Below are 144,179 nucleotides of genomic sequence, written 5' to 3'. Positions count from 1 at the left end.
AGGTAGAGCTTCGTCCATTCTTTAATTAAAACAGATACTGCTGGTGACTCATTGTCTCCCTCCCGTTTACTTGGAAACCAATTTTGGACCACATAAAGTAGTATTCTACCAATTATCTGATCTTCCCATTGTGCTCTATGGATTTTCCCTTTTGGTAGTTGTTGAATAGACCGGGGGTGATCTTGTTCTCTCGCTTTTATGGTGGTTTCCACCGTCAACTGTCACCACAATGGTGTGTCTTCCTCCTGATAAGCTTTTACTGCTTGGGTAGTGCTCTCAATTGCTTCCAGACTGACTTCCTCCGAGCATTCGTGCATGAACTCCTCAGGCTCTAGTGGCATTCTTGACAATCCGTCAGCATCCGCCTTGCATTTTCCTGGCCTGTAATTGATGCTGAAATTGAAGTCAGCTAGTTCAGCGACCCATCTCTGACCCGTTGCATTCAGTTTGGCTGTAGTAAGGACATAGGTCAAAGGGTTGTTGTCAGTGTATACCTCAAACTCTTTGCTGTAGTAGAGATAAGTTATAAATTGTTCACAGATAGCCCATTTCAATGCCAAGAACTCCATTTTCCGGAATGTAGATGGTAATTCTTCTTGGTATCTGTCAAAGTTCTAGAACCGTAACCAATGACTCTCATTTTTCCATCTTGATGCTGATACAGGGCAACTCCCAGTCCAACTTGAGCAGCGTCACAATGAAGAACAAATGGTAAATTGAAATCAAAATATCCCAAGATGGGTGGTTTTACCAGGTAGTCTACTAGTTCTTCCAATGCCTCCTGGTGGTCTGCTCTCCAGAGAATGGGCTGTTAGGACAAAACGGTGTTGTTTCTTTTAAGCCCGGTGCTACCCTCGTTCTTCTTTTTGTCCGTGGTTGTTGTTGTCTCTGTCATCCCCCCCAAGAGGAGGTATAGTGGGGTGGCAATCCTGGAGAAGTTCCGAACGTAAGTACGATAGTAGGAGAGGAATCCTAATATCTGCCTCACTCCCTGACGGTAGAGGGCCGCTTGTCTTTTAAGGCCAGTACCGGAGTGATTTCTGCTGGGTCCATGGTATATCCTTCTCTGGACCCAATTTTCCCTAGAAATCTAACTTTTCTTTTGAACAGTTCACACTTCTTTGGGGTCAACTTGACTCCATGTTGTTGATACCGTTTTAATACGGTCCTCACATGTTCAACATGCTCCCGGAAGGTTTTGCTGTGTACCACATTGTCATCCAAGTACGGCTGGCAGATATCGTCCCTCAATTCTTCTAAACATGTTTCCATGCTCCTCTGGAATTCTGCTGGAGCTGAAGTGAACCCAAACAGTATGCGAAGCTGACTCGCCCCCTGGGCCGTGGGGCACTCGGAGCCGGGCCTTCTAGTGTACGGTGCTGATGGGGGTAGCAGTGGCAACCCTGTCCGTGGCTCAGGGTGGTCAGACCAAACGTTGTGGCAGTCTATTTGTAGGGTTTTAAATGTCCGACTACGCCACCCGTGGATTGCGGTCAGAGTGAACCGCCGCTGCAGAGCAGACCGCTGAGGCTGGTGTTGTGGGTGCAGCAGGGGATAGTATAACTCCCCACGGGAGGAGTGAAGCCTCAGGGCAGTGAGCATAGATGGTGGGGGTTGTGGTGCAGGGCGTCCCAGTACCGTTAGTGCTGGCGCGGTAAGAAACACGACGACAACGTGTTGCAGTCCAGGGTCTTTTACTCACAGTTCGTATACTCCAAGCCACTTCTGTACAGGTAGTGACTGCCCAAGCCGTGCTGCGTCCACCAGGTGAGGGGCTCGGTCAACCCCCAGGTAATTCAGGAGTATGGCACAGGACTCCCTTCTGTCCTTTCTCTGGCTCATGCCTCACCAGTGACCAAACTTCTGTCCAGCTGCCGCGGATCTATGCGGGCAAACGTTTCCCGCTATCCTATATGGTGCCTTCCTAGCAGGTTTGGCGGGGGGTTGCACCAATAGATGATCACGACCTCCGGTCTTTGGCTGGGGGATTATTTATCTCCACCAACTTGGGATCCGGTACCCTTATTCTGCCTGACCCTTCACCCGATATCTCGTGGGTTCTTAGGGTCCCTTCTGCCTTCCTGTTTCTGAGCCTTTCCACTTCTCTGTCTCTTCTCCTTCTTTCCTGTTTCTACTTCTCCTCCTTCCCTCGGCCTCTTCTCTAGGCCTACTTCTCCTTCCTTCCTCCTCTCTGGCCCCGGCCTTTTCTCTAGGCCTGCCTCTGAGCAGAGCTCCTACAGAGGCTCTGCTCCCTGTCACCTCCCCACTGAATTTCTCTCTTTATTCTCCCAGAACTAAGATGGTGCCCACCTTTTATACCTCCTCCTCTGTGTGTGAGCTCAGGTGACCAGCACCCAATGAGCTCCTACCTATGCTCAGAACCCAACCCCTATCTGCTCCTACACCACTGGGTTTTCCTCCCCCCTCCCCACTCCAGCCAGGGACATAGACAGATGTGCCTGCATATATATAAATGGGAGCACCGTAGAGCTGTCCCCCGGAAATGGGGTGTGTGTGGTGTATGCAGCTAACTGAGCCCTGGTCCATACTCCATCCTTACCTGGGAGTGGAATACCACACCTCTGGTTGAGGTGCAATACCCCTGTAGCAACCGAACCCTCGGGGCGCTACATTCCCCCCTGGTAAACCACAGCACGTCATCGGGCTGGAAAAGAGCAAAAACATTTGATTTATAAGACATGCAAAACTTTTTCAATAACTTTTTACATTTAGAAAACGACCGACATTATTCAATTCCCTTTATGGGAAACATGTTCTCTTTTTCAATACTTCTCTTTTACTAGATTTTATAATATATTTTGAACATTACCGGAACTCTTTTATCAGATACTATATAAAACATTTTTACTATCATATTATTCTTTTAGCAGCATATAAAACTTTTCATATAAAACATTTTCTTGTGCTCTGACTGCGGTGCAACTTGCAACCAGGTGTCCATTTTTCTTAAAGGTGCAAAAGTCTAGCCAACTTCTCCTGAGGTAGACGTTGCAGTCCTTTTTTTTATAAAACCAATAGGGGGCGCTTTAGGAAGCGCAACTATTTACCTGGTTGGCCGCTCTCAGTCCTCGGCCAGGTTTGGGAAGGGGAATGGCTGCTCAGTCCTCAGCCAGGTAACTTGGGGAAGGGGACAACTTTAACAGATAGCAGTCCCATAACAGTCCCAACGGGGACCACACTCAAATTTGAAACAGTGCCACGTACTCTGTCGGGTAGCTATACACAATGGTATGCTACTGTTCACTGGTAGCTATACCCTCCATACACACCTTGTTCCTCATGGTGGTGGTCTTCAGACCCGTCCCCGCCCTCTTGATCATCAGGTGCTGAGTAGTGCTGCTTCTTCCTCCTCTGCTACTCTGTGGACGTGGAGGGCGTACCACCCCTTTACACCTTGGTGTCGGGTGTAGGACACCACGTCTCCAAGGTACAAATCCCGTCCACGATGACCCTCCAGCAGGTGGCTCTTCACATCCCTTCGGGTCATGAACACATCACTGATCGTGTCCGGGTCCCTGATGAAACCCCAGCCGTGCTCCATTTGAAATTTTACAACAGTCCCGGTGGCTCGGGGACCGCGGGCAGCTCGGGGGTCTCGCCGGGTTCTCATCTTCTGCTCCGCACTTTGAACTTGTAACTTCTCCTGCTTTACGTGCCGCTCCCGTTGCTCCCTTTCAAACATCGCCAGCTGCTGGAGGCTAGATTCCCGTCGGCGGGCTGCGGCCGCCCGCGTTTCCTGTGTAAACCCCATCAGATCTTCTCCAGTCGGGTCCCACTCGTACTGGGCGTCCTCCATTGGGGGCTGGGAGACTTCCAGAGGCTCCGGAGCAGGTATGAGGGGCTCAGGTGGTACTTCGGCCTCCGCGTACGGGCCTCTCCTCCGCCGAGAATTAACCCACCCGGGCGGCCAGATAAAGGGTTCTCCATCTGGACCCGTATGTTGGGCGAACAGGTCCGCGCCCAGAGGTGGTATGGTAGAGGTAGGGGGCGCTGGTGGGATAGCGGCGCCCGGAGGTACTCGGCCTTGTGACCAGGCCTGCCGTGGACGTCTTCTGATCGCGCCCGGGGTCAGAGGTCATGGCGCGGGGCGGGGCTCGCCGGCGGTGTCGGCGGCCTGGGGACCGGTTGGTAGCGGTGGAGGCGCGGTGACAGTGACGGTTCCCTGGGCTTCGGGCTCCGCAACAGAATGCAGGGGCAGGTTGACGGCCCCAGGACTTGGGGTAAGGACGCCTCCGTTACCTGCTTCCGCTGCTGCGGCCTCCTCCGCGGCGTCGTCCTTGGCCTCCGATCTGTTCTCACTGCCCTCGGAGGCAGGCGTGCTGCTAGGTGGTTGCAGCGTCCCTTGTGGCTGGGTCACGGCCCGTCGGGCCATCTCCTCCTTCCACCCGGCGATGACGTCCCGCTGCGCCCGGACCATCCTCCGGTCCAGCTCCTCCAGCGCAGTCCGCATTATCTCCAGGTCCTCTTTGGGGAGCTGTGCTATCAGTTCCGTGAGGTTGCATGGGGGCTCGGCCGGCAGTAGGCCACGCGCCAGGGTGCTGGAGCTGGTTCCTGTCTCCATCTCCGGGTGCGGCCTGGTGAGACTGATCCAAACCACACCCTGCCCCACAGTTTTCTTCTCTTTCCGCCCCCATTGGGGGTGGTCTTGGGGCAATCTGCTGACAATCACTTTCAGGGGCAGCCCCCCCACCTTGATGGACATCTCTATAGCCGCACTCATGGCTGTTGGGGGTGGGCTCCTTCTTTGGCGCCATTCTGGGACCTGGCCCACGATGGGAGGTGGCTTCCAGTTGTCTTTTGGCGCGCACATTATGGCGTCCGTTCTACTGGGGCGGGCGCCATATTTAATACAGTGAAACAGTCTCTTTTCAGGCACGCAATACCCGTTGGTGGCGGGTTGGTCACAATCCTGCCGCCTACGCCAAAGCTGACTTACCCCCTGGGCCGTGGGGTACTCGGAGCCGGGTCTTCTAGTGCACAGTGCTGATGGGGGTAGTAGTGGCAACACGGTCCGTGGCTCAGGGTGGTCAGACCAAACGTTATGGCAGTCTATTTGTAGGGTTTTAAATGTCTGACTACGCCACCCGTGGATTGCGTTCAGAGTGAACCGCCTCTGCAGAGCAGACCGCTGAGGCTGGTGTTGTGGGTGCAGCAGGGGATAGTATAACTCCCCACGGGAGGAGTGTAGCCTCAGGGCAGTGAGCGAAGATGGTGGGGGTTGTGTTGCAGGGCGTCCCAGTACCGTTAGTGCTGGCGCGGTAAGAAACACGACGACAACGTGTTGCAGTCCAGGGTCTTTTACTCACAGTTTGTATACTCCAAGCCACTTCTGTACAGGTAGTGACTGCCCAAGCCGTGCTGCGTCCACCAGGTGAGGGGCTCGGTCAATTCAGGAGTATGGCACAGGACTCCCTTCTGTCCTTTCTCTGGCTCATGCCCCACCAGTGACCAAACTTCTGTCCAGCTGCCGCGGATCTACGCGGGCAAACGTGGGCCTCGTTTCCCGCTATCCTATATGGTGCCTTCCTAGCAGGTTTGGCGGGGGGTCGCACCAATAGATGATCACGACCTCCGGTCTTTGGCTGATGGATTATTTACCTCCACCAACTTGGGATCCGGTACCCTTATTCTGCCTGACCCTTCACCCGATATCTTGTGGGTTCTTAGGGTCCCTTCTGCCTTCTTGTTTCTGAGCCTTTCCACTTCTCTGTCTCTTCTCCTTCTTTCCTGTTTCTACTTCTCCTCCTTCCCTCGGCCTCTTCTCTAGGCCTACTTCTCCTTCCTTCCTCCTCTCTGGCCCCGGCCTTTTCTCTAGGCCTGCCTCTGAGCAGAGCTCCTACAGAGCCTCCGCTCCCTGTCACCTCCCCACTGAACTTCTCTCTTTCTTCTCCCAGAACTAAGATGGTGCCCACCTTTTATACCTCCTCCTCTGTGTGTGAGCTCAGGTGACCAGCACCCAATGAGCTCCTACCTATGCTCAGAACCCAACCCCTATCTGCTCCTACACCACTGGGTTTTCCTCCCCCCTCCCCACTCCAGCCAGGGACATAGTCAGATGTGCCTGCATATATATATAAATGGGAGCACCGTAGAGCTGTCCCCCGGAAATGGGGTGTGTGTGGTGTATGCAGCTAACTGAGCCCTGGTCCATACTCCATCCTTACCTAGGAGTGGAATACCACACCTCTGGTTGAGGTGCAATACCCCTGTAGCAACCGAACCCTCGGGGCGCTACAGATCCACTCATATAATCCCCACGGTGTGATGAATGCTGTCAAGGGTCTACTGAAATCTTCAACAAATCCTGGGTGGCATGCTTTACCCTGATCGAGAACAGAGAACCAGGTGCTTCCTGATAGGTTATTCAGCATATCTTGGATCTTTAGTATCGGGTGTCAATCAGGTACTGACTTTCGGTTTAGTTCTCGGTAATCACAACAGAGTCTCAATGTACCGTCCTTCTTCCTAACACAGACAATAGGAGAGGAATAAGACAACTTCGACTTTTGGACCCAACCTCTGTTGATTAGATCTTGTAAATACTCTTTCACTTCACGGTGTAATGGTTTTGGCACAGACATGTAACTTCTGGTTACTGGGGTCGTGTCTTTCAAATTGATTTTCAAATGCAATGACATGAAACAGCCTATATCAGAGTCATCTTTGGAGAATGCATGACACTATTCTCTCAGCATCTGTTTTGCTACCGCTAGATCTTCAGCACACAAGTGTTCCAGGAGTACTGGGGAATCCCAGGACCCCGAGGTGGACTGCGCAATTTCCTCCCCTGGGCAACTCCTGTTCCTTGGTGGGGAGACTGAATTCACTGTAGACCCCTGGGCTGGTCTCACACTGGCTGTATATACCGTTTTAACGGTTTCAATGTGACCTAACAGTCTTTGGATCCAGTCTAATTTCGTGTTTTGTAGTATTCATCGCTGATATTGTCACTCGAGCAAACCCACCAGTAGGAATTGCAAGCACAGTCTCACCTTGAACTAGGCCTGCCGGAAGTTCTGAGGAGTCCTTTGGCATGAACAGTCTTTTCTGGACTTTTCTTCCCGGTTCTACCCGGACTCCACACCTCACCCCCACCATTTGGTTTGCAGGGATGATGGTTGGGCGCATGCCTACCTTGACTTCTTTTAGGTCCATTGTATTCTGTGCTTTCTTTACTCTATGAATCACGTTTTCCACCACGGTGTTGGGTATGGCGAGCGATGTGGCGATTGCATCCACCACCAACGCCCCTATCTTGTGTTTCGTGATGACCTCACTGATTACATTATAACCCAGGATAGGATCCTCTGCCACGTGCTAACCACTGGTCACGAGAAAAGGTACCAAAAGCTCAATGGTGTTGCTGTTCTTCGTAGCCCTGAGTTGGAAAGTCACTTCTACCCAGCCTATGAAAGGGATTTTGGTCTGGTTGACAGCTTTGCCGTGGAGTTCCACTGGACCCAAGAGTTATTTTAGTGACCGAAGGCAAGTGTGTGGCAGGTAGCGCCTTCTCCATTCTTCATTTAAAAGGCTCGCTTGGGCTCCTGTGTCCCACAGTGCTTTTACTAGGAGTCCATCTAGCTGGCACTGTGTAAAGCACCTTTCACCGATTAGGCTGATGAGGCTATCTTTACTGACTGAGGAATCCTCCTCCCAGGAGTACATCGTGACCTCCGCACTGGGCATTAAGTAACTGATGCCCCTGTCTCCCTTGCAGCTGTTGTAGATGGGAACACAGTTGGGGATAGTACTGACGCAGCCGTTTTACCTCATGCGCCGTTCTGGGGTTTGGTGAGATTTGGATTTGCTTCTGGGGCCTCCTCCGTGTCACGGTTACCAGTCGCCCCACACTGGTAACCTCCTGTCTTTTAACCCAGTGGCATTCCTTGGCATAATGTCCTTCCTCCCCACATTTTAGACAGAGGACACACACCGTACTCTGATTTAATGAATGGCACGCTTCACAAGCCGGGTATCTTCCGTTTTGGAACCCACTCCTGGGTCTGAGGGATACAGGTTCTGGCTTGGAAAGAATCAACTTTTTCACCTCAATCAACTCGGCTTGCAGTTCTCCTATTACTTCCTCCCAGTCAGCGCTGGCAGGCCTATCTTTTGTTGGTGATTTAAGGTTCCCTCTCGGAGGTGGCACTGGATGGTCTCTATGATGATCTTCGGACTGGCCACCGGGGGTCTCCAACTTCAGCTGACTCGTGTTGGTGAGGCTGGTCCCCTTTAACTGGTGTAGCAGAGTTGAGTTGAGGTGCTGTGCTGCTGTGTTTTTCCAGACACTTTTCCTCTTCTCCCTCTACATGCTAATTCCCGCTCAGGATTCCCCCGTACTGGCCACCAATGTTACACGAACGCCCTGGGTCAGATAGGAGCGAGACAGATTACATGAATTCCTTGGAATCCTGGGGGAACCGTTACTCAGGGTGACCATAGACCATGCGCTGCAGCTTCTCTCAGGCACACAGGGGTATTGACCATCAGGCACAGACACGTAGGTTGTTTCACTTGCTGACCAGACACACTTTACAAGAGTCCTCATAAACGGTAGAACAGTAGCATTTAATAAGAAGCTGCACAACCAGTGAAAGTTAAGTTTTATGAGCAACAGGCTCCAGTGACAAACAGTACCGTTTCCTTAGCAGCACACAGCACAGCAGTTCACAGTCTTCCCAGTAGTACAGGACAGCACAGTTCTAATGAAAAGGCACATTAATGAACACAGCATTCTTTATAGCACAGTGAGATGGAGGAGGGGGGGGGTTTGCTGAGGGAGATGATCCCTGTGACACCATTTCTTCCAGTCCTTATCTTTCTGCCTGACAATACTCTGCACTGTTAGTTCAGGAACTCTACCTGACCTGTGCTTAGCTTCACTCCTGACTTGAATCCTTTTCACTTGGAGGGGTGCTTCAGTGAGATACAGAACACACACACCACCTTTCTCTTCGGCTCCAGCCAGACAGTAAACAACATCCCCACAATCCCCCTGGGGCTCTGCTAAAACACTCCCTTTCTCCTGTGACTGTGTTAACCCCTCTAGTTGCTGGATGCTTCTGGAGCACAACACTTCCTGTCCCATGGGCTTGTGTTACTTCTTATAGTTGTTGAATGCTTTTAAAGCAACAGAACTACTTCTGCATGTCACACTCTGCAACAGCACTACTTCTGCATGTCACACAATTCACAATTTAGCAAAATGGTGGCCTGCTGTAGCCACGAACAGGCCCTGAAGTTCACTGCACTTGTTCCAGGGCGTATTCATGGCTGCAAGTTCTAGCCTAGAGTGAACACTGGGTTGGAGATATGATGCATCGGAGCAATGGAGGACTGCACAGTGAACAGGAAGCAGCAGGGGTGGCCAGAGAGCTGAGCAGTGAGGTGAGTATGTTTTTTAAAATAAATTTTAACCTTTTGAAGGCAGTTGCCCGGTGTTCACTCTAGGAGAGAGCTTCCGACTGCTTCCAAATGTGCTCCTGGGCCTACCCTTGGCCGAAGTCCCGGCCCACAGTGAACTCTGGGACATGACTTCCATCACTGCACTGAGCATGCATAGTTACCTCCAAGGCCTGCTCATGCAATTGAGGCACGGAGGACAGGTCAGCAGGCAGGGAGCAGCGGGATTGGCTGGAGAGGTGAGCGGTAAGGTGAGTATAACTATTGTTTCTATATTTTTGCATCTTACATTTATCATGCTCCGGGGTCTGGAAAGACCCCAGAGCATGAGAAGGAATTTCTCTGCAAATCAAATTTCCTGGTAAAATCTGCACAAACAGGTAAATTTGAATTTTGTCAGATCCGCTCATCTCTAGTACAGATTCAATCAATGGATCTGTGTAATGAAAATCAGGAAAAGTCCTTCAGAGTGAGAGTCAATCTTTGTAGCCGATCTCTGCTCTGGTCAGTGGATGAGGAACCGTCTCCATTAAGAAAGAATAGGGTGTATAAAATGAGTTTTCTTAAAGGGGTTTTGCCACGAACAAAGTTGATTTTACTCAATAGATCTTGGAAGAAAAATAAGTTCCAGAATTGGATGTGTTTAAATAAAATGTTCCTGTGCAGAGATAATCTTATAAATGTGCCTCTGCTGTGTACTGTGTAATGGCTGTGTCTGACCGTGCAGGAACATGGTCTGATCATACCACATCTCCTGGGCGGGGGAAGAAGAGAGCAAACAGACATTGCAGCAGGGGACCACAGCTACTGTTTTCTGTGAGGTAAAACATTTCCCTACATGATTAAAAACTTATTTTACATCACAGAAAGAATCATTTATTTGCGACCCCATGCTGTAATGTCTGTATACTCTTTTGCTTCCTCCCCTGCCCAGGAGCTGTGGTATGATCAGACCATGTTCCTGCACGGTCAGACTCAGCTATTACACAGTACACAGCAGGGGCACATTTATAAAAGATCATTTTTGGGAAAGGAACATTTATATTTAACACATACAATTGTGGAACTTCTAGTCTAAGATCTATTAATTAAAATGTACTTTGTTCGTGGGACAACTCCTTTAACTGGACCACCCCTTTAACAAAAAACGTTGCATAATGTTATTCTTGTCTTTACCTTTTCTAACTGTGTAAAATTTTAATAATTTCAATACGGAAATATAATAACTATCCAACATATAAATATTTTATTGGAAATTAAGTGATGTCTATGCAAAGCTTTTTTAATATCCCATGAAATATTTGAAGTGTGCAATTACGCCTGTGATTTCACACCGTGTATAAAAAGGCTGATTGCTAGCAAGCATAATTTGATTTTCCACCATATATCTGCAAGGCATCTATCATCCAGTCATTTAATTAGATGCCCCTGAGCAGCTTGATTTTCATTTATAGAAAAAGAGTAATGCTTAATCTCAAAGAAGACTAAATGCAGTAATCATATCTGCTCATTTCTAGTAATTTTTCATAGCGTACGCGGTCATTTTTAGATTTATATTTCAATGACTTACATGTGTGCACATCTAAAGTGTTATCAATATACTTCTCTTCTTAGGATATGTGGACAAATTAAAGGAGTTTTCCCAAGAACAAAAGTTCATTTTAATCAATAATAATAACTTCCACAATTGGATGTGTTTAATTAAAATGTTCCTGTGCTGAGATAATCTTATAAATGTGCCCCTGCTGTGTACTGTGTAAGGGCTGTGTCTCTCACCATACAGGAACATGGTCTGATTATTACAGCTCCTGGGCAGGGGAGGACACAAAAGAGTATACAACTAAAGTATTTATATCCAGAGACAAAGCACTTGTCAAACATGCAGAAGCCTCATATAATTTCCATGCTTAGAGAGTAATGGGGAACATGCATTAAAATATACAGTGGGGAAAATAAGTATTTGAAACACTGACGATTTTGCAAGTTTTCCCACCTACAAACAATGGAGAGGTCTGTAATTTTTATCGTAGGTACACTTCACTTGTGAAAGACAGAATCAAAAAATAAAAACCAGAAAATCACATTGTATGATTTTTACAGAATTAATTAGCATTTTATTGCATGAAATAAGTATTTGATACAATAGAAAAACAGAACTTTAATATTTGGTACAGAAACCTTAGTTTGCAAATACAGAGGTCAAACATTTCCTGTAGTTCTTGACCAAGTTTGCACACACTGCAGCAGGGATTTTGGCCCACTCCAGGGCCTTAAAATGATTCTTATGGAGCCACTCCTTAGTTGCCCTGGCTGTGTGTTTCAGGTCATTGTCATTCTAGAAGACCCAGCCACGGCCCATCTTCAATGCTCTTACTGAGAGAAGGGGGGTGTTGGCCAAAATATCGCTATACATGACCCCATCCATCCTCCCTTCAACACGGTGCAGTAGTACTGTCCCCTTTGCAGAAAAGCACCCCCAAAATATGTTTCCCCCACCATGCTTCACGGTTGGGACAGTGTTCTTGGGGTTCTACTCACCCTTCTTCTTCCTTCAAACACATCAGTGAAGTTGAAAGCAAAAATTTCTATTTTGGTGTCATCTGACCACATGACTTTTTCCCATACCTCCTCTGGATCATCCAGATGATCATTGGCAAATTTCAAATGGGCCTGTGCATGTGCTGGCATGAGCAGGGGTCCTTGCATGCCCTGCAGGATTTTAATCCATGAAGGCGTAGTGTGTTACTAACGGTAATGTTTGAGACTGCGGTCCCAGCTTTCTTCAGGTCATTGATTAGATCCTCCCATGTAGTTGTGGGCTGATTCCTGATCTTTTTCAGAATCATCCTTACCCCTCGAGACGAGATCTTGCATGGAGCCCCAGACCGAGGAAAATTGACAGTCATCTTGTGTTTCTTCCACTTTCTAATAATTGTGCCAACCGTTGTTGCCTTCTCATCAAGCTGCTTGCCTATTGTTCTGTAGCCCATCCCAGCCTTGTGCTGGTCTACAATTTTGTCCCTAGTGTTCTTAGACAGCTCTTTGGTCTTGGTCATGGTGGAAAGGTTGGAGTGTGATTGATTGAGTGTGTGGGCAGGTGTCTTTTATACAGGTAAGGAGTTCAAACATGTGCAATTAATACAAGTAATGGGTACAGAGTAGGAGGGCTTCTTAAAGAAAAACTAACAGGTCTGTGAGAGCCAGAATTCTTGCTGGTTGGTAGGTGATCAAATACGTATTTCATGCAATTAAATGCAATTTAATTGTGTAAAAATCATACAATGTGATTTTCTGGATTTTTTTTAAGATTCTGTCTCTCACAGTTGGAGTGTACCTACGATAAAAATTACAGACCTCTCCATTCTTTGTAGGAGGGAAACTTGCAAAGTCGGCAGTGTATCAAATACTTATTTTCCCCACTGTAAATAGTAAACAATAGTAGTATTATGTCAAGGTAAAACCTACCTGACTGCTCAAAGTAAAGGAAAATGGAAGGGACGGACACAGTATCTTGCAGTGTGCATCATCTGTGAGTATTAAGTAGATGAAAGGTGAGTAAAAAAGCCACCATGAAGAGATATTATGAAAAGAATGTCACCTACAGTTGAAACCAGAAGTTTACATACAGTAAAAAGAAACACATGCATGTTTTTCTCAATATCTGACATGAAATCAGAATAAACCTTTCCTGTTTTAGGTCAATTAGGATTACCATCATTTTTAATATTTGCCAAATGCCAGAATAATGAGAGAGAGAGAATGTTTTAAGGCATTTTTATTACTTACTGCAAAGTCAAAAGTTTACATTCACTAAGATTACTATGCCTTTAAACATTCTGGACTGCCCATAAGATGATGTCATGTGTTTGGAAGCTTCTGAGTTAATTAGAGACACACCTGTGGATGTATTTTAATGCACACTTGAAACACACTGCTTCTTTGTGTAGCATCATGGGAAAGTCTAAAGAAATCAGCCAAGATATCAGGAAGAGAATTGTAGACTTGCACAAGTCTGGCTTATCCTTGAGTACAATTTCATGATATCTGAAGGTGCCTCGTTCATCTGTACAAACAATTATATGCAAGTACAAACAAGATTGGAATGTCCAGCCATCATATCGCTCAGGATGGAGACAGGTTCTGTGTCCCAGAGATGAACGTGCTTTGGTCCGACATCTGCATATCAACCCAAGGACAAAAGAAAAAGACCTTGTGAAGTTGATGGCAGAAGCTGGTAAGATTGTGTCAATATCCACAGTGAAACGAGTACTGTATCAACATGAGCAGAAAGGCCACTCTACCAGGAAGAAGCCATTACTTCAAAAGAAACATAAAAAAGCCAGAATAATGTTTGCAAATGCACACAGGAACAAAGACCTTAATTTTTGGAGACAAGTCCTGTGGTCTATTGAAACTAAAATTGAACTTTTTGGGCATAATTACTATCGTTATGTTTGGAAGAAACAGGGAGATGCTTGGAAGCCTAAAAACACCATCCCAACTGTGAAACATGGGGGTAGCATCATCATCTTGTGGGGTTGTTTTGCTGCAGGAGGGACTAGTGCACTTCACAAAATAGATGGCATTATGATAAAAGAAGATTATGTGGCAATACTGAATCAACATCTCAAGACATCAGCCAGGAAGTTAAAGCTTGGGCGGAAATGGGTCTTCCAAATGGACAATGACCCCAAGCATACTGCCAAAATGGTAACAAAGCGGCTGAAGGATAGCAAAGTCAATGTTTTGGAGTGGCTATCACAAAGCCATGATCTCAATCCTATTGAAAATTTATGGGCAAAGCTGAAAAGGCTGGTGCAAGCAAGGCGACCTACAAACCTGGATTAGTTGCACCAGTTTTGTCAGGAGGAATGGGCCCAAATTCCTACCAACTATTGTGAGAAGCTTGTGGAAGGATATCCCAAATGTTTGACCCAAGTCATTCAGTTTAAGGGCAATGGTACCAAATACTAATGAAATGTATGTAAACGTTTGACTTTGCAGTAAGTAATAAAAATGCATTAAAACATTCTCTCTCTATCATTATTCTGGCATTTGGCAAATATTAAAAATGATGGCAATACTAATTGACCTAAACAGGAAAGGTTTATTCTGATTTCATGTCAGATATTGAGAAATACATTCATATGTGTCTTTTTATATAGTGTATGTAAACTTCTAGTTTCTACTGTACATCTGATGGTATATTTGTATTTAGATATTCAATCGTTAATGGGTTCGGTTGTTTCCCCAGTGTACATCAGCCCACATGGGCATTTAATTAGATATACAGCATAGGATGTATCGCATGTTGAGAAATCCCTAATGCCTATATTGCCCCGTAGTATGTTGTTACATATGAAATATGAATAGCGTTTCTCGATGTCAGGACCTCTACAGCAGTAATGCTATTCATATTTCATACTTCATATTTATATACTCAGCGTTACAGTGTGCTACTTTGTTTGTTCATTGTATATGGAGGCAGCTCCTCTTAGTAAGCTCCTGTTCACACCTATTTCTTGTAGTGGAAGTGCCGTCATTTTCTTAGTTACTAGATTTAAGCTTTGACTGAGCACTCCACCCCCATGCCGCAGGTGGTTTTAATTGCATCAGGATCTTACTTTCCCATACATAAGCAGACGGATGTCCCTTAGAGAGATATTCACATTGTTAGGTCCTGACATCGAGAAACGCCTTACCGCGGCTGTCAGGTACACATGAATTGGCCAATTTATGCGCTAAGATTTCTCATTTATTTCTATATTCTACAGCAGTAATGCTATTCATATTTCATACTTCATATTTACATGCGCTAAAATTTCTCATTTATTTCTATTTTCTACAGCAGTAATGCTATTCAGATTTCATACTTCATATTTATATACTCAGCGTTACAGTGTGTTACTTTGTTCATTGTATATGGAGGTAGCTCCTCTTAGTAAGCACCTGTTCACACCTATTTCTTGTAGTGGAAGTGCCATCATTTTCTTAGTTACTAGATTTTAGCTTTGACTGAGCACTCCACCCCCATGCCGCAGGTGGTTTTAATTGCATCAGGATCTTACTTTTCCATACATAAGCAGACGGATGTCCCTTAGAGAGGTATTCACATTGTTAGGTCCTGACATCGAGAAACGCTTTACCGCGGCTGTCAGGTACACATGAATTGGCCAATTTATGCGCTAAAATTTCTCATTTATTTCTATTTTCTACAGTAGTAATGCTATTCATATTTCATACTTCATATTTATATACTCAGCGTTACAGTGTGCTACGTTGTTTGGTCATTGTATATGGAGGTAGCTCCTCTTAGTAAGCAACTGTTCACACCTATTTCTTGCAGTGGATTTGCCGTCATTTTTTTAGTTGTTAGTTAATATGAAGTAAAGTGATATGAACTTGTAGGGGTATTTCGGTGTTGGTGTGACTCTTTAAATATTGGATACAGTAGCCATTTTTGTAAAAGTGTCCCTACTCAGGCATGATGAAAAGTAGGCAGAAGTGCATGGGAAACAGTTTAAGATAACTCTACCCACAAAGCGCCAACAAATGTTAAGCCTACAAGTATTTTATAAGGCAAATGTATTTTAGGTTAAAAATGTTATCCCCAGCTCTAATTTGAATAGAAGCTTATCTGCAGTACCCAGGATTGGCCACTAAACTGTGACAGAGCCGTGGTGCTCAGATCCATAAACTCTCTACATCCAGCCACTGCTCTGAGCAGGTGGAGATGCCAGTTGTCAGAGCCTCACTTATCTACAGAGTGATTCGCTCCCTATTTTACCCGGAAAAATTGCTGTAACTTATAAATGAAACGGTCAACTGTACAGAAATTTGGACTGTACATAATTTGATTCATGAGAAGTGAGAGTGCAATGATCCTCAGCGACAGCAATGAGAAATATCTTCATGCCGAGTGGTCTCAGCGACACGTCACCCCACCAGTCTTCTCTGCTATTAGATAGACTTGCTGCATGCCTTTCTGTGCATCAGTAGTTTGTGTGTTGCTTGCATTTTACTCCTGCCAAATTCTTCCTTCATTTGTTAACAATGTAGAGATACAGTTTGGAGGAGCGTGTTTCTTTCATGAAAACTTATTGGAAAACTGAGTCCTTAAAGAGGTGTCAAAGTGAGTTTCTAAAGAAGTTTGGAGGTCGAAATCCGCCATCCAAACCGTGTATTGAAGCCTTCTTTGATGACAAAGTAATCTCCAAGGGACTATGGCCACCAAGAATGCCTGCTTTAACACCGCCTGATTTTTTTCTATAGGGCAATTTGAAGGGTTGGATATACAGTAACAAAGAAGTAGAGGTGCTGGATTTGCCCCCACAGTCTCCAGACCTCAACCCAATCGAACACCTGTGGGTAGAGTTGAAGAAAAAGTTGTATATATATCCAAGTGAGTCAACCAACTTTGGGAACGTGTAAAAGAGACCCGGGATCAGATTTCGGTTGAGACATGCTTGAATCTGATTGCAAGCATGCCCAGAAGGATTCAGGCACTGTAGAAAGCCAAAGGTGGTTTTACAAAATACTATCAAAATAATAAAAATTTAAATTTGGATTTTTAGGAGCAAAACAGTAACAATGCAGTGACATGACAAGAATCTGCATAATTAATCATATGCTAAAGAGTTGCAAGTCAAATTTATGTATGAGATAGCCAAGATGATTGTCTATAAAATGATGTTAGTCTCACGTTCAAAGCAGTAGTGGATGGTGAGATATACAGCCCGAAAGACAAAAGCTTAAAACATCGTTACCTTTTTGCTCGACAGTGGATGTGGCTATCTAATTGGAAGTACAGCTGCTAAGAAAAAAATTAATAATATTCTACATGCAGCCTCTCGCTTGCAGTCATCTGGGCGGTGCCAGGGGCTGTAACCCATCGGCGCTCAGCAAACAGTGAGTGTGCTGTAATCACTCCCTCTGTTTCTTGACTGACATCTTTCTCAGAATGCATGTTGCAGAGTTGATTGTAACTCTAAGATCAGGGTCATGATTACAGTGTACTGTGTACTGTGAATGCTTGCAGCCCCCAGTGCAACTCGATGCCTGGAAGCAAGAAGCTGCTGGGAAAATATACCTTCATTTTCTCCCTGCAGCCACACTTCCTATTACAAAATCCCATGCAGTATATATTTATTTATTTTAGTAATTTATATAGCGCCATAAATTCCACAGCACTATACAGACATTATGGGCTCTGTCCCCATTAGATTCTGTATCAGTATGTCCCATTAGATTCTGTTTCAGTATGTCTTTGTAGTATGGGAGGAAACCGGAGAACCTGGAGAAAACCCACACAAACACAGGGAGAACATACAAACTCCTTGCAAATGTTTTCCTTGGTGGGACTTGAAGCCTGCTCATCACTGAGCCACTATGCTGCCCTATATGCAGTATGGCTGCAGGTAAAATGTCACTTATATCACTGATAGGTTCTCTTTAAAATGAAGCATACAATATGGGCACGTACTGTATTATTTATGTGTAAATTTAGAGGTCCTCCTTGTCTGAAACCAGCAATAACGGATGCAGCCGCTGCCTGGAATTCAGCGAGAGTCATTCATAATTTTAATTGGACTCATGATGTTAAATGAACCGCAATCTTATACACTGCTCAAAAAAATAAAGGGAACACTTAGATAAAACATCCTAGATCTGAATGAATGAATAAAATATTCTCATTGAATACTTTGTTCTGTACAAAGTTGAATGTGCTAACAACAAAATCACACAAAAATCATCAATGGAAATCAAATTTATTAACCAATGGAGGCCTGGATTTGGAGTCACTCCCAAAATGAAAGTGGAAAAACACACTACAGGCTGATCCAACTTTGATGTAATGTCCTTAAAACAAGTCAAAATGAGGCTCAGTATTGTGTGTGGCCTCCACGTGCCTGTATGACCTCCCTACAATGCCTGGGCATGCTCCTGATGAGGTTGCGGATGGTCTCCTGTGGGATTTCCTCCCAGACCTGGACTAAAGCATCCGCCAACTCCTCGACAGTCAGTGGTGCAACGCGACGTTGGTGGATGGAGCGAGACATGATGTCCCAGATGTGCTCAATCGAATTCAGGTCTGGGGAACGGGCAGGCCAGTCCATACCTTCAATGCCTTCATCTTGCTGGAACTGCTGACACACTCCAGCCACATGAGGTCTGGCATTGTCCTGCATTAGAAGGAACCCAGGGCCAACCGCACCAGCATAAGGTCTCACAAGGGGTCTGAGGATCTCATCTCGGTACCTAATGGCAGTCAGGCTATCTCTGGCGAGCACATGGAGGGCTGTGCGGCCCTCCAAAGAAATGCCACCCCACACCATTACTGACCCACTGCCAAACCGGTCATGCTGAAGGATGTTGCAGGTAGCAGATCGCTCTCCACGGCGTCTCCAGACTCTGTCACATCTGTCACATGTGCTCAGTGTGAACCTGCTTTCATCTGTGAAGAGCACAGGGCGCCAGTGGCGACTGCCAATCTTGGTGTTCTGTGGCAAATGCCAAGCGTCCTGCACGGTGTTGGGCTGTGAGCACAACCCCCATCTGTGGACGTCGGGCCCTTATACCACCCTCATAGAGTCAGTTTCTAACTGTTTTTGCAGACACATGCACATTTGTGGCCTGCTGGAGGTCATTTTGCAGGGCTCTGGCAGTGCTCCTCCTGTTCCTCCTTGCACAAAAGCGGAGGTAGTGGTCCTGGTGCTGGGTTGTTGCCCTCCTACGGCCTCCTCCACGTCTCCTGGTGTACTGACCTGTCTCCTGTTAGTGCCTCCAGCCTCTGGACACTACACTGACAGACACAGCAAACCGTCTTGCCACAGCTCGCTTGATGTGCCATCCTGGATGAGCTGCACAAAACATCAGCCAGAACGCATTGGTACTGAGATGTGGTCTGTGGTCCCCACCTGCAGAACCACTCCTTTATTGAGGGTGTCTTGATAATTGCCAATAATTTCCATCTATTGTCTATTCCATTTGCTCAGCAGCATGTGAAATTGATTGTCAATCAGTGTTGCTTCCTAAGTGGACAGTTTGATTTCACAGAAGTTTGATTTACTTGGAGTTATATTCTGTTGTTTAAATGTTCCCTTTATTTTTTTGAGCAGTGTATATTTGCAAGCAGAAAAGATGCACAAGAGCGATGAGCTGCATAACTAATTATTGAACAGTTCGCTGCATTGAAATATTTTATCAAACAGAAAATTGTTTATTACAATTATTATACATTCAAAAATCCCTTGAAATAGCGATCTGAATGTACGCAATCTATTTAAATTGTCTGACGTCACAGGTGCATTTACCACAATTTCAGCTTAATAAAACTCTGCATAATTGCATAGTTATTAACTTTCTATTTCTACCGGTTAAGCCATTGTATGAGTCAGGGATGAAACAGAGTGAGTGCAATTGTCAGTGCTACTCTTCAAGTTCTTTCTCATGAGACTCATTTGTGTCATTTTGCTCCCATCCATCATAAACAGTACCTTTTGATGTACGTGTTACATTTCATACTTGTGGCATTCTGTTTTTTTAATGCCATCAGCCTGCAATTATCCATCTAAATATCAACTTCATTCAAACAGGATCTAATATAGAGTCTTGTTAACTCATGATTATACTTTTGACGAGAACTTATAATGCTTTGGTTATTATGAAAATTACTATCCTCATTCAACTATGGGTGAGCAAAGAAACAATATGGACCATATCAAACTTGGAAGGTGGAAGACAGGCCAAGATGTGATATCTTTATCAAATTATTGGTATTAATTGGAATTTTCTATTGACTGGCAAGTCAATAGTTCCTCATATTTAACCCTCTTTCCCCTATATTTCTTGTTATAGTACATTTGGGAAGTTAGCAAAAACAAAGGGAAAAATGGAAAGAAGAATGTCTACAGGATGAAATAAAAATGCAAACAATTTGCACATACAGTACTGGTCAAAATTTTAGACACATGTTCATTAGTGTTGAGCGAACATGCTCGACGCTGCTTTGTACTCGCCCGAGCATCACGCTACTCGGGATGTTCGGCGAGCTCCGAGCATTTCCGGGTTACTCGGGCGGGAGCTCGGGTCTCCGCCCTGCATGTTTGGCGCTCTTTACAGAGCCAATGAACATGCAGGGATTGCCAGCCAGTCACTGTAATGCTGCAGCCATGTTGGTTGTGGGCATTACAGTGATTGGCTGGCCGCACAGGGTCACCTCGAGTATTTAAAACCGGGCGCCGCCATCTTGGACACAGTCGCTCCGGATTAGACAGTGTAGGGACAGCGCTGCTGATTTAGGGAGAGATATAAACTGCAAAATAGTTAGTGTAGGGTCTGTAAAGGCTGCCAGAACAATCAAACAGTCCTTTTCAGGACTAATATCCATCCCAGATACCAGGCAGGCAGGCTGTATAGGAGACACAGTGGTTATACCAGCAAATGCTGCATTACAGTCCTGTATGCTCCTGTTGCTGAAATTGCTGGACTTAGCACCAGGTGTTGGGGGCCAGGAAAAATCCTTTTTTTTTCATCTAAATGCTCCTTTTTTTTTCCTCCTTCACACTGTACAAATACCCGTCTTATTAACCTTTTGGTGTGTCCCCCCCCAAAAAAAGCGTGTCTCTGATTTTTCAGACACAAATATAACTGTTGAAAATAGTCTGGTGTAGGCTAGAGAAACAGAAGTGTTGTTTTGCACTTCCACGGTTCAAACCTCTGTATTATCCATTTTGGGCCATTTGTATCTAAAAAAAAAAAAACAGTTTGAGTGTGTCGCTCACTGTTCAGCCGCAAATCTATATATTTAAAAAAGTCTGGTATACCCCAGTAAACAATAACTGTGGTTTTGCCATCCCACGGTAAAAAATCTCTATTATTCAGGTTTTGGTATATTTTCCATAAAGAAAAACAGTAGTGTCTCCTGACTGTTGTGACACAAAAATATATGTGTTGAAAATAGTCTTGTGTAGGCCCGACATCCCAGTGTGGTTTCGCAGTTCCACGGGTCAAATCGCTGTACTATCCAGTTTTGGGCCTTTGGTATCTAAAAAAAAAGCAGTTTGAGTGTGTCGCTCACTGTTCAGCCGCAAATATCTCTATTTAAAAAAGTGTGGTATACCCCAGTAAACAATAACTGTGGTTTTGGCATCCCACGGTAAAAAATCTCTATTATTCAGCTTTTGGCAGTTTTTTCCGTAAAGAAAAACAGTAGTGTCTCCTGACTGTTGTGACACAAAAATATATGTGTTGAAAATAGTCTTGTGTAGGCCCGACATCCCAGTGTGGTTTCGCAGTTCCACGGGTCAAATCGCTGTACTATCCAGTTTTGGGCCTTTGGTATCTAAAAAAAAAGCAGTTTGAGTGTGTCGCTCACTGTTCAGCCACACATATTTCTATTTAAAAAAGTGTGGTATACCCCAGTAAACAATTACTGTGGTTTTCCTCTTCCACGGTTCTAATCTACTCTTTATTACCCTTTTTCCATTGATAGTGCAAGTGTAAGCTATTTTACTTCATTTACAATGGGCAAGGCGCGTGGCAAGGGACGTGGAAGTGGACGTTCTGGTGATGGTTCGTGTAGAGGATGGGGCCGTGGCCAAGGTGAAAATGTGCCACAACCAACAGCCACATCTTCTCGCTCCCACTTCTTGACCGAATTACTAGGTAAGCACAGAACAACACCAGTATTGAGAACTGATCAGTGTGAACAGGTTATTAATTGCATAGCAGATAATACTTCCAGTTACCTGGGCACCACCACCTCCGGTCTGTCTTCCACACGGTCAACTCTTAGTAGCCGTGAGTCTCGACTGCATTCTCCTCCTCACCCTGATGCTCCTTCCTCCCACCATGCCGAGTGTCGTCAGACAGCAAGTGATCCCACACTTGGACACTCTGAAGAGCTGTTCACTGGTCCATTTCCATATTTGGGCCCCTCGCCTGATACGCTTGAAGTGGTGGAAGAGGAGATCCCATGTTGCGATGCCCAAATATTTGAACAGCCACGGCCACAGGAAGTTGACGTTGGCAATCTGTCACAAGAGGTGGACGATGATGAGATACAATTGCCAGGAAGTGAGGAGGAGGATCGTGGTGCTCAAGTGGAAGAGGAGGAGGTGGTGGATGATCTAGTAACTGACCCAACGTGGAAGGAGGACATGCAGAGTGAGGCCAGCAGCACACAGGGGGAGGGAGGCAGAGTACCCCAACAGGCAGGAAGAAGCAGTGTGGTGGACGCAGACAGAAGGCAGGCAACCGTTCCCCGTAACACCAACACGAGGGACGTTGCCAGTACAAGCAGTAGGTCTTCCAGAGTCTGGAATTTTTTTAAAGACTCTGCTGATAACCCCAAAAAGGCCATATATTCCACCTGCCATGCCAGCATCAGCAGTGGTGACAAAACTACCAGCCTGACCACCACCAGCATGATCAGGCACATGGCAGCAAAGCACCCGACTTTGTCGGGCGAAACCCAGGGTCCACGACCAGTGTCAGCGGGTGTCACCACTGCTTCTTCCACTGTTGTGCGTGCAATAGAACCCCCTGTTGTGTGTGCAAGGCAATCCCCTGTTCATACTGCATGTAAAGATGCCCCCTCCTCTCAGTCTTCACTTGTTATTGCAGTTTCTCAAGAAACAGCATCAACGTCCACGTCCACGTCCCACCGCAGCGTTCAATTGTCCATATCCCAGACCTTTGAACGAAAGCGGAAATTCGCAGCTAACGCCCCACAGGCCACAGTCCTAAATTCGCACATTTCACGACTGCATGCATTGGAAATGCTGCCTTTTAGGCTGGTGGAGACGGAATCCTTCCGCAATCTTATGGAGGTGGCCGTCCCTCGGTACTCGGTCCCCAGCCGACACTATTTTGCCCGGTGTGCCATCCCTGCACTACACAAGAACGTGTCCCAAAGCATCTGCCGTGGCCTCAACAACGCAGTTACTGGGAGAGTCCACCTGACAACGGACACGTGGACAAGTGCTTGTGGCCAGGGACGGTACATCTCTCTGACGGCACACTGGGTAAACATAGTGGAAGCCGGGACCCAGTCGGACCTTGAGACGGAACACATCCTCCCCACACCGAGGATTGCGGGCCCTATGTCAGTCATAGTTGCCCCCACAGTGTACAGCTCCTGCGCATCATCCTCCTCCTCCTCCTCATGTTCAGCCTCCATCTCAGATATCACCACATCAGTTACAAGCTGGAAGCATTGCAGTACTGCCTCCGCCAAGCGGCAACAGGCTGTGCTGAAACTCATAAGCTTAGGTGATAAACCTCACACTGCTTGTGAGTTGTGGACAGCTGTGAAAGAGCAGGCAGATCTGTGGCTGAGACCCCTGAACCTACATCCCGGCATGGTCGTGTGTGACAATGGCCGTAACCTGGTGGCGGCTCTGAGGCGAGGTGAGATCACACACGTACCATGCCTGGCTCATGTGCTTAACCTCGTGGTTCAGCGGTTTCTAAAATCGTACCCCGAGTTGCCAGATCTGCTAGTGAAAGTACGCCGCCTGTCAGCTCATTTTCGCAAGTCGGCTACAGCTTCCGCCGCCCTTGCTGTGTTGCAGCAGCTTTTGCAGCTTCCGGCACACCGACTGGTGTGTGATGTCCCCACACGTTGGAACTCTACCCTCCACATGTTGCAAAGGATTTGTGAGCAGAAGAGAGCAGTTGTGGAGTACCAGCTGCAACAAGGCCGTCGATATTCAGGTCAGACTCCACACATAAGACCTCAGGAGTGGACCTGGATGTCTGACATATGTACCATCCTGACAAACTTTGAGGAGGCCACCAAGATGGTGAGTGGCGATGACGCCATCATTAGTGTCAGGATCCCACTTGTCTGTCTTTTGCAACGCTCTCTGCAGAGAATTAAAGAGGAGGCATTGCAGCCAGAGTATGATGAGATGGATCAAGAAGCCGTAGCGGGCGATTACACACAGCCCAGCCTCATCTCATCCCAACGTGCATTGGGGGACAATGAGGGAGAGGAGGAGGAGGAGGAAGAACAGGAGCTGCTATCATGCGTTGTAGACGATAGTACCTGTACAAGTGTCATACCGTCGGTTCAACATGGGTGGCCTGAGGACAGGGGGGAGGAGGAAGAGGAGGAGGAGAGCATGGTCAGTCGTCATCTTGGTGAGGACACGGAAATCTTGCCCGTTACCAGTCTGGCACGCATGGCTGACTTTATGTTACGCTGCCTTAACCGTGACCCTCGCGTTGTCAAAATGTTGGGTGACAGTCATTACTGGTTGGTGACACTTGTAGACCCCCGCTACAAGGAGAACTTTCACTCTCTTATTCCTGAGGTGGAGAGGTCTACAAAAATGGGGCAGTACCAGAAGGCCCTTGCTGCAGAACTCTTAAAAAAATTCCCATCTGAACACGCTAGCGGCAGAGGTCACAGTTCGTTGCCCAACCAAGGCGTACAGGCGAGAGAGATGCAACTCCAATCCAGCAGAGGCAGGGGAATACTGTCAACGTTCTGGGACAGTTTTCTGACACCCGCCCAGCTTACAGGCCCTGAGGCGCGGGGTACTCTCACAAGGAGTGGAAAGTTTCAAAAGATGGTGAGGGAGTACCTTGCCGACCGTACCAGCGTCCTCCGTGATTCCTCTGTGCCTTTTAATTATTGGGTATCCAAGCTGGACACTTGGAATGAACTCGCTCTGTACGCCTTGGAGGTCCTGGTCTGCCCTGCCGCTAGTGTGTTATCGGAGCGTGTTTTTAGTGCCGCTAGGGGAATTATAACTGATAAGCGCACTCGCCTGTCAACTGACAATGCTGACAAGCTGACCCTTATCAAAATGAACAAGGGCTGGATTGGGCCAGACTTCTCATCACCACCAAATGACAGCAGAGTAACATAAAGTCAAATCCACTGTGTTATTTCGGGAGGTGTATTCACATGCACCGCATCACACCCACACATGGGTATACGCTTCCTCGTTTCGGCTGTTTTATCTTCTCCTTATCCTCAGCCTCCACCACCACTATACCACCAGGGTGCCAGCATTGCAAGTTCCTCCGTCCTTATTTTTGGCAGCTTTTGCTTGCAAGGCATAAGCAAATACTATGGGGCACCCACTCCCCAATAATGGGACTTATGTTTGTAATATGCTGTACTGCATGGCTCTTGTAAGGGGCATTGCAAGTTGCTCCGTCCTAATTTTTGGCAGCTTTTGCTTGGAAAGCATAAGCAAATACTATGGGACACCCACTCCCCAATAATGGGACTTATGTTTGTAATATGCTGTACTGCATGGCTCTTGTAAGGGGCATTGCAAGTTGCTCCGTCCTAATTTTTGGCAGCTTTTGCTTGCAAGGCATAAGCAAATACTATGGGACACCCACTCCCCAATAATGGGACTTATGTTTGTAATATGCTGTACTGCATAGCTCTTGTAAGGGGCATTGCAAGTTGCTCCATCCTAATTTTTGGCAGCTTTTGATTGCAAGGCATAAGCAAATACTATGGGACACCCACTCCCCAATAATGGGACTTATGTTTGTAATATGCTGTACTGCATGGCTCTTGTAAGAGGCATTGCAAGTTGCTCCGTCCTAATTTTTGGCAGCTTTTGCTTGGAAAGCATAAGCAAATACTATGGGAGACCCACTCCCCAATAATGGGACTTATGTTTGTAATATGCTGTACTGCATGGCTCTTGTAAGGGGCATTGCAAGTTGCTCCGTCCTAATTTTTGGCAGCTTTTGCTTGCAAGGCATAAGCAAATACTATGGGACACCCACTCCCCAATACTGGGACTTATGTTTGTAATATGCTGTACTGCATGGCTCTTGTAAGGTGCATTGCAAGTTGCTCCGTCCTAATTTTTGGCAGCTTTTGCTTGCAAGGCATAAGCAAATACTATGGGACACCCACTCCCCAATAATGGGACTTATGTTTGTAATATGCTGTACTGCATGGCTCTTGTAAGGGGCATTGCAAGTTGCTCCGTCCTAATTTTTGGCAGCTTTTGCTTGGAAAGCATAAGCAAATACTATGGGATACCCACTCCCCAATAATGGGACTTATGTTTGTAATATGCTGTACTGCATGGCTCTTGTAAGGGGCATTGCAAGTTGCTCCGTCCTAATTTTTGGCAGCTTTTGCTGGCAAGGCATAAGCAAATACTATGGGACACCCACTCCCCAATAATGGGACTTATGTTTGTAATATGCTGTACTGCATGGCTCTTGTAAGGGGCATTGCAAGTTGCTCCTTCCTAAGTTTTTGCAGCTTTTGCTTGCAAGGCATAAGCAAATACTCTGGGACACCCACTCCGCAATAATGGGACTTATGTTTGTAATATGCTGTACTGCATGGCTCTTGTAAGGGGCATTGCAAGTTGCTTCGTCCTAATTTTTGGCAGCTTTTGCTTGCAAGGCATAAGCAAATACTATGGGACACCCACTCCCCAATAATGGGACTTATGTTTGTAATATGCTGTACTGCATGGCTCTTGTAAGGGGCATTGCAAGTTGCTCCGTCCTAATTTTTGGCAGTTTTTGCTTGGAAAGCATAAGCAAATACTATGGGAGACCCACTCCCCAATAATGGGACTAATGTTTGTAATATGCTGTACTGCATGGCTCTTGTAAGGGGCATTGCAAGTTGCTTCGTCCTAATTTTTGGCAGCTTTTGCTTGCAAGGCTTAAGCAAATACTATGGGACACCCACTCCCCAATAATGGGACTTATGTTTGTAATATGCTGTACTGCATGGCTCTTGTAAGGGGCATTGCAAGTTGCTCCGTCCTAATTTTTGGCAGCTTTTGCTTGCAAGGCATAAGCAAATACTATGGGACACCCACTCCCCAATAATGGGACTTATGTTTGTAATATGCTGTACTGCATGGCTCTTGTAAGGGGCATTGCAAGTTGCTCCGTCCTAATTTTTGGCAGCTTTTGCTTGCAAGGCATAAGCAAATACTATGGGACACCCACTCCCCAATAATGGGACTTATGTTTGTAATATGCTGTACTGCATGTGATGCGCCCCCTTGGCCGTGTGTACACGTGTGTGGGATACCCGGTGCCGGGTCTCTGGGGTCTGTAGTCTCCGTGGCGGTGACCCAGTCCCGTGGCTCAGGCTGGTCAAACCAGTGGCAGTCTTTCTTAGGTTTTGAGGTTAATTGTCTGACTGCGCCACCCGTGGATTGCGGTCAGGGAGTACCACCGCTGTGAGGCAGACCGCTGAGGCTGGTGTTGTGTGCGCAGCAGAGAATGGGATAACTCCCCACGGGAGGAGTATAGCCTCAGGGCAGTGAGTGTGGATGATGGGGGTGATGGTGCATGAGCGCAGCAGGAATGACTCAGAATCTTTGCAGTGCAGTTCAGGGTCTTTACTGATGATTATAAGGTAGACCCTCCCGGGAGTACTGGCTAGCATAAGAGGCCTGGTCAGTCTGTGAGCAAGCAGGAGTTCCCCTGGCCAGGTGGAGTTGTAGGCCTCCCCGTCTGTCTGCACTCTTCCTGGCTACCTTGCTGTAAGCGGGTAGAAGTAGCCCACGTCCCTGAGTGTACCGTGTAGTGCTCACCCGTATGGCTGGTGACTTGGGGCCTTCTGTTAGCCTCCGCTCCACGACGGCGGTGCTGGTCCCTTGCTTGTGACTGAGCCTCCGGGCTTCTATGGCCAGAGGACCTGAAATCCCCTGCCGGCTGATTTCTGCTGCTGGATATATAAGTCCTCACAGCCTCGGACTCCTGTGTCCGGTTCCTATTGTCTTCTGCCAGAGCGAGCTCTGCTCAGCTTCCAGCCCCTGGTCTTTAGCTTCTCGCTCCTACAGAGCTCCTTGCTGTTACTTTCCCTTGCTCTCACTCTGACTCTGACTGTTCTCTGTTCTCTGACTCACTCAACCCCGCCCCAGATCCAGTTTATAAGGGCAGAATTCTCCCCTCCCAGGACTGGGGCAGGAGGATGTTGCATGTTTAAGGGATCCTGACCAGGAAACCTCCCACTTGCTCTCCGATGTAATATCTCTATTACTGTGGTGACCAGACCCCTGGGGTGCCACACATGGCTCTTGTAAGGGGCATTGCAGTTCCTCATAATTTTTAGAAAGCCTTCCATTCACTGCTTAGGCCAACAGTGCACAGGAGACCCAGTTGCTATAAATGGAAAAAAAGGTTTAGTTAACGCCCTCTGACCTCCATGTCATTTCCAAGGGGCATTGGAGTGCCTCGAAATTTTTGGTAGGCATTGCACTCACTGTATGCCCTATAACTGTGTAGCCGAACCGCTCCTTTTGTTACAGAAGCATATCCTACAAGACATATCTGGTTGACTGGCCTGATATTGATGTGAATGGTCCCTGTTCCTCCTGCTCTTTCTCCTTTGCCACTACCTCATCCATCATTTATCACCTGAAGCTTTGTTTTAACGGGAGTCATAGAACTTGGATAGTAGCAGGAAAACATCCAGTAATCCTCGGAGGAGGTAGGATATGCGCCAAAACGCTGACCACCTCAGGCCTAGCCGCTACTACATACATGCGCTTGCATTACAACAAAACAAAGCAGATGCTAACTTCTATCATCCTCATCATGCTCCTCACCTTGGCACTCTCAACTCCCCTGATGGAGAAGTCAGGGCCCACCGGAGGAGTCTGATAGTCCGGTGGGCTCGGCCAATGCTGCCCTAAAGCAGGCCAGGCTAAGAAAAGTGTGGGAAAGGTTACGGGGACAAATAGGGGTGGCTGGGGACCGAGTATGGACTCCCGGCCCCCCCTGGAGGCTGGGGAGCAAGCGGGGACACCCGGCCACCAGGCGGCTGGGGACTGAGTATTGATACCAGGCCGCCGACACAGCCATGGCGTGGTGGTCAGATTCCGCCTCCACATGCCTAAAAGGCCCACTTTAAAGTGCAAGCAAGCAAGCAGTATGGTATTGCAGCCTGGGGGTGGGTGGGTGGCAGGCTGCATACTTGCGCTTGCATTGCAAGGAATGGGAGAAGTACAATTGAACACTGCCCTTGGACAAGGACTTGAATGGGGATAGTTGCAAGTCTGCAACGACAGGTGCAAGGTGGGAGGCATCTTCGCATGTACCATGAACAGGGGTTTGGCATGCACACACTACAGCGGAATAGGCTCTCCTTCCCACTAAATGCACTGGGGAGGGCACAGGTAATGTTTTGGTATACGCACTTAATCTTATGTATAAGGCACACCAGGACAAATAGGGGCGGCTGGGGACTGAGTATGGATACCTCGTTGCCGAAGCAGCGATGAGGTAGTGGCCAGCTTTGGCCTCCTCCAAACTAAAAGGCCCCATTTCAAGTGCAAGCTAGCAGTATGGAATTGCAGTCTGGGGGTGGGTGGGTTGCAGGCTGCACACTTACACTTGCATTAAAAGAAAACATAGCAGATGCTAACTTCTGTCATCATCATCATGCTCCTCACCTTGGCACTCTCAACTCCACCGATGGAGAAGTCAGGGCCCACCGGAGGAGTCTGGTTCTCTGGTGGGCTCGTCCAATGCTGCCTAAAGCAGGCCGGGCTAAGAAAAGTGTGTGGGGGGATGTTCCAAGGAGAAATAGGGGCGGCTGGGGACCGTTTATGGACACCCGGCTACCCCCAGGCGGCTGGGGACCGTGTGTGGACACCCGGCCGCGGGGCGGCTGGGGACCGAGTATGGACACCCGGCCACCGGGCGGCTGGGGACTGAGTATGGATTCCAGGCCGCCAACACAGCCATGACGTGGTGGCCAGATTCCGCCTCCACATGCCTAAAAGGCCCAATTTCAAGTTCAAGCAAGCAAGCAGTATGGTATTGCAGCCTGGGGGTGGGTGGGTGGCAGGCTGCATACTTGCGCTTGTATTGCAAGGAATGGGGGAGGTACAATTGAACACTGCCCTGGGACTAGAAATTGCATGGGGATAGTTGCAAGTCTGCATCTTCTGATGCGGCAAGGATCACTTATGATGGGCACACTTTTAGACAGTGACCTGGGAGTCAGAAATGCTTCCAGGAGTCTTCCCCATGCTGTTCCCATGTCTTTTCAGCACTTTATGCATGTGTCACACAGCACATGGCCAGATAAGGTTGTAAAATGTTAAAATGACATTTCCCGGTGAATGCATTTGTCACGGTTGAAAGCAATACAAAAGTGCAAAAACGCATAAAAAATGCTACTTGTGAACATAGCCGAAGGTGTGGAGGAGTATTTTTGTTTTTGGTCATTTATTTTAACTTATACACAAGTCTTTTCCCTGGAAAGGATGTTCCTTAACATATTTCACAGGAAAAAAGTTTCACTTTCGTTTTTGAACGTTTTATTGTGAGCCCGTAAAAGTGGCTTAATACCTCTGACCACGTTGTTGACAGCAGTGACCTGGGGGTCAGAAATGCTTCCTGGGGCGATCCCCATGCTGTCCCCATGTCATTTGAGCACTGTGACTATTGTTTTGGGCACTTGTTAGGCTTTTAAAAGACTGCCGGGGGTGCCACCGCAAAAATGCTCGAGTCTCCCATAGACTAACATTGGGCTCGTTGCTCGGGTCGAGCACCTGAGTATCACGGCGAGCTCGGCCCGAGCTTCGAGCACCCGAGCATTTTAGTGCTCGCTCAACACTAATGTTCATGCAGTGTTTTTTCTTGTACTTATTGGAAAGTTCACATGGTAGATTCAGTCTGATGTCAGCAAGACCACAAAGGGGCATATGGAAACAAAGAGTACAAAAACACATGTGAAACAAAACAGAATATGTGTTGAACCTCAGATTATTCAAACTATAATGATATGTCCTACTCATATTTATTTATTTATATATATATTGGTCTGAGTTGCAGGACATGGGTATTCCTACAGGATAATGACCCAAAACATATTGCTAAAAACATCCAAGAATAGCTAAGAGCAAAGCATTGGACTATTCTGAAGTGGCTTCTATGAGCCCTGATCTAAATCCTATTGAACATCTGTGGAAGGAGCTGAAACCTTCAGTCTGGAGAAGGCGCTTGTCACGCAAGGTGAGGGAAGGAACAAGTGTATAACAAAGGGAAGAGGGGGATGGGAGCCCAACAATTAGGGAAAGGGGGAGTGGAGACACCTAGGCAGATCTAAAATCACCCTGACTAACCTATTGTTCCTATCGCCGAGCAGGAAACCTAATCCTTGAATATCCCTTGAACTAGGCCCTAGGTAGGGAGGGGACAGGGTGAACCCTAGTCAGGCCCCACTGTAACTAAAGACAACAAGGTAAACAAACAAAGGGGATACACTTAGCTTGAGAAGACACCAGAGAGATAACGCCAACTGTCCTCCAAGGGAAGTGAAAGAAGAAACTAGCCGACTACTAGTACTCCAGGCATGGACAGAGGAACATAGAACTATCACCGGCGACTCTCTGGAGACACTGAAAGTTTTTAACTACCAAGCAAGGGTGTGTCAATTAGCAGCAGAATGTGGAGGTCGCTGCTGGGTCCTAAAGGGAGAAGGATATCACTACGCTACAGAGATGAGAGGATGAAGAAGGCGTCTGCAATGCCACGGGCAGTGACCTTCTACAGCCGGATCCAGAGCAACTGTCTGTCACACTTAATACACCAGTGACAGCGTCTTCAGACCTGAGACACAAGGAGCAGTTTGCTTAAGATGAGTGGGCCACAATACCTGTGGACAGGTGCTGAAGTCTCACTAAGAGTTACAGAAATTGTTCGTTTGCAGTGATTTGGCTTCAAAATGTCCTGCAACAAAATATTAAGTTAAGGGTATCATCAAGTTTCATAAGGCAATTTTTATAAGGTTGATTTTTAAACATTTCTGTTGAACCAAAATTCAAAAGTCTGATTCTCATTTTAACTTATTTCAATGACCATTGTGGGTTTTTCATACTCTAATAGAAGTGTACCAACAATCTTCTCCATGTGTGTATTCACGATATACTTTTATTTATATATATACTGTACATATGTGTCACAGGTGTATCAGAGGTGACTGACAGTCGCCCTGCAGTTGGTTGCAGGAGATCTCTATGTTTGGCATTACAGACATCTTCTTAGATGAGAGGCTGTCTCTAGGACCTAGCGACTACCTCCCTCTGGTAATTAGCTCCCTGGCCTGGGTGTATATCTACCTGTTGTGTCTGAGAGGGAGGTGCTGGCTATATTCATTTCTACTTGTGAAGGCTTGGCAAGAGCAGTCCTTCGTCCTCTCTGGAGCTTGAGGCCGAGTTCGCATTTGTCTGGCGTCGTCTAAAGCTAAGCATTCTCCCCCTGTTTTTCTACCCTTGTTGTCTTTAGAGTTTAGTGGAGATCGACTAGTGCTCATCTCCTCCCATCAATAGCCTTAGCCATACACCAGGGAAAGACAGGGCGAGGGACTTGCATGGCAATTGCTGAAGAGGCAATATAGAGACTGTTTTGTTGTTCAACAAAATATTAAATTAAGAGTGCCGTCATTTCAGTCCAGGCCTATTTCATGAGTTTCATTTTTTTTTTTAATTCTGTGGAAGCAGGGTTGAAAAGCAATGTCTGACTTTCATTTGTTCATTTTCATAGATTTTTAATTTATTATTACTTTTGTCAGATTCAAGTTATTTCTGTGACCATTGTGGGTTTTTCTTTCATTAAACGAGGGGAACCAACAATTTTGACCATGTGTGTATAAGATTATCTCAGCACAGGAACATTTTATTTAAACACATTTAATTGTGGAAGTTATTATTATTGATTAAAATCAACTTTTGTTGGAAAACCACGTTAAGGCCTAATTAGACAATTCCTCACTTTAAACAAGCAATGACTGATGCAGTCGCTACCTGGAATGCAGCTAAAGTCATTTATAATTTTAATTGGAATCACTATGTTGAATGAAGAACAATTTTGTATATTTGCAAGCAGAAAAGATGCATAAGAGTGATGAGTTATGTAACTAATTAATGCATAGTTTGCTGCACAATCTGGTATAAAAAAAAACTATTCTAAGAGGTTACTGACTATGTCTCATCCAACTAAGAAATAATTTTTCTTTTTTCGTTTACAGTCGAAACCAGAAGTTTACATACACTATATAAAAAGACACATATGCATGTTTTTCTCAATATCTGACATGAAATCAGAATAAACCTTTCCTGTTTTAGGTGAATTAGGATTACCATAATTTTTAATATTTGCCAAATGCCAGAATAATGAGAGAGAGAGAATGTTTTAAGGCATTTTTATTACTTACTGCAAAGTCAAACGTTTACATACATTTCATTAGTATTTGGTACCATTTCAATTAAAACTGAATGACTTGGGTCAAACGTTTGGGATATTCTTCCACAAGCTTGTCACAATAGTTGGTCGGAATTTGGGCTCATTCCTCCTGACAAAACTGAAGTAACTGATCCAGGTTTGTATGTCACCTTGCTCGCACCTGCCTTTTCAGCTTTGCCCAAGCTTTAACTTCTTGGCTGATGTCTTGAGATGTTGCTTCAGTATTGTCACATAATCTTCTTTTCTCATGATGCCATCTATTTTGTGAAGTGCACCAGTCCCTCCTGCATCAAAACAACCCCACAACAAGATTCTGCCACCCCCGTGTTTAACAGTTGGGATGGTGTTCTTAGGCTTCCAAGCTTCTCCCTTTTTCCTCCAAACGAAACGATGGTCATTATGCCCAAAAAGTTCAATTTTAGTGTCATCAGACCACAGGATGTCTCCAGAAATTAAGGTCTTTGTTCCTGTGCATTTGCAAACATTAATCTGGCTTTTTTTATGTTTCTTTTGGAGTAATGGCTTCTTCCTGGCAGAGTGGCCTTTCAGCCTATGTTGATACAGTACTTATTGCACTGTGGATATTGACACAATCTTACAAGCTTCTGCCATCATCTTCACAAGGTCTTTTGCTTTTGTCCTTGGGTTGATATGCACATGTCGGACCAAAGCACGTTCATCTCTGGGACACAGAACCCGTCTCCTTCCTGAGCGGTATGATGGCTGGACATTCCCATCTTGTTTGTACTTGCGTATAATTATTTGTACAGATGAACGAGGCGACTTCAGGTATCTTGAAATTGTACCTAAGGATGAGCCAGACTTGTGCAAGTCCACAATCCTCTTCCTGATCTCTTGGCTGATTTCTTTAGATTTTCCCATGATGCTACACAAAGAAGCAGTGTGTTTCAGGTGTGCATTAAAATACATCCATAGGCGTGTCTCTAATTATTATTATTATTATTATTTATTATTATTATTATAGCGGCATTTATTCCATGGCGCTTTACATGTGAAAGGGGGTATACATACAAAAATAATTACAATAATCTTGGACAAAACGTGACGGCGACTGGGACAGGAGGAGCGAAGACCCTGCCCGCGAGAGCTCACAGACTACAAGGGATGGGTGAGGATACAGTAGGTAATGGTAGAGCTGGTCATGCAGCAGTATGGTGGAGCGATGGTTACTGCAGGTTGTAGGCTTGTCGGAAGAGGTGGGTCTTCAGGTTCCTTTTGAAGATTTCCACGGTAGGCGAGAGTCTGATATGTTGGGGTAGAGAGTTCCAGAGTAGGTGGGATGCACGGGAAGAGGAGATAAGAGGGAAGTAGACCAGGAGATCTTGTGAGGATCGGAGGTTGCGTGCAGGTATGTACCGGGAGACTAGGTCACAGATGTATGGAGGAGACAGGTTGTGGATGGCTTTATATGCCGTGGTTAGGGTTTTGAACTGGAGTCTCTGTTCAATGGGGAGCCAGTGAAGGGATTGACAGAGAGGAGAGGCCGGGGAATAGTGAGGGGACAGCTGGATTAGTCGAGCAGCAAAGTTTAGGATAGATTGGAGGGGTGCGAAAGTGTTGGAAGGGAGGCCACAGAGTAGGAGGTTGGAGTAGTCGAGGAAGAGATGATGAGGGCGTGCACTAGTGTTTTTGCAGATTTGTGGTTGAGGAATGTGCGGATCTGGGAGATGTTTTTGAGTTGCAGTCGGCAGGAAGTGGAAAGGGCTTGTATATGTGGTTTGAAGGAGAGATCGGAGTCCAGGGTTACCCCAAGGCAACGAGCTTGCGGGACTGGGGAGAGTGAGCAGCCATTGACGTTGATAGATAGGTCAGACGGGGAGGTTGAATGAGATGGTGGAAAGATGAATTCTGTTTTATCCATGTTAAGTATTAGAAATCTAGCACAGAAGAAGGATGAAATAGTAGACAGACATTGTGGGATTTTGATTAGTAGCGAGGAGATATCGGGTCCAGAGAGGTAGATCTGTGTGTCACCAGCATAGAGGTGATACTGAAAGCCATGAAACTCTATGAGCTGTCCTAGGCCGAAGGTGTAGATGGAGAAGAGCAGGGGTCGTAGAACTGAACCTTTGGGGACACCGACAGATAGGGGGCGAGATGAGGAAGTGGTGTGTGAGTGGGAGACACTGAATGTCCTGTCTGTTAGGTATGAAGAGATCCAAGATAGTGCTAAGTCTGTGATGCCGAGAGATGAGAGTGTTAGAACTCTCCTGTTAGGTTTTTTCTATCTTGCTGGTCACATGACCTTTTTTGCCTATTTAATCCTGCTCTGCCCTCCTGGCCTTGCTGGACTTCATTGTAATTTCTACTCTTAAGTTAGCCTGGTGCTTAGTTACCTTTCTCAGTCAGTTTAGCTAGGTCTTCGGACCTTTATGTTCTATGTTGTGTGTTTGTCTTTTACTGCTACAATTTCTGCTAGGAGGTGTCCAACTTTATCCCAGTCCCTAGTTCTTGTAGGGATCCCTCCCTTGCATCTATAGGCCTTCGTACAGACTAGCCAAGGACTTTAGCCGGTCTGATCGCAGGATCAGGTTCCCCGTTAAATCATAGAGATCTAGCTTAGTTCTATTGTAGGGACAGATCTCCTTTCTTTCCTTAGTACTTGTAGCAGATCATAACAGTAAGTCCAGCCCAAAAATATATCTAAGGAAAGACCTCCAGTTTCCATCATGGTGTCGGTTCAGGATTTGTCTCAACGCCTGCAGGGACTCTCTCTGGAGGTGGCCGAGCTCCAACAACACGTGAGTAGCTGTTCTGGAGCACATTTTGTGGAGCCAAAGGTACGTTTGCCTGATTTATTTTTTGGTGATCAACAAGAATTTTTTTCCTTTAAAAATGCTTGTTTGTTGTATTTTCGTTTGAGACCCAGATCCTCTGGTGATGAATCACAGCGCATAGGGTTCATAATGTCACTTTTGTTCAAAGAACCTCAGGGATGGGCCTTTTCTCTCCAACCTAGTGATCCATGCTTTAGATCAATGGATAGTTTTTTTTCTGCTTTGGGTTTGTTGTATGATGATCCTGATCGTGTCTCATCAGCTGAGACTGAATTGAGACGTTTGAGGCAGGGATCAGGTAATGTGGAAAAATATTGTTCTCACTTCCGTCGGTGGTCTGCCCAGGTGGGGTGGAACGATTCAGCTTTGAAAAGTTTGTTTCTTGCGGGGCTAGGTGAAAGGGTTAAGGATTTGCTGATTGCTTATCCCACACCTGGAAACTTGCAGGAAGCAATGAAATTAGCTATACGGGTGGACAGGAGGCTGCGTGCAAGGGTTAATGAGAGAAAATCCTCTGCCATGTCAGCTCCGAGTCTTGAGAGGGTCTGTACTGACATTGGAGTGCCGATGGAGATTGGGGCGATGGCACCCCGCTCTCAGGAAAAAGACCGCAGGTCTTCTGAAGGTTTGTGCTTTTATTGCGGGAAATCTGACCATTTTATTAAGAACTGTGTGCTTCGTATGAACAAAGAAAAAAAAAAGGTCAGTTACGTCCGTATAGCCTGTTTAAATACTAAGGGGGTATTTCTTTCTGCTACTACTGCTGCTCAGGAAGAATTAATTGAATTTCGGGTATTTGTGGATTGTGGTTCTACTCTGAATGTGATTGATGGGGGATTCTTGGAAAAACTTAAATTAAAACCCAAACCTTTGTCATCCCCTATTGCTGTGGTTTCTGTCGATGGCTCCCCCTTGAAGAGTGTTACTCACAAGGTCTGTGAATGTCCCCTCACTATTAATGGTATTCACCAAGAAAATTTGGATTTGGTAGTATTAAATAATTTGCCTTCTCCGGTAGTTTTGGGGTTACCCTGGTTAAAATTGCACAATCCTGTACTGGATTGGTCTACCAATGAAATTAAGTCCTGGAGCCCTAAGTGTTATGACAAGTGTTGTAACGGACGTATTGCTGCGGTGGAAAAAGGGGAATTACCTGTACCTATTCAGGATTTTTGGAGAGTTTTTTCTGAGGAGGAGTCACAAATTTTGCCTCCCCATAGAGACTATGATTGTACCATTGAATTTGTCCCTGGAGCGACTCTTCCTAAAAGTCGTTTATTTAATCTTACTATTCTTGAGAGAAAGGCTTTGGAGGAATACATACAGACAAGCTTGGCCGCCGGTCACATTAGGCCTTCCAAGTCTCCTGTGACTGTTGGATTTTTTTTTGTTAAAAAAAAGGACGGCGGTTTACGTCCTTGTCTGGATTTTCGTGAGATTAATAAAATTACTGTACGCAATCCTTACCCACTGCCATTGATTCCTGATTTGTTTAACCAGTTAGTGGGGGCCAAGTGGTTCTCTAAAATTGATCTCCGGGGGGCATACAATTTGTTGCGCATGAAGGAGGGTGATGAATGGAAGACTGCTTTTAACACTCCTGTGGGTCATTTTGAGAATCTGGTTATGCCTTTTGGTCTTACCAATGCTCCAGCATTTTTTCAGAATCTTATTAATGACATCCTTAGACCTTTGATCGGCAAAAATGTGGTTGTGTATTTGGATGACATTTTGATTTATTCACCGGATCTGGAGTCTCATTGGCGGAGCGTACGTGAGGTATTACAGTTATTAATTGACAATTCGCTTTTTGCTAAGCTGGAGAAATGTGAGTTCGCTGTACAGAGAATTAGTTTTTTGGGCTACATTATCTCCAGCGAGGGCTTTGAGATGGACCCGGTGAAAGTTCAAGCTGTGCAGGAATGGCCTAGGCCTATTGGTTTGAAATCGATACAGAGGTTTTTGGGTTTCGCTAATTATTACAGAAATTTCATTAAAAATGTTTCTATTATTGTCAAACCACTGACCGATCTCACCAGGAAAGGTGCTAATGCGGTTCAGTGGACTACTGAGGCCATTGAAGCTTTTGTGTTTCTAAAGGAGAGGTTCAGCTCTGCTCCCATCCTTATGCAGCCTGATGTGACTAAGCCGTTTTTGGTTGAGGTTGATGCTTCTTCGGTGGGGGTCGGTGCGGTGTTGTCTCAGAAAAACAAGGATGGAGTACATCCCTGTGCCTTTTTTTCAAAAAAATTTTCTGAGACTGAACTTAATTACAATATTGGTAATTGGGAATTGCTGGCTATTAAACTTGCATTTGAACACTGGCGTCATCTCTTGGAAGGTGCTGAATTTCCCATTCAGGTTTTCACTGATCATAAAAATCTGATCTATCTTGATACTGCCAAGTGCTTGAATGCCCGTCAGGCTAGGTGGGCACTTTTTTTTCTCGCGGTTTAATTTTTCTGTTACTTACATCCCGGGTACCAAGAATGTTAAAGCTGATGCTTTGTCTCGCAGCTTTTCTCCCATGGTTGGTGCTGAGGAGGAGGGGAGCATTTTACAAGAAGGTGTTGTGATTGCTGCATTGGACTCCGTTTTGGAAGATGAGATTCTTAAAGCACAGGAGAATGCCCCATCTAACACTCCCCATGGGAGGTTGTTTGTGCCTAGGACCTTTAGGAGAGATTTGTTTGTTGAGTATCATGAGTCTCGGTTGGCAGGTCATCCAGGAATTTCTAAGACCAAGAGACTTGTGGGTCGCAGTTTTTGGTGGCCTGGATGGCAGAAGGAAGTCATTAAGTGGGTGCGTCAATGTACGGTGTGTGCTAGATCTAAGTCTTCACATACTCCTGCAGCGTTGTTGCTTTGCCCTCTGGAGGTTCCTAGTGCTCCTTGGACACATCTGGCTATGGACTTTATTACTGACCTTCCCTCCTCTGAGGGTTTCACGGTCATCTAGGTGGTCGTGGACCGTTTTAGCAAGATGTGTCACTTGGTTCCTTTCATCAAACTGCCCTGCGCTAAGACACTCGCTAAGGCCTTTGTCAAGGAAATTGTCAGACTACATGGCGTTCCTACTGACATTGTTTCGGATAGGGGACCTCAGTTCGTGGCTCGTTTTTGGCATGCTTTTTGTGACAGCTTGGGAGTTCATTTGTCGTTTTCATCCGGATATCATCCTGAGTCTAATGGCCACACAGAAAGGAAGAATCAGGATGTTGAGCAGTTCTTGCGTTGTTTTGTGGCAGACAATCAGGAGGGGTGGTCTGAGTTTCTGCCACTTGCTGAGTTTGCTCTTAACAACCATACATCCTCTTCTGCTGGTTGTTCGCCTTTTTTTTGTTGTTCTGGGAGACATCCATCTTTTGGGTCATTCTCCAAATTGGTATCGGCTGTGCCTGAGGAGGAGAGTTTTTCCGGTGATTTGGAGAGAGTTTGGACGGATGTGCGTGGTAATCTTCAGGAGGCTAACAAAAAATCTAAAAGGTACTTTGATAGGAAACGGCAAGAGGTTTTGTTTGCTATTGCTGACATGGTTTGGTTGTCCTCTAAGAATCTGCGGTTGAGGATTCCTTCTAAAAAATTGGGTCCCAAGTTTGTAGGGCCCTTTAAGGTGCTTCAGGTAGTTAACCAATCTGCTGTTAGGTTGGAGGTTCCTACCTCCTGGAAGATTAATCCGGTGTTTCATGTTTCTCTGTTGAAAAGAGCTTATGTGTCGGATGGAGACGCCTCTGCCACTGTTCCTCCGGTGGTGGAGGACGGGGAATACGAAATTTCCCGCATCCTAAATTCTAGACGGTATAGAGGGAGTTTGCCGTATCTCGTCGCTTGGAAGGGTTTCGGACCCGAGGATAACTCATGGATGAGGGCAGATGATGTTTCTGCTTCCACACTTGTCAGAGCGCTTCACAAGAGGTTTCCTGATAAGCCTGGGCCTAGGGGATCCGGAGGATCCTCATAGAAGAGGGGGTACTGTTAGAACTCTCCTGTTAGGTTTTTTCTACCTTGCTGGTCACATGACCTTTTTTGCCTATTTAATCCTGCTCCGCCCTCCTGGCCTTGCTGGACTTCATTGTAATTTCTACTCTTAAGCTAGCCTGGTGCTTAGTTACCTTTCTCAGTCAGTTTAGCTAGGTCTTCGGACCTTTATGTTCTATGTTGTGTGTTTGCCTTTTACTGCTACAATTTCTGCTAGGAGGTGTTCAACTTTATCCCAGTCCCTAGTTCTTGTAGGGATCCCTCCCTTGCATCTATATGTCTTCGTACAGACTAGCCGAGGACTTTAGCGGGTCTGATCGCAGGATCAGGTTCCCCGTTACATCGTAGGGATCTAGCTTAGTTCTATTGTAGGGACAGATCTCCTTTCTTTCCTTAGTGCTTGTAGCAGATCATAACAGAGAGAGTCTGTAGTAAGAGGGAATGGTCCACTGTGTTGAAGGCAGATGACAGGTCTAGGAGGAGGAGGACAGAGTAGTGTCACTTGAATTTGTCAGTTAGTAGGTCGTTGGTGACTTTAGTCAGGGCAGTTTCAGTAGAATGGTGCGGTCAGAAGACAGATTGGAGGCGGTCAAAGAGAGGTCAGGGGGAGAGGTGGGAGGACAATTCAGAGTGGACATGTTGTTCCAGTAGTTTTGAGGCATAGGGGAGAAGTGATATGGGGTGGTAGCTAGTCAGAGAGGATGGGTCAATGGAAGGCTTTTTGAGGATGGGTGTGATCGAGGCATGTTTGAAGCATGAGGGGAAGACACCAGTTGTGACAAGGTGGGTTAAGGTTGGGGATGAGGTGGGACAGGATTGGGTAAAGTTCACAGGTGGTGAGGTGTGATTTGGAGTGTAAAGAGGAAAGTTGATCTTCCGTAATGGTGGAGAAGCTGGTTTTGGAGGAGGAGGATTAAGTAGGGGACTTTAGGCAAAAGCTTTGTCTGATGGTGTCAATCTTCTGCTTGAAGAATGAGGCAAAGTCTTCGGCTGAGATGAGAGGAGAGGGAGGAGGCGCTGTGGGACGGAGGAGAGAATTGAAGGTGTTGAATAGCTGTTTAGGGTTGTGAGACAGGGAGGGTATGAGAGATGAGAAGTATATTTGTTTTGTTGCAGTGAGCGTGGACTTGAAGGTAATGAGGGACTGTTTAAATGCGATGAAGTGCTCATTGGAGTGGACCTTTTCCATCAACGCTCAGCAACTCTGGAGGACCGTCGCAGTTCTTTGGTTAGGCTGGTGTGCCAGGGTTGCCTGTTGATTTTGCTAGCTTTGGTATGTGTGAGTGGGCGACCGAATTGAGAGCTGCAGCTGTTGTGTTTTATAAAGCGGCAGCAATATTTGCATCATGTAAGGAACTAATGTCTGTAACAGGGAGAAGGGATTCGGAGACTGAGTGTAGGTCAAGGTGTTTAAGATTTCTGCGAGGGTGTGCAAGTTTGTGGGATGGGGATTGTGGCCCTTGAGAGGAAAGGGTAGAGAATGTACAGTACAGACCAAAAGTTTAGACACACCTTCTCATTTAAAGATTTTTCTGTATTTTCATGACTATGAAAATTGTACATTCACACTGAAGGCATCAAAGCTATGAATTAACACATGTGGAATTATATACTTAACAAAAAAGTGTGAAACAACTGAAAATATGTCTTATATTCTAGGTTCTTCAAAGTAGCCACCTTTTGCTTTGATGACTGCTTTGCACACTCTTGGCATTCTCTTGATGAGCTTCAAGAGGTAGTCACCGGAAAAGGTTTTCACTTCACAGGTGTGCCCTGTCAGGTTTAATAAGTGGGATTTCTTGCCTTATAAATGGGGTTGGGACCATCAGTTGTGTTGTGCAGAAGTCATGTGGATACACAGCTGATAGTCCTACTGAATAGACTGTTAGAATTTGTATTATGGCAAGAAAAAAGCAGCTAAGTAAAGAAAAACGAGTGGCCATCATTACTTTAAGAAATGAAGGTCAGTCAATGCGAAAAATTGGGAAAACTTTGAAAGTGTCCCCAAGTGCAGTTGCAAAAACCATCAAGCGCTACAAAGAAACTGGCTCACATGAGGGCCGCCCCAGGAAAGGAAGACCAAGAGTCAACTCTGCTTCTGAGGATAAGTTTATCCGAGTCATCAGCCTCAAAAATCGCAGGTTAACAGCAGCTCAGATTAGAGACCAGGTCAATGCCACACAGAGTTCAAGCAGTAGACACATCTCTTCAACAACTGTTAAGAGGAGACTTTGTGCAGCAGGCCTTCATGGTAAAATAGCTGCTAGGAATCCACTGCTAAGTAGTGTTGAGCCACCCCCGTAGTGTTCGAGTTCGGTTCGGTTCGTCGAACACCCGTATGTTCGTCGAACTGTTCGTCGAACTGTTCGTCGAACACCTTCGAACACCGTTAAAACCAATGGCAGGCAAACAAAAACACATAGAAACACATAGAAAACACCTTCAAAGGTGTCCAAAAGCTGACAAACTGCTCAGAAGACATAACTAACACATGGAAAAGTGACAAGTACATATAGTCATGCGAAAAGAAAAGAGGTGGAGGAGTAAAAGGAGGGGGAGACACAGATATAGGCATGTCATGCCCTTCTAAAATCCAAAAAGTGAGAAGCCGACACGGCCAGTCCGTTCCTGCCCGTGCCACCTCCGTGTCGCCGGGTTTGTGCCAGAGCCGCGGTGGACCCTGACGGCCAGCCCCCCTCTCCCAATACTGGTGCCTGTCCGCTGGTGGGTCGAGCGAGCCCCGTGTGGTGGAGGCTGGTCTAAGCTTTTTAATTTAAATTGTCTCTCTAATTTGAATGAATACACTTTAAATCCTTTTACAAGGATCTATTGGAGCGCAAGTCTCATGCCAGCAGCCACGTAATTCCAGCTCCAGTAGCGTCCACTAAAGCTGCTGCTGTTAAAAAGCTATTATAAGGATCGAGCTCGGCGGTCCACTGCAAGGCGTCCTACCGCCAGTCCCAGCCCCTATGCCTTGGGGTGCCTCCTGATGCTCTTCACTGAGTATCCCGGGGTCCCGAAGCATTTCCTTTGAAAAAATTAAGTGTCCAAGCTACAGGTGGTGTAGCTTGATTAACAGCTGGGATAATCCGCTGACTAGCATACACTGCTACTAGGCACAAAGTATTTCCTGGGCTAGATGCAGTTAAAAATTTGTAATTAGATACTCTCGTTGGATGCTGAGAAAGCATTCCATAGAGTCTCCTGGCACGCCATATATTATTCTCTTAAAAAGCTTGGGGTAGGGGTCTAGGGGACCATTTTATAGCCAAAATCACGGCCCTGTATCGCAATACGTCACCTAGGCTGAAGATAAATGGAACTGTAGCACCCCGAGGGCTTGGTTGCTACAGAGGTATTGCACCTCACCCAGAGGTGTGATATCTCACTCTCAGGTAAGGATGGAGTGTGGATCAGGACCCCGACACCTGCATGCATTACACCACATTGCCGTGGGGCAGGGCGACCAATATGCTTCTGAGATGGGCTCGACAGTCCCTGTCCCTGGCTGGAGTGGGGGGAGGGAACACTGAGGAAGGGGAACCCTGTAGTGCAGGAGCAGGGACGAAGCAGTTCCTGGGTGCATTGAGAAGGAAGTATAAAAGGTGGGCACCATCTTAGTTCAGTGCAGAGAAGTCTGAGCAGAAGTGACAGGGAGCAGGGGCTCTGCATGAGCTCTGCTTCGGAGGCGGGCCTAGTAACAGAGGCCCAGGCCTGGAAGAGGGAGAAGGAAGGAAGAGGAGCGGAGAAGGCTCCAGGAACGAGGAACGAAGGGATCCCAGGGGTGCGGACGGGCGAGTCGCCAGCGCACGCCCGAATCCACCTGCGTGGAGGTGTCAGGCCAAAGGGGGAGACCGGTCCCCGAAACTAGTGGAGGCGGGAAACGACCCTCAGCTAGAAATCGGAGGCTGTGACATTTTATGTGGCGCAGCCCCTCGCTACACCCGCTAGGAAGGCACCACATAGGGTCAGGGAAACTGGCGCCAAGTTTACCAAGAGGAGGCCCGAGGCAGCCGGACAGAAGCGTTGGTAAGAAAGGCCAGACAAAGGACACACAAAGGGGGTCCTGTGAAGCGCTCCAAACTTATCTGGGAGTTGTCTGAGCCCCTCACCTGGTAAGCACAGTACGACGTGGGCAGCCGTTACCTGCAGAAGTGGTCTGGATAATAAGAACTGTGAGTAAAGGACCTGGACTGCATCACTGACTCCGTGTCGTTACTGCTGCTGCCCTGCACCATCACCCCCATCCTCCGCATACACTGCCCTGAGGCTATACTCCTCCCGTGGGGTGTTATGCTACGCTCTGCTGCACCCACAACACCAGCCTCAGCGGTCTGCCCTGCAGCGGCGGTTCACTCTGACCGCAATCCACGGGTGGCGTAGTCGGACATTTAAACATCAAAATCACATAAATAGTTCCGCCACTGGTTTGACCGCCCTGAGCCACGGAACTGGGTCGCCGCCACGGAGACTACAACCACCAGCATCCACCAAAAAGGGTCCGGCTCCGGGTGTCCTAAGGCCCAGGGGGCGCGTCAGAACATTTTCATCACCTTTCATAATCACCAATGGGACAAGGCAGGGATGTCCTCTGTCCCGTCTCTTATACATCCTAGTGACGGAGCACCTGCTCTCATCAATTCGCCATAACCCCAATATTAGGTGGATTGAGGTGGGAGGCACCGAGTACAAGTGCTCTCTATTTGCTGATGATGTCCTAGTATATATCACTCAATCACATATATCCATCCCTGCTGTTATGGCTGAAATAGATCACTTTGTTACATGGTCAAATTTTAAAATCAATGCAGCGAAGTCTGAGGCCCTCTATGTCTCCCTCCCAAAATCCATACAGGATTCCATCCAGTCCAACTTTCCCTTTGCCTGGCCCTCACAGGGTATCAAATACTTAGGAATTCCTATTCATAGAGACCTCTCCCGTCTATGTTATCCTAATTTTTTGCCCTTTATTGAACAACTCCATACAGACCACGATTGGCAAGTTAGAACTGTAAGATTCACTACGTGAACCACTGATGTTTTGTGGAAAAGCACATGTACACTGTGTTCCAAATTATTATGCAAAAAGTGTTTAGGAGTGATAATGGAAGAATTTGTTTGTTTGTCAGTTAAACTCATTGATGGTGATGTGTGTCAGGGCTCTTTATATCACTGTAAGCAATTGCAGACACCTGTGCTAATTAGTTTGGCAGGTGTGTCCAATGAAAGGCAAGACTTCTTAAGAAGGCTGTCCCACATTATTAAGCAGCCTACATTTTCTGCCAAAATGGGAAAGAAAAAGGATGTGTCGGCTGCTGAGAAGCAACAAATTGTGGAGTGTTTAGGTCAAGGCATGACTACAATCAACATTGTGCGATGATCAGGATGAAGTGTCTTGGCAATCAAGAAGTATGTAGCTGATTCACAGTACACACGTGTGCGTGCTGATAAGGGCAAATTGAGGACTCTTTCCTACAGGCAATTACGTCAGGTTAAAAGAGCAGCGGCAAAAAAGCCTTGTCATCGCAGCAGACAAGTTTTTGAAGCTGCTGGTGCCTCCAATGTCCCCCGAACAACAAGATGCAGGGTCCTTCAGAGGTTTGCAGCTGTGCGTACGCCATCCTGTCGACCTCCTCTATCCACTTCACACAAGCAGAAATGGCTCCAGGGGGCCAAACATTACATGAAGACTGATTTCAAAACTGTTTTGTTCATGGATGAGTGCCGTGCAACGCTCGATGGTCCAGATGGATGGAGTGGAGGATGGCTGGTTGATGGACACCCCACGCAAACATGGCTACAGCGCCAACAAGGAGGAGGTGGAGTAATGTTTTGGGCTGGAATCATGGGGAGAGAGATTGTCGGCCCCTTTAGGATCCCTGAAGGGGTAAAGATGAACTCCATAATGTATGTGGAGTTTCTCAAACAGCACTTCCTGCCATGGTTCAAGAAGAAGAACCGTGTATTCCACAGCAAGATCATTTTTATGCTTGATAATGCACCGTCTCATGCTGCACAAAACACATCTGCATCTCTGGCTGATATGGGCATAAAAGGGGACAAACTTATGCTGTGACCCCCATGCTCCCCTGACATCTACCTCATTCAGAACCTCTGGAGCATCATCAAAAGGAGTGTCTATGATGGCGGGAGGCAGTTCACATCTAAGCAACAGCTCTGGGAGGGTATTCTGTCCTCATGCAAAACAATTGAACCAGAAACCATCCAAAACCTGACAAATTCAATGGACGAGAGAGTTCAGAAGCTCCTTTCGAACAAGGGGTCCTATGTGCAAATGTAACATCACCTAGAATAAAGTTTTGAGTTGAAAACTGTTTGATTTCAGTTTCTAATAACCTGCTAATGCTTATAATTTCAAAAATGACCATTTTTTTGGTCTTTATTAAAATGAAAAGGTTGATCGAAGAGTGTGGGGGATCTAAGAGTGTGGCAACCCAGTAGTCAGTATTACTTCGAATTCTGACAATCTGAGGGTCATGTTGCAGGTAGTGCATCAAGAAGGCACTTATGTGTCTTGCGCATCTCGGAGCCCCAAAATTATTTTCCGGGCTAGATGCAGCTAAAAATTATTATTAATTTTAAATCTGGTGGAGCTTAGTATAGATGGCCTAATAGAATCAGTACTGCATACTGCTACAAAGCCCAAATTATTTTCCAGCCAAGATACAGATAAACATGATTAGTAATTTTAAATTTGGTGGAGCTTAGTATAGATGGCCTATTAGAATCAGTGCTGCACACTGCTACAAAGCCCAAATTATTTTCCAGCCAAGATACAGATAAACATGATTAGTAATTTGAAAGCTTAAAACGGTTGGTGAGGTGATTTTAACCAATCATCAAGCTTTTACTCTCCCCAGGATGACACAGGGGTAGAAAAGTCGTTTCGGATCCATGATTTGTTCATCTTTATGAACGTGAGTCTGTCTACATTATCAGTGGAGAGCCGCATGCGCTTATCTGTCAGCACACCACCAGCAGCGCTGAACACACGTTCAGACAGAACGCTGGCTGCGGGGCTTGACAAGATCTCCAAGGCGTAAGTGGATAGCTCCGGCCATTTATCCAGATTGGAAGCCCAAAAAGAGCAAGGGTCCAGTGACACAGTCATGGCTTCAATGTTTACTTGGAGATACTCCTGTACCATCGTCTCTAGGTGTTGACTATGTGTCAGACTTCTTGTCTCCTGTGTAGTGTTGAGCCACCCCCGTAGTGTTCGAGTTCGGTTCGGTTCGTCGAACACCCGTGTGTTCGCCGAACTGTTCGTCGAACTGTTCGTCGAACACCTTCGAACACCGTTAAAACCAATGGCAGGCAAACAAAAACACATAGAAACACATAGAAAACACCTTCAAAGGTGTCCAAAAGCTGACAAACTGCTCAGAAGACACAACTAACACATGGAAAAGTGACAAGTACATATAGTCATGCGAAAAGAAAAGAGGTGGAGGAGTAAAAGGAGGGGGAGACACAGATATAGGCATGTCATGCCCTTCTAAAATCCAAAAAGTGAGAAGCCGAGACGGCCAGTCCGCTCCTGCCCGTGCCACCTCCGTGTCGCCGGGTTTGTGCCAGAGCCGCGGTGAACCCTGACGGCCAGCCCCCCTCTCCCAATACTGGTGCCTGTCCGCTGGTGGGTCGAGAGAGCCCCCCTGTGGTGGAGGCAGCTCTAAGCTTTTTAATTTAAATTGTCCCTCTAATTTGAATGAATACACTTTAAATCCATTTACAAGGATCTATTGGAGGGCAAGTCTCATGCCAGCAGCCGCGTAATTCCAGCTCCAGTAGCGTCCACTAAAGCTGCTGCAGTTAAAAAGCTTTTATAAGGATCGAGCTCGGCTGTCCACCGCAAGGCATCCTAGTGCCAGTCCCAGCCCCTATGCCTTGGGGTGCCTCCTGATGCTCTTCACTGAGTATCCCGTGGTCCCGAAGCATTTCCTTTGAAAAAATTAAGTGTCCAAACTACAGGTGGTGTAGCTTGCTTAACAGCCGGGATAATCCGCTGACTAGCAGACACTGCTACTAGGCACAAAGTATTTCCTGGGCTAGATGCAGTTAAAAATTTGTAAGTAGATACTCTCGTTGGATGCTGAGAAAGCATTCCATAGAGTCTCCTGGCACGCCATATATGATTCTCTTAAAAAGCTTGGGGTAGGGGTCTAGGGGACCCTTTTATAGCCAAAATCACGGCCCTGTATCACAATACGTCACCTAGGCTGAAGATAAATGGAACTGTAGCACCGAGGGCTCGGTTGCTACAGACGTATTGCACCTCACCCAGAGGTGTGATATCTCACTCTCAGATAAGGATGTAGTGTGGATCAGGACCCGACACCTGCATGCATTACACCACATTGCCGTGGGGCAGGGCGACCAATATGCCCCTGAGATGGGCACGACAGTCCCTGTCCCTGGCTGGAGTGGGGGGAGGGAACACTGAGGAAGGGGAACCCTGCAGTGCAGGAGCAGGGAGGAAGCAGTTCCTGGGTGCATTGAGAAGGGAGTATAAAAGGTGGGCACCATCTTAGTTCAGTGCAGAGAAGTCTGAGCAGAAGTGGCAGGGAGCAGGGGCTCTGCATGAGCTCTGCTCCGGAGGCGGGCCTAGTAACAGAGGCCCAGGCCTGCAAGAGGGAGAAGGAAGGAAGAGGAGCGGAGAAGGCTCCAGGAACGAGGAATGAAGGGATCCCAGGGGTGCGGACGGGCGAGTCACCACCGCACGCCCGAATCCACCTGCGTGGAGGGGTCAGGCCAAAGGGGGAGACCGGTCCCCGAACTAGTGGAGGCAGGAAACGACCCTCAGCTAGAAACCGGAGGCTCTGACATTTTATGTGGCGCAGCCCCTTGCTCCACCCGCTAGGAAGGCACCACATAGGGTCAGGGAAACTGGCGCCAAGTTTACCAAGAGGAGGCCCGAGGCAGCCGGACAGAAGTGTTGGTAAGAAAGGCCAGACAAAGGACACACAAAGGGGGTCCTGTGAAGCGCTCCAAAGTTATCTGGGAGTTGTCTGAGCCCCTCACCTGGTGAGCACAGTACGACGTGGGCAGCCGTTACCTGCAGACGTGGTCTGGATAATAAGAACTGTGAGTAAAGGCCCTGAACTGCATCACTGACTCCGTGTCGTTACTGCTGCTGCCCTGCACCATCACCCCCATCCTCCGCATACACTGCCCTGAGGCTATACTCCTCCCGTGGGGAGTTATGCTACGCTCTGCTGCACCCACAACACCAGCCTTAGCGGTCTGCCCTGTAGCGGCGGTTCACTCTGACCGCAATCCACGGGTGGCGTAGTCGGACATTTAAACATCAAAACCACATAAATAGTTCCGCCACTGGTTTGACCGCCCTGAGCCACGGAACCGGATCGCCGCCACGAAGACTACAACCACCAGCATCCACCAAAAAGGGTCCGGCTCCGGGTGTCCCAAGGCCCAGGGGGTGCGTCAGAACATTTTCATCACCTTTCACAATCACCAATGGGACAAGGCAGGGATGTCCTCTGTCCCCTCTCTTATACATCCTAGTGACGGAGCACCTGCTCTCATCAATTCGCCATAACCCCAATATTAGGTGGATTGAGGTGGGAGGCACCGAGTACAAGTGCTCTCTATTTGCTGATGATGTCCTAGTATATATCACTCAATCACATATATCCATCCCTGCTGTTATGGCTGAAATAGATCACTTTGTTACATGGTAAAATTTTAAAATCAATGCAGCGAAGTCTGAGGCCCTCTATGTCTCCCTCCCTAAATCCATATAGGATTCCATCCAGTCCAACTTTCCCTTTGCCTGGCCCTCACAGGGTATCAAATACTTAGGAATTCCTATTCATAGAGACCTCTCCCATCTATGTTATCTTAATTTTGGGCCCTTTATTGAACAATTCCATACAGACCACGGTTGGCAAGTTAGAACTGTAAGATTCACTACGTGAACCACTGGTGTTTTGTGGAAAAGCACATGTACACCGCGTTCCAAATTATTATGCAAAAAGTGTTTAGGAGTGATAAGGGAAGAATTTGTTTGTTTGTCAGTTAAACTCATTGATGGTGATGTGTGTCAGGGCTCTTTATATCACTGTAAGCAATTGCAGACACCTGTGCTAATTAGTTTGGCAGGTGTGTCCAATGAAAGGCAAGACTACTTAAGAAGGCTCTCTCACATTATTAAGCAGCCTACATTTTCTGCCAAAATGGGAAAGAAAAAGGATGTGTCGGCTGCTGAGAAGCAACAAATTGTGGAGTGTTTAGGTCAAGGCATGACTACAATCAACATTGTGCGATGATAAGGATGAAGTGTCTTGGCAATCAAGAAGTATGTAGCTGATTCACAGTACACACGTGTGCGTGCTGATAAGGGCAAATTGAGGACTCTTTCCTACAGGCAATTACGTCAGGTTGAAAGAGCAGCGGCAAAAAAGCCTTGTCATAGCAGCAGACAAGTTTTTGAAGCTGCTTGTGCCTCCAACGTCCCCCGAACAACAAGATGCAGGGTCCTTCAGAGGTTTGCAGCTGTGCATACGCCATCCTGTCGACCTCCTCTATCCACTTCACACAAGCAGAAACGGCTCCAGTGGGCCAAACATTACATGAAGACTGATTTCAAAACTGTTTTGTTCACGGATGAGTGCCGTGCAGCGCTCGATTGTCCAGATGAATGGGGTGGAGGATGGCTGGTTGATGGACACCCCACGCAAACACGGCTACAGCGCCAACAAGGAGGAGGTGGAGTAATGTTTTGGGCTGGAATCATGGGGAGAGAGATTGTCGGCCCCTTTAGGATCCCTGAAGGCGCTAAAGATGAACTCCATAATGTATGTGGATTTTCTCAAACAGCACTTCCTGCCATGGTTCAAGAAGAAGAACCGTGTATTTCACAGCAAGATCATTTTTCTGCATGATAATGCACCATCTCATGCTGCACATAAAACATCTGCATCTCTGGCTGATATGGGCAGAAAAGGGGACAAACTTATGGTGTGACCCCCATGCTCCCCTGACCTCTACCCCATTCAGAACCTTTGGAGCATCATTAAAAGGAGTGTCTATGATGGCGGGAGGCAGTTCACATCTAAGCAACAGCTCTGGGAGGGTATTCTGTCCTCATGCAAAACAATTGAAGCAGAAACCATCCAAAACCTGACAAATTCAATGGACGAGAGATTTCAGAAGCTCCTTTCGAACAAGGGGTCCTATGTGAAAATGTAACATCACCTAGAATAAAGTTTTGAGTTGAAAACTGTTTGATTTCAGTTTCTAACAACCTGCTAATGCTTATAATTTCAAAAATGACCATTTTTTTGGTCTTTATTAAAATGAAAAGGTTGATCGAAAAGTTTGGGGGATCTAAGAGTGTGGCAACCCAGTAGTCATGATTACTTCGAATTCTGACAATATGAGGGTCATGCTGCAGGTAGTGCAGCAAGAAGGCACTTATGTGTCTTGCGCATCTCGGAGCCCCAAAATTATTTTCCGGGCTAGATGCAGCTAAAAATTATTTTTAATTTTAAATCTGGTGAAGCTTATTATAGATGGCCTAATAGGATCAGTGCTGCACACTGCTACAAAGCCCAAATTATTTTCCAGTCAAGATACAGATAAACATGATTTGAAAGCTTAAAACGGTTGGTAGGGTGATTTTAACCAATCATCAAGCTTTTACTCTCCCCAGGATGACACAGGGGTAGAAAAGTCGTTTCGGATCCATGATTTGTTCATCTTTATGAACGTGAGTCTGTCTACATTATCAGTGGAGAGCCGCGTGCGCTTATCTGTCAGCACACCACCAGCAGCGCTGAACACACGTTCAGACAGAACGCTGGCTGCGGGGCATGACAAGATCTCCAAGGCGTAAGTGGCTAGCTCCGGCCATTTATCCAGATTGGAAGCCCAAAAAGAGCAAGGGTCCAGTGACACAGTCGTGGCTTCAATGTTTACTTGGAGATACTCCTGTACCATCGTCTCTAGGCGTTGACTATGTGTCAGACTTCTTGTCTCCTGTGGCCTTGCAAAGGATGGGCTAAAAAAGTGGTGAAATGATTCCGCAAAATTGATGTTACCAGCAGATACTGTGGTTCTGTTACGGTTTGAGTGCTGAACACTTGACGGTCCCACGGTTGGCAAGTTGGAACTGTGAGATTCACTACGTGCACCACTGGTATTTTGTGGAAAAGCACATGTAAGATTCTGCAACAGTCTCTGCTGATACTCCTGCATGCGTGCATCCCTTTCTATGGCAGGAATAATTTCTGCAAATTTACTTTTGTACCGGGGATCTAACAGTGTGGCAACCCAGTAGTCAGGATTATTTCTAATTCTCACAATTCGAGGGTCATGTTGCAGGTAGTGCAGCAAGAAGGCACTCATGTGTGTTGCGCATCCAGGAGCACCAAGTCCCTGTTGTGTTGGTGGCGAGGTAACAATCATGCTTCCTTCCTCTGTCCTCTCCCCCCAACCTCGCACAACAGAAATGTGATCAAGGTCTCCCTCATCTGATGAGTCTTCCATCAGTTCGTCCTCCACTTCTTCCTGGGCTCCTGCACCTTCCTCACTAGTTTGGCTGCTACCATGCGCCCTGGTAAAATCATCTCCCCCACCCTCACATGCCTGCCGCCTTGGTGCTGCCGACCGTCTGGACCTTGCAGATGTTAGCCCTTCCGCATACAACTCCTCCTCCTCTACTTCCTCCACCTCCTCTTGTGCCACCACCTGACTCCGAATTCTGTTTAACATGTGCTCCAGCATGTAAATCACCGGAATAGTCATGCTGATAATGGCATCGTCAGCACTAAACATCTTCGTCGCCATTTCAAAACTGTGCAGAAGGGTGCATAGGTCCCTGATCTGAGACCACTCCTCCAGCGTGATTTGCCCCACCTCTGAATCTCGTTGGCCCAGGCTATACGTCAGAACGTATTGCACCAGGGCTTGTCGGTGCTGCCACAGTCGCTGCAACATGTGCAGAGTTGAATTCCACCGGGTAGGCACATCGCATTTTAGCCGGTGAAGTGGCAGGCCCAACGACTTCTGTAGAGATGTAAGTCGCTGAGCTGCGGGATGCGAACGGCGGAAGTGAGCACACAGCGACCGTGCCCTCTGCAGAAGGCCATCTAGTCTGGGATAGTGGGCTAAAAATTGCTGGACAACCAGGTTCAACACATGAGCCATACAAGGCACGTGTGTGACATTGCCCCGGCGAAGGGCCGCACCCAGGTTTGCAGCATTGTCGCACACGGCCTTCCCTGGTTTCAGGTCCAGTGGAGACAACCATTCATGAAATTGGTTCTCCAGAGCTGACCACAACTCCTCAGCTGTGTGACTCACATTTCCCAGACATTTCAATGTAAAAACCGCCTGATGACGTTGAGCCCTACTGCCAGCATAGTAAGGAGGTGTGCAGGATCCCTTCTGCGCAGTTAGAAAGCTTGTGGCATGACCAGACAGGCTTTGGGTGCAGGTGGAAGACCGAGAGGAGGTTGAGGAGGCAGAAGCAGTGGAGGAACTTTGACATAAAGAGGATTGACGCACAACTCGTGGGGACGGCAAGACTTGGACAGCAGCCCCTTGTCCTGCTGTCACCATAGTTACCCAGTGCCCAGTCAGCGACATGTAACGCCCCTGTCCATGCCTACTCGTCCAAGTGTCTGTGGTGAAATGCACCCTGTCACACACAGAGTTTCTCAAAGAAGCGGTGATGTTGTGTGCGACATGCTGGTGGAGCGCAGGCACACCTTTCTTTGAGAAGTAGTGCCGACTGGGCATCTGGTACTGGGGCACTGCGACGGACATAAGGTCTCGAAAATCCTCTGTGTCCACCAGGCGGAAAGGCAGCATTTCTGTAGCCAAGAGCTTGCAGATGGTGAAATTCAACCTCTTAGCTTTCTCATGGCTAGGAGGAAATGGTCTTTTACTTGTCCACATCTGAGGGACCGAGGGCTGGCTATTGTGCTCAGACGGGGTTGATAAGGGTGTCCCCGGCAAACTGCCGGTCTGTGAGGAAGATGCAGGCGGACATGTTAGGTTGCCTTGATCCAAAGGTGGTGCTATCGATGTCGGACAGCGCTCAAGACCAGCTGGTGTTACCACCTCCAAAGAAAATGATGACCTGCCAATCACGCTGGCTGTTGCGGGTAAAGAGGTGGCAGGTCTGCGCCCCAAAACAGGTGTGACTGCTGTCCCCCCAGTCACAGAGGATGAAGAGTAGAGATGAGCGGTGTTCGACTAGAACTGTTCGCCAATCTCAAATTCGAGCTGTTTTGGGCGGTGTTCGAATTGTTCGACGAACCCGAACGATTTGCAAAAAATTCGGCTGTTCGAGGTTATGTTCGATAACTGTTCGTGCACCAAAAGCGTGTCCTGCATGTCTGGCGCTATTTAGAGCACCAATCATGCAGGGATTGTCTGCCACTCACTGTAATGCCACAGCCATGGTGGTTGTGGCATTACAGTGATTGCCCAAATCGATGGGAACAGTGCCAACAGTGAAACATGAAAAGCCGGCAATTCAGCAGCGGCGTACACAGGTACCCGACAATTTAGAACCGAAAGAATAGAGCTTCACACATAGATTAGATAGATATAAACATGTCAGCCACATATATACGAAGTACAGTGAAAGTGCTGCTTACTGTACTTGTCATTTAGCGTAAAGGATTTATCAAAAAAAATAATAGTGTTTTCATGCACTGTCTCTTTAAAAAAGCCAGCCGGCAATTCAGCAGCGGTACCCGACAATTTATAACAGAAAGAATAGAGCTTCACACATAGATTAGATAGATAGAAACATGTCAGCCACATATATAAGAAGTACAGTGACAGTGTTGCTTACTGTACTTGTCATTTAGTGTAAAGGATTTATTTAAAAAAATATTAGTGTTTTCATGCACCGTCTCTTTAAGAAAGCCGGCCGGCAATTCAGCAGCGGTACCCGACAATTTATAACAGACAGAATAGAGCTTCACACATAGATTAGATAGATAGAAACATGTCAGTCACATATATATGAAGTACAGTGATAGTGTTGGTTACTGTACTTGTCATTTAGTATTAAAATAAAGGATTTATTATTAAAAAAATTGACGTGGGGTTCCCCTTAATTTTAGGCTCTAGCGGAGGTTAAGCAGACGGCTGGGGCAGATGTTTGAAGCCTGGGAAGGGGGTAATACCCACGGAGCTTCCCAGGCTACTAATATCAGCCCCCAGCTGAATACATAGCCTTTACTAGCTATTAAAATGGGGGACCCCCCAAAAAAAATGACGTGGGGTCCCCCCTAATGTAATAGCTAGCAAAGGCTAGGCAGACAGCTGGGGGCTGATATTAATAGCCCAGGAAGGGTGCCATGAATATTGGCCCCCTCCCAGGCTAGAAACACCAGCCGTCAGCCGCCCCAGAAATGGCGCATTCATAGGATGCGCCAATTCTGGCACTTAGCCTCGCTCTTCCACGCTGCCCTGGTGCGGTGGCAGGGGGTAATAGGGTTGGGGTTGATGTCAGCTTATAATGCCAGCTGACATCAAGCCCAGGTTAGTAATGGAGAGGCGTCTATAAGACACCCCCATTACTAACCCCATAGTCAAAGTTAAAAAAAACACAAACACCCAGAATAAAGTCCTTTAATTGAAATAAAGACACAATCCTTTATTGTTCTAAATTAAACCATACTTACCATCACGCCCATTCCAGCTGAAGCCAACGATCTCCTGCAATAAAAGAAAAATAATAAAGCAACCTCATCCTTACCTTTCCATGGTTCCCACGACAGCTTCAGCTCTGCTACATCGAGATGACAGGCTGCACCACAGCAGAACGCTGCCATCCAGCCTCTCATCCCGCAGACACTGAGAAGCGCAGGCTTGCTTGCGCTGCTCAGCGTCTCTCTGTGACGACATCCAGATGAGCCGAGTTCATGTCCAATGAACTCGGCTCACCTCATGCACGTCACTGACAGCGTGGGAAAATTCTCACGCTGAAGCGGTGAGTGCAGGAGAATTCTCCCACGCTGTCAGTGACGTGCATAAGGTGAGCTCATGTCCAATGAACTCAGCTCACCTCCTGCACGTCACTGACAGCGTGGGAGAATTCTCCTGCACTCAGCGCTTCAGCGTGAGAATTCTCCCACGCTGAAGCGCTGAGTGCAGGAGAATTTTCCCACGCTGTCAGTGACGTGCATAAGGTGAGCTCATGTCCAATGAACTCAGCTCACCTCCTGCACGTCACTGACAGCGTGGGAGAATTCTCCTGCACTCAGCGCTTCAGTGTGAGAATTCTCCCACGCTGAAGCGCTGAGTGCAGGAGAATTTTCCCACGCTGTCAGTGACGTGCATGAGGTGAGCCGAGTTCATTGGACATGAACTCGGCTCATCTGGATGTCGTCACAGAGAGACGCTGAGCAGCGCAAGCAAGCCTGCGCTTCTCAGTGTCTGCGGGATGACAGGCTGGATGGCAGCGTTCTGCTGCGGTCCAGCCTGTCATCTCGATGTAGCAGAGCTGAAGCTGTCCTGGGAACCATGGAAAGGTAAGGATGAGGTTGCTTTATTATTTTTCTTTTATTTCAGGAGATCGTTGGCTTCAGCTGGAATGGGCGTGATGGTAAGTATGGTTTAATTTAGAACAATAAAGGATTGTGTCTTTATTTCAATTAAAGGACTTTATTCTGGGTGTTTGTGTTTTTTTTAACTTTGACTATGGGGTTAGTAATGGGGGTGTCTTATAGACGCCTCTCCATTACTAACCTGGGCTTGATGTCAGCTGGCATTATAAGCTGACATCAACCCCAACCCTATTACCCCCTGCCACCGCACCAGGGCAGCGTGGAAGAGCGAGGCTAAGTGCCAGAATTGGCGCATCCTATGAATGCGCCATTTCTGGGGCGGCTGACGGCTGGTGTTTCTAGCCTGGGAGGGGGCCAATATTCATGGCACCCTTCCTGGGCTATTAATATCAGCCCCCAGCTGTCTGCCTAGCCTTTGCTAGCTATTACATTAGGGGGGACCCCACGTCATTTTTTTTGGGGGGTCCCCCATTTTAATAGCTAGTAAAGGCTATGTATTCAGCTGGGGGCTGATATTAGTAGCCTGGGAAGCTCCGTGGGTATTACCCCCTTCCCAGGCTTCAAACATCTGCCCCAGCCGTCTGCTTAACCTCCGCTAGAGCCTAAAATTAAGGGGAACCCCACGCCAATTTTTTTAATAATAAATCCTTTATTTTAATACTAAATGACAAGTACAGTAACCAACACTATCACTGTACTTCATATATATGTGACTGACATGTTTCTATCTATCTAATCTATGTGTGAAGCTCTATCTTTCTGTTCTAAATTGTCGGGTACCGCTGCTGAATTGCCGGCCGGCTTTTTTAAAGAGACAGTGCATGAAAACACTATTATTTTTTTAAATAAATCCTTTACACTAAATGACAAGTACAATAAGCAACACTGTCACTGTACTTATTATATATGTGACTGACATGTTTCTATCTATCTAATCTATGTGTGAAGCTCTATTCTTTCTGTTCTAAATTGTCGGGTACAGATGCTGAATTGCCGGCCAGCTTTTTTAAAGAGACGGTGCATGAAAACACTAATATTTTTTTTAATAAATCCTTTACACTAAATGACAAGTGCAGTAACCAACACTGTCACTGTGCTTCTTATATGTGTGACTGACATGTTTCTATCTATCTAATCTATGTGTGAAGCTCTATTCCTTCTTGTCTAAATTGTCGGATACCGGTGTATGCCGCTGCTGAATTTGCCGGCCGGCTTTTTTAAAGAGAGTGTCTTCTGAGCAGTTTGTCAGCTTTTGGACACCTTTGCAGGTGTTTTCTATGTGTTTCTATGTGTTTTTGTTTGCCTGCCATTGGTTTTAACGGTGTTCGACGGTGTTCTAAGGTGTTCGACGAACAGTTCGACGAACAGTTCCTCGAACATCCCGGTGTTCGACGAACCGAACCGAACCCGAACACTACGGGGGTGGCTCAACACTAATGAAGAGGCCGCGGATGCACAAGATATGGCAGACGGTGGTTGGCCCGGCCGGCTAGGCCGCATTGTAGCACACTGAGCTTCCCACTGCAACTTATGCTTCATGTCCATGTGCCGGTTCATGCATGAAGTACTCAAACTATGTATTTTTTGGCCTCTACTTAGCTTTTGCTGACAAATGTTACAGATAACACGAGTTGGGTCATCTTTATCGATCTGAAAAAATGCCCAGGCTATGCAAGGCTTAGCACCCATGCGACCTGAAGAGCCACCACGACTTGTGGTGAGAGGCAGAGTTGTGTTTGAGGATGCAGTTGTTGACGTGCTTCCAGTACTACGTCTCTGTCCAGGAAGGCGCAACCTGACCTCGTCGTCACTAGCATCTTCCTCCACCTCCTCTGCTGACCTCATCTCTTGGCTGACTGTGGGTTGACAGTAAGTGGGATCTCCGACCTCATCATCATCACCCTGTGCGTTATCACACCCGTCGTCCTCAGAGCCAACCTGTTCCTGCCCTGACAAAAAACTAAAGTTGTCGCTCCAATCAGGTATTTGAGTCTTATCATCGTCTTCCTCATTGTCTCCACCAACAGGAGTTACAGTTTGGGAATGAGGGTCTACATTATGGTCAGAACCTTCTGCGTCTGGTCCTGGATCCGACTCATAAAGATTCTGGGCATCAGTGCAGATCATTTCCTCGTCTGGATTCACAGAAGCGCTGGAGTCGACCTCTGATTCCCAGGCTATAGTATGAGTAAACAGCTCTGCAGACTCAACCATCTGTTCTACCTCATACTCAGACGGGCAGCTGGAGATTTGGGAGCTGTGAGGAAGCAAGTGCGATTTGGGTGACACCTTTGAAGACTGGAGTATTTGTGATGTTGAAGTTGATGTGGAGGAGAGCCCACTTAAAGGAGCACTTGATATCCGTTGAAGCACCTGCTGTTTTTGTGCCTCATCTGGAATTTGTAGCGATTGGCGTGGCCGTAAGAAAGGGATCTTATCACATTGTCCGCTAAAAGAAGTAGACATTTTAGTTTGGCTGGAAGATGGTCTTTCTTCTGCACCTACCCCACGGACACAACCTTTTTTCCCCTTCCCAACACGCCTATTCCCCTTTCCACCAGCAACAGGCCTTTTTCCACTCATTTTGGTGGTTAACTAATTCACAACTCGGGAGTTGTTTGCACAAAAAAACAATGGATGGCAACCGAGCAGAGCTGAGTGGCCAAACTGTGGTATTAGGCGAAAACTATTGGCTGGGTTAGATGCAGAAAAAAATTATTTTTAATTTGCAACCTGATGGAGGTCAGTATAAATGGACTAATAGACCAAGTCCCACACACCGCTAGAAGCCCAAATATTTTTTCAGAGCTAGATGCAGAAAAAAATTATATTCAATTTGCAACCTGCTGGAGGTCAGTATAGAAGGACTAATAGAACAAGTCCCACACACTGCTAGAAGCCCAAATATTTTTTCAGAGCTAAATGAAGAAAAAAATTATTTTTAATTTGCAACCTGATGGAGGTCAGTATAGATGGACTAATAGACCAAGTCCCACACACTGCTAGAAGCCCAAATATTTTTTCAAAGCTAGATGCAGAAAAAAATTATTTTTAATTTGCAACCTGATGGAGGTCAGTATAGATGGACTAATAGAACAAGTCCCACACGCTGCTAGAAGCCCAAATATTTTTTCAGAGATAAATGAAGAAAAAAATTATTTTTAATTTGCAACCTGATGGAGGTCAGTATAGATGGACTAATAGACCAAGTCCCACACACTGCTAGAAGCCCAAATATTTTTTCAGAGCTAGATGCAGAAAAAAATTATTTTTAATTTGCAACCTGATGGAGGTCAGTATAGATGGACTAATAGACCAAGTCCCACACACCGCTAGAAGCCCAAATATTTTTTCAGAGCTAGATGCAGAAAAAAATTATATTCAATTTGCAACCTGCTGGAGGTCAGTATAGAAGGACTAATAGAACAAGTCCCACACACTGCTAGAAGCCCAAATATTTTTTCAGAGCTAAATGAAGAAAAAAATTATTTTTAATTTGCAACCTGATGGAGGTCAGTATAGATGGACTAATAGACCAAGTCCCACACACTGCTAGAAGCCCAAATATTTTTTCAGAGCTAGATGCAGAAAAAAATTATTTTTAATTTGCAACCTGATGGAGGTCAGTATAGATGGACTAATAGACCAAGTCCCACACACCGCTAGAAGCCCAAATATTTTTTCAGAGCTAGATGCAGAAAATTTTTTTATTCAATTTGCAACCTGATGGAGGTCAGTATAGATGGACTAATAGACCAAGTCCCACACACTGCTAGAAGCCCAAATATTTTTTCAGAGCTAGATGCAGAAAAAAATTATTTTTAATTTGCAACCTGATGGAGGTCAGTATAGATGGACTAATAGACCAAGTCCCACACACTGCTAGAAGCCCAAATATTTTTTCAGAGCTAGATGCAGAAAAAAATTATTTTTAATTTGCAACCTGATGGAGGTCAGTATAGATGGACTAATAGAACAAGTCCCACACGCTGCTAGAAGCCCAAATATTTTTTCAGAGATAAATGAAGAAAAAAATTATTTTTAATTTGCAACCTGATGGAGATCAGTATAGATGGACTAATAGACCAAGTCCCACACACTGCTAGAAGCCCAAATATTTTTTCAGAGCTAGATGCAGAAAAAAATTATTTTTAATTTGCAACCTGATGGAGGTCAGTATAGATGGACTAATAGAATGATGCTATGCCCAAAAGATTTTACTTCACTAGGTGCAGTAAAAAAATTGGTATTCTATACACAGGTGGTATATCTTGCAACACAGATAGGCTACTCCACTGACTAACACACTCTGCAATAGGCCAAAAAGGATTAGCTTTGCTAGATTCAGCCAAATGCTGTGAAAAAAACTTGCACATCACTGGCACAGACCTGCCTGGCAAAAACTGATAGGAACTGATGTAACCTAGTCCTGAAAAGGACTCCAATTACAATTAGTCTTTACTCCCACAATCTATCTATTTAAGAGCACAGACCTGCTTGATAAAAGTCGTAGGAAATGCTGTAACCTAGTCCTTAAAAGGACTGCAATCACAACTATTCCCTACTCCCAAGCTATCTGTATATTTGTGCGAAAATTGGCTTGAAATTAACAAGGTATAGCGCACACAGCAACAGCGGTGCCGTCTAACACGCAGCTGCAGCAGTGAGAAAATGGTGGCGACGGGGAAAATGGCTTGGTCTTATAGGGCAAGGACATGTGACATACACTGCCAATCACACATGCCCTTGCTTGTGTGAAAAAAAGCACTTCGCTCCGTGTGTGCGCTGCTGATAGGCTGACAGATTGCACCTCCCCACTGCAAATGCGGGAAAGAGAAAAAAAAATGGAGATCTTCATTGTTCCTGCAGAGATCCATCCCCTGCCCCTCCCCCCGCCCCGCTGTACACTCAAACTGCGTATTAACATTAATTTTCATCATTACTGAGAAAAAATCCAGTTATGATTTTGGTGCACGAACAGTTATCGAACATAACCTCGAACAGCCGAATTTTTCTCAAATTGTTCGTGTTCGCCGACCGGCTCGAACACCGCCCAAAACAGCTCGAATTTGAGATTGGCGAACAGTTCGAGTAGAACAACGCTCATCTCTACTCCTGTGGCCTTGCAAAGGATGGGCTAAAAAAGTGGTGAAATGATTCCGCAAAATTGATGTTACCAGCAGATACTGTGTTTCTGTTACGGTTTGAGTGCTGAACACTCGACGGTCCCACGGTTGGCAAGTTGGAACTGTGAGATTCGCTACGTGCACCACTGGTGTTTTGTGGAAAAGCACATCTAAGATTCTGCAACAGTCTCTGCTGATACTCCTGCATGCGTGCATCCCTTTCTATGGCAGGAATAATTTCTGCAAATTTACTTTTGTATCGGGGATCTAACAGTGTGGCAACCCAGTAGTCAGCATTATTTCTAATTCTCACAATTCGAGGGTCATGTTGCAGGTAGTGCAGCAAGAAGGCACTCATGTGTCTTGCGCATCCAGGAGCACCAAGTCCCTGTTGTGTTGGTGGCGAGGTAACAATCATGCTTCCTTCCTCTGTCCTCTCCCCCCAACCTCGCACAACAGAAATGTGATCAAGGTCTCCCTCATCTGATGAGTCTTCCATCAGTTCGTCCTCCACTTCTTCCTGGGCTCCTGCACCTTCCTCACTAGTTTGGCTGCTACCATGCGCTCTGGTAAAACCATCTCCCCCACCCTCACATGCCTGCCGCCTTGGTGCTGCCGACCGTTTGGACCTTGCAGATGTTAGCCCTTCCGCATACAACTCCTCCTCCTCTACTTCCTCCACCTCCTCTTGTGCCACCACCTGACTCCGAATTCTGTTTAACATGTGCTCCAGCATGTAAATCACCGGAATAGTCTTGCTGATAATGGCATCGTCAGCACTAAACATCTTCGTCGCCATTTCAAAACTGTGCAGAAGGGTGCATAGGTCCCTGATCTGAGACCACTCCTCCAGCGTGATTTGCCCCACCTCTGGATCTCGTTGGCCCAGGCTATACGTCAGAAAGTATTGCACCAGGGCTTGTCGGTGCTGCCACAGTCGCTGCAACATGTGCAGAGTTGAATTCCACCGGGTAGGCACATCGCATTTTAGCCGGTGAAGTGGCAGGCCCAACGACTTCTGTAGAGATGTAAGTCGCTGAGCTGCGGTATTCGAATGGCGGAAGTGAGCACACAGTGACCGTGCCCTCTGCAGAAGGCCATCTAGTCCGGGATAGTGGGCTAAAAATTGCTGGACAACCAGGTTCAACACGTGAGCCATACAAGGCACGTGTGTGACATTGCCCCGGCGAAGGGCCGCACCCAGGTTTGCAGCATTGTCGCACACGGCCTTCCCTGGTTTCAGGTCCAGTGGAGACAACCATTCATGAAATTGGTTCTCCAGAGCTGACCACAACTCCTCAGCTGTGTGACTCACATTTCCCAGACATTTCAAAGTAAAAACCGCCTGATGACGTTGAACCCTACTGCCAGCATAGTAAGGAGGTGTGCAGGATCCCTTCTGCGCAGTTAGAAAGCTTGTGGCATGACCAGACAGGCTTTGGGTGCAGGTGGAGGACCGAGAGGAGGTTGAGGAGGCAGAAGCAGTGGAGGAACTTTGAGATAAAGAGGACTAACGCACAACTCGTGGGGACGGCAAGACTTGGACAGCAGCCCCTTGTCCTGCTGTCACCATAGTTACCCAGTGCCCAGTCAGCGACATGTAACGCCCCTGTCCATGCCTACTCGTCCAAGTGTCTGTGGGGAAATGCACCCTGTCACACACAGAGTTTCTCAAAGAAGCGGTGATGTTGTGTGCGACATGCTGGTGGAGCGCAGGCACACCTTTCTTTGAGAAGTAGTGCCGACTGGGCATCTGGTACTGGGGCACTGCGACGGACATAAGGTCTCGAAAATCCTCTGTGTCCACCAGGCGGAAAGGCAGCATTTCTGTAGCCAAGAGCTTGCAGATGGTGAAATTCAACCTCTTAGCTTTCTCATGGCTAGGAGGAAATGGTCTTTTACTTGTCCACATCTGAGGGACCGAGGGCTGGCTATTGTGCTTAGACGGGGTTGATAAGGGTGTCCCCGGCAAACTGCCGGTCTGTGAGGAAGATGCAGGCGGACATGTTAGGTGGTGCTATCGATGTCGGACAGCGCTCAACACCAGCTGGTGTTACCACCTCCAAAGAAAATGATGACCTGCCAATCATGCTGGCTGTTGCGGGTAAAGAGGTGGCAGGTCTGCGTCCCAAAACAGGTGTGACTGCTGTCCCCCCAGTCACAGAGGATGAAGAGGCCGCGGATGCACAAGATAAGGCAGACGGTGGTTGGCCCGGCCGGCTAGGCCGCATTGTAGCACAGTGAGCTTCCCACTGCAACTTATGCTTCATGTCCATGTGCCGGTTCATGCATGAAGTACTCAAACTATGTATTTTTTGGCATCTACTTAGCTTTTGCTGACAAATGTTACAGATAACACGAGTTGGGTCATCTTTATCGATCTGAAAAAATGCCCAGGCTATGCAAGGCTTAGCACCCATGCGACCTGAAGAGCCACCACGACTTGTGGTGAGAGGCAGAGTTGTGTTTGAGGATGCACTTGTTGACGTGCTTCCAGTACTACGTCTCTGTCCAGGAAGGCTTAACCTGACCTCGTCGTCACTAGCATTCTCCTCCACCTCCTCTGCTGACCTCATCTCTTGGCTGACTGTGGGTTGACAGTAAGTGGGATCTCCAACCTCATCATCATCACCCTGTGCGTTATCACACCCGTCGTCCTCAGAGCCAACCTGTTCCTGCCCTGACAAAAAACTAAAGTTGTCTCTCCAATCAGGTATTTGAGTCTCATCATCGTCTTCCTCATTGTCTCCACCAACAGGAGTTACAGTTTGGGAATGAGGGTCTACATTATGGTCAGAACCTTCAGCGTCTGGTCCTGGATCCGACTCATAAAGATTCTGGGCATCAGTGCAGATCATTTCCTCGTCTGGATTCACAGAAGCGCTGGAGCCGACCTCTTATTCCCAGGCTATAGTATGAGTAAACAGCTCTGCAGACTCAACCATCTGTTCTACCTCATACTCAGACGGGCAGCTGGAGATTTGGAAGCTGTGAGGAAGCAAGTGCGATTGGGGTGACACCTTTGAGGACTGGAGTATTTGTGATGTTGAAGTTGATGTGGAGGAGAGCCCACTTAAAGGAGCACTTGATATCCGTTGAAGCACCTGCTGTTTTTGTGCCTCATCTGGAATTTGTAGCGATTGGCGTGCCCGTAAGAAAGGGATCTTATCACATTGTCGGCTAAAAGAAGTAGACATTTTAGTTTGGCAGGAAGATGGACTTTCTTCTGCAGATGTTGCTGTTGCTTTAACACCTACCCCACGGACACAACCTTTTTTCCCCTTCCCAACACGCCGATTCCCCTTTCCACCAGCAGCAGGCCTTTTTCCACTCATTTTGGTCGTTAACTAATTCACAACTCTGGAGTTGTTTGCACAAAAAAACAATGGATGGGAACCGAGCAGAGCTGAGAGGCCAAACTGTGGTATTAGGCCAAAACTATTGGCTGGGTTAGATGCAGAAAAAAATTATATTCAATTTGCAACCTGATGGAGGTCAGTATAGATGGACTAATAGACCAAGTCCCACACACTGCTAGAAGCCCAAATATTTTTTCAGAGCTAGATGCAGAAAAAAATTATATTCAATTTGCAACCTGATGGAGGTCAGTATAGATGGACTAATAGAACAAGTCGCACACACTGCTAGAAGCCCAAATATTTTTTCAGAGCTAGATGCAGAAAAAAAATTATTTTTAATTTGCAACCTGATGGAGGTCAGTATAGATGGACTAATAGACCAACTCCCACACACTGCTAGAAGCCCAAATATTTTTTCAGAGCTAGATGCAGAAAAAAATTATATTCAATTTGCAACCTGATGGAGGTCAGTATAGATGGACTAATAGAACAAGTCGCACACACTGCTAGAAGCCCAAATATTTTTTCAGAGCTAGATGCAGAAAAAAATTATATTCAATTTGCAACCTGATGGAGGTCAGTATAGATGGACTAATAGAACAAGTCGCACACACTGCTAGAAGCCCAAATATTTTTTCAGAGCTAGATGCAGAAAAAAATTATTTTTAATTTGCAACCTGATGGAGGTCAGTATAGATGGACTAATAGACCAACTCCCACACATTGCTAGAAGCCCAAATATTTTTTCAGAGCTAGATGCAGAAAAAAATTATATTCAATTTGCAACCTGATGGAGGTCAGTATAGATGGACTAATAGAACAAGTCGCACACACTGCTGGAAGCCCAAATATTTTTTCAGAGCTTGATGCAGAAAAAAATTACTTTTAATTTGCAACCTGATGGAGGTCAGTATAGATGGACTAATAGACCAAGTCCCACACACTGCTAGAAGCCCAAATATTTTTTCAGGGCTAGATGCAGAAAAAAATTATATTCAATTTGCAACCTGATGGAGGTCAGTATAGATGGACTAATAGAACAAGTCCCACACACTGCTAGAAGCCCAAATATTTTTTTCAGAGCTAGATGCAGAAAAAAATTATATTCAATTTGCAACCTGATGGAGGTCAGTATAGATGGACTAATAGACCAAGTCCCACATACTGCTAGAAGCCCAAATATTTTTTCAGAGCTAGATGCAGAAAAAAATTATATTGAATTTGCAACCTGATGGAGGTCAGTATAGGTGGACTAATAGACCAAGTCCCACACACTGCTAGAAGCCCAAATATTTTTTCAGAGCTAGATGCAGAAAAAAATTATTTTTAATTTGCAACCTGATGGAGGTCAGTATAGATGGACTAATAGACCAAGTCCCACACACTGCTAGAAGCCCAAATATTTTTTCAGAGCTAGATGCAGAAAATAATTATATTCAATTTGCAACCTGATGGAGGTCAGTATAGATGGACTAATAGAACAAGTCCCACACACTGCTAGAAGCCCAAATATTTTTTCAGAGCTAGATGAAGAAAAAAATTATTTTTAATTTGCAACCTGATGGAGGTCATTATAGATGGACTAATAGACCAAGTCCCACACACTGCTAGAAGCCCAAATATTTTTTCGGAGCTAGATGCAGAAAAAAATTATATTCAATTTGCAACCTGATGGAGGTCAGTATAGATGGACTAATAGAACAAGTCTCACACACTGCTAGAAGTCCAAATATTTTTTCAGAGCTAGATGCAGAAAAAAATTATTTTTAATTTGCAACCTGATGGAGGTCAGTATAGATGGACTAATAGACCAAGTCCCACACACTGCTAGAAGCCCAAATATTTTTTCAGAGCTAGATGCAGAAAAAAATTATATTCAGTTTGCAACCTGATGGAGGTCAGTATAGATGGACTAATAGACCAAGTCCCACACACTGCTAGAAGCCCAAATATTTTTTCAGAGCTAGATGCAGAAAAATTTTTATTCAATTTGCAACCTGATGGTGGTCAGTATAGATGGACTAATAGAACAAGTCCCACACACTGCTAGAAGCCCAAATATTTTTTTCAGAGCTAGATGCAGAAAAAAATTATATTGAATTTGCAACCTGATGGAGGTCAGTATAGATGGACTAATAGAACAAGTCGCACACACTGCTAGAAGCCCAAATATTTTTTCAGAGTTAGATGCCGAAAAAAAAAATATTTAATTTGCAACCTGATGGAGGTCAGTATAGATGGACTAATAGATCAAGTCCCACACACTGCTAGAAGCCCAAATATTTTTTCAGAGCTAGATGCAGATAAAAACTATTTTTAATTTGCAACCTGATGGAGGTCAGTATAGATGGACTAATAGAACAAGTCCCACACACTGTTAGAAGCGCAAATATTTTTTCAGAGCTAGATGCAGAAAAAAATTATATTCAATTTGCAACCTTATGGAGGTCAGTATAGATGGACTAATAGAATGATGCTATGCCCAAAAGGTTTTACTTCACTAGGTGCAGTAAAAAATTGGTATTCTATACACAGGTGGTGTAGCTTGCAACACAGATAGGCTACTCCACTGACTAACACACTCTGCAATAGGCCAAAAAGGATTAGCTTTGCTAGATTTAGCCAAATGCTGTGAAAAAAACTTGCACAGCACTGGCACAGACCTGCCTGGCAAAAACTGATAGGAACTGATGTAACTTAGTCCTGAAAAGGACTGCAATTACAATTAGTCTTTAGTCCCAACCTATCTATTTAAGAGCACAGACCTGCCTGATAAAAGTCGTAGGAAATGCTGTAACCTAGTCCTTAAAAGGACTGCAATCACAACTCTTCCCTACTCCCAAGCTATCTTTAGATTTGTGCGAAAATTGGCTTTAAATTAACAAGGTATAGCGCACACAGCAACAGCGGTGCCGTCTAACACACAGCTGCAACAGTGAGAAAATGGTGGCGACGGGGAAAATGGCTGGGTCTTCTAGGGCAAGGACATGTGACATACACTGCCAAAGACACATGCCCTTGCTTGTGTGAAAAAAAGCAGTTCGCTCCGTGTGTGCTCTGCTGATAGGCTGACAGATTGCACCTCCCCACTGTAAATGAGGGAAAGAGAAAAAAAAATGGAGATCTTCATTATTCCTGCAGAGATCCATCCCCTGCCCCTCCCCCCGCCCCGCTGAACACTCAAACTGCGTATTAACATTAATTTTCAGCATTACTGAGATAAAATCCAGTTATTATTTTGGTGCACGAACAGTTATCGAACATAACCTTTTTTCAAATTGTTCGTGTTCGCCGAACGGCTCGAACACCGCCCAAAACTGCTCGAATTTGAGATTGGCGAACAGTTCGAGTCGAACAACGCTCATCTCTACTGCTAAGGACAGGCAACAAGCAGAAGAGACTTGTTTGGGCTAAAGAACACAAGGAATGGACATTAGACCAGTGGAAAAAAATTGACGGGCCCTGATGCGGTGGCTCACTGGGTAATAAAGGGGTTAGGGGTTAGGGCCAGCTTGGCATTATCAGCTGGGCCCTAAGCCCGAATTCATGGGGTCACGCCAATATTAGACATGACCACCATGAATTTCTAGTAAAGTATTTAAAAAAAACACAGCACCCAGAATAAAGTCCTTTAATTGAAATAAACACACAATTCTTTATTGTTCTAAATTAAACCATACTTACCGTCATGCCCATTCCAGCTGAAGCCAATGATCTCCTGAAATAAAAGAAAAATAATAAACCAACATCATCCTTACCTTTCCATGGTTCCCATGACAGCTTCAGCTCTGCTACATCGAGATGACAGGCTGGACCGCAGCAGAACGCTGCCATCCAGCCTGTCATGCCGCAGACACTGAGAAGCGCAGGCATGCTTGCGCTTCTCAGTGTCTCTCTGTGAGGGAATCCAGATGAGCCGAGTTAATGTCCAATGAACTCGGCTCGCCTCATGCACGTCACTGACAGCGTGGGAAAATTCTCATGCACTCAGCGCTTCAGCGTGGGAGAATTCTCACGCTGAAGCGCTGAGTGCAGGAGAATTTTCCCACGCTGTCAGTGACGTGCATGAGGTGAGCTGAGTTCATTGGACATGAGCTCACCTCATGCACGTCACTGACAGCGTGGGAGAATTCTCCTACACTCAGCGCTTCAGCGTGAGAATTTTCCCACGCTGTCAGTGACGTGCATGAGTTGAGCCGAGTTCATTGGACATGAACTCGGCTCATCTGGATGCCGTCACAGAGAGACGCTGAGGAGCGCAAGCATGCCTGCGCTTCTCAGTGTCTGCGGGATGACAGGCAGGATGGCAGCTTTCTGCTGCGGTCCAGCCTGTCATCTCGATGTAGCAGAGCTGAAGCTGTCGTGGGAACCATGGAAAGGTAAGGATTATGTTGCTTTATTATTTTTCTTTTATTGCAGGGGATCCTTGGCTTCAGCTAGAATGGGCGTGATTGTAAGTATGGTTTAATTTAGAACAATAAAGAATTGTGTCTTTATTTCAATTAAAGGACTTTATTCTGTGTGTTTGTGTTTTTTTTTTAACTTTGACTATGGGGTTAGTAATGGGGGTGTCTTATAGACGCCTCTCCATTACTAACCTGGGCTTGATGTCAGCTGGCATTATAAGCTGACATCAACCCCAGCCCTATTACCCCACTGCCACCGCTACAGGGCAGTGGGAAGAGCGAGGCTAAGTGCCAGAATTGGTGCATCCTATGGATGTGCCATTTCTGGGGCGGCTGACGGCTGGTGTTTCTAGCCTGGGAGGGGGCCAATATTCATGGCACCCTTCGTGGGCTATTAATATCAGCCCCCAGCTGTCTGCCTAGCCTTTGCTAGCTATTAAAATAGGGGGCACCCCACGTCAATTTTTTGAGGGGTCCCCCATTTTAATAGCTAGTAAAGGCTAGGCATTCAGCTGGGGGCTGATATTAGTAGCCTGGGAAGCTCTGTGGGTATTACCCCTTCCCAGGCTTCAAACATCTGCCCCAGCTGTCTGCTTAACCTCCGCTAGAGCCTAAAATTATGGGGAACCCCACGCCAATTTTTTTTTAAATAAATCCTTTATTTTAACACTAAATGACAAGTACAGTAATCAACACTGTCACTGTACTTCATATATATGTGACTGACATGTTTCTATCTATCTAATCTATGTGTGATTCTCTATTCCTTCCATTCTAAATTGTCAGGTACAGATGCTGTATTGCCGGCCGGCTTTTTTAAAGAAACGGTGCATGAAAACACTAATATTTTTTTTAATAAATCTTTTACACTAAATGGCAAGTACAGTAATCAACACTGTCACTGTATGCCGCTGCTGAATTGCCGGCTTTTCATGTTTCACTGTGAGCACAGTTCCCATCGATTTGGGCAATCAATCTAATGCCACAACCACCATGGCTGTGGCATTACAGTGAGTGGCAGACAATCCCTGCATGATTGGTGCTCTAAATAGCGCCTGACATGCAGGACACGCTTTTGGTGCACGAACAGTTATCGAACATAACCTCGAACAGCCGAATTTTTTGAAAATCGTTCGGGTTCGTCGAACAACTCGAACACCGCCCAAAACAGCTCGAATTTGAGATTGGCGAACAGTTCTAGTCGAACACCACTCATCTCTAGTCTTTGTGCGACGCAGAAAAGGTGAACGGATGGACTCTGTATGCCTGGTTCCCATCGTGAAGCATGGAGGAGGAGGTGTGATGGTGTGGGGGTGCTTTGCTGGTGACACTGTTGGGGATTTATTCAAAATTGAAGGCATACTGAACCAGCATGGCTACCACAGCATCTTGCAGCGGCATGCTATTCCATCCGGTTTGCGTTTAGTTGGACCATCATTTATTTTTCAACAGGAAAATGACCCCAAACACACCACCAGGCTGTGTAAGGGCTATTTGACCATGAAAGAGAGTGATCTGGTGCTACACCAGATGACCTGGCCTCCACAGTCACCAGACCTGAACCCAATCGAGATGGTTTGGGGTGAGCTGGACCGCAGAGTGAAAGCAAAAGGGCAACAAATGCTAAGCATCTCTGGGTACTCCTTCAACATTGTTGGAAGACCATTTCCAGTGACTACCTCTTGAAGCTCATCAAGAGAATGCCAAGAGTGTGCAAAGCAGTCATCAAAGCAAAAGGTGGCTACTTTGAAGAACCTAGAATATAAGACATATTTTCAGTTGTTTCACACTTTTTTGTTAAGTATATAATTCCACATGTGTTAATTCATAGTTTTGATGCCTTCAGTGTGAATGTACAATTTTCATAGTCATGAAAATACAGAAAAATCTTTAAATGAGAAGGTGTGTCCAAACTTTTGGTCTGTACTGTAAGTAGGTTGTGGTCAGAAAGAGGGAGAGGTGAGTTAGAGAGGTTAGATAGGGAACAGAGGAGGGTGAAGATGAGGTCCAGAGTGTGGCCATCTTTGTGAGTGGAAGACCATTGAGCCAGCCGAAGGAGGAAGTGAGGGAAAGAAGCTTAGAGGCAGCTGAGAGGGAAGTGTCGATGGGAATGTTGAAGTCGCCCATGATGATAGTAGGGATGTCAGCGGAAAGAAAATGTGGTGAAATGGTCTAAGAAGGTGGTGGCTGGTCCTGGGGGGCCGGTAAATGATGGCCAGTTGGAGATTGGAGGGGGAGTAGATGCGCGCACAGTGCACCTGTGACGCCTCAAAGCCTCCTGTAAGCCCCTTTACCCTGGGAGATGGGGGACTCGGAGCCGGGTCCTGCGATGGAGAGATGGGATGCAGCCGTGGCCCAGACCCGCTCCGTGCCCAGGGCCGTCACATTAAAAAGGATGGTACGGGCTTATCCGGGTTGAGTGGCTGATTACGACTATGCCACCTGTGGCACCTGGTGAAGGCCACCAGCGCCGCTGCAGTCCGCTGAGGCATGGTGGTATGGCGGCCATCATTGTTACTGCTCCCCACAGGAGGAGCAAGGCCTCAGGGCAGAGAGACAGGAGGTCGGAGGTAGTAGTCTAGAAAGTCTGCATAGTGCGGTGTGGCGCAGAATAAAGAGTCCGGAGGCCATAGGGGTGAACTTCCAAGGCTTTACTCACATGAGAGATGGCAGTAGGAAGGCGACTCCCTCCTCCTCGCGGAGTTCTGCGGTCACCAGGGACGGGGATCCGACAACCTCCGAGTAAGTCCAGTATTCGATCAGGACCCCGCACCAGAGTGTTCCTAAACTACAGACCGAGTCCTTTCCTGTCTGTATGTGTATGAATAGGCCGGGTCTCCCTCTGAACTCCTCTCAGAAAAAGGGCACGGGTGGCAGCTCCGCTCTTTCCGTTACCCGGTGGGATCCTCAGGGCCTACCGGGCTTTCCCGACCAGAACGTAGAGTAGCAAGGTCGGGTGTCGGGGGCCGGTACCCCTCTTGCAGCCGGACTCCCTCTGAATATATCAGGTTGGCGAGGACAGGTGGCTTACACCGCTCCGTCTGCATCCTCCCTGGGATCCATTTGCGGTGGAGCTACACTCTAAAGCTCCAGGCCTTCTTGGTCATGGTCCTTGACCGGGCTGAGACACTCATTATCTGCAGCCTGCCCCTCGACCCAAGGCCAAGGTACGAGGGCTATGTCTCCATCCGTTGCAGGCCCACACAGGATCCGCATCCAGGGTAGGAGATCACAGTAGTTCAGTCAAAGATCCATCACAATACATCAAAAGGACCAAGGGACAAAAGACCAAAGACCAAGATGGCTGTTTATTAAATATGAATTATTAAGTGTCACTAAAATGTGAGTCCTCCACCCTCACCCACTAAATGGTTCCCCTAACTCTTGGTTCCCCAGTCTCCCTGTAACCAGGAGGGCAGCACCTAGTGCATTCTAGCCCCCTCTGGTGGAGAAATGTGGTGTTGGATGTGGATGTGGAGTCCTGACCATCACACTGTTCTTACCTCAGGGGAGGAACACTACACTCCATTACAGAAGTGCAGCATCCCTGTGGCAGTCGAACCCTCAGGGGCACCACACACCTCAAAAGAGGGTAGAGTAATGGAGGGTGGCAGTGGGATTTGGGTGAAGGAGCAGTTATCAGAAAGGAGAAAACCTACTCCTCCACCATGCTTACCAATGGGGCGGTGGATGTGGGAAAGGTGGAATCCACCGTACGAAAGTGCAGCTGGAGAGGCCGTGTCAGAGAGGGTGAGCCAGGTTTCGGTGATGCCGAGGAAGGAAAATTTGTTAGTGATGAAAAGATGGTGGATGTAGGAAATTAACTCAGATGTTGCCAAAAGCTTCCAAACACACTACATCATCATATGGGTAGTCCAGAAATGTTTAAAGGCATAGTAATCTTAGTGTATGTAAACTTTTGACTTTGCAGGAAGTAATAAAAATGCCTTAAAACATTCTCTGTCTCTCATTATTCTGGCATTTGGCAAATATTAAAAATGATGGTAATCCTAATTGACCTAAAACAGGAAAGGTTAATTCTGATTTCATGTCAGATATTGAGAAAAACATGCATATGTGTCTTTTTATATAGTGTATGTAAACTTCTGGTTTCAACTGTATATGTCTCATCCAACGCTAACAAAAAAAAGGCAGAACTTAATTACATCAGTGATAAAAAAGTAGTGGATTTTTTATTTAACCATGTGCTATATTCCAAGCATTAGAAAATTGTGCTGGACAGCTTTTTCTTTTTTCACTGAAGTGGCGTTTCTTTGAAAATAAGCACTAATTATTAATTATAATATACAGTTTAAATTCATGTGTTATAGATATTATACAGGTATCACTCCTAAAATGCTTTTGTCATTTTTGGGCATAAAAATATTTACATCGATTTTTCTGGCTAACACGGTACCATAATATAATTTTTTATTGTACAACATATTATTCACAAAGACGCTGAATTTATGCTAGGAACACCAATCTGATACTAGATATATGCCCCACATATAGACAGAGTCATCTACTAGACACGTCCCACTTACACACCAGTCACACACTAAATATAACCACATACACAACAGTCACACACTAGATATAATCAGTATAGTCTCTAAATATTAGAAACATGACATACATCACTCCCCTGTTTTCTGCAGCAGGAACACCACAGGCAGCGTCACATAAGCTCTAATGCCGCTCAACTAAGCCCCAGCCATTTATCCGCTAAGCCCCACCCTCGCAGGTTTGACTACATTTACATTTTACATATTTGCACCATTGTTTAGCTATTTTCCCCTAAAGTACAACTGACATGGACGCCCCTACCTAACAAATAACACTCTTTCCAGCAAAAATAATAGGGAGATAATTTTCTGGAAAGAGTGGTGGCAGCACTCTACACCACTATGAGAGATCACTCACCACTCACTATGAGGAAGCTCTTTGGCATTTTTAAGCACTTTTGCACTTTTTATGCACAGAGTCACTTGTTTTCTATATAATACCAGTGCCTTACCAAATGCCTAACATACTCCCCTGATGACTTCTCCGAAAGGAGAAAGAAGGGTTTTTATGGGACTAAGTTGAGGGTATACTTGGGTACTGCTCTTGCAAGGGCAGGAGCCATTACTGGGACACGACAGGGTAGACTAGTCCAGGAAAAGAACTTATGAACATGGACGACTATCCCTGAGAAATGCATACCAGTGAAATGGGTAAGATCCACACATTTTCCTTCTTTGTTATTTTTGAGCACTTGTTTATGATCATGTAAGTTATCTAAACATCCGGAAATTACATGTGAAGAGATATGATAGATATGACATTTATGAATATAACAGTTTATTGAGTCTGTGATATATAGCTCTTAATGTCCTGAGGTTAGGGTCTTTTTTGGTTAAGCTTCTCGGATCTATGGCAATTGAGGCCAATATTTTTTTATAATAACAAGTAAAACTTAAGTTTTAAGAGAATCCTCAAGGCTGTATTTGGTGATTTTTGATTCTGAGGTGTATCCTGCCGTAGGTTAAGCAGGTGGTTGCTAGTTGGTTATTCTTGTATGGCAATCAGAAGCTGTAGTAATGAGCCACAGGCTGTAAAGCCAAATATAGGAGAATTTTCTGTACTTGAAGTGGTATTCTACGTTACAGGCATGTTGTACTGGTATATAGAGCTACATCTGTATATACCAGTGTATTTTTATGTGCCTGTACGCTAGAGATAAAATCGAGTTTTTTTTTCTTGCCATAAAATTAAAAATAAAAATTAAAACAATAAAAATACTTTTTTTAATGTACCTTTTTAAAAAGAAATATCACAGATCAGCAATGGCGTGATTTTTTTCCTCCATTAAAACCATCAAAAATGTAATAACAATGTAACGAGGTAGTATTCACACGTAATGAAAATGCTAGGTTTTTTCTTCTGATTTTTATCTGCACATTTTCTACAAGTGTCTGCACCATACTACGTAATAACAATCTTCTTTGATTATTGCATTTTTGCTGTGCTTTTTTTATGCTTTTTCACCCTTGATGAGTTTTTGGTCTAGATTTAAAGCAGCATTTTTAATACATCCATATGGTCACGTTCACACGTTCAGCATTTGGTTAGTATTTTACATCAGTGTTTGTAAGCCAAAACCAGGAGAGGGTGATAAATACAGAAGTGGTGACGTGTTTCTATTATACTTTTCCTCTGATTGTTCCTCTCCTGGTTTTGGCTTACATATACTGATGTAAAATGTTGACCAAATACTGAACGTGTGAACGTGGCCTAAAGCAGAGAAAAGCTTTGATTCTGTACCTACAGCTATAATTGCATTTTTACATGTGTTTTTTTTAAAACTTCCTATAGGAGCTTATAGAGAAAAAAAACACATTGTGCAACAGCTGTCTATGAGCAGTCAGTGGGCAAGAGATTTCATGAAATCACATCCAACTTGCTTGGACAGTGAAATGCAGCAGATTTTCTAAGCCAAAAACACAGCTAAAGAATGCAGCATTTATACTACGTGTGAACATGACCTTCTAGCATGTCTTGCAAAATTGCAAAAAAGCAAGCCTTCATTTAGACTTCATATAGTGAAGTGTATGAATAAACGAAAAAGTTATGGCTGTTACAGCTATGAATGAATGAATGAATGAAGAACAAAAAACAATCCTAGGGGCCCAACCTTTCTGGATACAGTGGGTCAGTCCCGGATTTGGGTCTACACCCGCTGTCCCGGCTGGTTTGCTGGTTTTCCTGTTAGGGTACAAAGAAATGGTAAATGGGCGTAGCTATGGGGTGTGGTTAAGGATATGGCCAAAATTTTTGTCCTGTTTCACGCATAGTTGATACTTCTTTCTGTATTAAAAGTTGGAGGTATGTTACTATTCTGATCATCAACAAGAAAGTTAAAACATACCGTAGGTAGGATAAACAGACATAACCACCAGGAAAATATACATAGCTGCAATTTACAACCTTGTTTTAACCTCAATTTGTTGTCTTAATAGATTTTCTGTTTTAATGACAATAAAATGTAATTATAACTTACTTTCATGTGTTTACAAGCGCTCCATAGGGTACTGATTGTCTTCCACTGGAGACTTTAGGGTAATGATTGACATGTGTCCACACATATGTCATCCACCCTTACCTTTAATAGAATTTGGTAAAGGACTATAATTTCCCATGAAACAAATTCATTGCAATACTAGGAAATTCACATTGCAACCACTGGGTGACCACAAATATACACATACTGCATGAACATCTCCAGACAGAGCATCATAAAATTATGCTTTTTCTAATGTAGGTCATCTTGTGCTACATATCTTGGGATATTTTGAGCCAATAGCAAAAGGTAAGTGTTATGTCTCAGTATACAAAAAAGAAAATAACAACAAATATTGAAGATGCTTCATTTAGCATTGCATTTTATGTGCAGTGCAAAAGGATAATCCACAGTTGGCTGGTGGGTATAGCCAAATGCATCCAAACAACAAGTGAACAAAGTTTCAGCACTTATCTTCTGTATATAAAGCTTTCCATCCAGAGAAGCAGAAGGAACCAGAGAAGCAGAGCTGAGTGACAAAAGAGGTTTTGAGGCAAAATTGGTCCAGCTGTATTGCAGAGCTAACTCAGCGATGGGTTTTTCACAGAGTCTAAGTAAAACTGGCCAGTGGTGAACCAGAAGCAGAGTTACCCAGTAATATAGTAGGGTTGGGTTTGTCACAGAGTCTAGGCATAACTGGCCAATGGTAAAGCAAAGTTACCCAGTAATATAGTAGGTCTGGGTTTGTCACAGAGTCTAGGCATAACTGGCCAATGGTGAACCAGAAGCAGAGTTACCCTGTAATATACAGGGTGGGCCATTTATATGGATACACCTGAATTAAATGGGAATGGTTGGTGATATCAGCTTCCTTTTTGTGGCACATTAGTATATGGGAGGGGGGAAACGTTTCCAGATGGGTGGTGACCATGGTGGCCATTTTGATGTCGGCCATTTTGGATCCAACTTTATTTTTTTCAATGGGAAGAGGGTCATGTGACACATCAAATTTATTGAGAATTTCATAAGAAAAACAATGATGTAGTTGGTTTTAACGTAACTTTATTCTTTCATGAGTTTTTTACAAGTTTATGACCACTTATAAAATGTGTTCAAAGTGCTGCCCATTGTGTTGGATTGTCAATGCAACCCTCTTCTCCCACTCTTGACACACTGATAGCAACACCGCAGAAGAAATGCTAGCACAGGCTTCCAGTATCCATTGTTTCCATTGAAAAAAATAAAGTTCGATCCAAAATGGCCAACTTCAAAATGGCCACCATGGTCATCACCCATCTGGAAAAGTTTCCACCCTCCCATATACTAATGTGCCACAAACAGGAAGTTCATATCACCAACCATTCCCATTTAATTTACGTGTATCCATATAAATGGCCCACCCTGTTGTAGGGTTGGGTTTGTCACAGAGTCGAGGCATAACTGGCCAATGGTGAAGCAGAAGCAGAGTTACCCAGTAATATAGTAGGGCTGAGGTTGTCACAGAGTCTAGGTATAACTGGCCAATGGTGAAGCAGAGTTACCCAGTAATATAGTAGGGCTAGGTTTGTCACAGAGTCTAGGCATAGCTGGCCAATGGTGTGGCAGAGTTATGAATTATTTGGACTAGCTGATAGTCTTTGGAATGCTTATTTGCTGATTATTGATTTGTGTAAACATGCCAGCAAAGCGCTCGTTTGTCAGATCATTGCAGGTAATTAACGATTCAGTCACGGTTGTTCGTCTGGTGATTGGATAATTGATTGTCCTGCTTAAAGAGAATATGTGCTGCAGATAACAATGATACTCTATTGGCAAATAATGATCATTTTAACAATAGTTCTGTGCACATAGATTTCAAGCCGGCCTGTCTAAACAGGTCATTAAATGACTGCCAATTGGCTTGCATGTAGCCGTTTGGCAGTCGTTTAATGGTGACTGTAGGCTCATGTAAAGGGGAATTTACCCATGGTAGCAGTATGGACGCCAACTACTAGGGTCTGGGAGCATGACCTCACAGGAACACACCGGGATGCCTTATTAACCCAATGTGCAGAAGAGCAGAGGGAGCTGGACGAGGCAGAAAGAGGATGCAAAGCCCAGGGCTGGTGTCAGGACAGGTGAGTAACACTATGGAATGATATGTGTACCTTCATCTGTATAGGGTATTATCTAGTTCCTACAAATGCTGCAGTATTGTACAGTACTATCATGTTCCTTCCAGTGGCACTATGGACTCATTTATGTCCTTAACTGCAAATAGATAATAACGAATATGAAATAATAATATTTGTCCAACAGCACATTTTAAAGGTTACTGTCTGTATGCATCTACTAGTAGTTTTCTGGTGGTACTTACTAATGTGTCTACTATTATTTCAATAGGAAAGCAAGTTGTTTTTGCCTACCGGTAGTCCTATAATGCACTGACCATCACCTGCCTACCAGGAACTCTTAAGAGTGCATGTTATCATTTCTGTACAGGCCAAGCCTCTAACTTCTGTTATATGCCCCTGACTGGAGCGGTCTTCTGGTTATCACATTTCATATCAAATGCTTCATAAAGATGATGGGGATCCAAGAGGTAACGTTTCTTCTTGGGGAGAGTGACAAGCCAATCCTAACATACCAAGGTGAGGAGACATTTAAACCTTGCAATGATCCTCTGGGAAATATTTAAGGCATAAAAGTCTCCTCACATTGGCATGCCAGGCTTGGCATGTCATTCTCCGCAAGGAGAAACATTACCCCTTGGATCCTGGTCTGACGCCACTGACTTGCCCAGGGGGATATGGGGGACTCGGTACCCGGGCCTTTATCTTCTTGGGAGTTCACGGCAGTCGGCTCCCGGGCCCGTACTCTGGGGTCACTCTTTAAAAGGGGCTTGTTACTTTAAGGGATGAATAACAGTTTTGTCTCGTGACGCCAGCTGTGGTTCCTGGTAATGGGTACCAGCGCTGCTGCAGACCTCCGGGGGTGATGGGATGGCAGCAGGGATGCTTCTGCTCCCCACAGGCGGAGCGGGCCCCCGGGGCAGGATTGATGGAAGGGATGCAGGTGAGAGGTGGCCCGGTCGGGTCAGGGGGAATGACGGACACGCACACAGGGGATTCGCTTCAGTACCTTTACTGGTGTAACGGCCGGTATGGTCCAGGGTACCTAGTAGGAAGGGTGCACTTCTGGACTCTCCCCAGTGAGTGGGTAGTAGGCCTCCTGGTCCGTTTATTCCTCTCTCTAAAGCTCCTGGCCAGCCTGGAACTAGGCCTTGCTTCTGTACTGTTTCACTCTCTCACCTGTCGGCTTGGTAGTAGAACTTTTCTCTGGCAACCACTATCCCTGGATGCTGGGGCCTTCGTGATTCCTAGTTCTTCTGGTTGACAGGGGTCGGTAATCCTCCTTGTATGCCGGTTATCCCTACTGGGTGTAGAGGACCCTGTAGGCGCGGACCCGGTGTCTGGCTTGTGTTCTGGGGTGAGCTTAAGATGCTCCTCTGCTCCCTTAACTCCTCTCTCCTCTCCTTGCCTCCGGCCACACTTAAGGCCTTCATCACAGCAGCTCAACAGGTGCTGCCTCTTCACTGATCTCAAGTGCCAGCACACTCTGCCTACCTAACTCCAACCTCCAGTATATATATCCCTAACAGGGCTCCCTCTGGTGGTATGAGGTGGAAGGGTGGAGGTGTCTGTGTGTAGTAAGGGCCTCTTGTGGAGAAGTCCGTCCATGCACCCTTTTGGATCCTGTGGTACCTATGTGTAGCAGGGTGCCACATTTTCCCCTAGTACAACTCTACTCCTGGACTGAAGCATATTTTTTTTTTGTAGCAAGTAACAACAATAATTACAATTATAATAACAATAACACATAGAAGATTTTCAAACAGCTTTTCAAAGCTACAGTGAATACCATAACCAGGTGTCCATCTCACTGGTGAAGCTGCAATATGAGCAGCATGAGGGACCCGTCCGAAAACCCTCAGTGTAGGCCCTGGGCGTGGCTACAGGGCATAAGTGATCCAGGTGTTGGACCATGTCTTCGGCCACGCCAAACGGGTTTTTGTTCAGTGGTCTTTTAATATAAAACCAATAGGGGGCACTTTAATAAGTGCAACTATTTACAATGGACAGTTTTTGGCTGCTCACAGTCCTCAGCCTGAAAGTCTTTATACCCTTACGGGTAACTAAATGCCCACATATAACTTTTCCAGTTCACACAAACAATGCTATACCCTTCCGGGTAGCTATTTACACTGTAGGCATTTTGTACCTTATTCCCTATACCTGGTAGGGATTTGGCCTTGTGTGCTGCGTGTGGATCTACATAGCACTGGGGTGATACTGGTGTCTGTGCATGCACTATCCACTAACCTATCAGGTCTACATGCGGGTAAGTTATGGAACTGCCTCAACATCTCTATAGGGCTGGAAAGTGCACTGTTTACTGGACCCTCAGGTTCTGCTTCAACTGGTGATCCTCCTCTTGCTGGGGACCCTTCCTGTTCCTGAGCAGGTTCTTCCAGGATGCTCACAGGTTCTTCTTGTGGTGGAGGTTCTTCTGGTGGCTGACAGAAGTGTATCACTGGTATCTCTTCACTGGCTCCCCATTGCTCAGAGACTCCAGTTCAAAACCCTAACCATGACATACAAAGCCATTCACAACCTGTCTCCTCCATATATCTCCGACCTAGTTACATACCTGCACGCAACCTCCGATCCTCACAAGATCTCCTGCTTTACTCCCCTCTTATCTCTTCCTTCCACAACCGTATACAAGATTTCTCCCGTGCTTCCGCCCTACTCTGGAACTCTCTACCCCAACGTATCAGACTCTCGCTTACCGTGGAAACCTTCAAAAGGAGCCTGAAGACCCACCTCTTCCGACAAGCTTACAACCTGCAGTAACCACCGGTGCACGATCAGCTCTACCCTCAGCTACTGTATCCTCACCCATCCCTCGTAGATTGTGAGCCCTCGCGGGCAGGGTCCTCGCTCCTCCTGTACCAGTCGCTGTCACATTGTGTTCAAGATTATTGTAATTGTTCTTGTATTATACCCCTTTTTCACATGTAAAGCGCCATGGAATAAATGGCGCTATAATAATAAATAATAATAATAATAATAATGATAACTGCTCCATCGAGTTGAGGCCAGTCCACGGGGCAGTCTCCTAGAACTGTATGAACTACATCTTCCTTGGGTTTTTCTGGTATTATAAGAGGTACTTCTTCCTCCTGTGTCTTCAGTAGACCTGGGCACAATTTCAAGTGGTCTCTTGAGACTATTGTGGTTGTCCTACCTCCATCCTTGCTGATCAGGCAGGTTTTAGTGTTGTCAAATCCGGAATTTAACATGGTGTAGGGTTCTCTTTCCCACTGGTCATCGAGCTTGTGACCCCCTCTTTTCCGCTTTAGCACTATTTCTCCAGGTGCCTCTCAGTAGGGCGAAGCTTCCTACTGGTATAGGCAATTATCTTTTCTCTGCCGTTTTGCTTCTGGGACAACACAGCTCCCAGTCCCTCATTGCTGGTGTCTGTGTATAACAGGAAAGGTTGGCTGTAGTCGGGGTAAGCCAGGATTTCCTCACCGGTTAGGGCTTCCTTCATTAATGCAAAGGACTCAGTCTGTTCTTTGCCCCACTGGAATGGGGGACTTTTACCTCTTTTGGACTGTCCTACTAGGAGATCTTGTAAAGGTGCTGTCTTTTTGGTGTAGTCCTTAATGAACCTCCTGTAGTACCCGACCAGTCCCAGAAATTGACGTACTTCTTTGGTGTTCCTTGGTTCAGGCCACTTCTGGATGGCAGTGACCTTCTCCGGGTCTGGTGCTACCCCCTCTGAGCTGACAACATGTCCCAGGTACTGAACCTTCCGTTTGAGCAGTTGGCACTTGGAAGGTTTTAGTTTCATCCCATACCAGGACAATGCCTCAAATACCTCCGCCAGGTGCTTTAGATGGTCTTCATACGTCCTCGAGTACACGATAACGTCATCCAGGTATAGCAGCACTGTCTCAAAGTTCCGGTGTCCCAAGCTACACTCCATCAACCTCTAAAATGTTCCGGGTGCGTTGCAGAGTCCAAATGGCATGCCGTTGAATTCGCATAATCCCATCGGGGTGGTGAAGGCTGTCTTCTCCCGGTCTTCCTCAGCAACAGAGACTTGCCAGTACCCGCTAGTGTGAGATCCAATGTGGAGAAATAATTGGCAGATTTTAGTGCAGCCAGGGATTCCTCTAGACGGGGCAAAGGGTAGCATCCTTATGTGTTATTCGATTAATTTGTCTATAATCTACACACATCCTCATGCTACCGTCCTTCTTTCTGACCAGGACCAAGGGAGCTGCCCAGGGACTACAGCTATCCCTTACTACCCCTGCCTTTTTCATGTCATGCAACATTTCTATTGCTTTTTGGTAATTTGCTGGTGGTATGGGTCTGTAACGCTCCTTAATGGGTGGATGGTTACCTGTGGGTATGTGGTGTTGTACCCCTTTGACCCTTCCAAAATCAAGTGAGTGTTTACTAAACACCTGTTCATATTCCTGAACCACTCTGTAGACACCGTGATTTTGATGGACAGGAGTGGCGTCAGTTCCAACATGGAGCTGTTGACACCATTCCTCCAGCTGGGTTTTGGAGTCATTGTCCTCCACCGTATCTGGTGGGGTCGAGGATTCAACTGTGTGTATGGCATTATTATCCACAGTATACAGTCTGGCAACAGTGGCGTATCTTGGCAATTTGACTTCCTCCTCCCCACAATTTAGGAGGCGTACGGGTACCCTCCCATTGCGCACATCAACTACCCCTCTAGCAGTTAGGAGCGTAGGTCTGTGCTCTGAGTTAACGGGCTCTACTACTGCCTGGTAGTTCTGTCCCTTGAGACCTATTGCTGCCCTACACCAAATCAGCATTTCACTTAGTGGGGGAATCACAATGGGTATCGGGTCTGTCACCCATACATTACCAATCTCACCACCTGTTAGTTTTACCTGTTGCTGGTACAGGAGGGCGCAAAATTCCTTCTGGAGCACCTTCCTCTGCCCTGGTCTGGCAGTGTCAGCAATCTGTTGGAGTAAAACCAACACTTCTCCCAAACAGTTACCAACAACATTTGTACCAAGTATCATATATGGGTTTGTATCACCAGGGTTAGACTCTATTACAAACAGTCCTTGGTCCTTTAGTTCCACTCTTCCCACTTTCACTGTCACATCCTTAACCCCGACTAGGTTAAGAGGAAGGCCATTGGAGGCATACACAGAGAGGTTTGGGTCTGGCGGGTGGAGTTCATCTATGGACCAGTACCTTTTGTAGAGGACATCAGGTATGATGGTTACCTGTGAGCCGGTATCCAGTAGTGCAGGTGTTGCTATGCCGTCCAGCACGATGGACAGGAAAGGCCTTCCTCCTACAAACTGGTCATACCAGCTCGATGGGCCTGGTTGATCTACTCCTGGGTGTCGGCCCTTGGCCCCAGGGTTTGCCCATTTAAAGTACAGGTCCCTGTGATGTGGCCTGTCCTGTGGCAACGGTAGCAAATGAGTTCTCCTGGAGGGCAAGGTCGGTCTTTGGTCCTCCCACGGGGTGGCGTTGTCCTCCTTCTTCTCCTCATCCTGGGGACATCCTCACGACTGTTGGCGAGTAGGATCCTTCCATCCGGCTCGGGCTCCGTCTGTAGCTGCAGGGCGCGCAGGACAGTGGTCAGGGTTTTACTTAGCTGACGCACTTCAGAGCGCAGGCTGTCCAGCTCGCTAGGGGACGCTGTTTGCACTTTTGCCTCAGCCGCTAATGAAGGGGCATTGAGTGCTGTGGGCAATGGGGTGGCCCCACCCTGGTAACGCTGAATAACAGTATCTGATGTTTCCAGGGGCTGAAGGCCCTTAATAGCCATGTCCTTCAGAGCGTCAAAGGTGGCATTTGTATGATCTAAGGCCCACCACCGTACAGTTCTGCTCTCCTCCTGGGACCTTAACCCCCAGATGAATTGTTCTATCAGCATTTTGTCCTCATCATGTATGCTGGCTGGACTAACCTGTTTCAGGGCCCGCAGGGCCTCTTGTAAACGCCAGGCATAGTCCCGGATACTGTCCTCAGGTTTCTGGGTACAGTGGTAGAACCTCATCCGAAGATCTGTCTCAGTGCGGTTTTCAAAGACAGTTTGCAGTCTCTTAAATATAATAGATACTGATTCCTGGTCTGCGGCTGGCCAGGTTTTAACTTCCCGCTCTGCGGCACCAGCCAATTATCCCAGCACAACAGCGGCTCTCAGTTTACCAGTCATCGAGTAAATGTCCAATACACCACATATTTTTCTTTTGAACCCAGACAGGGTGTCTGGTTTGCCGTCATACTGGGGAAGCCATTTAGCTCCGGGGACGTACGGCAGGGTCATGGGTATCATGGAGTCACGACCCCTGCTGGTGGGGCGGCCGCTCCGGCCTGAGCAGCGCCAGGCGCAAGTTGAGCATCGGGAGCTTTAACCGGTGCTCCGGTGTTTTGCTGGTCATCGGCCATGGTTGCGCCCCCCCAGTAAACCGTAGCCTACCTTCTTTACTTTTATCAGGTAGGCTGCAGCTCCGCAGATCACAGTCTCCTTCCAGGACCTGACGCTTCCTGGTGCGGCATCAGAGCGCGAGGCGGGGCTTGGGCGTCGCGCGCTACCAACGGTCGCGCCTCTCTGGTTCCCGCGGTTACGCCCCTCTTGTTCCCGCGCGGCTACACGGTAATGGCGGCAATGTTCACCGCAGTTCAAACACAGTTCAATTACGGCACACAGTACCCGGTGGCAACGGGCACGAAATCCTGTTCGTGATGCCAGGAAGAGATGACTCGCCCAGGGGGATATGGGGGACTCGGTACCCGGGCCCTTACCTTCTTGGGAGGTCACGGCAGTCGGCTCCCAGGCCCGTACTCTGGGGTCACTCTTTCAAAGGAGCCTGTTACTTGAAGGGATTAATAACAGTTTTGTCTCGTGACGCCACCTGTGGTTCCTGGTAATGGGTACCAGCGCTGCTGCAGACCTCCGGGGGTGATGGGATGGCAGCTGGGATGCTTCTGCTCCCCACAGGCAGAGCGGGCCCCCGGGACAGGCTTGATGGAAGGGATGCAGGTGAGAGGTGGCCCGGTCGGGTCAGGGGGAATGACGGACACGCACACAGGGGATTCACTTCAGTACCTTTACTGGTGTAACAGCAGGTATGGTCCAGGGTACCTAGTAGGAAGGGTGCACTTCTGGACTCTCCCCAGTGAGTGGGTAGTAGGCCTCCTGGTCCGTTTCTTCCTCTCTCTAAAAGCTCCTGGCCAGCCTGGAACTAGGCCTAGCTTCTGTACTGTTTCACTCTCTCGCCTGTCGGCTTGGTAGTAGAACTTTTCTCTGGCAACCACTATCCCTGGACGCTGGAGCCTTCGTGGTTCCTAGTTCTGTAAATGATTATAGCTTCAGGTTGACCAGGGGTCTGTAATCCTCCTGGTATGCCGGTTATCCCTACTGGGTGTAGAGGACCCTGTAGGCGCGGACCCGGTGTCCGGCTTGTGTTCTGGGGTGAGCTTAAGATGCTCCTCTGCCCCCTTAACTCCTCTCTCCTCTCCTTGCCTCCGGCCACACTCAAGGCCTTCAGCACAGCATCTCAACAGGTGCTGCCTCTTCACTGATCTCTAGTGCCAGCACACTCTGCCTACCTAACTCCACCCTCCAGTATATATAATGTATATCCCTAACAGGGCTCCCTCTGGTAGTATGAGGTGGAAGGGTGGAGGTGTCTGTGTGTATTAAGGGCCTCTTGTGGAGAAGTCCGTCCATGCACCCTTTTGGGTCCTGTGGTACCTGTGTGTAGCAGATTGCCACACCTCTCACCCAGCCAAACCAGGTCTCACACTTTGCACTGACAACTGGCAGTACCCCAAAAAACAGTGGCTGCAAGCTGAGATTCCTGATTTGGCTTTTATCCTAAGTCATATGAGAAGGCTCGCTAAAGGGTCGTTATTAACTGTTAGGATTGCTACTTCCAATAGGTGGCACTTGAGTTCTAGTCCTCATAATGAAGAATGACAGTATATCATCTACCATATGATGTGGCTTGAGGGATCATAAGTAAGAGACATGCCGCCTTCCCCCTTACTGTATTCAGACAATTAATATAATTATATATATATTTCAGTATTCTGTACCATTTCATCCACAAGTAGAAGGCATAGACTAAAATGTACATATTAGAAATATTTCTAAATTTACACATTGTAATATTTCCGTTCATTAGCCTCATAAAATATCCATTACAAGTAATTAATAACTAATGAAATGAAAATCCCATTTCATTAAGTTGTAAAATATTGAAACTATTTTGCCGCGAAGCTGACTGTTGAGGTTTGTAGAGGCAACGTGGAACGATTTATTCCTATATAAAATGTTTGACTGCCCTCTAGTGGTGAGGTTCTCACTATACAGCTGAAAATTTTGTTTTGCTAAAAGAACGGCCACAGTGGAACCATTTAGGCTCATTTACAACTAACTCCATTGGGGCAGTTCTTATTTTTCAGAGACTGTAATTTTACAAGGATCCAGGACACACAAGAGCTGAAGCAATGAGATTTTATTAATGGACGCATTTCAAAGCTATCAAACCACATTCACAAGATTAACAAAATTGCGTTGCTTCAGCTCTCGAGTGTCCTGGATCCCTCCTGTGGAAATCCACCGGCAGCGCAGAAAAACCACTCAATATTCCATTACAGCATTCTCCTGGTTTTGCAATCCATGGATCTGCAGCAGCTGAATGTAATATAACTCTGAAATTATTGTGGGTAACACAACTCCAATAGGTGAGCAAGCACTCCCCACTGTCATCAGTCTAAGACTCTAGTGAGTTTTTTTTGCTCCCCAGCTCCTGTTGAATCCTGCATGGCCCCTATATTATACATCATACACATGACCCCTAACATTTTACGTCATCAAGTAGGCGCGGATTTGCATCAGTTATAGAACAAAGTATTAAAAAAGTGGTGTGCATTTTGAGTATGGGAAGTGTTTATAGTTACTATGGTCACTAGGTAAGAGGGCAACATTTTGCCATGTACAGCATGAAGATGATGTCATCATAAGCGCAGGTTTTTGGGAATCATTGTCTTATCCCCTGATGATGCCACTAAAGCAGTGAAACATGTTGGGGGAGTATGGCCAATTCACAGGTAGCATGTATCAGACACCGGCTGCATGATTTCAGCCATATATGTTTAACTATAAAATGCTTGTATGTTTCAGAGAAAAACATACTTTAAAAGCCGTCGGAGACCAAGCCGCACAGGAGACTAGTCAGAAAGACCGGTCCCTACTAGGGTTGAGCGAGTATGTTCTGTCTGAGTATGCTCGGGCCGAGCTCCCAGTATTTACAGCTGCTCGGTGATGTGTTTGAATCGCTCCCGTGTGCATAATTTGCAACTGTTTGACAGCTTTATTACATGTGAGGAATGTCTATTTCTTACACATTCCTCCCATGTAATAAAGCTGCCAAACAGTTGCAAATAATGCACACGGGAGCGATTTAACCTTATCACCGAGCAGCTGTAAATACTCGAAGCTCGGCCGAGCATACTCGGCGAAAGGGTTAATAGAACATACTCGCTCAACACTAGTCCCTACAGCTTGTCAGACAGAATTTTCCCTGTGTGTGTATAGAGAGGGACCTGTCAGTCATTAATAGTGGGGCGGGAGGAACCTCTAGGGACTGGACATTCTGACTTACTGTAGCTTAGCATCCAGTGGATTTTCGGGTATGTTTTTCTCTGAAATGTCTCGGAAATCATACAGCCAGTGACTGATATATACTGCTCCTAGATCGGGCGGCATGTGTCAGCTGTCAGGTTCCCTTTCAAGAATAGTAATTCAGTGACTGTATCCCGGATTGCTGTCTTCCATAAGAATTAAGCATGGAACGTGGCCGTGTATACTTTTGTATAATAATATCCAAGGTAAAAACTGAGCTTTATCTCCTTTAATCTTCTTGACATATTGAATTACTGAATAATTTTAATATATAATAAAAAGTTAAGTTTTATTGGCCTGTTAAAAGTCACAAGCCTCTAGTGAGGCTTGTGACTTTTAAGGATTAATGAAATATAAATCCCATTTCATTACATTTTTTAAATATTATTTTACGGCAAAGACGGGTGGGATTTGTGGGGGCAACATGGAAAGATTACTTTATAGATATATACAATGCTTGTCTGCCCTCTAGTGGTGAGATGCACACTACACAGTTCTTTTTTCTTAATATATACAATGCTCAAAAAAATAAAGGGAACACTCAAATAACACATCCTAGATTTGAATGAATGAAATATTCTCATTGAATACTTTGTTCTGTACAAAGTTGAATGTGCTGACAACAAAATCACACAAAAATCATCAATGGAAATCAAATTTATTAACCTATGGAGGCCTGGATTTGGTGTCACCCCCAAAATTAAAGTGGAAAAATACACTACAGGCTGATCCAACTTTGATGTAATGTCCTTAAAACAAGTCAAAATGAGGCTCAGTATTGTGTGTGGCCTCCACGTGCCTGTATGACCTCCGTACAACGCCTGGGCATGCTCCTGATGAGGTTGTGGATGGTCTCCTGTAGGATCTCCTCCCAGACCTGGACTAAAGCATCCGCCAACTCCTGGACAGTCTGTGGTGCAACGTGACATTGGTGGATGGAGCGAGACATGATGTCCCAGATGTGCTCAATCGGATTCAGGTCTGGGGATTGGGCGGGCCAGTCCATAGCTTCAATGCCTTCATCTTGCAGGAACTGCTGACACACTCCATCCACATGAGGTCTGGCATTGTCCTGCATTAGGAGGAACCCAGGGCCAACCGCACCAGCATATGGTCTCACAAGGGGTCAGAGGATCTCATCTCGGTACCTAATGGCAGTCAGGCTACCTCTGGCAAGCACATGGAGGGCTGTGTGGCCCTCCAAAGAAATGCCACCCCACACCATTACTGACCCACTGCCAAACCAGTCATGCTGAAGGATGTTGCAGGCAGCAGATCGCTCTCCACGGCGTCTCCAGACTCTGTCACATCTGTCACATGTGCTCAGTGTGAACCTGCTTTCATCTGTGAAGAGCACAGGGCGCCAGTGGTGACTTTGCCAATCTTGGTGTTCTGTGACAAATGCCAAGCGTCCTGTACAGTGTTGGGCTGTGAGCACAACCCCAATCTGTGGACGTCGGGCCCTCATACCACCCTCATGGAGTCGGTTTCTAACCATTTGTGCAGACACATTTGTGGCCTTCTGGAGGTCATTTTGCAGGGCTCTGGCAGTTCTCCTCCTGTTCCTCCTTGCACAAAGGCGGAGGTAGGGGTCCTGCTGCTGGATTGTTGCCCTTCTACGGCTCCCTCCATGTCTCCTGGTATACTGGCTTGTCTCCTGGTAGCGCCTCCAGCCTCTGGACACTACGCTGACAGACACAGCAAACCTTCTTGCCACAGCTCGCATTGATGTGCCATCCTGGATGAGCTGCACTACTTGAGCAACTTCTGTGGGTTGTAGAGTCCATCTCCTGCTTCCACGAGTGTGAAAGCACAACCAACATTCAAAAGTGACTAAAACATCAGCCAGAAAGCATTGGTACTGATATGTGGTCTGTGGTCCCCACCTGCAGAAACACTCCTTTATTGAGTGTGTCTTAATAATTGCCAATAATTTCCATCTATTGTCTATTCCATTTGCACAACAGCATGTGAAATTGATTGTCAATCAGTGTTTATGACCCCACAGCAGACCCCTCCACAGTATAAGGCCCCACAGCCCCCTACAAGTCCTGACTGATAAAAAAAATATATAAAAATTAATCACCTAGCCCTGTTTCCCCAATGAGCTGCTCTATGCACCGTGTGAATGGAGGCAATGCACAGCAGACGTGACATAGTGACATCATGCTTGGTGCGCTGAGACACAGACTCATGGCTGAATGGTACAGCAGGGAACCTTTAAGCATCTGGTCTCCTAAAGAGATCAAAAGTGGCCACATGATCTGCCACTATTAGTGGTATGGCACTGGTACTATAGTAAGAGCTATTTTACACAGTGACATTTTTATGTACATACATACTGTATATAGTGAAGTCCATACTACGTATAAAGCCTCACTTATAAAGACAAACTTTGTCCATTTGCCGAAATATCAACATCGTGGATGAAATCCCCTGATCAAAAACTGGGCTAACCTTAGGCTATGTTCACACGTTGCGTTTTTGCAACGATTTTATGCAAATTTTCTGCTGCGTTTTACAGTACCAGCAAAGTCTGAGATTTCAGAAATCTCATGCACACACTTTGGTTTTTTTTCCTGACTGTTTTGTCAAAGAGCTGCGTTTTGCAAACCGCAGCATGTCACTTCTTTCAGCGTTTTTCACCCATAGAAAACAATGGGTAGTGCAAAATTGCAGCAAAAACGCAGTTATCCAGTTTTGCTGTTATTTTGGTGCAAAAACCTGAGGAAGTTGAATCATGTTTCTTTTTATGCACTAAACTTTATCAGCATGCACAAGAAACAAATGTACCCTGACAAAAACGCAGAAAAAAACTCAGCAAAACCTGCTTTTTTGATGTTGCTTCTCTACTGCCAAGAGAGCAGGTTTTGCCTGCGGAAAAATGCAGCAAAAGCACAATGTGTGAATATAGCCTTACGGGTTTGTAACCTGTGAAGATTGTGCAAAAACACATCTCTCTACACTCCACTGTGTTAGCACTCAGAATGTCAGCTGGCTGTGAAGAACAGACTGGCCTGCCGAGAATGTGATCAAAAATATGGATGTGTGAAAGAGGCCTTAGGTGGATGGGAGGGGATCAGTCAGATATGGAGACAGTCACCACCTCCAATAGTATATGATCTCCTCACATCAGCCTAAGGCCTCAATCACACGTGCAATATTCGCATTCGAGTGCTATGCATCGTCTTCAAGGATAGCACTCGTAACTGTGATAGTCTATGGGGCCATTCACATGTCCATGATTTTAGAGACATGTCCGATTTTGATCCAAGGGTCAGATCACACTTGGCCATGCAAGTCAATGGGTTTGTGAAAAAAAAACGGACTGCACTCTGATGACATCTCAGTACAGTCGATTTTCACGGTCTGTAAGAATGAAGAAGGTGGAGAATTGTTTTCTTTTTTTATTTCTCCAGATATGAGAACAATGGATGACACTCAGGTCACACTCTGATTAAAGTCTGATCAGAATAATCGGTCCATTTTTCTTGTATGTGGAAAAATCAGAAGTGTGAATGAGTCCCAATGCTGTTTTTAATTAGTAGTGGATCCTACCTTCCCTTTAAATTTGGTTAGTCCTATGAAAGAATGGTACATCTTGTCGTTCTTGATGGACTCCCATGAATTGGCCAATTTATGCACCAAGTACCTTCATTTTGCTTATCTCTACGCTTACAGAGACGACTGTATTCTTTACTATGTAGTCACAGCAGCAGCGCCTGGTCACACTTATTTTATTCTGACTGGTGGTGATATACATACAGTACATAAACTCAGAGGGGTTGTCCAAGTTTGGGATGAAAGTCTGCAATCGCTGTATATGACTACGGTCATCTGAATCCTCACATCATACGCTGTCAGGATTCTTCGATGACAGTGGCAAGAACAGCTGGTCACGTACAAGTATTTGTTTTGCATATCTGTGGTCACGTGCCGATTAGACGTGCTCGGCCGCATTCAGTTCCCTTGTATTGATTGAGGACGAGCATGTCGAGTCAGAATGTGACTGGAAGCATGCAAATCAAATACTTGTGGTCGCATGACCGCCTGCACTCGCTGCTAATGTGGCGCCCCTGAGGGTTCAGTCGCCACAGAGGTACTGCCCCTCACCCAGAGGTGTGTCATCTCCTTCTCTCAGGCAAGGATGGAGTACTGGCCGGGACCCCAACACCTGCACTCAACACTACACTACTCCGGGCCGGCTGGAAGGGCATTATGCACTTCTTTCTGCTGCCCTGTCCCTGGCTGGAGTGGGGGGAACCAAAAGTGAGGGGGAACCAGTAGTGGGTGTAGGTGGAGGACGCAGACCAGGCTATCACTTGAATAGGAGGTATACATAGGGGAAGCCATCATGTGTAGGGGTGGATTCAGTGAGTAGTAAGAGAGAGGAGCAGGGGCTCTGCAGGAGCTCTGCTCGGCAGGCAGGCTCGGCCTGTCATGCCCAAGAAGGAGAGAGGAGTGGGAGCTAGGGAGGAAGGCTCCAGTCACAGAAGGGATCCCAGGGGGTACGTTGAGTGCAGGACGGCACCTGTATGCCCGAATCTGCCAAGTGTCAGAGGGATCAGGCCGCAAGAAGGGAACTGGTCCCTGGACTAGCCGTGTTACTTCAAGTCTCGGCTGGAAAACCGGAGGCTTCTGCACTTTCAAGGTGCAGTTGCCACAAAACGCACCTAAGCCGCCGAAAAGGGCATCAAGAAAGATCCGGGAACTTCAAGTTGCCCAGAGGGATCTCAAGGTACCCGATCGGGACTTTGTGTGGCGGGGTGCAGGGCAGGAGGGAGAAGACCCAGCGCGGGAAGTCGGCTAAGAAAGGAACATACAGAGAGGGGTCCCGTTAAGTGCTTCTGATATAATTGAGGGAGTGATGAACCCCTGCCTTGTAAACGCAGCGCAGCGTGGAAGGCTGACACCTGTACAGTGCACCTGAGGAACCTAAAGAACTGTGAGTAAACGCGGATGACTGCACCCCACTGTTTCTGTCAGTTATTTCTACCACGCTATTGCTCCTGCACTACAACGCCCAGCGTCACCATCTGCACCTACACTGCCCTGGAGCTGTGCTCTGCCTGTGGAGAGCCGCACCAACCCGGCTGCCCTAACATCTGCTCCAGAGGTCTGCAGCAGCGCCGGTTCCCATTACCGGGACCCACAGGTGGCGTCACGAGACAAAACTGTTATTCATCCCATCAAGTAACAAACCCCTTTTAAAGAGTGATCCCAGGGTACGGGCCCAGGAGCCGACCGCCGTGACATCCCAAGAAGGTAAAGGCCCGGGTATCGAGTCCCCCATATCCCCCTGGGCGAGTCACTGGCATTGGGAAATCCTGGCAGCATGTGATGTGTGTGCTGTGAAGATTCAGAAGTCTGCAGTCATATAGATTGATTGCAGACTTTCATCTCAAGCCTGGACCACCTTTTAAAGGGGTTGTCCACTACTTTGACATTGATGCCCTGTCCTTAGGATATGGCATCAATGTATGATCGGCTGGGGTCCCGCACGCGGCATCCCTGCCGATCAGCTGTTAGTGTGCCGGGGGCCACCGGCCGGAAGTCCTTGTGACTCGCCCAAGGGGATATATATGGGTGGTTTCTTGGTACCCGGGCCTTGACCTTCTGTGGGATGTCACGGCAGTCGGCTCCCGGGCCCGTACCCTGGGGTAACTCTTTAAAAGGGGGTTTTAGTGTGCAGTTTGTCTCGTGACGCCACCTGTGGTTTCTGGTAATGGTTACCAGCGCTGCTGCAGACCTCCGGGGGTGATGGGATGGCAGCTGGAATGTTTCTGCTCCCCACAGGCGGAGCGAGCCCCCGGGGCAGGGTTGATGGATGAGATGCAAGGCGTTGTGGCGTAGAAGGGATGATGGCGCAGCGGCAATAACCAACAGAGACAGTGAGTACAGTCATCCGATTTTACTCACAGTTCTTTTTACATTCCTTAGGTACACTGTACAGGTTACCGCTTCCCGCGTCGCGCTGCCTTCACCAAGCAGGGGTTCAGAAGTCCCTTCGGCAATTCGAGAGTACTTATCGGGACCCCCTTTCTATATGTTCCTTTCCTCAGCCGACTTTCCGGGCTGGGTCTCTCCCTCCTGCCCTGCGCCTCACAAACTGAGCCCCAAGATGGCGTCCTCGGATCCTTCAGGGACACCTGGAGTTCCCTGGTCCTACTCGGCTACCTTTCTTGGCTGCTAGAATGCGAGTATGGCAACTGCAGCATAAAAGTCAGAAGCCTCCGGTTTCCTAGCCGAGGCTTGAAGCGACACGACTAGCCCAGAGACCGGTTCCCTTTTTGCGGCCTGGTCCCTCTGACACTTGACAGATTAGAGCATACGGGTGGCTTCCTGCTCCTTCCGTACCCCTGGGACCCCTTCAGTTACCGGAGCCTTCCTCCTCTGCTCCCCTCCTCTTCTCTCCTCCGCTGGGCCTCATTTACTAGGCCCACTCTGGAGCAGAGCACCTGTAGTGCACCTGCTCCTCTCCTTCTTGCTTGCTTTCCCTTTACTCACTACTTTACGCTCTCTAACTAAGATGGATCCCCTTTTTACACTCCTAACAAATGCTTCCCTAAACTCCTTCCTCCACCCACACCCACTACTTGGTTCCTCCTCACTCTGGTTCCCCCCACTCCAGGCAGGGACAGGGCCCAGCAGAACACAGTGCCCTTCCAGCCGGCCTGGAGCAGTGTAGTGTTGGATGCAGGTGTTGGGGTCCCAGGCTGTACCCTTTCCTTACCAGAGAGTGAGGCACCACCAGTTGTAGTACCTCTGTGGCGACTGAACCCTCAGGGACGCAGCACTTGCCTGCTGTGCCTGGCTGTCAAGTTGTAGTGGCGGCCGCTTGTAACTGTATATCCTATCCTATTCAATGCCGCCGGCACCGATAACAGCTGATCGGCGGGGGTGGCATTTATACAAATGAGGGGCGCCATTTTTTTTTTTTTCACATGCAAACATTCTTCATAGAGGTTAGGTCTATGGGGAAAGCCCGTGTGCATGCATGTCCGCTTACCGTGTGCGTTCATGTCTGCTTACCGTGTGCGTTCATGTCTGCGTACCATGTGTGTGCATGTCTGCGTACTGTGTGTGTGTGCATGTCTGCGTACTGTGTGTGTGTGCATGTCTGCGTACTGTGTGTGTGTGCATGTCTGCATACTGTGTGTGTGCATGTCTGCATACTGTGTGTGTGCATGTCTGCGTACTGTGTATGCGCGTGTCTGCGTACTGTGTGTGCGTGCGTGTTTGCGTAGTGTGTGCGCGTGTCTGCGTAGTGTGTGCGCGTGTCTGCATACTGTGTGAGTGCGTGTCTGCATACTGTGTGTGTGCCTGTCTGCATACTGTGTGTGTGCATGTCTGCGTACTGTGTGTGTGCGTGTCTGCGTACTGTGTGTGTGCGTGTCTGCGTACTGTGTGTGCATGTCTGTGTAATGTGTGTGTGCGTGTCTGCGTACTGTGTGTGTGTGTGCATGTCTGCATATATGAAGGATAAGGGGACAGCCTGGGCCCTGTGTACTATACCTATATTTCTCCACCGTATCGGTGCATCATGAATGTAGGTATGTATTAAAGGGTCCACTGAGACTCTTTCGCCCGGGGCCCACGAAAACCTGAAGTCGGCCCTGGTTGATAGCAATGATGGAGGAGGGAACGTCATGTGACACTGTCTCTCCCATCATTCCTCCTCTGCGTCTGACGAAGCAGCGTGATGATGCTCCACGCTCTGTCAGACAGTGGAGCTGGCAGCTGCTGAGGTGATGACAGAGACGTGCTGCAGAGACTGAAGCAGCGGGGAACAAGGAGCAGTAAGTATGTATTTATTTATAAATCAGTGAGTACTGATAAAACTGGAGTACTGGGGACTGCATTTTACCCTATGGTGGGAGGGTAGCTGCATTTTACCCAAGTGGGGGATGCATTATACTGCGTACAGGACCATGGTGTGCATTATACTGTGTTGAGGACCATTGGGAGTGCATTATACTGCGTGGAGGACCATGGCGAGTGCATTATACTGTATGGAGGACCATGGCGAGTGCATTATACTGTGTGGAGGACCATGGCGAGTGTCTTATACTGTGGTGAGGACCATGACGAGTGTCTTATACCGTGTGGAGTACCATGGCGAGTGTCTTATACCGTGTGGAGGACCATGGGGAGTGCATTATACTGTGTGGAGGACCATGACGAGTGCATTATACTGCATACAGGACCATGGGGAGAGCATTATACTGCGTGGAGGACCATGGGGAGTTCATTATACTGCGTGGAGGACCATGGCGAGTGCATTATACTGTGTGGAGGACCATGGCGAGTGCATTATACTGTGTGGAGGACCATGGCGAGTGTCTTATAGTGTGTTGAGGACCATGGCGAGTGTCTTATACTGTGAGGAGGACCCTGGTGAGTGCATTATATAGTGTGGAGGACCATGGCGAGTGTCTTATACTGTGTGGAGGACCATGGGCGAGTGCATTATACTGAGTGGAGGACCATGGTGAGTGCATTATACTGAGTGGAGGACCATGGTGAGTGCATTATACTGTATGGAGGATCATGGCAAGTGCATTATAATGTATGGAGGATCATGGCGAGTGCATTATACTGTGTGGAGGACCATGGCGAGTGCCTTATACTGTATGGAGGACCATGGCGAGTGCATTATACTCTGTGGAGTGTGGAGAGGTGTGGGGCCATTATATTGTATGTAGGCCCATTATACTGCATGGAGGGCTGTGTGGGGGTCACAGTTGGGGGATCATACTGTGATGGGGTCACCATACTTTGCCTTGGGAGTTGAGGTGGGGTACAATAGGGTCATTATACTGTGAATGTGGAGGAATTCACCATGGGGGTATCATACTGTGTTTGGGGACACTTTTCTTGGCATTGTTGGTATCACACTTTATGGGGCAATGAAAAAGGAATCTAGGACTTCAGAAAAAGGAAAATTACTATGCAAAGGCTGGAAAGTTGTGAGATCTGCTCTTCTGTGACCCCGACAATTATTTACTTTTTTTGGGGGGGAGAGGGGGCCCAATTAGAACTTCTGCTATGGGTCCCCATGATTCCTATGTACGCCCCTGGCTGTACAGATAAATGTGTGTAAAGAAGTAATTTAAACAATTTATTAATAGGCTTCCATTGTCACAGGTGTCCTAATGTTCAGCTCAACCCTCTAGTCCCAGGTTCAGGATCTCTGTGGTGACTGACTGACAGACACAAGACAGTGGCTTGGTGTGAGGGGCTTCCTGACTTTTTATTTATTCGCAGCCCTCCTCCCCAGTTACCCTAGATAGTTGGCAGAATTCCAAACACGACCCCTCCCCCTGCCTTAACACCCATACATCCAAAACAGGACACAAGGTAAAAAAAACTCATTTACATTTCACACCACTCAGGGTGCAGAGTGCTGCAGTGAGTCAGTCAGAGACTTACCCCTGCAGCCAGACCAGCTCCCTCTGCCTCCACTAGGCAGCTATAATGATGATCGCTCAGGCTGCTCAGTCTCAGCTCCTCTCTGCTGTGCACGCAGCATGGCGATCTAGAGGGGTGTGTCTACGGACAGGACAGACACAGGGCCCCCTGAACACTCGGCCCGTTGCAGTCGCGTGGTCTGCCTCTATGGGCGGCACACCACTGCCTTCAAGAAAGTTCCTCTAACTGTGGGGTACAAAGTCTTATGGACGTTTCCTTTACAGTATGAAGCATTTTCCACACTTTATGCTTCCTCTGTAGGATACATCAGGGCTTTCTAGGTGTAGAGGCGTCCAAAGAACACCGCAAGGAAGGATTCAAGTACGGCACAGCAGACGAGAAAGCTGAAACAAACTCTGGCTTTATTATGTACAAAGGGATTTTATGCCGGGAAGTGAGAATAACAGTATTTACAATGACAACATCAATACCATGAATACAGGAAGGAATAGCTGAAGCGAGTCACAAAACTATGCTCCAGCTATGGCAATGAACGCTCAATACAACAGTACATATCAAGTTTTAAAACTACTCTGAGCTAATCTCCTATCTGACTTTCCGCTAATCGGGCCACGCTGCTACAGCGTCCTAACTAAAGAAAGCTACACTAAACCCTAGCACAGTTCACCACAGGTGAGTCACTCACTGTTGCGCAGATAAGACGTAGATGGCGGTCGCCACTTGTTCGTGATGTAAACGAGCAGTATCACGTCACTTGAGACCTTTCCTTTGTATATTGGATTTCTTTCTTCTGCAGGTAGGCAAACCTTGCTTCACTATCACTAAGTTAAAGTGGCTGGTACTCTGTGTTGTGTTTTACCTCAAGTCAGCAGCCTTCAGGGAAAACGTTCTTCAAAAAGGGATGGATTTCTCTACTCTTGACACAGTCCTGACAACAAACCTTGATAAAGTCTGCACTCTTATCTTTCCAGAGATTATTTTCATAGTCCCTCTTTATCAGCAACTGGCAGGAGCCTCTCTGTTCCCTCAGACAAACACACGAGGTACCTCTGCATCCTGGTTCATTTCCCTCTCTCTGCACAGACCAACAAGCAGGGGGAGCGACTAGTCCACAAACAGAAAACCCAGAGGGGAGCATGGTTTCTTGAAGCCACAGTGTGTTCAATGTCCGGTAAGGGCTGATCCCCTACATGCCTCCCCACTTAAAGACAGCCATCCTCGGCCTCGCTGTATACCTCTGAAAGGAATAAAGGCTTTATGCAGCAGTATACATCACAGGACCACTTTCATCACAATACATATGAGTGGACCAAATAAACTGATCAGCATTGTACCTGTTTGGTGGAAGCCCCGCATTAGGTCTACTGGATCTACAGAGCTCCTGACTATCCTCCATTGGCATAGTGGCCGTAGGACTGTCCTCTTCAGCTGAAGGTTTGCCTGGAGCCTTGGGTTCCTCCCCTCCGTGAGCTGGTAACAGATCCGCGTTGGGAATGTCAACTCCCTCGGACTGGGGACCTTCCGCAGACTCAGGAATGGTCAACCAGTTTCAACACAGTCACTGTCCGGGAAAACTGGTCCTGATGAAGTAGCAGGTGGAGCAACTCTTGGGACAGATGTAGGATCTTCAAAGCAGTATGGCCGTAACATATTCCTATGTAGAGTTCTCCAACCAGACTCCTCATTTTCAGCTTGCACTTCGTCAACTGGACTGTTGGGATACACTCTCTTGATCACTTTGTATGGTTGTACCTCCCAAAGTCTGCTCAGCTTCCCTTTGGGGCATTTTTCCCGCACCAGCACTCGATCTCCAGGCTGGAGCAGAGCTTCCTGAATTGGCGGTTGGTTGTTGTGCATTTTCTCTTGCAATCGCTGGCCTTCTAGCCGGCGAATAGTCTGAAGTCATCGCCAGTGCTCTTTCACCCAGCAGGTGGTAGATCATTCAAATGGATTCTCTGGTTGTTCCACATTTAGCTCAATGATTTCTTGGCCGGCTGTACCAAACAGTAACGTAAATGTGATATACCCTGTGGTTGTGTGGACCCGATTGTTATAGGTCCAGACTAGTTCCGGTATGAAGTCAGGCCAATTTGTCTTCTTATCTTCTTCAAATGTCCTCAATATTTGAAGCAGAGTCCGGTTGAAGCGCTCACAGGCCCCATTCCCTTGGGGGTGATATAGGGTTGTCCGGGACCTCTCAATGCTGTACAGTCACTACAATACCTCCATAACTTTGCCCTGAAAACTCGCTCCTTGGTCTGAATGAATCCGCTTCAGACACCCATAAACCTGGATGAAATCCTGACAGACAGCTCGCGCAGCCAACTCAGCTGTCTGGTTCCGAGTCAGGGTGACCACCGCAAACTTGGAGAAGTGGTCGCTCATGACTAGAGATGAGCGTTGTTCTACTCGAACTGTTCGCCAATCTCAAATTCGAGCTGTTTTGGGCGGTGTTCGAGCCGTTCGGCGAACACGAACAATTTGAGAAAAATTCGGCTGTTTGAGGTTATGTTCGATAACTGTTCGCGCACCAAAATCATAACTGGATTTTTTCTCAGTAATGATGAAAATTAATGTTAATACGCAGTTTGAGTGTACAGCGGGGTGGGGGGAGGGGCAGGGGATGGATCTCTGCAGGAACAATGAAGATCTCCATTTTTTTTTCTCTTTCCCGCATTTGCAGTGGGGAGGTGCAATCTGTCAGCCTATCAGCAGCGCACACACGGAGCGAAGTGCTTTTTTTCACACAAGCAAGGGCATGTGTCATTGGCAGTGTATGTCACATGTCCTTGCCCTATAAGACCAAGCCATTTTCCCCGTCGCCACCATTTTCTCACTGCTGCAGCTGCGTGTTAGACGGCACCGCTGTTGCTGTGTGCGCTATACCTTGTTAATTTCAAGCCAATTTTCGCACAAATCTACAGATAGCTTGGGAGTAGGGTATAGTTGTGATTGCAGTCCTTTTAAGGACTAGGTTACAGCATTTCCTACGACTTTTATCAGGCAGGTCTGTGCTCTTAAATAGATAGATTGTGGGAGTAAAGACTAATTGTAATTGGAGTCCTTTTCAGGACTAGGTTACATCAGTTCCTATCAGTTTTTGCCAGGCAGGTCTGTGCCAGTGCTGTGCAAGTTTTTTTCACAGCATTTGGCTGAATCTAGCAAAGCTAATCCTTTTTGGCCTATTGCAGAGTGTGTTAGTCAGTGGAGTAGCCTATCTGTGTTGCAAGATATACCACCTGTGTATAGAATACCAATTTTTTTACTGCACCTAGTGAAGTAAAATCTTTTGGGCATAGCATCATTCTATTAGTCCATCTATACTGACCTCCATCAGGTTGCAAATTGAATATAATTTTTTTCTGCATCTAGCTCTGAAAAAATATTGGGCTTCTAGCTGTGTGTGGGACTTGTTCTATTAATCCATCTATACAGACCTCCATCAGGTTGCAAACTGAATATATTTTTTTCTGCATCTACCTCTGAAAAAATATTGGGCTTCTAGCTGTGTGTTGGACTTGTTCTATTAATCCATCTATACAGACCTCCATCAGGTTGCAAACTGAATATATTTTTTCTGCATCTACCTCTGAAAAAATATTGGGCTTCTAGCTGTGTGTGGGACTTGTTCTATTAATCCATCTATACAGACCTCCATCAGGTTGCAAACTGAATATATTTTTTTCTGCATCTACCTCTGAAAAAATTTTGGGCTTCTAGCTGTGTGTGGGACTTGTTGTATTAGTCCATCTATACTGACCTCCATCAGGTTGCAAACTGAATATATTTTTTTCTGCATCTACCTCTGAAAAAATATTGGGCTTCTAGCTGTGTGTGGGACTTGTTCTATTAATCCATCTATACAGACCTCCATCAGGTTGCAAACTGAATATATTTTTTTCTGCATCTACCTCTGAAAAAATATTGGGCTTCTAGCTGTGTGTGGGACTTGTTCTATTAATCCATCTATACAGACCTCCATCAGGTTGCAAACTGAATATATTTTTTTCTGCATCTACCTCTGAAAAAATATTGGGCTTCTAGCTGTGTGTGGAACTTGTTCTATTAATCCATCTATACAGACCTCCATCAGGTTGCAAACTGAATATAATTTTTTTCTGCATCTACCTCTGAAAAAATATTTGGGCTTCTAGCTGTGTGTGGGACTTGTTCTATTAGTCCATCTATACTGACCTCCATAAGGTTGCAAACTGAATATAATTTTTTTCTGCATCTACCTCTGAAAAAATATTTGGCCTTCTAGCTGTGTGTGGGACTTGTTCTATTAGTCCATCTATACTGACCTCCATCAGGTTGCAAATTGAATATAATATTTTTCTGCATCTAGCTCTGAAAAAATGTTTGGCCTTCTAGCAGTGTGTGGGACTTGTTCTATTAGTCCATCTATACTGACCTCCATCAGGTTGCAAACTGAATATAATTTTTTTCTGCATCTACCTCTGAAAAAATATTTGGCCTTCTAGCTGTGTGTGGGACTTGTTCTATTAGTCCATCTATACTGACCTCCATCAGGTTGCAAATTGAATATAATATTTTTCTGCATCTAGCTCTGAAAAAATGTTTGGCCTTCTAGCAGTGTGTGGGACTTGTTCTATTAGTCCATCTATACTGACCTCCATCAGGTTGCAAACTGAATATAATTTTTTTCTGCATCTACCTCTGAAAAAATATTTGGGCTTCTAGCTGTGTGTGGGACTTGTTCTATTAGTCCATCTATACTGACCTCCATAAGGTTGCAAACTGAATATAATTTTTTTCTGCATCTACCTCTGAAAAAATATTTGGCCTTCTAGCTGTGTGTGGGACTTGTTCTATTAGTCCATCTATACTGACCTCCATCAGGTTGCAAATTGAATATAATATTTTTCTGCATCTAGCTCTGAAAAAATGTTTGGCCTTCTAGCAGTGTGTGGGACTTGTTCTATTAGTCCATCTATACTGACCTCCATCAGGTTGCAAACTGAATATATTTTTTTCTGCATTTACCTCTGAAAAAATATTGGGCTTCTAGCTGTGTGTGGGACTTGTTCTATTAATCCATCTATACAGACCTCCATCAGGTTGCAAACTGAATATATTTTTTTCTGCATCTACCTCTGAAAAAATATTGGGCTCCTAGCTGTGTGTGGGACTTGTTCTATTAATCCATCTATACAGACCTCCATCAGGTTGCAAACTGAATATATTTTTTTCTGCATCTACCTCTGAAAAAATATTGGGCTTCTAGCTGTGTGTGGGACTTGTTCTATTAATCCATCTATACAGACCTCCATCAGGTTGCAAACTGAATATAATTTTTTTCTGCATCTACCTCTGAAAAAATATTTGGGCTTCTAGCTGTGTGTGGGACTTGTTCTATTAGTCCATCTATACTGACCTCCATAAGGTTGCAAACTGAATATAATTTTTTTCTGCATCTACCTCTGAAAAAATATTTGGCCTTCTAGCTGTGTGTGGGACTTGTTCTATTAGTCCATCTATACTGACCTCCATCAGGTTGCAAATTGAATATAATATTTTTCTGCATCTAGCTCTGAAAAAATGTTTGGCCTTCTAGCAGTGTGTGGGACTTGTTCTATTAGTCCATCTATACTGACCTCCATCAGGTTGCAAACTGAATATAATTTTTTTCTGCATCTACCTCTGAAAAAATATTTGGGCTTCTAGCTGTGTGTGGGACTTGTTCTATTATTCCATCTATACTGACCTCCATAAGGTTGCAAACTGAATATAATTTTTTTCTGCATCTACCTCTGAAAAAATATTTGGCCTTCTAGCAGTGTGTGGGACTTGTTCTATTAGTCATCTATACTGACCTCCATCAGGTTGCAAATTCAAAATAATTTTTTGTCTGCATCTACCTCTGAAAAAATATTTGGCCTTCTAGCAGTGTGTGGGACTTGTTCTATTAGTCCATCTATACTGACCTCCATCAGGTTGCAAACTGAATATAATTTTTTTCTGCATCTAACTCTGAAAAAATATTTGGCCTTCTAGCAGTGTGTGGGTCTCATTGTATTAGGCCATCTATACCAAGCTCCACCAGCTTTTCAATTAATAATAATTTTTCGCTGCATCTAGCCCTGAAAATAATTTTTCTTCCCAATAGTGGTAGCAATAGAAATATGGGGCGTGCTCCTGGCTTACAAAAATATACGCTTCATAACAAAAAACACCAGCTTAGCGCACTGCATTAATAAGATGGCATCATCGTCTCTCCCAGTGCTAGGCCTACTACCCAGGCTAGCATTCCTGTGCCTAAAACACAATGTATGGGTCCGCGCTAGCCACTATGCTGAGGGGTCTAAAGCTGCTGCTAACGCTTTATAACAATTCAATTGGCAGATTTTCACAGAGCTCTTCCACAATGCCCACCCATCGGGACAACAGTTGCCCACCTTCCCTATGGGATCTAGTGGCGAATAGTTGATGCCATTAATCAGAGCGTCAGTTGCCCCATCGACGTGGCAAGCATACGGTAAGGCATGGGAAGAGTGGACACGACTAGTAGCAGGCAGACGGGTTGACCAATGTGAACAAGCCAGATCACAAGTCACCATAGAATTTCTCCACCAGCTAATGATGAGGGGCATATCAGGGGCGTCAGCGCAGCGCTGTCTGACCGGAGTAGCATTTCACTTCCAACTACTGAATTGGGGAGATGTGACAAAGATTCATCATCAGACAATCCATAAAAGGGTGGAAAAGGGGTCAGCCAAGTCAGGAGTGTAGACGTCCCGTCCCGTGTCACTAAAACTGATTTCTCACATCATATCCCTAACACCATTAACATGACACTCACAATTTGAAGCAACACTACTGTCTACTGCATTTGTGATCGCCTTCTTCGGGGCGCTATGCATAAGCGAATTAGTCCCTCAATCCAAAATTGGCACCAGTGGAGGCTTATTACACCAGGACGTAGTCATAGGCAATAATGCAATACGTCTACGCATACACAAATCGAAAATGGTTCCAGCGGGCAGGGGCACTTGGGTACTTCTACAACCCACAAACGGTACACTGAGTCGGGTAACAATAGTAAAACCATATCTAACCATCAGATCACAAAGTAATTTGTTCCTATCACACATTGATGGGACGCCATTATCAAGATACCAGTTCCAAGCTATATTTAATAAATGCATAACATCGGCAGGGAACCACCCCAAAGATTACGGGACACACTCATTCCGCATAGGCGCGGCCACAGAAGCAGCAAGAGCAGGACTGTCAGAAACGGAAGTTCAGAGGATAGAGAGATGGTGATCCACGTGTTTGGCAAGATACATAAGACCGGACTTGTTATCCTAACGTGGTTTGTTTCTTTTACAGGTGACGCTAAGCCAACAGTGTGGGTGATAGGCCACTCGTATATATATTGGGCAGATTAAAGGGCGAAAGTCCGCCCAGGCGGGAGGAAATTAGAGTTTCATAACACATATTTCAACTGGAGAGGTATTAGAGGCCTGCTATGGCCACAGGTACTAATGGAGGTAATCAAGGTAGGGAGAGAGGCAAGATGTCTGGTCATCTTAGTTATACAGGCCGGGGGAAACAACCTAGGTCATCACAAGAGCGCATAACTAATGGCAATAATGAAACTAGACACTGAGCGCTTCAGAGAATTTTTCACAAAACTAGCTATAGTATGGTCAGAGATTGTGCCGATAGCGGTATGGCAAGGTGCGCGAGACATCACGGCCATCGAACGGACAAGGCGGGTAATAAATATTCGGATGGCAAAATTTAGAAGAGACAGAGGCGGTGTAGTGGTACGACACCGACAACTGGAAGGAGATAAAGCAGGCCTCATACGGCCCGACGGTGTTCACTTAATGGATATTGGACTGGACATATTCCTGTCAGGACTCCAGGACGGAGTGGAACAAGCGTTAAAAGTGATGGGTGGGGGTCAGAGTCCTGCATACGAGTACGCAGGATCCTCCGTGGCCTGGAAATAGAAAGGACATGTTGGAGAGTTACACTTGTTGGCCAAGTTGCCGGAGTGGAGACCCAGGGCATGCTGCAACAAGCTGAATTATTTTAGAAATAAAATGTCTTTCTAATGGAATGAGTATAAAGAGTTAATAAAGCTGTGACCGATCCTCACCCATCCAGTTGTAAGAGTTACATTATTGTATTGTCAAGGAAAGGGGGGCGGTAGGGGGGCTGAGCGTCTGGGTTTGGTTGGGGGTCCCCACAGTCTGCCTAGGCTAGATGCATTTAAAAATTCTTATTAGATACACAGGCGGTGCAGCTTGCATCGCAGCTGGGCTACTACGCCCAAAGTATTGCCTAGGCTAGATGCAGTTAAAAATTCTACGCTGACTAGCAGACACTGAAGATTTGGAGCAGACCTCTGAGTAAACAGCTCTTCAGACTCAATCATCTGTGTTACCCCAAGCCATAGTGTATGTAGTTTCTTACAGTTAAAAGGGGGGGGGAGCGACCCAACCCACCTGGAATTGACGATGCCAACGTCACGTAAGACACAGCAAGGGGACTCCAAAAAGAGTTTCCATTTTTTCCCAAAATTGTGGCACAGACACCACTTAACCCTAGAACGCATACCTGGGGCCTCGCAGTCCCGCCCTGTTAATTGTTTTCTATTTTCTGCAAGATTACTTTAGTTAGAATTTTGAAACTCTAGGTATTCTTCGTGTATATAGTTGTTTGTCATTTGAGTTTGAGTTATTCAATGTTATTTGCACACGGGCCTAAAAGGCCCCAGGTATATGAAAGTGTAGATTTTTATGGTCATGCGTTCTAGGGTTAAGTGGCATCAATTGCCCCACAGTTGCTTAAAACGGTTGGTGAGGTGATATTACCAAATCCTCAAGCTTTTAGCCTACCAAGGATAACACAGGTTTAGAAAAGTCCTTGCGAATCCATGATTTGTTCATCTTTATGAACGTGAGTCTGTCTACATTCTCAGCACACCATCAGCAGCGCTGAACACACGTTCAGAGAGAACACTGGCTGCAGGGCATGACAAGATCTCCAAGGCGTGAGTGGCGAGCTCCGGCCATTTTTCCAGATTGGAATACCAAAATGAGCAAGGGTCCAGTGACACAGTCATGGCTTCGATGTTCACTTGGAGATACTCCTGCACCATCCTCTCTAGGCATTGACTATGTGTCAGACTTCTTGTCTCCTGTGGCCTTGCAAAGGATGGTCTAAAAAAGTGGTGAAACGATTTCACAAAATTGCTGTTACCAGCAGATACTGTGTTACTGTTACGGTTTGAGTGATGAAGACTCGACAGTCCCGCGGTTGGCAAGTTAGAACTGTGAGATTCACTTCGTGCACCACTGGTGTTTTGTGGAAAAGCACATGTAAGATTCTGCAACAGCGTCTGCAGATACTCCTGCATGCGTCAATCCCTTTTTATGGCAGGAATTATTTCGGCAAATTTACTTTTGTACCGGGGATCTAAGAGTGTGGCAACCCAGTAGTCGAGATTACTTCGAATTCTGCAATCTGAGGGTCATGTTGCAGGTAGTGCAGCAAGAAGGCACTCATGTGTCTTGCGCATCCAGGAGGACCAAGTCCTTGTTGTGTTGGTAGCGAGGTAAGAATCATGCTTCTTTCCTCTGCCCTCTCCCTCCAACCTCGCACAACAGAAATGTGATCAAGGTCTCCCTCATCTGATGAGTCTTCCATGCCCATCGCCAGTTCATCCTCCACTTCTTCCTCGGCTCCTGCACCTTCCTCAACAGTTTGGCTGCTACCATGCGCCCTGTTTAATCCCTCTCCCCCACCCTCCCATGCCTGCCTCCTTGGTGCTGCCAACCGTCTGGACCTTGGAGATGTTATCCCTTCCGCATTCGACTCCTCCTCTACTTCCTCCACCTCCTCTTGTCCGACCACCTGACTCTGAATTCTGTTTAATGTGTGCTCCAGCATGTAAATCACCGGAATAGTTATGCTGATAATGGCATCGTCATCAGCACTAAACATCTTCGTCGCCATTTCAAAACTGTGCAGAAAGGTGTGTGGCGCCCCTGAGGGTGCAGTCACCACAGAGTTACTGCATCTCACCCAGAGGTGTGGTATCTCACCCTCAGGTAAGGAAGGCGTATGGCTCGGGACCCTAACACCTGCATCCAACACATACCCGCAGTGGGGTTAGGGCGAGATTGCTCCTAAGGGAGAGCACAGTCCCAGGTCCCTAGCTGGTGGGAGGATCCTATGTAGTGGGTGCTTAGGGGAGCAGCTTAGGGGAGCACATGACAGGGAGAGTATAAATAGGAAGCCATCTTAGAAAGAGCAAGCCAGTCAGAGGAGGAAAAGTGACAGGAGCAGAGGCTCGGCATGAGCTCTGCTCCGGAGGCGGGCCTAGCCTGGGAGGCCCAGGACTGAAGGAGAGAAGAGAGGAGTGGGAGCAGGAAGGCTCCAGGAACCGAAGGGACCCTAGGGCTACGGGCCGTGCAGAAGGCCACCTGTACTCCCGCTGCTACCAGGAGGTAGAGGGGTCAGGCCAGATAAGGGGAACCGGTCCCTCAACTAGAGGAGAAACAGCAAGGCTCAACTAGAAACCGGAGGCTGCAGCATTTCATGTACTGCAGGCAAAAGTCCACACCAGTCTCACTAAGAAGGTAGCCACATAGGACCCAGGGGACGGAACACAAGTCGCCCGCCAAGGCCCGAGGATACCGGATAGAAGTGTCACTGGGTGTGAGGTGCAGGGAGAAGGCCAGAGAAAGGACACACAGAAGGGGGTCCTGCTAAGTACTCCGGAGCTATCTGGGGGTGGACTGAGCCCCTCACTGAGTACGCACAGCACGACGGGTGAGATAGCTCTGGTACCTGTAATCTGGACTGCAACAACTGTGAGTAAAGATCTTGGGACTGCATCACACGGACTCTGTGTTCATTACTGACTCCCTGCACTACAACCACCATCATCCACCCACACTGCCCTGAAGCTACACTCTTCCTGTGGTGAGTAATAATACCATTGCAGCAAAACCACCAGCTTCAGAGGACTGTTCCGCAGCAGCGGCCCCTTTGGCCGCACTCCACAGGTGGCGTAGTCGGACATTATAAAATCCATATATACAAATTACCGTTGGATTGACCGCCCTGGGTCACGGACCGGGTCACCGCCACAGTGACTACAACCCCCAGCGTCTACCGGCCCGGCTCCGGGTACCCCACGGCCCAGGGGGCGCGTCAACTTCATAGGTCCCTGATCTGAGACCACTCCTGCTGTGTGATTTGCCCCACCTCTGGATCTCGTTGGCCCAGGCTATACGTCAGAAACTATTGCACCAGGGCTTGTCGGTGCTGCCACAGTCGCTGCAACATGTGCAGAGTTGAATTCCACCGTGTCGGCACATCGCATTTCAGCCGGTGAACTGGCAGGCCCAACGACTTCTGTAGAGATGTAAGTCGTTGAGCTGCGGGATGCGAACGGCGGACGTGAGCACACAGCGACCGTGCCCTCTGCAGAAGGCCATCTAGTCCGGGATAGTGGGCTAAAAATTTATGGACAACCAGGATCAACACGTGAGCCATACAAGGCACGTGTGTAACATTGCCCCTGCGAAGGGCCGCACCCAGGTTTGCAGCATTGTCGCACACGGCCTTCCCTGGTTGCAGGTCCAGTGGAGACAACCATTCATGAAACTGGGTCTCCAGAGCTGACCACAAGTCCTCAGCTGTGTGACTCACATTTCCCAGACATTTCAAAGTAAACACTGATGCCGTTGAGCCCTGCTGCCAGCATAGTAAGGAGGTGCGCAGTTAGAAAGCAGGTGGCATTACCAGACAGGCTTTGGATGCAGGTGGAGGACCGAGAGGAGGATGAGGAGGCAGAAGCAGTGGAGGAACTTCTAGATAAAGAGGATTGACGTACAACTCGCGGGGACGGCAAGACTTGGACAGCAGCCCCATGTCCTGCTGTCACCATAGTTACCCAGTGCCCTGTCAGCGACATGTAACGCCCCTGTCCATGCCTACTCGTCCAAGTGTCTGGTGAAATGCACCCTGTCACACACAGAGTTTCTCAAAGAAGCGGTGATGTTGTGTGCGACATGCTGGTGGAGCGCAGGCACACCTTTCTTTGAGAAGTAGTGCCGACTGGGCATCTGGTACTGGGGCACTGCGACGGACATAAGGTCTCAAAAATCCACTGTGTCCTCCAGGCGGAAAGGCAGCATTTCTGTAGCCAACAGCTTGCAGATGGTGAAATTCAACCTCTTAGCTTTCTCATGGCTAGGAGGAAATGGTCTTTTACTTGTCCACATCTGAGGGACCGAGGGCTGGCTGTTGTGCTTTGACGGGGTTGAGTAGGGTGTCCCTGGAAAACTGCCGGTCTGTGAGGAAGATGCAGGCGGACATGTTAGGTTGCCTTGATCCAAAGGTGGTGCTCTCGATGTCAGAGAGCTCTCAACACCAGCAGGTGTTTCCACTTCCCAATGACCTGACGACCTGCCAATCACACTGGCTGTTGCAGGTAAAGAGGTGGCAGGTCTGCGTCCAAAAACATGTGTGACTGCTGTCCCCCCAGTCACAGAGGATGAAGAGGCCGCGGATGCACAAGATGGGGCAGACGGTGGTTGGCCCAGCCTGCTAGGCCGCATTGTAGCACAGTGAGCTTCCCACTGCAACTTATGCTTCATATCCATGTGACGGTACATGCATGAAGTACTCAAACTATGGATTTTTTGGCCTCTACTTAGCTTTTGGTGACAAATATTACAGATAACACGAGTTGGGTCATCCTTATCGATCTGAATAAATGCCCAGGCTATGCAAGGCTTAGAGCCCATGCGACCTGAAGAGCCACTACGACTTGTGGTCAGAGGCGGAGTTGTGGTTGAGGATGCAGTTGTTGACATGCTTCCAGTACTCCGTCTCTGTCCAGGAAGGCGCAACCTAACCTCGTCGTCAATAGCATCTGTGACGCCCCGCTGCGCTTGGTATCACAGATCCTAGAAGAGTGTATTTGTGGAATCCTCCACAAGAGGCCCCCATAAACATTCACACATCTCCACCTTCCACCTCAGACCAGCAGAGGGAGCCCGTTAGGGATATAAATAGGGAAGTTGGAGCTAGGCAGTTCAGTTCCTCTGAAGAGTTCCTGCAGTAGAGAAGCCTAAGAGAGGTCAGTCTGCAGTGGAGCTCAGTCTAGTCTAGAGAACTCAGTTAATAGTTCAGCAGTGGAGCACGAGGCTCCTGCTAGCTAGATTCAGGGAGCCCAGATAGAGCTTAAGGTGTGCCGGCGTCATAAGATCGGTGAAGCGTGGCAAGCTGCCGTTAGTGTGTATAGCCTATTGAGGGCCCGAGTAGGCCGAAGGCGAGTGGCGAGTTAGTACATAAGGGGCAGAGGAGCTTAACCAGCTCACCCCGAAGCATTTACCGGACACCGGATCCGAGCTTACCGGGATCTCTATGACCCAGTAAGGCATAACCGGAATCCCTGGAGAACTACAAGTCCCAGGATCGCTAAGGTGCTGATACGTAACAGAGCCAGGAGACGCTTAGGCCCCGCATACTGGCAGCGTGAACTTCAAGAGAAGGCCCTACCACAAGGTCAGCCAGCGCAGGACAGAGACAAAGTTAGGCCTAGTTCCAGGCAGGTCAGAAACTTACTGCGCAGAGGCAAGAAACAGGAGGCCCTACACCCGCTCATTGGGGAGGATCCTGATATGCACCCTTCACCCTACAGTGCTCCAGGATGTGCCTGAATTTCCTCCAGTAAAAGGTACTGAAGTGACTACCGTGTCCGTTTCCGTTCTTGCTCTGACCCAGCTGGGTCTCGCCTGTCCTGCATTCCCCCTGCATACGCTGCCCTGAGACCTAGCTCCACCTGTGGGGAGCTATAACATCGAGCTGCCTTATCACGGGCCTCAGTGGACTGCTGCAGCGCTGGTGCTTCTCACCAGATACCACAGGTGGTGTCACAAACTCTTATAAAATTAACAATTATCCACCCTTTTAAAGAGTGACCCCAGGGTACGGGCCAGGGAGCCGACCACCGCGACATCCCAAAGGCCAGGCAAAGGCCCGGGTGACCTCATCGACTGGCTGACTGTGGGTTGACAGTAAGTGGGATCTCCAACCTTGTCATCATCACCCTGTGTGTTATCACACCCGTCGTCCTCAAAGCCAACCTCTTCCTGCCCTGACCGAAAAGTCAAGTTGTCGCTCCAATCAGGTATTTGAGTCTCATCATCGTCTTCATCATTGTCTCCACCAACAGGAGTTACAGTTTGGGAACGAGGGTCTACATTATGCTCAGAACCTTCTTCATCTGGTCCTGGATCCGACTTATAAAGATTCTGGGCATCAGTGCAGATCATTTCCTCGTCTGGATTAACAGAAGCTCTGGAGCAGACCTCCGTTTCCCAGGCTATAGTATGAGTAAACAGCTGTGCAGACTCAACCATCTGTGTTACCCCATACTCAGATGGGCAGCTGGAGACTTGGGAGCTGTGAGGAAGCAAGTGCGATTGGGGTGACACCTCTGAGGACTGGAGTATTTGTGATGTTGAAGTTGAGGTGGAGGAGAGCCCACTTGAAGGAGCACTTGATATCCGCTGAAGCACCTGCTGTTTTTGTGCCTCATCTGGAATTTGTAGCAATGGGCGTGTCCGTAACAAAGGGATCGTATCACATTGTCCACGAAAAGAAGTCGACATGTTAGTTTGGCTGGAAGATGGTCTTTCTTCTGCAGATGTTACTCCCCCCCCACCGCGGGGGGCTCGACCCACCAGCGGACAGGCACCAGTATTAGGAGAGGGGGGCTGGCCGTCAGGGTCCACCGCGGCTCTGGCACAAACCCGGCGACACGGAGGTGGCACGGGCAGGAACGGACTGGCCGTGTCGGCTTCTCACTTTTTGGATTTTAGAAGGGCATGACATGCCTATATCTGTGTCTCCCCCTCCTTTTACTCCTCCACCTCTTTTATTTTCGCATGACTATATGTACTTGTCACTTTTCCATGTGTTAGTTATGTCTTCTGAGCAGTTTGTCAGCTTTTGGACACCTTTGAAGGTGTTTTCTATGTGTTTCTATGTGTTTTTGTTTGCCTGCTATTGGTTTTAACGGTGTTCGAAGGTGTTCGACGAACAGTTCGACGAACAGTTCGGCGAACACACGGGTGTTCGACGAACCGAACTCGAACACTACGGGGGTGGCTCAACACTACTCATGACCATGCAGTACTGTGGGCCTGTAGCCGACTGTCTACAGGCCCACGAGGAGGTAATCTATCATCAACACTTCAAGTGGTTCTTTGTTCTGTATGGTCAGTATGGGCACCCTCTGTTCTGTGCTTTTGGTGAGGTCACACATTCGGCACTGTCAGCATGCTTCTTCAACTATCTCCTCCAGTCGAGGACAATATACGTAACTATGCAGCCACTTGTAAGTTTTCCCCGGGTCGAAGTGAGCCCCAAACTCATGGACTTCCTTGGCAATTTCTCGTGTCACTCTTCCAGGGACTACTACTTGCCATCTCGCCTCTAAGTCAGTATGCTGTTGCCACTTGCGATATAGAACGGCTTCTCGAACTTTCAATCTATCCCACTGGCGTACCATGGACTTCACTTCGAGATCTAGGGCAGTTCTTTCTTCCTTGTTAGGCCATTTTCCTTGGGCTACCCAGCTTTTCACCTGCTGCAACCCTGCATCTTCGTCTTGGACCTGACCCCATTCTTCGTTAGTCCTTCCCAGTGACTTGGGTAGAGGTCGAGCCTCCCCATTTGACTGTGCCGTTACTGCGATGGGTGTGAATTTGCGGAAATCTGGGATCTCTTCATCTTCTAGGTGCTCATCACGGTCTTCACCCGGAGTCTCAAAGGTTACTCTTGACAATCCATCAGCATTGGTATTCTCCGTGGCACACGAAGCGAATCGAGAAGTCAAATTTTGTGAGACGGGCAACCCGGCGCTGCTCCAGGGCCCCCAGCTTGGCAGTGTCCAGATAGGCCAAAGGGTTGTTATCCATTCGCACTTGGATCTTAGCTCCCATCAGGTACTCTGCAAATTTCTCCGTCGTAGTCCATACTAGGGCAAGGATCTCCAGATGGAAGGAGCTATAGTTATGTGGGTTCCGCTCCCTATCGCTCAAAGCCCTACTGGCATAGGCGATGACTTTTCATGCCCGTCTTGAATCTGTGAGAGAACTGCTTTTAGTCCATGAAGACTGTCATCCGTGTATAAGAGGAACGGATGGTCGCAATCTGCATAGGTTAAGATGGGGACTGACGTTAGGGCATCTTTCAGTGTCTGGAAGTCCTCCTCCTGCTTCTGCTCCCAGGGTATGCTCTGGTTCCTTAGTCCCCCAACAGTCCCACTCAGCAGTTCGCGCAGAGGCCCCGCTATTTTCACATAGTCTTTGATGAACCACTGGTAGTACCTGGTCAATCCGAGGAAGGCCTTTAACTCACGTAGGGTTGTAGGTGCTGGCATTGTTGTATCACAGCTACTTTAGCTTGGGAAGGCAAGAACACATTGTGGCCGAGGTACTTCTTCGGCTTTATCTTCAGGCCATGGGCCTGTAATTGTCCGAGCACCTGCCCAAGTCTGTCCAGATGTTCTTGAAAAGTAGCAGAGTAGATGATGATGACATCCAGGTAGATCAGAGTAGCTTCAAAGTTTAGGCTACCCAAACACTTCTCCATCAACCGCTGTAACATCACCGGCACGTTGGATAATCCGAACGGCATCCTATTAAATTCAAACAGTCCCATGGGGAGTATGAACGCTGTCTTCATCTTGTCCTTTTCTGCCACCGGTACTTGCCAGTACCCACTAGCTAAATCTAGAGTAGAGAAGTATTTTGCTTTTCCCAGGGCCGTCAAGGACTCTTCAATACAGGGCAAAGGGTATGAGTCTCGCACGGTGCACACGTTCAACCGCCTGTAGTCCACGCAGAAATGAAGGGTTCCGTCTTTCTTGACAAGCACCACAGGTGCTGCCCATTGGCTCTGACTACTCTGCACCACTCCCGAATCCAGCATCTGTTTCAGCAGGGATTTTACCTCTTGGTACAGCTTAGGGGGTATCTGTCGATATCCTTCTCGAATCAGAGGAGTGTCCCCTGTCGGTATCTCATGGGTGATGGTGTCCGTGCAGCCAAAGACGTCAGTGTGACGGACGAACGCGGCCTAATTCTCCCACAGCATTGCTTCCACTGTTTGTATCTGTTCCGAATTGAGAGCTTTCACCCTTCTCTTCGGCCGTGACGGCCAGAGTCCAGACTGCATCATCTACTGGGGCCAGGTTCATTTCTCTTGGACTCAACACTTCACTTCGATGTAAGTACACCAGAGCCAGTTCCACTCTCGGGGGTAAATGGACTTCTCTCTTCCTCATATTCATGACTCGGATGGGTACTCTCCCTTTTTAGACCACTGCCAGTGTCCGGACCACCAGAATGTTCTGGTCTATTTCACCTAGGCCCACCGGTTCAATAGCCACCTCCATACCTTCAAGGTTGTGGAAAGTTCCCACGAGCAGTGGGAGAATGGTCTCCTGACCAGGAGGGAGGATGAGGGATGCCCTTCCTGGCATTCGGATAATTCCCACAGACTGGTGTATCGGGACGCTCTTCTGTGTCCCACAAACATGGATCAGAAGTTGAAACGCTTTCTGAGTGGGTTTATGCGGGATGGTCTGTTTCCATTAGCTAGGCCCCCGTTTGGTGAACATAATCTGGTCTAACTCCCGCAGGATATTCATCCCTATTATCACATGTACTTCTTCTTTAAATGGCTCGGGGACCAACAGGATGCCTTTACTTCACACATGTTGTCCACATAATTGCACGTTAATCCACACGATCCCCATGACTGGGATCGCTTGCTAATTAGACGCCATCACCCGAATTAGCATCTCCCGCTCTGGCTTGGCTATCACCTGAAAATAACGATTGAAGTACGACTCGGGCATAGTCGTCACTTGCGATCCAGTATCCACCAAACAGTCCACTGGGATTCCTTCGAACTTGGCCCCACTACTGCAGGGGCTGGAAGTTTAACGGTGGCTCTGGATACCCCTGCAAATCACTCCGACACTCTCTAGCGAAGTGTTTTTCACCTCCACATTGCCAGCACTGTGCAACCTGACGTCCCTCTCTTCATCCGCGTGCGTTAGGTGCCCTTAACATTTAACCGGCTGGTCGCAGTGAAGGACGCTGGGGCCTTGGGTAGAATAGCTAAGGCTGGGGGACCGCTGGCGGGTGATATTGAGGATCTTGGTAACACGGCCAACCCACAATCGTTAAAGACGGGGGACCATAAGGGTTCAACGGACTAGCGTAGGGAGGTCCAGGTTCAGGAGCCCGATGGAAGGTCCGATAAGGGTCTGCTAGGACCGGGTATGTTATCTCAACGGCGGAGCCAGCTCACATCCTCATTTCCTTTTGTGTCAGCTTTTCTTTCATAATCGTCAAGGAACTCTGCGAGTCCTGCACAACCCTGAACAGAGTCTCTTCATTCCCTCCGCCCCCAACAGTCGTGACGGCCTGAGTACGAACCACTACGGAGGCACCGCTGTCTTCTTTGCTTCGGGCCACTGCTTCTGCTAATATTTGTCTGAAACTTAAGGCCAAATCCACTCTTACTTGCTCACACAGAATATGTCTCAGGGAAGTACTGTAGAGTCTCAGAATAAATTGTTCTCGTAGTATCTGGTCTACAGATCCCATGCCACCCACTCAGTCTGCGTCTTTCTTTTGTACCTCTGTAAGTACTTCTTGTAACGCTGTGGCAGGGCCGGCTTCAGGTTTTTGTGGGCCCTGGGCGAAAGAGTCTCAGTGGGCCGCTTTAGCACATGCCACGATTCATGATGCACAGATACCACAGAGAAATATATATATATATATATATATATATATATACATATATATATATATATATATATATATATATATAGTACAATGCAAAGATTTCACTTACTACATTACATGAGCGATATCTATTGTAAATTCTACAATAGCTCAGAAACCGGCAAATGCTCACAGCGCACAGTGCAGACCGGACAGTATAGTCCTCCATACAGTATAATGGACCCCATATAATGCTCCATACAGGATACTGACCCCCATAAAATGCTCCATACAGGATACTGGTCCCCATATAATGCTCCATACAGGATACTAGCCCCCATATAATGCCCCATACAGGATACTAACCCCCATATAACTCTCCATACAGCATACTGGTCCCCATATAAAGCTCCATACAGAATACTGGTCCCCATAAAATGCTCCATACAGGATACTGGTCTCCATATAATGCTCCATACACGATACTGGTCCCCATATAACGCTCCATACAGGATACTGGTCCCCATATAACGCTCCATACAGTATACTGGCCCCCATAAAATGCTCCATACAGGATACTAGTCAATATATAAAGCTCCATACAGGATACTGGTCTCCATATAACGCTCCATACAGGATACTGGTCCCCATATAACGCTCCATACAGGATACTGGTCCCCATATAACACTCCATACAGAATACTGGCCCCCATATAACGCTCCATACAGAATACTGGCCCCCATATAACGCTCCATGCAGGCTGTTCCCCCCTTATAAGGCCCCATGCAGGATGTCACCCCCCCTTTTAATGCCCTATGCAGGATGTCACCTCTCCCCTCTCCATATAATGTCCCATGCAGGATGTCACCTCTCCCCCCCATATAATGCCCCTTGCATGATGTCACTCCCCCCCTTTAATGCCCCATGCAGGATGTCAGACCACCCCCTCCCTTATAATGCCCCATGCAGTATGTCACACACCCACCCTCCTTATAATGCCCTATGCAGTATGTCACATACCCACCCTCCTTATAATGCCCCATGCAGGATGTCACCCCCCCTTATAATGCCCCATACAGGATGTCACCCCCCCTTATAATGCCCCATTTAGGATGTCACTTCCCCCCTCCCCCTCTTATAATGCCCCATGCAGGATGTCGCACCCCCCCTCACCTTATAATTAATGCCCCATGCAGGATATGTCACCCCCCCTTATAATTCCCCATGCAGGATGTCACCCCCCCCTTATAATGCCCCATGCAGGATGTCACTTCCCCCCTCCCCCTCTTATAATGCCCCATGCAGGATGTCGCACCCCCCCTCACCTTATAATTAATGCCCCATGCAGGATGTCACACACCCCCCCTCCCTTATAATGCCCCATGCAGGATGTCACACACCCCCCCACCATATAATGCCCCATGCCCCCATACATGAAAAAAAAAAAATCCAATACTCACCTCACTTCTTACCTGCTGCTGGCGGTGCTCCGGACTCCAGCGTCGCCCGCGTCTTCCCGCTCTGCACTGTGACAGGTCAGGAGAGAGCGCGCGCGGTGTAAAGACATCACCGCGCCCACTGACCTGAGACGTCACAGTCAGAGGACGCGGAAGACGCTGCGGAGGCACGGGGAGGGGTAAGTATTGTGCCGGCTGCCGGGGCCCTGAGCAAGTGTGGGGGGGGGTGGGCGCTGACACCGGCACCGCACAGCTCATGGGTCCCATAGCGCGGCGGGTGCCCAATGGTAGTGGGCCCCTCCGCCTGCTCAGGGCCCTGGCACTTGCCCGGGTGTGCCGGGTGCAGACGCAGGCCCTGCACTGTGGCATATTGGGAGACTCCCTCCCCTTGTAGCTGCAACCGATAGAAGAATTTTACCCAGAGATGCCCCGTACTAGCCGTTTCACCATATATTTCTTCCAGACACGTCACCATCCCTAAGGTGCTATATGTGGCTTCCAGTTGCAAGAAAACATTTCTGCATGCGTCAGAATATGATGCTGTGGGACTGGATTGAGAGAGTTAGGAGTATGTTACGGATGCATCCGATGACCACAGCTATGCAAGCCGAAATAGCTTTACTGGCCCTGGACTGTGATGCCCGAAAATCAGTGATGTACCGCCCTCCCCATGACCGGGATACTGTAGAAAAAGTGGTGCGGATACTGGAGGAGATGCACGGGGATCCCACCAATGTAGGAGAGCTGAGGATACGGCTGTTTCACCAAGTGCAGCAGGAGGGGGAGACTGTGACGCAGTATGTTAATGCCTTACAGAGGGTGCATGCCTATATCACTAGAAAAGATGACATGGGGAATTTGGGAATGGGCCCCCCTGACATGATCTTGAGGGACCAGTTTGTGGCAGGCCTCAGGGATGTACAGCTGAAGCAGGCCTTGCGGAAGCGCCTGCGCGCCAACCCACGTATGACTTTTCTAGAAGTGGGGGCGGAAACTCATGTGAGAGAGCAGGAGATGGGGGTGACGGCCCTGGCAGGGATGGTCCGCAGTAACGAGGTACCCACCCCGCCTGCAGCTGAACCCGAATGGGCTTGAGAGATGCGGAAGGAGATGTAGGAGAGGCGGGATGAATGGTCCAGTCTCAAGAATACCCCGGCCCCGACACCAGAGATACTCAGATCGATTGCCCCAGTTATGGAAAGAACAGAATTCAGGACCCCCCTTGCAGGAGAGTTCCGTAGAGAATTGAGGCAGCCCTATACAGACAGAAACACGACCTGCTGGAAGTGTGGAGGCACAGGACATTACGCCAGGGGCTGTGCCAGCCGAGGGCGGCCCCTGTCGCGGCAGCCGTTAAACTAGCATGCTCCGTGTTTGGGGGACACAACCCGGAGCCTGAGGAAGGGGAAAGAAGAAAAGGAAGTCCCAAGGACCTGGTTTCCACCAGCCCGACTGTCTGGGCCGAAATAAGCGGTCGGGCTGTTCACTACCTGATTGACACGGAATCCCAGGTGACTACGATGACAGAAACCTACTTCCAACAGTGATTTCCAGAGATAGCGCCGCCTGAATGGGGACCAGTAATTAGACTCACGGCAGCTAATCAATTACCCATTCCGGTCGCAGGGGTGGTGTGGATGAAGATCCGAGTATGTGGAAAAGATGTGGGGAAAAAAAGAGTCAACTTAGTCGCAGGGGGAAACGGAAGTGGACCCCCGGTGACCCTCGGAATGAATGTGCTGAAAGAGATCGGGCAAATCCTGATTAGTGAGCCGAGGGAGATTCCTCTAGACCAGTGGGACCCACGAACCCCCCAAAGGAGGGTCTTTCAACAACTAATCCGAGCTGCCCAGGCTCAGGAGACGTCGAGTGAAGGGAAGGTCCTGGGAAAAATAATAGTGCCAGCAGCTACGGCGCTCACCTTACCGCCCGGACAAACTGTGCTCACGTTACCCGCAGAGTATTTGTCCGGGTCCGAAGTACTGGTGAGAACAGATAACAACCCCCTGGCCCACCTGGAGAATGCAAAATTGGAGGCCCTGGAGCAGCGGTGGGTGGCCGGCATGGCCAGGTACCGGTATAAGATCGCCTACCGGCCTAAGGCAGAGAATGCTCATGCCGATGCCCTCTCCAGAGTTCTAAAAGGAAATATTCAGACTTTTTTTCTCCAGACAGATGAATTACATGTATTATTCCTTGTTATATAATTTTCTTAAGACAATAGTTTTGCACTTTTCGGATTTGTGGCTAAAGGGGCTATCCCAGGAATAATTTTTACGCTAAAATTCCTGACAGGGGATTAGTGTGTTAAGGTAATTTGCAGTGCTTATAGTATAAAAAGTACCCATAAAGGTTTGCTTCCCATGAGTACTGCAAGGGGTGGGTGATCAGCAGAATTGGTCTCCTTCACCTTCTGGCAGCTAACAATATAGCACCTATGTCTCCAGCAGAAGGAATCTTATCAGCTACACTACAATATACCTTGTAAAAAGTCATTTCTATTTGCAGTAAACAGGGGATCACTATGTCTAGAACTGTCTGCAGAGGAAGGGACGGAGCATGTGTGACCACCAGCATCAGCTCATAAGGTGGACATGCTACACACTTTCAACAGAAGGTGGTGCCTGAAGTAAATGTTATAAGTCTTCACTGGATTTTTTTTTCTAACACGTAAATTGCAAGCACTGTATACAATGAATGATATTTAAAGGGGTTTTCCCACGAACACAAAATCATTTTAAACAACAGATCTTGGAAGAATAATAATTTCCACAATTGGATGTGTTTAAAACAAATGTTCCTGTGCTGAGATAATCTTATAAATGTGCCTCTGCTGTGTACTGTGTAATGGCTGTGTCTGACCATACAGGAACATGGTCTGATCATACCACATCTCCTGGGCAGGGGAGAACGCAAAAGAGTATACAGATATTACAGCACGGGATCACAGCTTATACTTTTTGTGATCCCCTGCTGTAATATCTGTATACTCATTTGCTTCCTCCCCTGCTCAGGAGATGTGGTATGATCAGACCATGTTTCTGCACAATCAGACACAGCCATTACATAGTACACAGCATGGAAACATTTATAAGATTATCTCAGCACAGGAACATTTTATTTAAACACATTCAATTGTGAAAGTTATTATTATTCCAAGATCTATTGGTTAAAATCAACTTTTGTTCGTGGGAAAACCCTTTTAATGGTGGCACAATCCTTTTAAAATGACCATTTATTTTATCTACTAGCAGCCTTTGTGAAAATGAAGTGCTGGAGTGTAAATAATGTAATTGGGAGGAAATGTTAGCCCTTTCCTCTTGATTGTCAGTAAAGGAGTCGTCAGGGCTGCCACCAGGAATTTCAGGGCCACATACTGGCAAAATTTTCAGGCCCCCTTGAGACTCCACCCAGGCTCCACCCCAGCTACGCCTCCATCCCAACTCCGCCTCCACCCCAGCTCCACCTCCAACCCTCAAACCTTCCACAGTCCACCGCTCACTTTGGAAAAACTCCGCTTCTGCACCACGTCTTCACCAATCACACATTAATAGTTTCCATTTCCACCAGATCACATACATAGCCATCAGGATTTGTTTTGACCAAAAGATTTTTTAAGCCTGCCACCACGACAAGGTAGACTCTTTCGGCAGGGCCCTACTCTACTCTAACCTATTAAACATTTCTTATAATATCTAATACTCTTTTTATGCATATTTTTTCTTTATTTTTCTTTAAGGGAATCTGTCAAATAATTTTTTTTAAACTAATTGAAACCAGATTGTGATAATTTTTTTTATAACCTGTATTTCTGATTGCAGATTACTGTTTTTTTTTGTACATTTATGGAAGCTGCTCTCTTGCCTGTTTGGAGATTGGACTTAGACATCTATCTATCTATCTCTCTATCTATCTATCTATCTATCTATCTATCTATCTATCTATCTATTTATCTCACAAGACAATATAGGGGACTTTATTTCGTTCCTTGGGAGAGTTTTATATAGAGGTTCTCATGTTTAGTGACATGAAGATGTCATTGTGCAGGAAGGGGGAAGAGGTGAGCTGTGACACTACCTACTGTGAATGGTGGATTCTGTTATCTCTCATTGTAATCCTGGTTGTTATGATAATGCGGTAACTGCTGAAATGGGATCTCTTCTGGACGTGTCAATCTATTAGAAAAGTAATTTCTGTTTATTTGTTATTTTATGATATAAGGGGTGACAAACGTTAAAGCTTATTCTTTCCAAATGTTTAAACTATGATTAAAAGCAATGGCCATTTTCTGTTTTTTGTTGACTCATGTGTTTGAGATGATGATAAGGCACTTACTAATATGGCCTTTCTTGAATTTTGGCACCAAATATGAAATATGGGAAATAGTGCAGAATAGCCTATATTTCTAAGGGCTTTTTAATCATCTCACAAACACATTATTTAACAATAATCAGAAAGTGGTCAATGCCTTAACATAAAAGCTTCCTAACACATTACTAAACATTTCGCTAACTAAATCTACTTTTTATAAGAGTCATTTAGTTAAATCCTTTGGTCAATTATGTAAAGTGCAAATTATAGTGTTATTAGCCGGCCATCACGTACCTTTTTCCCCTCACCTACAGCTCTATCATGGATAAGAGGAAATCCTATTACCGGTCAGTTTTTGAATTTACTATACACAGTGGATACATCTGTATATAGTAATAAAATGTGTCATAGGTATGTGCTAGATGTTACTAAAAACAAAACAACAAAAAAACATGCTTCCTTAACCCCTTCACCCCCAGGCCATTTTCCGTTTTGCGCTTTACTTTTTTGCTCCCCTTCTCCCTGGAACCATAAATTTTTTTTCCTATCAATTTGGCTATGTGGGGTCATATTTTTTGCGGGACAAGTTGTACTTTTGAGCGACTCCATTGGTTTTACCATACCGTGTACTGGAAAATGGAAAAAAAATTCCAAGTGCGATGAAATTGCAAAAAAAGTGCAGTTCCACAGTTGTTTTTTTTTTTTTTTTACCATGTTCACTAAATGCTAAAACTAACCTGCCATAATGATTCTCCAGGTCATTACGAGTTCACAGATACCAAACATGTATAGGTTCATTTTTATTTAAGTGGTGAAAAAAAAATCCAAATTTTGTAAAAAAAAAAATGTCGCCATTTTCTGAGACCCGGGTAGGGCTTATTTTTTGCACGCCAAGCAAATGTTTTTGATGATATCATTTTGGGGTAGATATGATGTTTTGATCGCCCGTTATTTCATTTTATTGCAATGTTGCGGTGACCAAAAAAACGAAATTGTGGCATTTTTATTTTTTTTCTTGTTACACCGTTTACCAATTGAACTAATCCTTTTTACATATTGATAGATCGGGTGATTCTGAATGTGGCAATACCAAATATGTGCATATTTGATTTTTTTATTGTTTTATTTTGAATGGGACGAAAGAGGGGTGATTTTTATATCTTTACATTTTTTTTATATTTTTTAAAAGGTTTTTTATTACTTTTCACTTGCTTCAATAGTCTCCATGGGAGACTAGAAGCTGCGACCATCAGATCGCCTGTGTGTAGCAGAAATGCTCACTGGCTATGAGCAAAGACAAATGCAGGGGTCTCCTGCAGACCCCGGGTTGTCATGCCAACCCATCGGCGACCCACAGTCATGTGACAGGGGCACCGATGGGAGGGACTTATGACGTCCTTCCGCTGCGGCCATGTTAAATGCAGCTGTCAGAGATTGACGGCGGCATTTAACATGTTAACAGCCGTGGGTGGATCGCAGTTCCACCTGCAGCTGTTAAAGGCACATGACAGCTGATCAAATTAGCTGTCATGTCCCCGGAAAGCTGCAGTCTCATCGCCAGAGCCTGCACCAAAGGGAGAGACCCGATATGTGCCGTACATGTACGGCACATGTTGGAAATGGATTAATAGCCGGCCGTCACACACCTATTGGTTTCGTTCAACCCAAGACAGCACAACATGGTGGTGCTATCATGAATGTGAGGAAATCCAGTTACCGGTCCATATATTCTGGAGTGTATAATACATGCCTATGTGTGAGCACAGATGTTCTGGCTCCTACTTACCGCCATTGTCTGAGCTGATCTTTTAAAAAAAAAAAAAATCCGGCCTCCTCCACCCCTAAATAGCCGGCCATCACTCACCTTTTTCCCCTCACCTATGACAGCTCTGTCATGAATCAGAGGAAATCCTATTACCGGTCAGTTTTAAAAATTACTATACACAGTGGATCTGTATATAGTAACACTTTTAAGTGTCATAGGCATGTGGGAGATGTTACTTAAAAAAAAAAAAATCCAGCCTCCTCCACCCCTAAATAGCCGGCCAACACTCACCACTTGGTTTCTTCCAACCCAAGACAGCACAACATGGTGGTGCTGTCATGAATGTGAGGAAATCCAGTTACCGGTAGATAGACTTTAAAGTGTTTTTCACATGCCTATGAGTGGAAAGGAGCGCAGATGTTCTGGCGCCACCACTTACAACCATCGGCTGTGTTGGTCTTCTGCTGTCTTCTTGTCGGGTCCCTCAACATCTCCACTGACAGGTGTCTTCACTGTCAGTCTTGTCCTCATCTCTCATGAATTCTTGGGAAGATGTTGTGCTTCGGTCCTGTGCCAATTGTAGGTGTTATTAGACGTTCCAGTTCTTCGATGCCTGGGTCCACTCTTTTACACATCAGTAGATCTTTTTTCAGGAGCTCAGGAGGACAACTCGCTCTGGTGACATTAGAGCTGGTGTCTAGAGGATTCACCAGGTGACAAACGATAAACCTCTGAACATGGCCGTAGAGTTAACTGGTAAAGGTCCCTTTTCAGCCTCTGCTCTCTCCATGTTGTTAAGGTTGAATTTTCTGGCACGGCGTTGAGGTATAGGTGGCTGTAAGAGAGAAATAAAAATAAATTATGATGTTCTGATGATCAGACGATACGTCCTAATGGCATCCTAGCATGTAACTTACATGATATTATATATTTTGTGCTTTTCTCTCCCCATTATGCACACAAATCTCTGAAGGTTCACAAGCATATTTGGATTTACAATGAAGTGGCAGAATCATAGGGATATCATGCCCTATTAGTACTGCAGATGCGAACACTGAGAATTAAAGGCACTTGTCCGAGAATTCTGTATTGACCCCCTCACTTAAAGGGTTATCCACTGCTCGGACAATGCCTTTTCAGTCCCTAAGTGTCCCCTCAGTAAAATAACACTTACGGTATAGTCACTACTAGCAGTGGCTGCACTCACTTCCTCCGAAAGTCAATTATGTCCATAGGAGAGGAGAGTGAAGCCAGCGCTGATTGGCTGCAGGGATTGCATGACATAACAATGCCTCATGAGCCGCAGGAGAGCCAGTGCTGACACTGCTGGAACGGCACCGGCAACAGAGGGGAGTATAAGTGTTATTATTTTACTGGGGGGAAACATAGGGATTAAGAAAGGTTTGTCTGAGGTAGTGGACGACCCCTATGAGTACAATAAAACATTATAAAACAAAAACATGATAAAAACACATCACACAAGCACAGCGCACAACTTACACAGCACAGTCACACATCACAATAGCACAGCACACACATGCACAGTCCACATATTACACAAGCACAAGACATGCACTTGACACGTACATCAGACAAGCCCAAATACACAGGTTATACACACATCAGTAAATCATGTCAATCACATTGGTATAAATACTTTCCACATCCAGCACTGACCTCCAACAAGATCAAACCAAACAGAAGAAAAAGTCCTCCCCGATCATTAACACTTGCATCTTTTTTGGTCAAACCTCAGAGTTTGTGAAGGCCCCCTCCTCACTATGCCTGTGTGTAACTACACTGGCTGCACAGGCTATATGTCCACACTACTGCTGAATGGCATCCACACCTTCCTCTGCAGCCCCTGGGCACATCCCTCTTCATCTACCTCCTAACATTAGGTAGCATATATTGTCTATAAAATGTGTCCAGAATGTAGAATGTTTGTGTATATACTTACTACAGGGATGTGTGGTGGGGGCATCCGAAGGGCTTCCACAGAGTCCCAGTCAATATGCTGGAACAAGTGATGACCTCTGATGTTTCCATGGACTCCTAAGCGCTTGGCAGAATCTCTCTGGAGGAGCTGAAATAGAGAAACATCATTAGAAACATCATTTAGCGAAGACCTAAACAAGAAGATTGCACATGGAGGCTTCTAGGTGTGAAAAGATGCCTTCCGTACATCTGCTACCAGACTGATACTGTAAAGGGAAACTCTCACCCTTATTATTCATTAGGTCAGTAAAATTTTGTCCCTTAAAGGGGATATCCGGGATATTGTGAAAAACAAAGACAGGCAGGTGGCCGGCACTGCTCTTTCCCAGTACAAGCGATTGAGCTGCCTCTGCTGATGTCACGTCGACAGAGCGATGGCTTCTTTTCCGCCCTGCTCTCTTGATGGAGCATGACTTCTGACATCATTCTGATTGACAGCCTTATTCCCGCTGCCTAACTGGAGGAGCCGACTGTGAATCAGAATGACGGCAGAAGTTACGCTCCGTCAATAGAGCATGCCGGAAAAGAAGCCGCTACTCTGTCAACATGACAACGGCAGAGACAGTTGAATCGCCGGCAGGAGCAATCTGTGCCGGCAATGAATGGTGTCAGGCACAACAGGCAGATAGGTGACAACTCCCTGCCTGTTAGTCCTTAGCTACATTTTTTGTTCTCACTACGTCCACGATATCCCCTATAATGGTGCAGTCTGGGGTGTAGTAGAGGGGGGAAGTCTTGCTGTAGGAGGTTTTCATGTAATATGGTATAAAATACAGTGGTGTCTTATTAAAGTGCCATACTCACCTTTTTGATGAGGTCTTCAGCGCTGGAGGATAATTGATTAAATAGTGCAGGATGGTAATTGCACTTACTGGTAATCATTTTATTTAAGATGATCCCAAATGAATACCAGTCCACTCCAGCGCCATACTCCTCCTCAGCCAGCATCTGCCAAAGAGGAGAGAACAGTTACTGCACAGAAAATACTAAGGAGCCAACATTGTGGACTGACCAGACTTGATGACCGGACGCTACTATTTAGAGGGGACATTCACCACTATGTAAGAGATGGGGTAACACTTTCCCTGGTCTTGTATTGTCCATGTTCCTAATCTCTCCGCCTCTCCATTGTCTGTGATGTAAAATTATTACTATCATTGCATCAGTAAAAAGAGGAAAATTCTCTTCTTCTCACCTCAGGAGCCACAAATTCCTTGGTCCCAGCATATTCGGTGGCTGTGCGGTCTCCAAGCATGTTCTCAAGTGCGAGACCGAAATCTGTGATCTTAACATGGCCCGACTCAGCCACCAGGATGTTCTCGGGCTTGAGGTCTCTGTGGACGATGCACTTAGAATGGAGATACTGGATGCCACACACAAGCTCCGAGGCATAGAATCTGGCACAAAAGAAAATGGAAAGATGTAATGTGAGGAGACCCTTAGAAATCCACACTAATCTATAGACTGACAAGTGAATGTTATATCTTATTACCTTGCACTGGGGATGTTAAGCCACCCCTTCATCTGTAGGAAGTGGTGGAAGTCCCCGCACCTCATGTATTCCAGACCAAGTAGCATAAACATCTGTGTCATGGAAGAAACACAGCAAAGAGAAGATATAAATACTGAATCATCCTAACATCTACACATTTACTATACAGAATACATTAGCGGCTTCTCTAATGCTTGAAGGGATATTCCAGCTTTAGCAAGAAAAAAATATTATTTTTTTAAAGAGAATCTGACTGCTCCTCCATGTCCCCCAAACCACCACCATGTATTTATTCTTATGATAATACCCTTCCTAACAAGCCCTTTGTACTGAATATTTGATTTTAGTGAATGACAAAAAATTATTTTATAAATTTTGTTTGCAATATGCCAATTAGCATCAGACTAGTCAACACGGTGTTGGCTTCACCAGACTAGTCGTCCCACCAAATATACAAAGGTCTTGTTATAAAGTGGTATAACTACAGAAAAGCAAATCAGACAAAATCCAAGGACAGGTGGCGGTGGGTAGTAGAGGGGCCTGAGATATGAGCGGTAAGATGAGGATTTTTTAACCTTTGAATGGCCATTTTATGATTAAAAAAAATGTGACATTTTGTTGAATGCAAGCAGAAGTGAATTACAAAAAAATCACCATTTTGGCAAATTTGGATTTTTGAAAAATTTTAGTAAAATTTGAATTTATTCGCTCACCTTTAGTATTAACAAAATAATAAATGCATGGTGGTTTGGAGGGCATGGGGACCTGTCAGGTTTTCCTTAAAGAGGTTTTCCAGTACTATTTTTTTTACTATGGGTCTAAGAACTAACAGTCAGGTAGTTGCTAAATACATGGCTTTTCTACCCGGCGCCTGCTCTGTCGACGAGGCATGATTGCTGGCTTCATGCTGATTGACAGCCAGTTTCCTGCAGTTACACAGTGAGGAGCCGGCTGTCAATCAGCATGACATCAGCAGTCACACCCCATCAACAGAGCAAAGTAGAAGAGAAGCCACTGCTCTGTTGATGTGATGTCAGTGGAGGCCGCAGAATCACTGGCAGGAGCGGTCTGTGACTGCTCTAAGCCGGCAGAGATCAGCGCCAGGCACAAAAGGCAGGTAATTAACAATCACCTGCCTGTCAGCTCTTAGGCCCATAGCCAAAAAAAATAATTAGTCATGGATAAACCCATTAATGATTAGTTATACAATTCTCCACTTTGCTTTTTATATCCATTCCTCAAACTTTCTAAGATCTCTGCTTTCAGTCACTGTGTAGGAACCTACATTGTTCGCCTCCAGTGGCTACAAACCCTCTCCTGATCATGTAGTGGACACACAGGTCACTTTACAAGAAACAGATCCAGTAACTGTCCTGCAATGAGCCGTGCGCCTGAGCGTCCATCACATGATCAGGAAAGGGTTCTCACACATTGGAGGCAAACAATGGAGCTTACTAACTGACTGCAAGCAGAGATCTTAGAGACGGCGATGAATTGATATAGAAAGTACATTATGTGTAGAATCCATGACCCTGTGTCCGGTACTGCAGCGCATTCCCATTCTCAGTGCCAGACAATTTGCTCACACATGGCCGGCGTTGTCAGGTAGTGCAGTGAATCGGCCAGAGTAACCCAGTAAGTGCTGCTGCCCTCCTGATCTGCTGATTTCCTATGGGGATAGTAATAAAGTAGAAGTCAGTATTATACCTTGGTCTGGAATGCAAAGTCTGCGTGGACGAGGAAGGGGCTCCCAGATGCCAGCTGTAACACTCAGTGCTCCACCATCACATCCACCTCATCGCCAGTAGAGAGCAGGGATCTCTTGCTGATGATCTTCACAGCATACTTCTGGTGGTTAGAAGCATCCTCCGCCAGGACAACCTTCCCATAACTCCCCTGCCCGAGCACATGATGGAATATTAATCTCTGCCTGATGTTATCTGAGATTGTGCTACTAGAGCAGGTCGGCCGAACACCGCTGTCCTCTACTAGGGTGAAGAATTACAGAACAGGAGACATTTACAAGGATGTTCCCATCTTAGGCATTTCTGACATTTCATTTATTTGGCTCTTTCTATAACCCTCATGGACATTAATGAAGAGGGCCACATGCACACGCGGCCTCCTCACGTTTGAAGTGTATGGAGAATGTCAGGAGTTGACTTTTGGGAGCCTAAGGCAAGAGACGGTACTTATGGCTTATTCTGGGAATGGGAGAATCCCTTTTGCATTTCACAAAGTGTTCAAAGTATTTTCAGAAAGTGGATTCCTAGGTTTACAATATGAATGTCCTATCGTTAGAATAGGCCATTAATAACAGATCGTGGGAGGTCCGACTCTTATCACCTCCACCATCAGCTCTTCTCCTGGTTTCCTCTGTCTAGATAGTAGTGACTGTGGTATTTCAGTGTCCCATTCACTTCAATGGAACAATGTTGCAAAATCCATCAGTTGCTGTAGTATGTAGCCAGCCTGCAGGTAAGCGGGGCAGAAGAGGATGCAGCACTTACTAAGTTCTGAGGCCCCTTAAAAAAGTCATGAAGGTGTTACTGGGAGTTGGTTGGAAATATCCCTTTTAATGTCTCTTGTTATCAAGTAAGGATAAGCACCTTAAATGGAACCTCTCATGTGCAAAACCACTATTTACCAGCAGATATAAGGTTAATCTGCAGATTAACCTTATATAACCCCGGCAGACTGATTGGCAGCTTTCTCTTCACATACACGCGGCACATACACGCTGCAGAGAGAGCTGTCAATCAAAATGCAGAGCAGTGATTACAGCCCCCGCCCACAGTATAGTCAGTGATGACCGCTCCGTGCACGCCCCAGGGACTGAGACGAGTCGCTCCTGGGAGGATGTAAAGTCATCTCCTCCTGGTAGCCGTGCTGTCATTTAGGCAGCTGGCCAGGATTATAATGCTGCTTACCTGCATATAAACTCCATATCTGCTGACAAATAGCATTTTTGCACATGACAAGTTCTGTTTAAAGGGGTTGTCCTGGCTGTCAGGATTCACTGGCGCCAAAAGTGGGCAGAAACGTGACTGAAAGTGTGTAATTTGTATACATGCAGTCACGTGACGACTAGAGGGCCGCGGCCTCGCTCAATACAAGTGAATAGACAAAGGCTGATCATGTCTAGACGGAATGTGGCCGGGAGTATGCAAATCACATAATTGCACCCACTCCTGGCGCCGGCACAGGAGAAATCTGATAGCGCTACTGTGCGCACTGTGAGGTTCACAAGTCCGCAATCATATACAGTGACTGCAGACTTTAGCTCCAAGCTTAGAGAACCCCTTTAAAGTTCAGAACCTAGAAAACCCTTTAACCCCTTACTCACATGTATGTCACATGACTGTTGAGCATGTAAAAGTCAGATCCTTCAAATGTGACATTATTTCTCTCATTTGATGAATACCGTAAAAGAAAAAAAAACACCTGGGTTGCTGTTTTTCATTCATCCCACATACCCCCAAAAATGTAACAAATGTTGTTTGTATCCCAAAAGTGGTACCAACAAAAACTAAAGCTCAGCAAGAAACAAGTTATGGATCTTACATAATAATAATAACACAAACTAAATAAAAAAAAGGTTTTAATGTTTTAAAGGGAACCTGTCACATCCCAAAGCACTATTTAACTTCAGATATCGGGTTAATCTGCCAGGTAATAGCGTTCTGATGCCGTGCAGCCACTGATTTGAAATCAGGCTATCGGGGGTGAAATAATTGTATTCCTCCCGTCAGTCTCCGGCTTTCAGTCATAGAGGCGCGGCCAGGGCGGCATCAGTCACCACGCAGTACATAGTGACCTGCGGCAGTAACCACACCACAGCACTGACTGACAGCCGGCTCAGCAGAGCATCAGTACAGAGCTGGCTGTCAGTCAGTACCGGGGAGTGGTTGCAGCTGTCACTCATTGTGTACTAAGCAGTAACTAAAGCCACATCGGCCGCCTCTGTGACTGAAAACCGGAGTCTGCCGAGAGGAATAATCTTCCCTTCCTTCTGGTAGCTGAGGTTCTCAGTACGGCGGTCGCATGGCTTTAGAAAGTTATTAACCTGCTGATTAGCCCCATATCAGCCGGTTAATAGTGTGGCACCCCAGGGGTCTGGTTTCCACAGTAATAGCAGTATTACGTCTGTGAGCAGGTGGGAGGTCTCCTGGGCAGGAATCCTAAGCATGCCACACCTCCTGCCCAGTCCTGGGAGGGGAAGAACTTCCCCTATATAAACTGGGGCTGAGGCAGGGTTAGAGAGAGGAGTTCCAGACAGAGACGGAGTCTGGTCTGGACACGCAGAAACAGGGAAAGATAGACCTCAGGAGCTCTGTAGGAGCCAAGGAGAAGCGCCAAGGGCTGGAGCTGTGCAGAGCTCGCCCTGGGAGAAGGTACTAAAACCGGACACAGGAGTCCAAGGCTGTGGGGACTAAGATATACCCAGCAGCAGAATCCATCCGGCAGGGGATTCCAGGTCCTCTGGCCATAAAAGCCCGGAGGCTCAGTCACAACGAAGGGACCAGCACCGCCATCCCGGAGCGGAGGCTAACAGGAGGCCCCAGGTCACCAGCCATACGGGTGAGCACCACACGGTATACCCAGGGACGTGGGCTACTTGAAACCGCCGAAAGCAGGGTAGCCAGGAAGGGTACAGACTAACGGGAAGGCCTACAACTCCACCTGGCCAGGGGAACTCCGGCTTACTCGCAGACTAACCAGGCCCCAACTACTAGCCAGTACTCCCGGGGGAATTTGCCTTGTACCATCAGTAAAGACCCTGAACTGTACCCTCGCGTCTCCGTGCTTCCTTGTCGCACCATTAGTGCTGGGACATCCACACCATCACTCCCAACATCAACCTCATCCTCTGCCCTGAGGCCATACCCCTCCCGTTGGGGGTTATACCATCCACGCTGCACATCCGTACCACCGGCCTCAGAGGACTGCCCTGCAGCGGCGGCTTCATAGCCGCATTCAAGGGGTGGCGTAGTCGGACACTAATACCATCATACCAGTAACTGCCACTTAGTTTGACCACCCTGGGCACGGACCGGGTCACCGCCACACGAAGACTACTACCCCCATCGGATCCGGCTCCGGGTATTCCCCGCGCGCACGCGCGCCGCACTACAGCACTGGCCCAAGGGGCGCGTCAACTTTGGCGTAGTCGGCAGGATTACGTGCCCGCAACCACCGGGTACTGCGTGCCTGAAAAAAGAAACTTTTATACTTACCTGTGGTGAAGTTTCCCGCCGTCCGGAGTCGTTTCCCGCCATCTGGAGCCGATTCCCGCCATCCGACGCCATCTTCTGCCTTCTTCCCGCCATCCGTGGAGTTTTCCCGCCGTTTGACGCCATCTTGAGGGCGCCGCGCGGGAAGAAGAGGGGCGTGGACTCCGAAAGTCCGCGAGAACTGAAGCCCCGCCTCACGTCCGGACGTTGCGTAAGGTCCTGGAAGGAGCCCAGCAGACGCCGACGTCACAGGAGCGCGACGGAAGGTCCTCAACCCTGACGATCCACTGCGGAGCCGCGGCCTACGGAAGAGGATCATCGCAAGGTAGGCCACGGTCCACTAGGGGGGAGGAGGATGTCGGATACGGAGGAGAGCTTCACCGCCACAGCCGCCGCCAGCGCCACCGCTGCTGCGGTCATGCCTTTCACCATGCCCTATATCCCGGGGGCAGCCTGGCTACCCCAGTACTCAGGGGAGTCACATACCCTAAATGACTTCAGAGAAAGGCTGGATAGCCTCTTCCAGGTGTATCCCCTCACGGAGGCGCAAAAAGTGAGCATCCTGGTGGCCCAATTAATTGGGGCAGCCCAAAGGGAGGTAAAGTCCTGGCCACCTGGGAGGAAGAGGACTGTCAGAGACATACTAACCCGGCTGAAAGACACATTTGACACCCGCACCTCAGCCGAAATAAAACTAAGATTTTATGGGTGCAAACAACGGGCACATGAGAGTATAAGAGACTATGCTCTAAACCTACAAGAGGCCCTGAGAGCCATTAAGCAGGCAGACCCTGACAGCGTGGGAAATGAAGATAAGCTGTTGACTGAACAATTCATTGAGGGTCTACTGTGCAATGCCCACCGAACCCAGTTGCGGGCAATGGCCTTACAGGACCCTGACCTGGACTTTGCACAGTTCAAGGACAGAGCCATCCGGGTGCTCCGAGACCCGGCACCAGGTGGCGCTGTGACCCACAGGCGCCCTGCTATCACTTATCACCAGGAGACGGCGCCCTTGTCTGCAGGGCCTGTGGGAGCTGATGCGCAGGCTTTAAACAGTGACCCGGCTACAGACCTGCACCATCAGGTCCAAGAGCTAACTAAAAGCGTTGCCGCGCTAACCCGAACTGTGCAGTCTTTACAGGTTTCTACTGCAGGGAAGATCGAGCTGGCATCCGGACCGGAGGACATCCCGTGGCGCCGACCAAGGAGGACCCCACCGGCCAGAGGAAGACCCAGCGATCGATACAACGAGGACCTATTTGCCGCCGCTGCAATCAACCCGGACATGTGGCAAGGTACTGTCATTTAAACGGGCACAACCTGGGGTAGAGGGCCAACCCCCAGGCATAAGACCATCAGGCCCATCAAACTTTCATGATAAATACGTAGGGGGACGTCCAATCTTGCCTGTGGTACTGGATGGCATTCCTATGAGTGCCCTACTAGACACTGGGTCACAGGTCACCACCATTCCGTACGTGCTCTTCAAGCAGCACTGGAATGATTCGGACATAACCCGCTACCCAGACGACGACCTGAGCATCATCGCCAGCAATGGTCAGCCCGTGCCGCAGGTGGGATTCAAGGAGGTGACCATTAAAATCGGTAAAGTCGAACTGGCGGCACAAGGACTGATTATAGTGGACATAGACCGTCATGAGAGTCACCCTAGAATCACCCTGGGAACCAATGTAATTGAAAATTGTCTTGCAAAGGTGATTCTCATTTTACAGCAGGTTGCCAAGAACGCCAGTTCCAGCCAGCAGCGTGTGCTCCAAAAAGAGATCCGGGCACTGATGAAGCGGCAACAGGTGGAACTATCTGGTGGTGAGATAGGTAGCGTGAGAATGTGTGACCCGTTCCCTATTGCCATGCCCCCAAAAAGTGAGATGATGATTTGGTGCCGGGCAGCTATTGGTCTAAGAGGTAGAGACTACCAAGCAATGGTAGAACCCGTCTACTCAGACAGTAGGCCCACCATTTTGACAGCACGGGGGGTGGTCGATGTACGCCATGGGAGGGTGCCCGTTCGCATCATAAATATCGGTGAGAGAGAAGTACACCTGCCCCGGTATGCCACGCTAGCTAAATTGTTCACCATGAACCAGAATTCTGTACAGGCCGTGGAACCCTTGCCTCCATCTCAACCAGAGGAAGGTAACGGCTCTAAGAAACCAGTGGGGGACTGGTGTCAGCAACTACATCTGGGTACCGACTCCACTCCCTCACACCAGAAACAAGGAGTCTATCGGGTGGTTCAAGAGTACGAGAGAGTGTTTAGTAAACACCCGTTAGACTTCGGGCGAGTAAAGGGGGTAGAACACCACATCCCCACGGGAGACCATCCTCCCATAAAGGAGAGATACCGACCCGTACCCCCTGCACACTACCAACACGCCAAGGGGATGCTTAGAGACATGAAGGAGGCTGGGGTAATCAGAGACAGCTGTAGCCCCTGGGCAGCTCCACTAGTCTTAGTGAAAAAGAAGGACAACACTATGAGAATGTGTGTAGACTACAGGAAGGTCAACCGTATCACACACAAAGATGCGTACCCGTTACCAAGGATAGAAGAGTCCTTAGCTGCATTAAAATCTGCTAACTTCTTCTCTACTTTGGATCTCACTAGCGGGTACTGGCAGGTTCCTGTAGCAGAGGCAGACCGGGAGAAGACCGCATTCACCACCCCGATGGGTCTCAGCGAATTTAACTGTATGCCGTTCGGGCTCTGCAACGCACCAGGAACCTTCCAACGGTTGATGGAATGCTGTCTGGGACACCGGAACTTCGAGACGGTCCTGTTATACCTGGACGATGTCATCGTCTATTCCAAGACCTACAAGGGTCACCTGAAACACCTGGCGGAAGTGTTTGAAGCTCTGGCAAACTACGGCCTAAAGGTGAAACCCTCCAAGTGTCACCTCCTGAAACCAAAGGTGCAATACCTGGGACACGTGGTGAGTGCTGACGGAGTGGCTCCCGACCCTGATAAGATCACCGTAATTAAGGACTGGCCAAGACCCTCCAGCATAAAGGAAGTGCGGCAGTTCCTCGGGTTGGTAGGCTACTACCGAAGATTCATTCCCGGTTTCACCAAAATGGCAGCCCCTATGCAGGACCTCCTGATAGGTCAATCTCGGAAAGCCAAAAACCAGAAGCCGACCTTCAGGTGGGAAAAGCTGGAAGAGGAGTCCTTCTGCCAGCTGAAGATGGCCCTCACGGGGGATGAAATCCTGGCATATCCAGACTACAGCCAGCCCTTTATCCTCCACACGGACGCAAGCAACATCGGGCTAGGAGCCGTACTGTCCCAGATCCAGCAGGGGAAAGAACGGGTAATCGCTTACGCCAGCCGAAAGCTACGGCCCACGGAGAGGAACCCTGAGAATTATAGCTCATTTAAGCTGGAGTTCCTGGCAGTAGTGTGGGCAGTGACCGAACGTTTCAAGCATTACCTTGCCTCCTCCAAATTCATCGTGTACACGGATAACAACCCGTTGACACACCTGGACACTGCAAGGCTCGGTGCTCTGGAACAGAGATGGATGGCTCGCCTGTCCAACTTTGAATTCACCATCAAATACCGGGCAGGATGCTCAAATGCCAACGCGGATGCCCTGTCTAGAATGCCGAACTTACCGGACGTAGGGGAAGATCCAGAAGATCTGGAAGAAGTTGAGCTCCCTGCGTTCCACCGTCATGGGATTACCCTGTATTCCAGCCGTGTGAAGGACAGGCGCTCCGCGACGTTCAATCCCTTGCCCCACTACAACTGGGCGGAGACGCAAGACAGTGATCCCGCAGTCCGTCTGGTGAAGGAAATGCTGACCCAAGCCGATGCCAGTCTGGACCCAGACGCCCCAGAGGAGACTAAGCAACTGTGGAAGGAGAAAAGTAGGCTGTTCCTCTACAGGGAGAAGTTGTGCCGGAGAATGGTTAACTCTCGAACACATGAGTTGACCTGGCAGGTAGTGGTCCCCAGACGAGACGCGGCTATGATTCTGGAGGTGTACCACAACGGAGCAGGACATTTCGGGTGGAAGAAGCTGGAGTTCTTGTTGCGTGAATGGTTCTACTGGGTAGGCATGAGAGGAGCCATCGAGAGGTGGTGCAGAGACTGTGGACCGTGCCACCTAAGAAGGAAGGACCGTGCCAGCCAGAAGACCCCCTTGCAGCCCATCATCACCCGACAGCCACTGGAACTGGTAGCCCTGGACCATGTGAAACTGGCTCCAAGCAGATCTGGGTATGTCTACGCCCTCACAATCGTAGATCATTACTCCCGGTTCCTGGTGGTGGTCCCGGTCAAGGACTTAACGGCTCAAACAGCAGCTAGAGCCTTCCAGCAGCACTTCTGCCGTCCACACGGGTACCCGGACCAAGTGCTGACAGACCAAGGGCCAGCCTTCGAAGCGGAAGTCTTCCAGGAGTTCTGCAACCTGTATGGCTGCACGAAGATAAGAACAACGCCCTATCACCCTCAAACCAATGGACTCTGCGAGAAGATGAACCAGGTGGTGATGGACCTCCTGAAAACATTACGCCTGGAAGAACGCAGTATGTGGCCTGAGAAGCTGCCTGATCTGGTGGACCTATACAACCACATCCCTGTAGGTTCTACCAACTGTACCCCGGCTTACCTAATGAGAGCGAGACCTGGTAAGCTGCCTATCGACCTGGATATGGGAGTCCTGACGCCCGAGGACACCTCGCCAGAGGCAGACTGGGATACAGAACGGCAGCAGCAGTATCGGAAAGTACAGGAGAGCGTCGAGCGAAATCTGTCTCAAGCTAGAGAAAGGCAAGAGAGGGCTTATAATCAGTATGCTCCCGCTGTTCCCCTGATACCTGGAGAGCAGGTCTTGAAGAGGAAAAGACGGCTCCACAAGTTGGACGACCAGTGGGAGAAGGACCCGTACACCGTACTGCCATCAAGCCATGAGAGCCCAAAGATGTGCGTGATCAGTAAGGATGTAGGAGAAACCACAGGGACCACCTGAAGAAGTGTCCCGAGCAGCTGCAAAACCCTGAAGAAGAAGATCAAGAAAACCCTCGACCCGCAGAGGAAAGGGAAGAAATGATCAGGACTGTACTCGGAGACTTCCCCCGGTCTTGGACACAAGTAAATGGCGCTGTCGTGGTACCCGTCCTCACCTTTCTCCAGCCAGCCCCGCAAGTGCCTACAGAGGAACCGGTAGAGCTGGAAGAGCAGCCGGCCCAAGAGGCAGAAGAGTCCACACCAGCAGTACAGGAGGATCAACCCTCTGCTAGTAGTGAGCCTGCCGTGCCCCTAGTGAGCCAAAGAGTGCGCAGAAAGCTGCCCAGCCTGCCCATAACACCTCCTACACCCTGTAGTGCAGGACCAGTGAGTGAGCTCCGTAGGTCCACTAGGGTTACCAGAGGCCAGATGCCCGTACGTTGGAGAATCTAAGTTGGCTAGTTGCTTTAACTATTTTATGTTTACCTGTTTTGTTGTAGCCGTTGCTAATTATGTTTTTCAGTTACAGGTTTCTTTATATGAACTGACAGGTTATGGACAGTGAGTAACCGGAACTCTGTTGTAAATATGTTTGGAGCGTAACCCAGGAATGAACTACAGACTGTTAAAGACTCGGGGCAGGACAGACCCCTACCTGGTTACGGCTCCCTGTTCTTTGGTGAAATGGACACCCTTATTGCTTTCCGGTTACGGACACGCCGTGACCATCTCATGTATTTAATTGTTATTGTATATACCCTGTTATGTTTTCAAAAATATGTTTAGTCCGGGAGTACTAAATTTCACTAGGGTGGAATGTGGCACCCCAGGGGTCTGGTTTCCACAGTAATAGCAGTATTACGTCTGTGAGCAGGTGGGAGGTCTCCTGGGCAGGAATCCTAAGCATGCCACACCTCCTGCCCAGTCCTGGGAGGGGAAGAACTTCCCCTATATAAACTGGGGCTGAGGCAGGGTTAGAGAGAGGAGTTCCAGACAGAGACGGAGTCTGGTCTGGACACGCAGAAACAGGGACAGATAGACCTCAGGAGCTCTGTAGGAGCCAAGGAGAAGCGCCAGGGGCTGGAGCTGTGCAGAGCTCGCCCTGGGAGAAGGTACTAAAACCGGACACAGGAGTCCGAGGCTGTGGGGACTAAGATATACCCAGCAGCAGAATCCATCCGGCAGGGGATTCCAGGTCCTCTGGCCATAAAAGCCCGGAGGCTCAGTCACAACGAAGGGACCAGCACCGCCATCCCGGAGCGGAGGCTAACAGGAGGCCCCAGGTCACCAGCCATACGGGTGAGCACCACACGGTATACCCAGGGACGTGGGCTACTTGAAACCACCGAAAGCAGGGTAGCCAGGAAGGGTACAGACTAACGGGAAGGCCTACAACTCCACCTGGCCAGGGGAACTCCGGCTTACTCGCAGACTAACCAGGCCCCAACTACTAGCCAGTACTCCCGGGGGAATTTGCCTTGTACCATCAGTAAAGACCCTGAACTGTACCCTCGCGTCTCCGTGCTTCCTTGTCGCACCATTAGTGCTGGGACATCCACACCATCACTCCCAACATCAACCTCATCCTCTGCCCTGAGGCCATACCCCTCCCGTTGGGGGTTATACCATCCACGCTGCACATCCGTACCACCGGCCTCAGCGGACTGCCCTGCAGCGGCGGCTTCATAGCCGCATTCAACGGGTGGCGTAGTCGGACACTAATACCATCATACCAGTAACTGCCACTTAGTTTGACCACCCTGGGCACGGACCGGGTCACCGCCACACGAAGACTACTACCCCCATTGGATCCGGCTCCGGGTATTCCCCGCGCACGCGCGCCGCACTACAGCACTGGCCCAAGGGGGCGCGTCAATAGCATTTTGGGATGTGAGAGGTTCACTTTAAAAGCAATAAAATAAAAAAAGTCCATATAAGTTTGGTATCAGTGTAATTGTAGTGACCCGTAGAATTAAGTCACAAGCTCATTGCACTGTAAAAGCGAAACCTCAGCAACAACAGTGGTTGTTTTTCCTGTTTGCAGCACATTATATGGTTAATTTAAAGGCGCAATTCAAAGCTATAACTCGTCTTGTAAATAAAAAAAGCCCTAATACGGCTATGGCAATGAAAAAACTAATAGGTTATGGCTCTTTAACTATGGGGAAGAAACACTGACTGCAGCAGTAAGGTGTTAAAGGGAGCGTGTCATGTGATCCATTGTGCCCAAACTGCAGGCAGCGTGAATCAGAGCCGGCTGCACAATTGCAGTCAGGAATATTTTCCTCTGAAATGCTCCAGTATTTCAGAGAACATACAGTTTGAAGACGCTGCTGGGATCATAGGATGTGACGTGACCAGTCCGGTGCTGCCACCCAGTCGGCTTCTCCCAGTGCCGCTCCAGGTGATTGACAGGTCTCTCACCATTGAGGAGAGCAGTGCGGGATGGACACTTTATCACTGCGACCAAGTTTGTTTCCCCATAGTTCAAGAGCCATAATGTTTATATTTTTTCATTGACAGCCATATTAGGCCTTGTTTTTTTACGAGACAAGTTATAGCTTTAAATTGCACCATTCAGTTCGCCATATAATGGACTAAAAAGCAGAACATTTTTTTTATTTAAGATAAAATGGTTACAATTTTTTAATTTTGCTGTTGTTGCCAAGGCTTTGTTTTTACAGTGAAATGACCTGACCAGGTTACCGTTAATTACTAGTTTGTATTCAGTAATAATTTAAAGGGGTATTCCCATCTCCAAGATCCTATCCCAATATGTAGTAGGTGTAATAATAATAATATTAACATGAACAAAGAAAGTTAAAGCCGACACCAAAAACCTGTGTGTTTCCTTACACAATTGTATTTAGACAGAGCAATCAGGCCTAGAGATACCGGGTGCACACCTGATAAAGTCCATGAACATTTCAAAAACAGAAAAACAGAGTGGCATTCTCCGGTCCTATTAAAATCCAATGTTTTTATTCAATACATTGTATTAAAACTGGCTGCAGGGGAGAGTGAAGCACATGGGATGGACGACAGCCATTTCGCTCCTTTCTGCGCTTCAACGAGTTCTGGAAACGGCCGTCGTCCATCCCATGTGCTTCACTCTCTCCTGCAGCCAATTTTTATATGATGTCTTGAATAAAAACGTTGGATTTTAATAGGACCGGTGAGTGGTTCTTTTTTGCAATAATGATATTAGCAATTGGAAATGTAGTATAGTTCTTCTGATTAGCTATGTCACTTTCCCTATGTGAAGGGCATTACAGTAGCTTAGATATCATAGATTACATTCACTAATAACTAACTAACTGTCACTATAGAGCTTGTGACCACCAACAGGGAACTCAGCAACCAGGGCACATGCCATGCTACCAACCCCACTGCCATGCAATAAATGTATATCTGTAATAGTGTCACTTGTGTTTGTCCCAAATCTCAGTACAATAGAAGAGACTTCATATAAAATGCTTGTGTAGGGCATGTCACTATGACTCCTATGTTAGTGTGTGTATTTATATATCTACCTGAGTCTTTTGGGACATCCAGACGGTCTTCTCGCGTCTGGATGTCATCTTCTTTCTCGATCAGCGGCTTCTTTGCATCTTTTGAAGCGACCAGGATGAGTTTTCTCTTCTTGGCACATTTTTTCACCATTGGCACATCTTCATCTGCTTGAATGATGTTTTGGTTGGAAGACATCTTCATAGAGGAGCTGGATGTTGTCTGTCTCTTTTTCCTCTTCTTGCTCTTGTTCTTGGGCATCTTTTCTTCATCAGATGAGGTGTGGGTGGCACGTCGTCTCTTTGGTCCTTTGCTCTTTAAGGTAACCTCTTTTTCCTCCTTCATATTCTGCTCATCAGCCGATGAGTCAGAAATTGGTCTTAGCTTCCTCCCTCTTTTCCTCCTCACAACTTCTTCTTCATCCTCCATCATATTCTGCTCATCAGCCGATGAGTCAGAAATTAGACATCTTTTCTGTCCTCTTCTCCTCTTCACTACAATCTCCTTGTTGTCCTCACTATCCATTTTAGCGCTTTGTTTGGGGCTAGCAGAGTTCTCCACCATCTCCAGTCACTGACCAACTGCCAACTGCCGCTCACATAGAACTACCCTGGCCGCACGGGCAGCACTGGTCATGTGATCACTAATTGACCAATAGAGCTCAACCTTAAGTGCCATCCATATATATGGCATAATCTTATATGTATCTTATTTGTATATGTATCTTTTCTTTAACAAATATTATAATGAATTTTATTTTTCATTCCAATAATTAAGAAATACATTGGGGACTTTTATCAACAAAATGTGCCAGGAAGTGGAGTAATAATGTTCTAGAAATGTGTGCTGTAGAAAAGACAGAAGAAACGGGTTTATGAAAAGTTTTGAAGTGACATACTTTAAATAACAACTCTAAATAAATGCATCATATATGGTGAACACTCCCTAAATCGGTATCAGATGGCGCGGACAATATTTTATGCAGTGATACTTTTGATTCAATTTACTCCACATTTTTCCTTTGTAAAGTAAAACTCTCACATTATTGATCACTAGACTTAGTTTATTTAGATAGAAAATGTTACTTTCAAAGGTTTTCTCACAACTATTAACCACTTAATGACCAGACCTGGAAGGCTGGTGCGTAGCTTAAGGCTTGTGTGTCCAAAATCCCCAACAAAGACCCCATCTATCACAGCTCATTAATAGTATTTGTATTTTCATGTGGGGCAAAGGTATCTTTTGGGCCCCTTTAGGCTCAAGAGCCCAGATGTGACTGTGACTCTTCCATCAACTATAGTTACCACCCTGCTGGAAGGGCTTTAATAACTGGCCATGTTTTTCCCTTTCTGCTTTTTAGCAGCCATATCTTTATTATTTTTTAAGTGGCATAGCTGTATAAGGCTTTGATGTATGCAGGACACATTGCATTTCTTTTCAGCACCATTCTGGTTTAGGGTTGTATTTGCTACAAGGCAGTGAAGGTCCAGTGCCCAGGGTGGCAGGTGGCAGGACGGCGTCAGTCACAGCTAATAGAAATAACATATTTTTATTTTTATGTTAAACACCCTCCTCAACCTTCTGTCCAACTCAGGCTTTATAGGATAGGTAAAGAGGGGGGACCAAACAGTCACAGAAGTTAGTGGGCCCCTCATCCCCTTCCTAATCTCGGGTAAGTGTGCACGGCGCTGATAGGCAGAGCAACAGTCAGCAAGCAGGGCTGCTCCACCAATCAGTGAGCTTATTGCACACTATCACATTGTCAGCAGCAGCAGGAAGTAAAAGCAGCGGCTGCGTGCCTCCATATAGGACCCTGAACTAAAGCTGCCTGAGTGTAAATAGAGCAGTTACCACGGGGCAGGTATCTTTGTATATGTGGAAAATGTGAAATGACATTCTGAAAGGAAAACAGAGGTGTCGGGAAAGGGGAAGAGGGAAATAGAACTCCTAGGTACCCTGAGAGAGATAGGAAGAGATATACACTGTCTGCACAATTATTATGCAATTTGTAGTTTTGATGATTCATTTTATAATTATTACATTGCTGACTATTAATCCAAAAGTTTAATAACCCTGAAACCCGAATATTTAAGAAAGTAAAAGTGAGGTTTCATCTTTCTTAGAAGATCTATGTGTATAGGACAACAATTAGAGCAGAATTATTATGCAAATAAATGAAAAACTTAAAATTTCCAATTTCAATTGTTTATTTTCATCTGTTAATGTGAGAATAATAACCAAACTACTTAAAATGTACAAAAACACATCTTTGACATTTCAAAGAAATATATATCAGTTACCAACATAGTCGCCCTTTGTTACGCTCACACCTGGATCTTCTGGCGTTAGCGTGGTTTGTGGTCCCACTGGGCCACAAACTGAGGAGTCCCTGGAGGGGCGTGACTAGGGGCCTCGCCAGATCCGACCCCGGACGCACGGCGGCTTAATCAACTCCGCAGTCCGAGGATGGACTAGGGAGGTGGCCCACGTGCTACTCCAGGGCAGACCTCAGTCACACA

This window comes from Phyllobates terribilis, unplaced genomic scaffold, assembly GCF_046119375.1.
Source record: "Phyllobates terribilis strain yellow unplaced genomic scaffold, ASM4611937v1 Scaffold_2__4_contigs__length_985480577, whole genome shotgun sequence".
Classification (NCBI taxonomy): Eukaryota; Metazoa; Chordata; class Amphibia; order Anura; family Dendrobatidae; genus Phyllobates; species Phyllobates terribilis.
This window is presented reverse-complemented; position numbering follows the sequence as displayed.